The following is a 142,786-nucleotide window of genomic DNA, read 5'->3' as shown; positions in this document are numbered from 1 at the left end:
TGAACACAAGGGCTGAATCTTGAACGAGAAGGAAGAAAGCATCCCAGCCACATGAGACAGACACAGGCCCTGACCCCTAGTTCCCACGGTTCCCAGTCAATGGGCAAAAGCTTGCCTTCTGTTGTGTTCCCTCCAGTGAAGGCCTGTGCTCTTGCACACAGTAGGTTCTCCACCCAATTAGACCCTGAACCCCCACCCCACCCTCCTTCACAGAAGCAAAGCAGACAGGTACTTCTCTTCCCTTCCAGGTTGGCTGATTTTATCTGTTTGTGAAAAAAAAAGAAAAGAAAAGAAAAACATGTCTTTTCCCCAACCCCACGCCACCCCAAAAATAGACAGAGCAGACGTTTGTGACTGGGAAACGAAGATGCCTGTGCCTTGTAGTTCTGCTCTTTGGTCCGGTGCTTTGAGTGCACTGTATTAAAACACTTCGTTGGAATGGGGTATGCACACTTTCTAGTCTGGCACAGGCTGCCCGCCCTGGGAGGTGCCGTTCCCTGGGCCACATTGTGCATTGATTCCCTGCGTGGTCCCTGTGGGCATATAAGTGGCGGACCCTGCCTGAGTGAGTATTCACTGTGGCACTTGGGCTTGCTAATCATCCAGGTCCCCTCAGCCCGTTTCCAGGCTCGTGGCGTGCTAGCCCGGTAGCATGGACAGTGTCAGATCTGCCGGCAAGGTGGGCCCCGTCAGGCCCAGCCCTCTTGCTGGCCAGAGTTGGCTCTGGCGGGGCTGGGCCTACTGGGGGCACCTTCCAGAGCAGGGGATATCAAAGGCTGGGAGGTGTAGGAGGGAAAGCACAGGTGTCGAGGATGGCTCCCTCTGGGAGCTGAGGCCCCAGCTGGGCCTCGTAGGCTAGGCAAGAGCACCTTTGTTGAGAGCCCAGGCCTGTGAGGAGCTGAAGAGGTGCTGGCCTGTTCCACTGCTCTCTTTCAGAGAAGCCTCTTCAGTAACAGGCATGTGCGCAGCACTTGGGCTCTTACAAAGGCCTTTCCTATTGAGATCTTGAACCCTCACTATGTCCTGGAGAAGCAGATTGCCACTTTACAGATGGGAAAACTGGGGCTTCAAGTCACCCAGCACGTTGGAAGCAGAGCTGGAGTTCTGTGCCAAGGCCTTGCACCAGGTGCTTCTCCCACTCTTCTGCCTCCAAGCCCAGAGCGGGATCTGAGAGAGGGGGCTGTGCTTTCCATTACCCGCTCTAAGATCCCTTGAGACCTGAGCATTAACCTCATTTTACTGATGAGGAAACTGAAGAACAGAGAGCTTAAGTAACCAGCCCAAGGTCACACAGCCAGAAATGGGCAGAGCTGGGACTGAAATCCCAGGAGTGTGAGCCCAGAGTCCAAGCTTGTCATTCTTATCATAGGAACTCCATTAACATGTCATAGGAGTTCCACCAAATGGGATGTGCCAGAAGCACACAGCTTTCCAGGCCTTTGCTGGAAAGAACAAAACAGAAGGCAAGCTCTTGCAAATTGACGGGGACCCATGGGAACCAGGGATCAGAGCCTGTGTCTGTCTCATCTGGCTGGGATGCCAGTTTGTGGGGTTTGGCTGATCTGGGTTGGGGTCTCTCACATGTAGGTCAGCTTGTTGATCTATGATGGCTTAGCTGGGATGACAGAGGGGACCTGGCTTGAGGCCACATCTGGTCCTTCAGCAAGCTAGCCCAGCATGGTCTCATGACAATGGCAGAAGAGAACAAGCAAAAGGGGAAATGTGTGGGTGCTTTGTCAAGCCTCTGCTGTGCCAAGTCAGCTACCATCCTATCAGCCCAAGCAAAGCGCAGAGCTGAGCCCTGAGCCCAGGCTTGGCAGAACATTTTACCCAGGGCAGGAGGGTATTGCAGAGTTAGTTGGCAAAGGACATGGTTACAGGCAGTGGGGAAGAATTGCGGGGCCCTGCACGCAACTGATCTGCCACAATGTCCGTCTTCTCCGGTAGAGCAGGCAGTTGTTCCTGAAGGGCTGATTGATCTTCAGTGGACTAAAACTTCTGCTCAGGTGGGTTGGATTTGGCTGTGGGGACAAAAGACAGGGGACTTGCCATGTCAATCTCTGTGACCTTGAGCAAAACATCTGACTTCTGCTCCAAGTCCTGGTTTCCTCAATTGTGAAAAAAAAAAAAAAAGGAAGATGGAAGCCTGTCCTCCAATGTCACAGAATGACAGGGAATGATGGAGATCTGGGATCTGCCCTGGCCCTGGGAAGTGTGTTGCTGCATCAGGTTAGCCATTCATCATGGTTCCAGGCTCCCGCCCCAAATCAGCCTTCCATTCGCTCAGGATGTGGCAGATACCCCATAGTCCTCAAGGCCCCGAATGCCCCATTCCTCCATTCTCCTTCTGTCTCTTCACTCATTCCCCCTTGCTTACCTTTCTTTCCTGCCCATAGGACACAGGCCTAAGCTGTTCCTAGAAATCCTCCTTCCTATGCTTCCTCAGGCCAGCTCGGCTCACCTGTCCCATCTCAGCAGAAGGCCGGTCCTGGAGCAGCCGCTCTTGGTCTCCCACTTCCTGGGGTAGTGCAACTTCTGGGCCAGAGCCAGGCCACACCACAGCTCCACTCTCCTAGCCATGGATCTTGAACAAGACTTTCCACCTATTGAGACTCAGTTTTCTTACCTGGAAAATGGCGAGAGCAGTGGCACCCACCCCGCAGGAACATGGTGAGGATCCAGTTATCAAATATCGAGTGCTTCGGATGCTGCAGCCACATAGTAAGTCCTGGCCTTTAGGAAGAGTCAGTTCTCATTATCCACTCTTGTAACATCTTGTTCTTTTCCTTCCACGCACTTGCTAAATTTTGTAATTTTGGTCAGGCGTGGTGGCTCATGCCTGTAATCCCAACACTTTGGGAAGCTGAGCTGGGAGGACTGTTTGAAGCCAGGAGTTCAAGACCAGCCAGGGCAACATAGTGAGACCCCTGTCTCTACAAAAATAAAAATAAAAAATGTAGCTGGGTGTGGTGGTGCATGACTTAGTCCTCCTAGCTACCTGGGAGGCTGCCCAAGTAGGAGCCTCCCAAGTTGGGCCGGAGAATTGCTTGAGCCCAGGATTTCGAGATTATAGTGAACTATGACCGCACCACTGCCTTCCAGCCTGGGAGACAGAACAAGACCCTGTCTTTTAAAAAAATTGGAATTTTGTATTTATTTGTATTGATGTGTGTGGCTATTTGTTTAAGGCCTTTCTCCCCCATGTGGACTGTAAGCCCTAGAAGGGCAAGAGTCACCCTCATCTGCAGCTGTATCCCCAGTGCTGGGAACAGAGAAGGGGCTTGAAAAGTGTTTGTGGAACAAGTGATGGCATGAATGAATGGTAGATGAGAGAAAGGATGAACTGTGGCCAGGGAGGGCACAGAGGCCCAGTCAGGGGTCTGGCAGAAGTAGAAAAGGCTTCATTATCTTTGGCCAGCATGGCCTGACTATTACAAGGTTCATCACTAAGTGTAATCTCTTTCTATCCACAAATCTTAAATTTCACAAGAACCTGCTCCACCCACTCCCAGACCCTGTGCAGGGGATGCACCCTTCTCCTAGGAGTTGATCACCCTGGCTGCAACCCCAGTCCTTGGCGCCCTAAAGCCTGAGGTCTCTCCCCACCACATGGGGAGGATCACACAATCAGGCTCACTGTCCACTCTCCCTACCCCTCACAACAACCTGCCAGAGGACTAAAATGGCTACTGCTTCCATTTCATACAGGAGGAAACTGAGGTTGCTAAGTTACCGAATAAGTCTGTCCCACGCCCCACAGAGATATCCAAGAAACTAGCCCAGAGCACCCCAGGTGAATGGATGTTGAGCAGAACCAAGCTTGGGGATCCACGGCCTGCCTGAGCCTTCGCCCCTGAGAGTGTTCGGGAGAAAGAACCTCAGGCTGGAAGAGTCAGCAGAGATGGAGTCAACTCTGACTCCTGCCCTTAAGGGTCTCCGTGATGGGGACCCATTTTCTGCAGCGTTCAAAGTCCTCCACCCCAACCATCACTCAGGCCTATACGCTCACCAAGCAGGCTGACTGCCTCTGCCTGGACCACAGCCACCCCTGGGGATGTCTCAGTTATTTTTGCCAACCACAAGTGCTGATGGGAAGTTATGACCATCTTGGATCCCTAGGAATGGGAATGAGGATTTCGTCCCTGTTATTTGGGAGTGCACGGACTTGTCTATACTGAGGCTCCGCTAGGCTCCTTTCTGCATACCTTAGAGCACCGTCAGGTGAGGCTCAGTATTTCCATTAGGCAAATGGGAAATCTGAGGCTGGAGATATTAAATTATTGGCCCAAAGTTACCCAACTAGGCAGTGATGGAAGTTGGGGTGTCTTAACTGTCAGTGGCTTTGGAACCATTTTCCACTTTGTGCAAGTTTAGTTGCTTGGGTTGCCATAGTGGAGGGGAGGCGGTCATTCCTCTTTAATGGAATTTTTCTACTTCAAGGACTTGTCTGGCAAATGTAACGCTTTCAAAATATGAGATGGCATTGAGGGTGAAGTGAAATGGTTCCTTGGTGGGTGTCCAGCCTTTAGATCATGCTCAAGTCTCCCCTGTAAAGGGCCCTGGCCTTTGCTGCTATTCTCTGGTCATAGAGAGCCCACCACTTTGGGGGTCAGGTCCTCTGTTCTGGCCGAGCATGTGGGACTTGCCCTCCTTGAGGTTCCCAGACACTGTCCTACTCAGAGATGAAAACATGTTCTCCGTAGACCCAGTGGCCTCGAACTTGTCTCTCATTTTCTGAGGCCAGCCCGTTCCTTTCCTCCCAGGGAGATCATACGTGCTCGCGTAATGGAGCTGTGGTTTCCACTCCAGCGTCTGAAGCCAAACTCCGAGGAGTTTCACATATCCCCAAGGCCTCCGAGGAGGAAGGCCCCTGAGCACGTACGGGGAAAGGGATGCATCTGGTCTGCGTTATCCAGTAGCTGCTGCTGCCTTGAACCCTGTCAGGGAATGGAGGCCCAGATCAAGGGGGGACCTGGAGGGAGGACCGGGAAGGAGAGGTCTCAGCTCCCTGCTAGCCTTCCTCCAGCTGTCCTCCAGCCCTTTCCATGGGACCACAAAGCTGAGGAGGCCCTCTGTGGATATTTTGACCAGATGCTCCATTTCCCAGGGTGGAAGCTGAAGTCTGAGGTGGCACAGCCAGCTTTGTGGCAGGACCATGAGGCACTTGGGGCTTCTGATACTAATCAAGAGTTCTTTCCACTGCCCCATGCCAGATGCTTAAAACCTGGCAAGTACGGGGCAGGGCCTTCTCTCTGGAGGGGGACACTGCCCTGCAGCCTCTTCACCAGTCACGCTGCCTCAAGATGGCACAGGGAGGTAGCTGCTGGAGACCAGTCTGTGCGGAAGCAGAAATTGGCATTAGAGGTTTACATGACTTCAAGATGAAGTGGGGAAAAAGAACACCCCAATGCTGCAAGAAGAAGAAATGATTCACAGAAGACACGTGCTTCTCAAGCTAGGAACAGAAAGAGTTCCTTAAAAACTCATGCTTTTTGACCTGCAGAAGCTCCTCCCTACCCCAAGCCCATCTTCACAGACGGGGCTCAACCCACATGTCCTGAGCTCCTGCCCCAAGCCTAGTCCTCCCTCCCAGCAGTCCCATGGGTCATCCTGGTGGGTTTTCACAACAGCTCCATTTCACAGATGAGAGAACTGAGGCCTCCTCTGTCTGACCAGGGACGCTGTGCTGGGCTGGGGAGCCAGCATCACAGGCCTGGGTTGTGGGGATCTAGTCACTTATTTCAGTTGCTTCCCTGCACTTCTGGGCCTGAGCCAAGGCATGCGAAACTCCCCTCCTGGGGTTTGCTGGCCTTGCTTCCTGGTGCCCCCCAGACCTTTGTCCTGGGGCTCCACCCAGGGCCCAGCAGGGAGAGGAGCAGATAGCAGAATGGTTATGACCTGGTTTTGTTTTTGTGCTTGCTCTCCAGTCCTGCGAAGCCTTCAGGACAACATTTTATATAAACAAGAAAGAAAGAGGGTGTATTTTTGGAGATGAGTTTTCTACCTCCCTATCCACACCCAACAACCTAATGATTTAACCTTTTTAAGTACAAAAACTTTAAGTGGTGCTGGAAAAATTTAAGCAGTGCTCATTCATTATCCTCAATTTCTGGCAAAAAAAAAAAAAAAGAGAGAGAGAGAGAAAGGAAGAAAGAAAAAAGAGAGAGGAAGAAAAAGGAAGAAAGGAAATAAAAAAACAAATGAAAACTTCCCAAAACTCATGGGAGCACAGACTAGAGAATAAGAACATCAGGCAACGATGATACTGTCCTGTTCAGATTGTGCCTTGGGAGTGCAGAATTACTTGGGTCCCCTGCTCTGCTATAGGATCCTTTAAAAACGTGACATCCTGGTCGGGCACAGTGGCTCACGCCTGTAATCCCAGCACTTTCGGAGGCGGAGGTGGGCAGGTCACGAAGTCAGGAGATTGAGACCATCCTGGCTAACACGGTGAAACCCCGTCTTTACTAAAGATACAAAAAATTAGCCGGGCATGGTGGCAGGTGCCTGTAGTCCCAGCTACTTGGGAGGCTGAGGCAGGAGAATGGCGTGAACCCGGGAGGCGGAGCTTGCAGTGAGCCAAGATCGCGCCACTGCACTACAGCCTGGGGACAGGGCGAGACTCATCTCTTAAAAAAAAAAAAAAAAAGTGACATCTTCAGGGCACAGGGCCCAGCCCGACATTAATTCTCTAAACCTTTGGCTATATGTTTTTTTATTTTTCCCCATTATGCTTCTGAAACAAAATTGGAAATACTGAGAACATGGGAAATGTAAATTGTCAATATTCCTACCACCTATTGCAATCAAACACACATACACACACACATATACATTTAGTATATTTCTTTTTTCACTTAGCGACAGACCGACAGACTTCTGTTTAAACCCCGACTTCAGGCAAGTTGCTTTGTGCCTCTGTGCCTGTTTCCTCATCTATAAAATGGGGATAACAATCATGCCATAAAGAGTATATGAGATAATGTGTGGGAAGTGCCTGGCCTGTAGTGAGGAAGTGGTTCATTAATGATTGCAGTTATTAATGCTGTCATCCTAGACGCTGCCTTTCTAGTACCCCTTGTGAGCCCCAAGGGACTAAGATGACCTCTACACTCTTATGCATTCCATAGCCACTCAGAGGGTATGTGCTCTGGGCCAAGCCCTGCACTGGGTGCAAGGGCAGAGATGAACATGACCAGGTCTTGTCCTCAGTGCAGGAAATAAGGCAAATACATAAATAAATGACAATCTGACAATCTTGGGTGACAAGAGTGATGGTGGTCACATAGGTGGGTGTTGTGGGACTCCTGAGTTAGGAATCCACTCAGACTCTGCAAAGAAGGTGATGGGGCAGCCAGCTCAGAAAAGAGGAGTAGGAGGAGATGTGTAAAACAAATACGTGGAAGGACACTTTGAATAGACGGAAGAGCGAATGGCAATGCCCAGAGGCCCAGAGGCCCTTCCTGGGAAGAGCAAGTCCTTGACTCTGGCTACAGCAGATGATGTTGACAAGAAACAGGGCTGCAGCGCTTAGGCTTGAATGATATATGGTTTTGGGGTTCATCTTCACACCAACAAGAATGCTTTCAGCTGCAAGGAACAGAAAACCCTGATACAACTGGCATAGCAAGTAAGTGATACAAGATCTCATATGTCAAGGAGATGAGAGGAGGCATCCAGAATTGGTTAATTCAGCAGGTTAATTCAAAATTCAACCACATTTTCAAGAACTCAGTTAATTCCCTGCCTCCACCGCCACCATTTTCAGTGTGTCAGACTATTCTCAAACTTGTCCCCTCGTAGACCTAAGGTGGCTGTCATAGCTCTGACATCACATGCAGACACATGCAATGTCCAGAGGTGGAGGAAGGGCTAGCCTGTTCCTGGAGGATTTTCCTTCCTCCCCCAGCTCTCTTTTACAATTAAAAGAACTACTTCCAGCCAGGTGTAGTGGCACACACCTGTCATCTCAGCACTTTGGGAGGCCCCAGTAGGCGGATCACTTGAGCTTAGGAGTTCAAGTCCAGCCTGGGCAACATGACAAAACCCCATCTCTACTAAAAATACAAAAATTAACCAGGTGTGGTGGCGTGCACTTGTAGTCCCAGTTACTCAGGAGGCTCACTTGAGCCTAGGAGGTAGGGGTTGGAATGAGCCAAGATAGGCCACTGCACTCCAGCCTGGGCAACAGAGTGAGACCCTATCTCAAAAACAAACAAACAAACAAAAAACCTACTTCCAGAATTCTCCCAACTTCCCTCCACTTCTAAGAGGCCAGGAAGGCCTGTACTTGAACCAATCTCTGGCAAGAAGAGTGAACTGTCATGATTGACTGAAACCAACAAAGCATCTAACCTGAAGCTGGCCCCTCCTAAAGCTCCAATGGTGGGATAAGGAGGATAAAGGAACAATGCTACTGCTCTGCCAGTAAGGTAGAAATGAAGTAGTGCATGAGGAAGGGGCAGTGAGCAGTGTCTGCTAATATCCTGAAAGCAATGGGGAGTCATTACTTAACTTCTCTGTGCTTCCATTTCCCCAACTACAAAATGGGAATAAATAGTACCCACCTCACAGGGTTATGTTGTGGATAAAATAACCTTTGTAAAGCCCTGAGCATAGTGCTTAGCACATATTAATCCATTATTAAATATGTTATCATCATTATCACCATCATTACACTACCCTTCTGCCTTATCAAAACTCTCATTCTCTAAGTTCATTAAGTCCCAAGATGAAGGCCGGGCGCAGTGGCTCATGCCTGTAATCTCAGCACTTTGGGAGGCTGAGGTGGGTGGATCACAAGGTCAGGAGATTGAGACCATCCTGGCTAACACAGTGAAACCCCGTCTCTACTAAAAATACAAAAAATTTGCCGGGCGTGATGGCGGGTGCATGTAGTCCCAGCTACTCCAGAGGCTGAGGCAGGAGAGTGGCTGAATCCGGGAGGCAGAGCTTGTATTGAGCGGAGATTGAGCCACTGCACTCCAGCCTGGGCGACAGAGCGAGACTCCACCTCCAAAAAAAAAAGAAAAAAAAAAAAGATGAAAACAAATCTAGAAATGTGACAATTAGGAGGTCTCTTCCTCTCCCGCTGGCTGTCAGTTTCCTCATCTCTAAAGTGAGATGGTTGGGCCAGGTGACCTCTGCATCCTGCCCTTTCCAGTCCTGATTTTCTCTAGGGTCCATGATGTGCACCAAACTGCTTGCCAGTCGTGGAATATACCATGCTTTAGCGATCCTCCAAGCCTTGCTCAGGCCATCTGAGCAAGTTGCTCAGTTCTCACCTTGGAATAAACGTCATCTTTTGGGGCTTATCTCAAACGTCCCATCTCAGAGTCTCTTCCCAGCCTTACCCCTCAGTGAAGCCTGCTTCACATTGCACTCCTCCTGCAGCGAATCAGTGGTTTCTGCCCCAGGAGGTTGGTAAGTGTAAGTCTCACAGACAGTGAGCCCTGGAGGGAGACCAGTGTTTGAACTTCTGAGTCTCCAGTGACCAGCAGGAAGTGATATACAGCAAGAGCTCAGAATTGTGTTCATTTTTTCTTACTAATAATGTGAGCAGGTAATATTTATTGAGGTCTTACCTCTAGCCAGGGAGTATTTGAAGCACTTTCCATGGAATGTCTTATTTCATCTTTGTAACACCCTACCCACAAGATAGTTACTATTATTGCCCCTACTTTACAGACGAGAGACCTAGACCTGAGGCTCAGAGAGGTTTAGTGAGTGAACCAAGGTCACACAGCAGGTGAGTGACAGAGTCAGGATTATATCACATGTCTGTCAGGCTCCAGAGGCCCTGTTCCTTAAACAATGACTTGATCTCTGTCAGATACTAAAGCCCCCAGATGTTGCCTGGATGCCACATACAGCTAGCCGGTGGTCACTGTCCAAGGACATGGAACTCTGAAGAGCTGCCTTGCTTTTTTTTTTTTTTTTTTTTTTTAATTAATAGGCATTATTCTTTAGTAGCAATTTTAGAGAATAATTAAGCAAAGAATACAAAGTTCCAATATTAACATCTTGCATGAGTGTGGTACATTTTTTGCAACTAATGAACCAATATTGATGCATATTAACTGAAGTACACAGTTTACATTAGGGTTCCTTCTGTGTGTGGTTCAGTTCTGTGGGTTTTGACAGATGCATGTCATGTATCCAACATTACAGTATTATAACAAAATGGCTTCACTACTCCCAAAATCCTTTTGCCTCACCTATTCATCCCTACCCCTAAACCTTTGGACATCATTAAATTTTTTAGCCTTTAGTTTTATCTTTTCTGGAACAGGTGGAATCATACAGTACGTAGCCTTTTCAGACTGACTTCTTTCACTTAGTAATAGGCATGTGAATGGCTTCTTGGCCTTTGGCTAAGAAGAAGTGCAATAACATGCATTTGAGCTTCCTCCATGTCTGTTCATGGCTTAATACTTCATTTCTGTTTACCGCTGAATAATGTTCCATTGTTGAGGTGTACCACAGTTTATCCACTCCCTTATTGAAGGACATCTTGATTGCTTCCACTTTTGGGTAATCACGGACAAAGCTGCTCTATAAACACTCATGTGTGAAGGTTTTTATGTGGACATACGTTTTCAACTCAACCAGATAAGTCCCTAGGAGTGTGACTGCTGGATTGTGTAGTAAGAGCACGTTTAGCTTTGTGAGACACTGCCAAATTGTCTTCCAGAGTGGCTGTACCATTTTGCATTACCACCAGCAATGAAGAGAGTTCCTGTTGCTCCACATCCTGGCTAGCATGTGGTATTGTCAGTTTGGATTTTGGCCATTCTAATAAATCTGCAGTGGTATCTCATTGTTATTTCAATGAGCAATTCCTTACTGATAACTTAGGTTGATCATCTTTTTATATGTATGTTTGTCATCTGTATATCTTCTTTGGTGAGGTGTCTATTCAGATCTTCTGCCATTTAAAAATTGGACGGTCTGCTTATTGTTACATTTTAAGAGTTCTTCAGGCCGGGCGCGGTGGCTCAAGCCTGTAATCCCAGCACTTTGGGAGGCCGAGACGGGCGGATCATGAGGTCAGGAGATCGAGACCATCCTGGCTAACACGGTGAAACCCCGTCTCTACTAAAAAATACAAAAAACTAGCCGGGCGAAGTGGCGGGCGCCTGTAGTCCCAGCTACTTGGGAGGCTGAGGCAGGAGAATGGCGTGAACCTGGGAGGCGGAGCTTGCAGTGAGCTGAGATCTGGCCACTGCACTCCAGCCTGGGCGACAGAGCATGACTCCGTCTCAAAAAAAAAAAAAAAAAAAGAGTTCTTCATATATATTTTTTGAGACAGGGACTCACTCTGTCACCCAGGCTGGAGTGCAGTGGCAGTGATCACAGCTCTTTGCAGCCTCCACCTCCTGGGCTCAAGCAATCCTCCTGCCTTAGCCTCCTAGAGTAGCTGAGACTACAGGCATGCACCACCATGCCCAGCTAATTTTTGTATTTTTTGTAGAGATAGGGTTTCACCATACTGCCCAGGTTGGTTTCATGTATTTTGAATACAAGTCTTTTATCAGCTATGTGTCTTGCAAATATTTTCTCCCAGTCTGTGGCTTGTCTTTTCATTCTCTTAACAGTGTTTTTTGCATAACAAAAGTTTTTAATTTTAATGAAGTCCGACTTAGATATTTTTTCTTCCATGGTTCATAGTTTTGGTGTTTTTTTCTGAAAACTCATTGTCAACCCAGAGTTACCTAGATTTTCTCTTATTTTATGGAAACTTTATAGTTTTATGTTTTACATTTAGGTCTGTGATTTATTTTGAGTTAACTTTTATGAAAAGTATAAAGGTCTATGTCTAGACTTTTTTTTTTTTTTTTTTTTTGCACATGGATGCCCAGTTGTTCTAGCACCATTTGTTGAAAAGACTACCTTTTCTCCATTGAATTACCTTTGGTCCCTTGTCAAAGATCAGTTCACTATATTTACATGGGTCTATTTCTGGACCTTCTATTCTGTTCCATTGACCTGTTTGTCTATTCTTTCATGAATATCACACTGTCTTCATTACTGTAGATTTATAGTAAGCTTTGAAGTCAAGTAATGTCAGTCCTCTGACTTCCTTTTCAGTAATTATGTTGACTGTTCTGTTAATATCAAAAAAAAATTCACTGAGATTTTAATTGGGTTTGCATTGAATCTATAGAACAAGTTGGGAAGAGTCATCTTAATGATATTGAATTTTGCTATCCATGAATATGGAATATCTCTCCATTTTCTTTTTCTTTCTTTTTTTTTTTTTTTTTGAGGTGGAATCTGGCTCTGTCACCCAGGCTGGAGTGCAGTGGCGCGATCTTGGCTCACTGCAAGCTCCGCCTCCCGGGTTCATGCCAATCTCCTGCCTCAGCCTCCCGAGTAGCTGGGACTACAGGTGCCCGCCACCATGCCCGGCTAGTTGTTTTTGTATTTTTTTTAGTAGAGATGGTGTTTCACTGTGTTAGCCAGGATGGTCTCAATCTTCTGACCTCGTGATCCACCTGCCTCGGCCTCCCAAAGTGCTGGGATTACAGGCATGAACCACCGCACCCGGCCTTCTTTTTTTTTTTTAATGGAAGCTTCTGATTTATTTCAGACAAAGTATTAGACTTGCCATTAAGAATCACCTTGAGGGGCATTCCAAGATGGTCGAATAGTAACAGCTCTGGTCTGCAGCTCCCAGCATGATCGATGCAGAAGACGGGTGATTTCTGCATTTCCAACTGAGGTACCTGGTTCATCTTGTTGGGACTGGTCAGAAAGTGGGTGCAGCCCACAGAGGGCGAGCCGAAGCAGGGCGGGGCACCGCCTCACCCGGGGAAATGCAAGGAGTCAGAGATTTCCCTTTCCTACCCAAGGGAAGCCATGACAGACTGTACCGGGGAAATCGGGACACTGCCACCTAAACACTGCGCTTTTCCAATGCTCTTAGCAAACAGCACACCAGGAGATTATATCCCGTGTGTGGCTCAGCGGGTCCCACGCCCACAGAGCTTTGCTCACTGCTAGTACAAGATCAAACTGTGAAGCAGCAACCCTGGATGGGGGAGGGGTGTCCGCCATTGCTGAGGCTTGAGTAGGTAAACAAAGCGGCCTGGAAGCTCAAACTGGATGGAGCCCACCACAGCTCAACAAGGCCCACCTGTCTGTGTAGACTCCACCTCTGGGGGCAGGGCATAGCTTAACAAAAGGCAGCAGAAACTTCTGCAGACTTAAACGTCCCTGTCTGACAACTCTGAAGAGAGCAGTGGTTCTCCCAGTACAGTGTTTATATATATATACACACACACACACACACACACACACACACACACACACACACACACGTATACTTTATACTTTAAGTTCTGGAATACATGTGCAGAACGCGCAGGTTTGTTACATAGGTATACATGTGCCATAGTGGTTTGCTGCACCCATCAACTCGTCATCGACATTAGGTATTTCTCCTAATGCTATCCTTCCCCTAGCACCCCAGCCCCTGAGTGATGTTCCCCTTCCTGTGGCCATGCATTCTAATTGTTCAGCTCCCACTTATGAGTGAGAACATACGGTGTTTGGTTTTCTGTTCTTGAGATAGTTTGCTGAGAATGATGGTTTCCAGCATCATCCATGTCCCTGTAAAGGACATGAACTCATTCTTTTTTTATGGCTGCATAGTATTCCATGGTATGTATGTGCCACATTTTCTTTCTTTTTTTTTTTTAGAACACATTTAATTTGCAAATACATAGTTATGCTTCCATCTATGTAATACTTCCTCTTGTAACTGAAAACAGCTAGCTCTTACCCTAATATAGTACAAAGTCTCATATGTCACTTTATCTATCTTTGAGTGATGTTCATTCCTCTCCTAGCTGAGCCTCAATCTTTCATTATTATTATTATTATTATACTTTAAGTTCTGCATGTGCATAACATGCAGGTTTGTTACACATGTATACTTGTGCCATGTTGGTGTGCTACACCCATCAACTCGTCAGCACCCATCAACTCATCATTTACATCAGGTATAACTCCTAATGCAATCCCTCCTCCCTTCCCCCTCCCCATAATAGGCCCCAGTGTGTGATGTTCCCCTTCCCAAGTCCAAGTGATCTCATTGTTCACTTCCTACCTATGAGAGAGAACATGCAGTGTTTGGTTTTCTATTCTTGCAACAGTTTGCTGAGAATGATGGTTTCCAGCTGCATCCATGTCCCTACAAAGGACACAAACTCATCCTTTTTTATGGCTGCATAGTATTCCATGGTGTATATGTGCCAAATTTTCTTAATCCAGTCTGTCACTGATGGACATTTGGGTTGATTCCAAGTCTTTGCTATTGTGAATAGTGCCGCAATGAACATATGTGTGCATGTGTCTTTATAGCAGCATGATTTATAATCCTTTGAGTATATACCCAGTAATGGGATGCCAGCACAGTGTTTGAGCTCTGAGAATGGACAGACTGCCTCCTCAAGTGGGTCCCTGACCCCTGTGTAGCCTAACTTGGAGACATCTCCCAGTAGGGCCAACTGACACCTCATACAGCCAGGTGCCCCTCTAAGATGAAGCTTCCAGAGGAAGGATCAGGTGGCAATATTTGCTGTTCTGCAATATTTGCTGTTCTACAGCCTCCACTGGTGATACCCAGGCAAGCAGGGTCTGGAGTGGACCTCCAGCAAACTCCAACAGACCTGCAGCTGAGGGACCTGTTAGAAGAAAAACTAACAAACAGGAAGGAATAGCATCAACATCAACAAAAAGGACATCCACACCAAAACCCCATCTGTAGGTCACCATCATCAAGGACCAAAGGTAGATAAAACCACAAAGTTGAGGAGAAGCCAGAGCAGAAAAGCTGAAAATTATAAAAACCAGAGCATCGGCCAGGCACGGTGGCTCACGCCTGTAATCCCAGCACTTTGGGAGGCCAAGGCAGGCAGATCACAAGGTCAGGAGATTGAGACCATCCTGGCTAACACGGTGAAACCCCATCTCTATTAAAAAATACAAAAAGTTAGCTGGGCGTGGTGGTAGGTGCCTGTAGTCCCAGCTACTGAGGAGGCTGAGGCAGGAGAATGGCGTTAACCCAGGAGGCAGAGCTTTCAGTGAGCTGAGATTGCACCACTGCACTCCAGCCTGGGTGACAGAGTGAGACTCCATCTCAAAAAAAAAAAAAAAACCAGAGCACCCCTTCTCCTCCAAAGGATCGCAGTTCCTCACCAGCAATGGAACAAAGCAGGACAGAGAATGACTTTGGCGAGCTGACAGAAGTAGGCTTCAGAAAGTCAGTAATAACAAACTTCTCCGAGCTAAAGGAGGATGTTCGAACCCACCACAAGGAAGCTAAAAACCTTGAAAAAAGATTAGACGAATGGCTAACTAGAATAAGCAGTGTAAAGAAGACCTTAAATTACCTGATGGAGCTGAAAACCACAGCACGAGAACTACGTGATGCATGCACAAGCTTCACTAGACAATTCGATCAAGTGGAAGAAAGGGTATCAGTGATTGAAGATCAAATTAATGAAATGAAGCGAGAAGAGAAGTTCTGAGTAAAAAGAAATGAACAAAGCCTCCAAGAAATATGGGACTATGTGAAAAGACCAAATCTACATTTGATTGGTGTACCTGAAAGTGACAGGGAGAATGGAATCAAGCTGGAAAACACTTCTCGGGTTATTATCCAGGAGAACTTCCCCAACCTAGCAAGGCAGGCCAACATTCAAATTCAGGAAATACAGAGACCACCACAAAGATACTCCTCGAGAAGAGCAACCCCAAGACACATAATTGTCAGATTCACCAAGGTTGAAATGAAGGAAAAAAGGCTAAGGGCAGTCAGAGAGAAAGGTCAGGTTACCCACAAAGGGAAGCCCATCAGACTAACAGCAGATCTCTCGGCAAAAACTCTACAAGCCAGAAGAGAGTGGGGGCCAATATTCAACATTCTTAAAGAAAACAATTTTCAACCCAGAATTTCATATCCAGCCAAACTAAGCTTCATAAGTGAAGGAGAAATAAAATCCTTTACAGACAGGCAAATGCTGGATATTTTGTCACCACCAGGCCTGCTTACAAGAGCTCCTGAAGGAAGCACTAAACATGGAAAGGAACAACCAGTACCAGTCACTGCAAAACCATGCCAAATTGTAAAGTCCATCTATGCTAGGAAGAAACTGCATCAACTAACAGGCAAAATAACCAGCTAACATCATAATGACATAACAACATTAACCTTAAATGTAAAAGGGCTAAATGCCCCAATTAAAATACACAGACTGGCAAATTGGATAAAGAGTCAAGACCCATCAGTGTGCTATATTCAGGAGACCAATCTCATGTGCAGAGATACACATAGGCTCAAAATAAAGGGATGGAGGAAGATCTACCAAGCAAATGGAAATCAAAAAAAAAAAAAGTAGGGGTTGCAATCCTAGTCTCTGATAAAACAGACTTTAAACCAACAAAGATCAAAAGAGACAAAGAAGGCCATTACATAATGGTAAAGGGATCAATTTAACAAGAAGAGCTAACTATCCTAACTATATATGCACCCAATACAGGAGCACCCAGATTCATAAAGCCAGTCCCAAGAGACCTAAAAAGAGACTAAGACTCCCACACAATAATAATAGGAGACTTTAACACCCCACTGTCAATATTAGACAGATCAACGAGACAGAAGGTTAACAAGGATATTCAGGACTTGAACTCAGCACCAAGCAGACTTAATAGACATCTACAGAATTCTCCACTCCAAATCAACAGAATATACATTCTTCTCAGCACCACATCACATTTATTCCAAATTGACCATGTAGTTGGAAGTAAAGCATTAAAAACAGGTGCTGGAGAGGATGTGGAGAAATAAGAGTGCTTTTACACTGTTGGTGGAAGTGTAAACCAGTTCAACCATTGTGGAAGACAGTGTGGCAATTCCTCAAGGATCTAGAGCTAGAAATACCATTTGACCCAGCAATCCCATTACTGGATATATATTCAAAGGATTATAAATCATGCTACTATAAAGACATATGCCCATGTATGTTTATTGCGGCACTATTCACAATAGCAAAGACTTGGAACCAACCCAAATGTTCATCAATGATAGACTGGATTAAGAAAATGTGGCACATATACACCATGGAATACTATACAGCCATAAAAAAGGATGAGTTCATGTCCTTTGTAGCGACATAGATGAAGCTGGAAACCATCATTCTGAGCAAACTATCACAAGGACAGAAAACCAAACACTGCATGTTCTCACATGTAGGTGGGAATTGAACAATGAGAACACTTGGACACAGGGCAGAAAACATCACACACTGGGGCCTGTCATGGGGTGGAGGGATGGGAGAGGCATAGCATTAGGAGAAATACCTAATGTAAATGACAAGTTAATGGGTGCAGCAAACCAATATGGCACATGTATGCATATGTAAAAAACCTGCACATTGTGCACATGTACCCTAGAACTTAAAGTATAATATAAATAAATAAATAAATAAGTAAAATTTATTTCTTCTAGTACTAAAAAAAAAAAAAAAAAATCACCTCAAAGTGATCACTATTATGGTCATTACCACAACAGCTAGTGAAGCAGGATGGAGGCAGACACCTGCAGGGCCACCAACATGCCTGAGAGCCAAGACCAGCCCTAATTCTTCACTTCTGCAGCCTCCTCCTCAGTCTTTCCCTTAGCCTTCTTCTTCCTCTCCACCTCTCCTCCTTCTCCAGCATTGCCACTATCTCAGCTACCTGACTGATAGAGATGTGAACATCTTCTTTGTCCACCAGCTCAATCACCTTAATGAGGTTGTCAATATTGACCTTGCCATTTTAATTTTTATCCAGTGTTGAGGCCAAGCTGATCAGCTTGTTTTCTGGAATGTTCTTGATTTGCTTCATGGTGCTGATGAGCTCGGTGATACTGATGACTTTCTCTCCCGCTCCCCCTGAGCCCTCTGCCTGGCCCAGCTTGCCAGCCCTCTGATCCATCTCCAGCTGTGTGATCAAGCTGTCTATCCACCAGATCATCTGCTGAACTCTCTTTGTCAGTGTCTTGCTGGCTTTAGATTTTTCCACATATTTTTCTTTGCTGATCTTTGAAACTTCCTTCTTGATCTCTTGCAAGTCATCACTATAGTCCTGGACGTCCTCCTTCAGTAGCTCCAGCTCCTCCTTCTCCTTGGTTAGGGACTTATTTTGCTCCTTCAGTTTAGAACACGAGTCACTAAGTACACCCATTTCTTCTTTGGTTATTTTCTCTTCCTTCAAGATCTCCAGCACAGGGACAGTGTCCTTCAGGGCCTCTGAGGGCAGGATCACATCAGGCACTTCTGGCTGCTGGTCTGCCACTGGCCTCTCAGGGGTGGCTTCTTCCATTTCATTTCTTGGGATAGCTTCTGCAGCTCATTCTCCCTGTGCTCCTGCTGGATGGCCACCTCCTCCTGTAATGTAGCCTCCAATTTCACTTTGTTGTCCACCTGCTCGCCCTCAACCTTGGCCACTTTCACCTGGGCTCCCTCCGCCGCTATCTCTGGAAGAGTCTGCAAGGTGGATTTGAGCTGGTCAGTAGGAGAGAGGGTGTCTGGGAGGTATATAGCTCGGGACAATGAGAGCAGTGATATGGGGATCTCTTGATGCAAATGCATCTCCAGCCACTGCTTCAGCAGGCTCCTCAGATGGTTTTCTGAAACCCAGAGGGCCCACATCCCTCGAGTTCTACATGTCGACAGCAGTTCCTTGATATTCAGGCTGTCCACCCCTTCCTCAGCAATCAGCTCATTGTTGGCCTTTATGGACCTCAACCTCATGGTGAGCTGAAAGCATAGGAAGTTGTTGGTGCCTACGGCCTGGAGATCCAGCAGCTCACACAATGCCACCAGCTGCTGGCAAGTGAGGTTATCCAGGGTCAGCTCATCCTCAAATAATTTGGGAAAGCGCATGATTTCTTTGCTGTTAAGTCTTTCCTGTCTCTCAGATCTTCTGGAAAAACATGGAGAAGTCTTTGGCAGTCCTCCCCTTCACCTCTTTGTTCTTCACAGCCATCTCCTCGATGGTGTCCTGGAGAAATTGAGCCAGTTCCAGCTCCCCCATAGCTGCTCCTTCGGTCTCTCCTCCTTGATGGACTGGGTCTCAAATGTGGACAGCAACATGTTGGAAAAGATTTTCACTACCATGAGCAACAGCAACTCCATGAAAAGCACCACCGCAAAGATCAGGAGCTGGGCCAGGCAAAAGAGGTCAGCACAGACACGGACAAACTGCCTGTGCTCCCAGCTGGTCAGCATGTGGCCACTGAGAATCCTCCAGAGCGTGTGTGTGGCTATCTTGGTGGCGGTCCAGAGAAGGCAGAAGCCGTGGTAATAGTGCTTCAGCCTGTCCAGGACCCTCTGCCCCACAGACTTCATTGGCGCCTCTTCAGGGGGGCTGTATACGGGGCTGCCTTCCTGCAACTTCTTATTCTTGTCCTTGGAGGACTTGACTACGGAGTCGTTGCCAAGGTGGGGAGATGAGTGCCAGGAGCGCGCAGGAAGGTCCTGAGGTCCCGTGACCACCAAACATGGCGCCACCGTAGCCACTGTGTGCCAGCGCTCCCGCCTCACAGGCCAACGGCTGAGGTGATGGCCTCTGAAGGAAGGTACACCGGATAGGCGGGTGTGCGGCAGCTAAATGGAACATTCACGGGGCTCGTCAGCCCTGCGACGGAGACCAACACGATCCCCCAGGTTACCCCTCAGGGCAGCGACGTGGGATGGTGGGAGGCAGGAGGCCGCCCGGCCCTGACAGCTCCTCAGTAAGATGGATGGCATGGGCCTCCTGCAGCAGCTCCCTCCTCCTCCTCTTCCTCCTCTGAGGCTCCTGGGCCTATGTTGCGCCTCAAGCTGGCCCGCAAGGACGACTGACAAAGGCTGCGGACCAACGAAGAGCTCCAGGACCCAGCATCAAAGGCGGCCAAGTCACTCACAGACTTCCGGGGACCAGGTGGGCAGAGCAGGGACGGGAGGGGAGGCCGGGTTGCCTTCACCATTGGGCACTTCCGCTCCTGTGCACTCCATTTCTTTAGATGGTTGATCTCTTTCATTAGTTTTATCATTTCCTTGTGTAGGTCGTGTACACATTTTGTTATATTTATACATAAAAATTCTTTTCTTTTTTCCTTTTTTTTTGGTAAGTGTTACTGCATTTTTAATGTCAAATTGTTGTTGTTCATTGCTGGTATCTATGAAAGCAATGGACTTCTGTTATTAACTTTCTTTTTTTTTTTTGAGAGGGAGTCTTGCTCTGTCACCCAGGCTGGAGTGCAGTGGCTCAATCTCGGCTCACTGCAACCTCTGCTAAAAGGATTCAAGCAATTATCCTGTCGCAGCCTCCTGAGTAGCTGGTTCTACAGGCACCAGCCATCATACCTGGCTAATTTTTGTATTTTTAGTAGAGATGGGGATTCACCATATTGGTTAGACTGGTCTCGAACTCCTGGCCTCAGGTGATCCACCACCTCAGCCTCCCAAAGTGCTGGGATTACTGGCATGAGCCACCACGCCCAGTGCTGTATATTAACTTTGTATCTTGCAACTTTGCTATTTGTTCTAGTCGTTCTTTTGAAGTTCTTTGAGATTTTCTCCATAGACTATCACGCCATCTGTGAATAAAGAGAGCTTTATTTCTTCCTACCTAATCTATAGACCTTTTCTTTCTTTTTCTTATCTTATTACATTAGCTAGAAATTCCAGTATGATGTTGAATAGGAGTGGTGAGAGGGGACATCTTTGGCTCGTTTCTGACCTTCACTGGAAGGTATCTAATTTCTCACTATTAAGCATGATGTTAGCGCTAAAGTTGTACAAATATTCTTTACAAGTTGAGGAAATTCTCCTTTGTTCCTACTTTCTTGAGAGTTTTGTCATGAACAAGTGTTAGATTTTGTCTCTTTACTTTTAACCTTTATAGTTAAAGTGGCTTCTTGTAGACAACAGGTAGCTTTTGTTTATTCCTCTGACAGCCTATTTTTAATTGGTACATTTATAGCATTTGTATTTAAAGTGATTATTGATATAGTTGGATTAATATCTACCATGTTTGTAATTATTTTCTATTCACTGCACTTGTTTCTTATTTATTTATTTCTTTATTTTGAGGTGGAGTTTCACCCTTGTTGCCCAGGCTGGAGTGCCATGGTACAATCTTGGCTCACTGCAACCTCCATCTCCCAGGTTCAAGCAATTCTTCTGCCTCAGCCTCCCAAGTAGCTGGGATTACAGGCGTGTACCACCATGCCCAGCTAATTCTGATTATTGTTTTTTGGATTTTTTGTTGTTGTTGTTTGTTTGTTTGTTTGTTTTTTTAATGTGTGTGTGTGTGTGTGTGTGTGGTGGTTTTTTTTTTTTTTTTTTTTTTTTTTTTTGACAGAGTCTCACTTTTGTCACCCAGGCTGGAGTGCAGGGGTGTGATCTCATCTCACTGCAACCTCTGCCTCCCGGGTTCCAGTGATCCTCCTGCCTCAGCCTCCTGAATAGCTGGGATTACAGGCACCCACCACTATGGCTGGCTAATTTTTGTATTTTTAGTAGAGATGAGGTTTTGCTGTGTTGGCCAGGCTGGTCTGGAACCCCTGACCTCAAGTGATTCACCTACCTTGGCCTCCCAAAGTGCTGGGATTACAGGCATGAGCCACCATGTTTAGCCTGAGTTTTTATTTTAATCTTACTAGAGCTGAGCTGTGTTTAAGATTTGCTATAGCTAAAGGTGCCAAAGGCTTTGCTTTCCTTTAATTTCCTTGGTTTGTTTTTTTCTCCATGGTTAACTTTGGGTTTCCCTAAGAACTTCTTCTTAAAGAGTCTGTGTCTTATAGCTGTTTCAGTTGTAATTCATTGTTATTATACTGAAGACCTGTTGTGGTGGTAGAAATAAAATGTTGGGGAGAGGAGGCATTCTATACTCTTATTGTTAAATCTTAGTTTTTTAGTTGGCCTGAGCCCCTGGGCTGTGACCTTCAGAAGCATTTTTTGGCCCCATTATTTTTTCCCTTCTCCTTAAGTAAGACAGACAGGAAGGATGGAAGGGGTTGAGTTGTCTAATTGCCCCAGTCAGACAAGGCTCTGATAAAGTAGTTTCTCGGGAGGGTTGGCCTTTGTCACTGAGAAAGCTCTAGGGGTATTTCAAATGGTGATTTTTCCACTCTTTCTGTCTGGAACAGGGTTTGTTTTTTTTTTTTCTCTGATCTTCCCAGTGTCAGTCTGGTCGGGTTCCTGGAGGTAAAACCCACTTAAGTATTGAAGGGAGACCTACAACTAGGCCCCCAGAAGTTTTTAATTTTCAAACAAGTTCATTCTTAATTTCCAGAAATTCATCAAAATTACTATTCAAGTGTTCCCAACAGTTCCTGGCTCCAGTGGTTTCTGCTTCAAGTAAGCTAATCTTGGCTGTATTCACTCATCTCCCCAGATTTCAGAGTGGCAGTTTGCCCTGTGACTTTAATTCTCTGATGAGAATTAAGAAACATTGTTGACTTTCAGTTTGTTCAACTTATTTCATGGTGTGAGGATGGGTGTGACAACTTCCAAGCTCTTTATACATCAGAGCTGAAACCAGAAGTACCCCCTGCTGGTGTTTTAACATATCTGCCAAAGGCCTGCCTCCCAGTCATGCCTCCCAGTCATGGGACAGAGGGACAGAAAGTGCAGGGGAAGCAAAGCCAGGAGGAGCCAAACCCATGATAGGTCCATTCAGTAGACCTGTCCCGCTGCCCTGCGAAAAGGAGGCCCAACCAGGGGAAACCAAGGCCCTAGGGAAGGAGCCACAAGCTTCATGCCCAAGACCTCTCAGACTCCCTGTTCCTCTGCCAGCCCTGGCCTCCTGGATCCCCCTCTAGGGCTTGAGTTGGGTTGCAGGGGAGGAGGAAGCATGGGGCACATGAGGGTGGCTGAGGTTAAGCTGGCCAGGCAGACCCACCAAGCACTAGCTCCACCCCTCACTAACTGCAATACCTTGGCCTGGTCACTGCCCTTCTGGGGCCTCAGTCCCCATCTGTAAGATTATAAAATAACAGCACTATCCTGGTATAACTGTGGAAGGGAAGAAAGTGCCTGGCACTGAGCCTGGCATACCCCAGTGTCATACAAACACATTTCCTTCTTCCCGCTACAGGAGTCACCTCCAGTCCAGTATCCCTGCCTTTGCACTGCTTTCTCTGACTCCTCACAGGTCAGCACCACCCTCCTTTCATCCCACCCCAGCCCAAGGGTCACCCAGAGGAGGGAAAGACAGAAGACTGACAGCAAGTGATGAATGTTAATGGCGTTATGTGCCAACCACTCTTCTAAGCATGATGTATATATTTGCTTAGATATATGCACCAAGAAAAGGTATGATCTAGAAAATGTGTTACCTCGGAGCACGGGAACAAGGTCATGAAAACAAGGTCTTGGTGAGATGCCACCATTTCATCCGTCCTCGGTCTCTGCGCCTTTTGCAGAGCTTCCAGCAGCACTATGTTGGGTCAGAGCATCTGGAGGTTCACAACCTCTGTGGTCCGTAGGAGCCATTATGAGGAGGGCCCTGGGAAGAATTCGCCATTTTCAGTGGAAAACAAGTGGGCGTTACTAGTTAAGATGTGTTCGGACTTTGGATCTGCATTTGCTGCACCCTTCCTTATAGTAAGACACCAACTGCTTAAATCATAAGGATGTTTCAGTTCATCCATTTAACAGATATGAAGAGCATTTTAAGAGATACAGCCTCTGGAAATGGATCAAACTCTAACTCATATGGCATACTAGATATGTTTGTTAATAAACTTATGACATGAATGCTTAATGCCTCTTTTTTGAAATAGGGAATGTAACAATTGGCCATTTGCCTACTTTATTAATTTGGATAACATTCCAGTATTACTCTGTGATTTAGCTTATTTAATGGTGTTCAACTGAGGTTATATTAAATTTTTGATTCCCAGGTCAGGATTTTGTTGGTAATATATACAATAAAAGGGAAATACAAATCTGAAAAAAAAAAAAAAAAAGAAAGGAAAAGAAAAGAAAACGTGTTACCTCCATATTACAGAAAAGGAAAACCAAGGTGCAGAGAAGTTTAGCAACTTCCAGGATCACAGTCAGTAAGTGGCAGAGCCTGGGTTAGAACCCAGAGCCCACATTCTAGGAAAAGAAATAAAGGAAGTGAAGATCCTCTACCTTTGGAAGTGGCGACTCAGAAGGGTGAGAGCCTCCCACTCACTGTACTAGTTTGGCTGTGGGGTTTTAAGAACTGGAGGCTTCCTCCAGTGACCTCAAGTTCCAGGGTTAACCGAGGGGATGCTTGTGCCAATGAGGGAGCCAGAGCCCCCATGGAGCTGGGCTGAGCATGGCGCAGATCCCAGATCCCCGTGATCCTGTAGTGGGAAGGGGTCGGGGATCTGCCCGTGTGCCTCACCCAGGACTTCTTGAACTTGAATGTGCTCACAAATCCCTGGGGATCTTATTAACATGTAGATTCAGATTCAGCAAGTCTTGGGTAGGGTCCACGATTCTGCATTTCTAATAGGCTCCCAGGCATTGTTGATGCTGCTGCACCAGGGACCACATTTGGAGAAGCGGTTCTCCATGGGACCCTGAATCTCTCTCAGGCCTTACTTCCTTCAGGCCTCTTCTTGCTTCTTTCACTCCACTTGCCTGATTCTCCAGTTCTGGAGTGAGGGTTCTCCCCACTGCTCCACCTCTTAGGTGGCAGGACAGCTTCTGAAGGGCATTTTAAGACAAGTTACCCAGGGAATGGCCAGCCAGCTACCGTACTAGTTAGCCGGCATGGGCCAATCTGTGAGTTGGGCCTAGCATCATCCATCACTTCTGAGATCCCAGAACTGTGGCTTCTGGTGAAAAAGCAGCATTTATATCACCTGTAAAATGGAGAAGTTATCACAGAACCTGACCTTAATGGGTTGGCTTGAGGATTAAATGAGTTAGTATACACAAAGCAGTGAGCTCAGTACCTGGCACACAGTGAGCGCTACTTAAACCTTAGATCTCACTTTGTTGAATGACTTTTTAGCAGATGTGGGTTTGATATTGGCCCCCAGATTATTGCATGCAGTGGTCCTCAAACTTCAGCATGCATCAGAATTGCCTGGAGGGCTTGTTAATCACAGATCGCTGGGCTGCACCCCAAGGTTTCCGATGTAGTAGGTCTGTAGCGGGGAGCCGAGGATCTGCACTTCTCTCAAGTTCCCAGGTGCTGCTGATGCTGCTGGTCCAGGGACCAACTTTGAGAACCTCTGATCTAGGAGCAACCCCTGTCCCTGCCCTACAAGGAGCCTGAAGGCCAGAGCTGGCAGTGCTAGGCCAGGTCACACCCAGAGTTAGAAGCCTTACCAGCCAGGTATCCTGGGCTCCAAGGACACCAGAGAGGGGCTTGTCTGAGGCCCGAGGCCCCTCCGCAGGCCTCTCCTGCAGGCCTGCTGCCTCCTTCCTGGCCCAGTGCCCTGGCCCTCGGAAGGCCCCTCCACCCAGCTTTGTTTGCATTCCTGGAGCCTGCGTCAGCCTGGGCAGCGGGCGTGTCTATGCGGGCTGGCCTGGTGCAGCTCTGATGGCTGGCCCTGCACTCCAGGCCTCCTGGGCTGGGGCCGCAGTGGCCACGCAGGGCTCACTTAGCAGGCCGGTGACTCATACTTCCTCCCAGATTCCGGGAAATGCCTTCCTGCTGCTGCTGCTGCTTTTTTCTTGTTTAATGAGAAGTTCTCTGCAGATTCCCATGGCAACCTCAGGATGGGGAGGCAGGGGGAGGAGGAGGCCAAATCTATTCCCAAGAGGGGCCCCGAGAATTCCCATCTCTCTCACACACGCACACGTGCTCCCACCCTATTGCCAGCCCCGGCCTGAGTCCCCAACCCACCATGGTGCTTTGGTCCAGGAGGGCCAGCCCCAGAAATGCTTGCTTTTATTAAAAAGGAATGGCCTCACAAAGGCACAACTGTAGGAAAGGTTGTAATTTGCCCAAATAAAACTTAATTTGATCCATGAAATAGCTGTGGTTTATTGTGTAATAGATGTGCTATGTGTTTCAATTTAATAGAAGCCAATATAATAGGGGGCCAGTGGGGGCCTCCAGAGGCCCACCTCTTCCCCTACTCACAGTAGGGCCACACAGCCCGCTCCATTGTTGGGACCCTCCACCAGGAGAGGACGGAGAAGGGCTGGCCATAGACCTCTGGCCCAGACCACGGAGGCTCATGGGAGAGACAGCTCAGGGACAGAACAAGTAAGAGTGCTTGAAGAGGAAAAAAAAGGAAAGAAATGAAAACCGCCCTTTTTCCAAAGCAAAGGCTGTGGGTGCGTGAGTCTGAGGAGGGGGCCGTGGGGGCTGAGTCACTTTCCTGTCCACTGCTGGAACAGGAGGGCCTCTGCTAGGGGCTGTGGGAGAAAGAAGGCTGAATCTGTCACTTGGAGTATGTTGAGGGGATCCCTTTGAAGAAGGCTTCAGGGACAGTTCCTGGGACAATAGGCAGCTGCTTCAGCCCCCAGAGCCTGTGTGTGCTGCCTGTGCTCAGACTCAGAGCGAAGGTAATAGAAGCCGGGGGTAGGAAAAAGACAGGAATGGGGCTTAGCTGGGTCTAGTGAGGCTCCCAGAGATGGTCTCATCCAGCATCCCCCTGCCCCCCACCACCCTGGTGGTCCAGACTGAGGCCCAGAGAGGATAAGTGAGTTGTACAAGCTCAGCTGGTCCTCATTCCATAAATTCTTAGTACACACTGGTGCTAGATCAGGATGGGGGTAGGGTGGGATGCCAGGCTGGTTTTACAGGACCCACCCCCAAGAGTGCTGAGCAACTGACAGAGAGCAGCAGGGGAAGGGAAAGCAGGTATTGCTCTAAGCACGTCGTGTACATCATCTCATTTAATCCTCATGACAACCCAGTATGGTAGGTATTGGTGGCCCCATTTTTCAGCTGAGGAAATTGAGGCCAGGGCGGTGGCTTGTCCAAAAATCACAGTTCCCCCTCAACCCCCTGCTGCCTCTTGTGAGCGGAGACAGTATCTACCCCATCCTCCCGTCCTTCTGGGTTCTGGGACTCTGATCCCTACATCCAGGTTATTCCTCATTCATTCTTCCCATTGGGTGCTTTTCTTAAAAAAGGCCTTTATTTGGCTCAGTGTAACCTTGGACAAACTTCTGAGCCTCAGTTTTCTGGTTCATAAAATGAGAACTGTATGCATCTCACAAGGGCTATTCTAAAGGTTAAATGAGATGCCACTTGAAAGCACCATAGCCAGGGCCTGGCATTTAGTGGGTACTCACAGGTACTCATGAAATCCATCTATTTCTAACAACCCCCATTGAGAATACCATATGCTAGGTAAGTTCTGAACATTAATAAGGGAGGGAGAATAACTGGGATTTGAATTTCAACTCTGCCATTTACTAACATGGTATTGGAACAGGTTCTCATCTTACCTTTCTAAGTCTCAGTTTCATCATCTGTAAAATGGGTATAACATTGCCCATCACAGGGATGATGGGACAATTAAATGAGATAATGGATGGCACATAAAAGGTGTTCAATAAACAATAGTTGCTATTTCATCATTATTATTATTGCTTCCTAAATGCTTTTCAGTGGGCTGGCCTCCAGTGTATATGACCAACATGTCTAGTGTGATGCTTCCCCCTTAATCTTGGTCCTGTCGGCTCCTTTCGCGAGAATTTTCAGTGTGTCTGTGAGCTGGAGTTTCTGCCCTGAGGCTGAGAGAACGCTCTGTGTCCTGTCTGCCCCAGAAAGAAATCACACATGAATTCAATGACTGAAGGAACGGAAGGCAGTTACCCTGGAAGCATTTGCAGGACACAGTCTTCTCTTTTGTTCTTCCAAGGAAATGCCACCGCACTGCCAAACCCACTGTTGGGCTGAGAAGGGCGGGTTTGTGGGGCAACAAGAGGGGGAGAACTTAGTCAGGGACAGCAACAGGAAGCCTTCTCTGAAAGCCAAACGAGAGATGAGATGCCCCCATCCCCTCACAAGGACCCTGGGGTGCTCCTCTCCTCCCCTGCTGCCTTGCCAAATCCCACCAGTGCCCACTGGACCACAGGGAGGCCAAGAGGCCCAGTTAGAAAGCTGTGTAACGGCTTGTTCATCAAAAGTTGCACCATTGGGCTTGTGTGATATTGGAGCCCTTGAAGACCGTGATTCACCCAAGGTCACAGCACATTTGTGTGCGTGTGTGTGTGAGTGTGTCTGCTACTTCCCTATGTTGTGTGATCTCCCTTCATCTCAGTACCTCACAGGGGTGCTGCAGAGATCAAGGGAGGCAGTCACGTGTGGAAGTCCACTATTAAATGATACAAATGTGAGGATTTATTTATTTATTTATCTGTTAGACGGAGTCTCGCTCTGTCGCCCAGGCTGGAGTGCAGTGATGCGGTCTCGGCTCACTGTGACCTCTGCCTTCTAGGTTCAAGTGATTCTCCTGCCTCAGTCTCCCAAGTAGCTGGGACTACAGGCACGTGCCACCATGCCCGACTAATTTTTTGTATTTTTAGTAGAGATGGGGCTTCACCGTGTTAACCAGGATGGTCTAGATCTCCTGACCTCGTGATCTGCCTGCCTCGGCCTCCCAAAGTGCTGGGATTGCAGGCATGAGTCACCTCGCCTGGCCTGAGGATTTATTTATTGTCTTTTAATAGAGTCAAACTTCAACTAAGCAGAGCACTGGCAGCCAGAGATGTTTAATTGAGATTTAATGGCAAATCCTTTTTGTTCAACATTTATTGTGGAGAAACATTTTATAATTATAATTGATAATGAAGTTTAATAGAATGAAAATGATATATGATCTGTGTAGAAAATTTTTAAAATGTGGGAAACAATAAAAGAAAAAGATTGCAAAAATGATTCCTAACTTCATATATGCATGCATTTATATCATTAATATTATTATAAATTTGCATGCATATATACACCATTTTATTCTGCTAGGGGCTGAATTCAGCGCTTACTACATTATCTATGTATATATGTATAAATGAAGTATCACATTACACATATGTATGTTTATCACCTGCTTTTTTTTCTCATTCAGCATTATTTAATGATAATTTTTCTATACAATAAAAAGTACTCTAAAACATGATGCTTTTCTTTATAACAATAATACATGTGTATGGTAAGGTAACTAGTCCAGAAAAACAGAAAGTAGAAAGAAAAAATCCAGTTGTATCTCCATCTCCCCCCGCCATTCCCCAAATGCAAGTGCCATTAACAATTAAGCATAATTTTTAAAAGCTGTATAATATTTTGACACATAGATGTGCCATCATTTCTGTAATTTCCTATTATGGGACATTTAGACTGCTTCAGAATTTTTTCCGTTATAGAAAAATGAATATTTCTCAGGAAAGATCCCCAGAGGCAGCATTGCTGGAACAAAGGGTACAAACATTTTTAAGGCTTTTGATCCAGATTGAGAAACTGATTTCCTGAAAGCAGCTGCCATTATAGCCTCATCCGCATGGAAAGAGAACATGCTTTTCGCCCATCTCATTTTATCTCAGCCCCACTGAGCATGACTTAAAAAAAAAAATACTTTGACCAAAGTGATCAGTGAAAAACAACATCTCCCTCTTGTAATGGAATCTTTTGTTTTCTACTAAGATTAAGCATTTTTCCATATACTTAGCCACTGAAATTTTCCCTTTTGATTTCCTTTATACATCCATTGCCCATTTTTTCTCATTCTGGGTTTTAGACTCTTTTTCTTTTTGATTTGTAAGTGCTCTTTACATATTTCTTTTTATTTTAATTCTATTTATGGTGTGTTTTGATGTACAGAAGTTTCCAATTTTAAATATTCAAATATACGCATCTTTTCCTTTATAATTCCTTCCATTACTGCTGTGCTTAGAGAAGCCCTTCCCATCCAGAGATCAAAATCACGAACATTTTATGTTAGTTATTTTATGATTTCATTGTTTTCACATTTTGCAGTCTCATCCATCTGGAATTTATTCTGCTCTGTAGTATGAGGTGAACATGGAGCTATTTGCTCCCCGCCCCACCTCCCTCCACCATCTCCTCGGTTTCCCCTGCTCCACTTCTTAAGCAAATCTCCCTTTCCAGGGGAGTTCTGTGCAATGCAGCCGCTCCAGGCACTGTGCCATCACCATCTGAAGACCCCTCAGACCTCCAGCATCACCTACATTTGCCCACCATGTGCCACGGCCCTCGCCTCCTCCTGGGGACACAGACCCCAACACAACACAGTTGCCACTCTCAGGCAGCTCCCAGGCTAGCGAGACAGTAGTTCTGTAAACAGACAGTCACAATAGCATGTGCCAAAGGCTGGAACAAGGACGGGTGTCTGGGGGCTGTGCAAGCCCTCGGAGAGGACTCAGGGTCTACCTGTGCTGGGTGAGGGGAGAGCCGTTAGGGGATGCATCCCTGAGGAAGGGACAGGTAAGCAGGAGCATTGAGAAGCCAAAATAGCAAAAGACTCCAAAACACACAACCAACAGGTAGCTCCAGGGGATCACAGTGTCTGGGCCTGGGTGGGAGGAGACAATTGTCACTATATGCCATTTGGCCCACGTGCATGTATCTCCTAATAAAAACATTCAATGTTCACAAGAATCACCATTTTGAATGAACAGAAAAGAATTTCCTTGCTGCAGTTCAGCAGTGGAGTGGGTGAAGGGCCTTCTAGGAAGAACAGAAGCAAAGGCTTGGGGTCACAAACCGGGAAGGCACGACAGCTCAGCCTAGGGAGGGTGAGAAGCTGCAGACTAGGAAGGACCTTCCATTCGCTGGGAAGAGCTCAGGCTTCGATGGGCAGCCATGGAAGGCTTTGCAAGAGCACTGACTCGGCCAAGGCTGAATTTTAGGAAGATCCATCTTTCTAAAATTGGCTGCATCCTAGAAAGAGGAACAAAAGTCACTCCTGGGGTAAGCAGAGGGACCCAGGACGAAACAGCTATGGTGATGTCACAGAGAGATGATCATGTACTCAGAGCCATGGTGGTCTGGGGCTGCCTCTTCCAGCCTGGAAGAAGGTGAACATGTGGACACCTGGCATTTAGTCACTTTGGGATCCTACCATGGGGGAGGATTCTGGGTCTGCTCTCCCGAGGCCCCAGCCTCAGTGCGTTTGGCTTCTCTGGGCGTGAGAGTTAGGGGGCTAGAAAAGGTGAGGAGCCCCAAAACAACTAGTCTCTATAGCAAAAAAGATCTCAGTCCAAACCCTGACTCTGTCTCTTATTTCTCGTGAGAACTTAAATTACTGAGATCCCGCCATCCTCATTTTTCTATATCTGCACAACAGGACGAAGGGGTTAGTGTGAGTACCCAGTGGTAAGTATCCCATTAGAGAATGTATGTAAGATTCCATGTGCATGGGCTTCCATTATGTTATATGTAAAATACAATACCACTGCTCTAAAGAGGAGGAGTGCTTTAAAAGGAGAGTCTAGGCCAGGTGCGGTGGCTCACGCCTGTGATCCCAGTACTTTGGGAGGCCGAGGTGGGTGGATCACCCGAGGTCAGGAGTTTGAGACTAGCTTGGTCAACACGGCGAAACCCTGTCTCTACTAAAATTACAAAAAAAATTAGCTGGACGTGGTGACGCCACCTGTAATCCAGCTACTCGGGAGGCTGAAGCACGAGAATCGCTTGAACCCGGGAGGCAGAGGTTGCAGTGAGCCAAGGTCGCACCACTGCACTCCAGCGTGGGCAACAAGAGCGAAACTTCATCTAAAAAAAAAAAAAGAAAAAGGAGAGTCTAAAAGATGCACTGCTTAACTCAAAGCCATATCTGGGATTTCAGGCACAAGAAGGCAGCTCATGAGAAAACCCTGGCCCAGACTCTGATTAGCCCTTTCCACTCTGCTCTGTCCATCCCAGGCCCTCTGGCAAGCCTTTCATTCTCTCCTGGGCCATGTCTCAGACCACATCACTGTCCACATCAGTACTTCCCATTTTCCAAAGCACTTTCCTGCTTCTGAGCTCATTTTTTCCTCACCACAAGACCTAAGCATGTCTTAGACCCATTTCACAGATGAGGCAATGGAGATTCCCCTATGAGTAGGGGGCATTAGGGAGCTCATTGGCTGCTCCGTGCCCCGCCCCACCCCCAGCCTTCTAAGCCTCTCCAGTCTTAGATCTGGTGGTATCCGGAACCAAGAGACATGAAATGCTACAGGCCAGGGTCTGTAGGGCACGTGAAAGAATGCCAGCACTTTGGATAAGGGAAAAAACTACTGACGCCGAATTTAGGGAGCAGTGGAACTGAAGTCAGGCAGACCTGGTCACAACCCAGTGCCAACACTTGGCTGTGTGACCTTAAGCAATCGCTTGACTTCTCTGATCTTTTGCTTCTCCCCTGCAAAGCAGGCACTATCCCACAGAAACTGAAGCATTACTGTGAGCGTAAAACAAGAGGCCTGATGGTGCAAGAGTTCTCTCTTACCTGTGTAACAAATTATGTGTCTTTGAAGAGACTGCCTAAGGGCAGTCAGTCCAATCTGTCCTGTTTGTCTACACCACCAGTCAGGTACCATTCATCATTCCATGAAATGATGCATGCCCCGCCGCCTTCCAAGGTGTCCGTGGAACAATGCGTGTGGGGCAGGGCAGACATCCGTAAGTGCTGACAGGTGTTTTGCATGGGAGGTGCAGGAGCTGGGCTATCTCATGCTATTTCCTTTAACTTCTTAGTTTTTCAGTAAAGTTAAGGGAAATGGCAACCAGATAATGGTTAGAGCCGTCTGGTGCAGGATGATCAACCCAGCAGTTATTAAATTTAAGGCACTTGCAACAGTTTGGGAGAGCGGCACCAGGACATCTTCCATTGTGAGAAAGCCTCCTGAAATCTAAAGTGTCCACCCTTTCCCAGGTGCTGGGGTGTTGCTTTTCTTCCACTGACCCAAAAGCAGTGTGTTCCATTACAGTAGCTGTAACTTCACCTTTTTTCCGATTGTGCCTTACATGTATCCAGACTTTTCTTCCAGAAGGGTCAGGTACAAGAGCAACAGGATATTTTTATAAAATTTAAACAGAATTCAGTTTGAATCCCCAAGAGACCAGCATGGGCAACATGGCAAAACCCCATCTCTACAAAAATACAAAAATCAGCCGGGTGTAGTGGTATGTGTGTGTGGCCCCAGCTACTCGGGAGGGAGGAGGCAGGAGGATCGCTTGAGCCTGGGAAGTCAAGGCTGCAGTGAACCTCTTGGCCGAACTATCAACTGTAGGTTGTATCGACTAGGCTGGCCATTCAGGAGAAGTAAGAAGTACAAGGCCCAGGAATTGTTAGAGCAGAATCTCAAATTTTCAAAATTGATTTTTTTTTTTTTTTTTTGAGCCAAGGTTCTCACCTTGGTGCCAGGCTGGAATGCAGTGGTGCAATCTTAGCTCACAGCAGCCTCAACCTCCCAGGCTTTCCCGAGTAGCTGGTAACATAGACAAGTACCATCATGCCCGGCTAATTTTTGTATTTTTGTAGAGATGGAGTTTTGCTGTGTTGCCCAGGCTGATCTCGAACTTCTGTGCTCAAGTGATCCACCCGCCTTGGCCTCCCAAAATGCTGGTATTGCAGGCATGAGCCACCGTGCCCAGTCTCAGAATTGGTCTTTATAAACCCCCCACCTCTTTCATCCTGGTCATTACCCAGAAAGTAGCCAAGAGTAAATGATCTCTTTCTGGACAGCCAGAATCGATGACCAAACTACCAAACTGCCTTATTCAGGTGTGTAGACTAGGAGATGGTGAGACAGAGTTGGAAACCTCTACCCAAGTTTTGAGGAGGTTGTTCCAACACTCAGCAGTATTGGATGCCGGTGGATGGCAGGAAGCAATGGAAGGTCATCAAATACCTTGATGGTCAGCCCATTATTGGGTGCTTTCTGCAATCAAACGTACTCTCTTTTTTTTTTTTTTTTTTTTGAGATGGAGTTTCACTCTTGTGGCCCAAGGCTAGAGTGCAATGGCACAATCTCGGCTCACTGCAGCCTCTGCTTTCTGGGTTCAAGCGATTCTCCTGCCTCAGGCTCCCGAGTAGCTGGGATTACAGGCACCTGCCACCACACTCAGCTAATTTTTGTATTTTTAGTAGTGACGGGGTTTCACCATGTTGGTCAGGCTGGTCTTGAACTCCTGACCTTAGGCAATCCGCCTGCCTCAGCCTCCCAAAATGCTGGGATTACAGGCGTGAGCCACCATGCCCAGCCCAAATGCACTCTTATCAAGCTATAAATTGTCCAGAAAGCTGAAGACAAGACAGATAAGTTTCAAGGACCACAATGTTGTAGCTGGAATTGGCCGGTGAGACTGCAACAGCAATGCCAGAACCTGAAAACGTGTCAAGAGAAGTGAGGCAGCCAACAATAGCTACCAGATGAGGTCCAAGGTTCAAGGTAGTCAATCTGCTATAAGCAGACAGAGGCCATGCCCACTGAAAGACATCCAGGTCAGCTTTTGGCAGGAGTCACGAGTCTGGCAGGCAACGGTAGAAGCATGGAGTCCTTTACTTAGTATATCTCTATGAGGTAGAGGTATTGACAGGTCTGGTAGGATGACAGGTCTAGGCAGCAATGGGGGCAGTCTGAGCAGAGCCAGTTTGCCAGTCAGTCTCATCAGAGAACAGGCCCTTATGATGGGCATCTTACAAGAGTGACCCAGATCAGCAGCCTCAAATGTTTCCAGTTGGTGACCCCAAAGAGGGATGTCTTTAATCTGCCAGTCTGTAGTTTTCCAAGTGGCAGATCAAACAACCAAGCCATGGGCTACATCCAAGAGTCAGTAAAAATATCACAAGCTTCATCAAAGGGAGTTGGCCTGAGCTGTGAAAACAGCATGAATTTCTGCTCATTTCTGGTTCCACAGAGCTGACACTGAGGTTGGACAGCCATAGCAGCCTGGTGGACACCGTTGGGTTTTGGCTCAGTTGAACCATCAGTGAACCAGATCAAGTCATTTGGGGGAATCTCTGTGGATCAAGGTCCACGCTGAGCCAGCAGCTTTGCTTCAGGTGGTATAGGGTGGGATCAAGTTTCCCCACAGGGATGTAAAACTGAGATGCTGTTGGGGCCAGGTGAACTCTGTTGTTGAGTCTACCATTCCCATTGGATGAATAGAACTTGGCCTTTCCCACCTTGTTAGTCACTGAATCTGAGTTGACCCACCCCAAATGGGAATATCAGACCATGCAGTCACAAGGTCCCTGTTTGGTTAGGTGTTCAATTTCACTAAGCCCAGTAGCAAGCTAACAGACAATTTATAAAGGAGTATAAATCATATAAAGCTTCTCCTTTTAGCCAGAAGCTTTGATCAGCAAAATCACCTGTCACATTTTGCTCTTATAGCTCAAAGGGGTCGTCAGGATTGTGGGGCCCCAAAGGTATCAGCATTTCTCTGTGTATGAACTTTCCCCATTGAGAGAATCTCAATGACCCTTATGGGACAGGGAAGCACAGGCATCGAATCGCCAATTCCTGCCAGCCATTTAGATGTAGAAGCCACAATAGCAGTATATTAACGTGGCCCAAAGTATCATGTTAGTTTCCCTTCCCCTCAGTGAACCTACTCAAGTACATTAGCTGAATCCAGGCTCCCCTCCCACCATGGGTAGGATGTTGATTTGGCTGCCTGTCTCCTGCAAACCCATAAAGATTTGAGTTCTTCTCCTCTCTAAAGCTCCTCAGCGTGCTTGAATGAGAGCAACTTTAGCCCCCTTGGGAACAAGAAGACTTTAGCCCCATCCCAATCTTTTTTTTTTTTTTTTTTTTAGGTGGAGTCTCACTCTGTCGCCAGGCTGGAGTGCAGTGGCTCGATCTCAGCTTACTGCAACCTCTGCCTCCCAGGTTCAAGCAATTTTCCTGCCTCAGCCTCCTGAGTAGCTGGGACTACAGGCACGTGCCACCACACCCAGTTAATTTTTGTATTTTTAGCAGAGACAGGGTTTCACCATGTTGGCCAGGATGGTCTTGATCTCTTGACCTCGTGATCCACCCATCTCAGCTTCTCAAAGTGCTGGGATTACAGGTGTGAGCCACCACGCCCAGCCCCACCCCAATCATCTTACTCCTTAGATCACTTGAGGTTGTGGTAGCAGAGGAGAGAGCAATCAGAGCTGTGAAGGGAGAGAGTGCTTCGGTGCCAGTAAGCAAGGTGCATTCACTTTTGGCTTCAACCAGCATGGTGGTTGCTTATGGCCCAGCTAAGCAGTCCACTTAAAGCCCTATATTGGGACATTCTAATGTTAGTATATTAGGACATTCTTGCATTGCTTTAAAGAAATACCTGAACGTCTAAGACCAGGTAATTTATGAGAAAAGATGTTTAATTGGCTCATGGTTCTGCAGGCTGGACAGGAAAACATGGGGCCCGCACCTGCCTCTGGGGAGGCCTCAGGAAGCTTTCACTCATGGCAGAAGGCAAAGTGAGAGCAAACCCGTCGTATGGTGAAAGCAGGAGGAAAGAGTAAGGGAGAGGTGCCACACACTTTTAAACAACCAGGTCTCACCACTCTCACAAAGACAGCACCAAGCCATGAGGGATCCACCACCACGATTCAAATACCTCCCACCAGGCCGCATCTCCAGGACTAGAGATTACAATTCAACATGAGATTTGGGCAGGGACAAATATCCAAACTCTCTTACAGTCATCGTTGTTGACACCTCTAGCTTAGTTTTAGTGATACCTTGACTCAGCGGCTGTAGCCACATTACTTTCTGGCTGGGGCCACGGGATTTATGCCCATAGACTAAGTTGGGCCTGACCTGCAGACAGTGCAGCAACTTGTTACAGGAGATCACCTGAATCCAGGGCATGTGCTGCCCCAAATGTAAGATCTTTCAACTTCTTATGTGGTTTCAACATAAGGACTAGGAGAGTTTTCCAGGGTGGTGGGTTGATAGCAAAAATTTATCTAGATTTCTTTGGCTCAATTTCTCATTCTCTAATGGGTCACCATTGGTATTGCAAACCCAACATGAAGGATTAAGAGCCCTAATACCAGCCAGGCATGGTGGCTCATACCTGTAATCCTAGCACTTTGGGAGGCTGAGGCTAGCGGATCACCTGAGGTCAGGAGTTTGAGACCAGCCTGACCAACATGGTGAAACCCCATCTTTACTAAAAATACAGAAATTAGCTTGGCGTGGTGGCGTATGCCTGTAATTCCAGCCACTTGGGAGGCTGAGGAATAGCTAGAACCCTCAAGGCAGAGGTTGCAGTGAGCTGAGATTGCGCCACTGCACTCCAGCCTGGGTGACAGAGCGAGACTGTCTCAAAAAAAAAACAAAACAAAAAAACAAAACAAACAAACAAAAACCCTAATGCCCACCAATTCTTCATTTCTGGTTTCCTCTAGGAGTTTGTTTGTCTCAGAGAAATCTCCCCAAGCAGGCCAAAACTCCCATATATTCCCTTAGAGCAGCCAGGGCCCATGGTAAAAACAATAACAACAACAACAACAAATAAATAACAAGAAAACTGAGACCTATTGCTGTCATCTCCAAATGGATGGCATCTCCAGTTGGCATGTTAGAGGGCAGGAGGGGCTGAGTGTTGTCCTTCTTCCTTCATAAGCGTCATGTGCTCACCTCCGCATCTCCCGAGTGAACCCGCCTAAGTTGTAACAACCCTTCTAGTTTCTGCCCACAGCAGGAGTGAGTTTGCCTCCCTTCACTCTCTGTGCATGTGGCCATCTCTGTAATTGCTACCTGAAAGGCAGTGCCACCTTCTGCCCACCCAGGATAAAGCTTAGTGCTTCTTTGTTTCAGTGGCGGGGGGGCAGGGATTGAGGCTGGCAGTTAGATTGGTGAGGAAGCCCAGAGAAGAGTTAACAACCACCAAGGCACTGTTTTGGCAGCTGTCTTTGAACCTACTTCCCAGTACTCAGCCTGCAACCACCTCTCCAATTCCTTCTCATTAACAAGAATTAAAATAAAATAGTGGGCCATTTATTGCCCATGTGACCATACAATTTGATTAGTATGTTTGGTGCTGATTTCCATGGACTTCCCTCAAATTGCATGAATTGGTTTGTGAGATCCTCATCTTTCCTCTTCAAGAAAGCTATTTCTCTGTCAGCACCCCATCCTGATCATCAAAACTGTCAAGAACTGTGAAGAATCTGAGATTTTATCTATTTTTTAAATAAGATAAGAAGTTAGCTTGTCACTGCTTCATGAAAGACATGAGAAGACACAAGACTCCTGGGTCAGAGACAAAGGACTTATTTCTGTTCCTCATGACACAGAATGAGCATCATCATAGTTTCCCTTGTGATGCCAAGAGAGACAGGTGATACCTGCACACTCAGTGGAGGTGCCTTACAGGAGAGGAACCCTGGACCTAGGGAACCCAAATCTTTTATAATGGGCAGTAAAGATGCCTGCCCATTGCACCAAAGGGAGACACTATATCTTCTAATGCTTGTGGCTATCATATATCCTTTAAAAGATAGTCCAGAACAAAGGCTGTCAGTGCTTCTGCTTGCAATATTTGCAGAGAGACCCATGGAGAATTGTCTGTAAATGCGATATGCTTTCTCATTTGATTCCTACATGGTAGATGATATCATCCCCATTTTACATATGAGAAAACCAAGGCTCGGGGGAAACATGAAATGCCTAAATTCACACAAACTGGAAAATGATGGAGCCAGGATTCAAACCTGTGTCCACTTTCACTTCTTTCTGAAGCTGGCCCCTCCATCATCATCAGTAGCTCAGGCATAAGGCTTGATGGAGAAGGTAGAGAAATCTCTCTGTCCAAGGATGGTTTTCATTGGCTTTGTGGACTTCAGGTACCTAGTGTCTCCTCTTTCCCCAACGACGGAAAATTTAAGAACAAACTTACCTCAAAGGCCTTTGGTTTCTCCTGGTCACTTGGGAGCCCACCCCCAAGGCTTAGGAACTGTCACAGAAGATGTGTGATGACATCTCCTGCTTCCTCTGGGTCTGGGCCAGCCCTCACCTAGCAGAGCACCCAGGCTCAGACTCAGACAGAACAAAGTTTCCCAGACATATGGATTGACAATTCCTCAATTTAAAAATCTGCGTGGCTCAAGTCTTTTCTGCAAGCTATGACAAGGACACCTCTCATCATGGCCAGGGTGCAGCAGGGATCCTAGGTGTGGGCCCACATGGTGCCAAGGGGCCCTAGGAGCTAGACCTCAGAGCCCCTGGGCCCTAGAGTGAAGAGGGTTCAGGAGCCACCAGGACAGACCCAGTGCCATTCAGCTTTTTGGGGGACCTGATGTGCCTTTTGACATTCATTGATGTTATATTTGGAGCAGCACAAAGCAGAGAATTCTTAAAGGGTCAAAATAGTTGTCATCAGGGCCAGGAATGGCAAACATCCTTGCCCCATCGGTAGAGAAGGAAAGGAAATAAGGGACGGGAGCAGTCAATAATTCCAAAAGATCACCTTCTAATACATACACTGTACTTGGAAAACACCAAAATGCTGCCCATTTTAGGCAACTTGAGGAACTTGGCCAACATTGAAAGGCCTATTTTGGAAGAGATTTTTTTTTCTCCTCTGCAAAGACTCATGAATAGTTGTGTTTCTGTTAAAATGTTAACGAAAATGCATCTCAGACTGTGTGCATATATGCAGTGGTGTTTATGTGCGTGTTTTCCTAGGCATCCCAACAACTCCATTTTGTTCATTGCTCAATGATGAGAAATAGAAAGCAAAACTATTTTAAAAATAAACATTTCCAACTTGCTGGTTCAAGCAGAACTGACCCAAAAAACTGGCAACAGACATAATATTTTATGTATTTAATTTTTTTAAATTATAGAGACAGAGTCTCACTATGTGGCCCAGGCTGGACTCAAACTCCTAGGCTCAAGTGATCCTCCCACCTCAGCCTCCTAAGTAGCTGGGACTATAGGCGCACATCACCATGCCTGGCCCAAACATGATTATTTTAAAGATTCAACAAATACTATATGTCACTCACGATAGGCCAGGCCCTGCTTAACTACTTCACAAATATTAACTCATTTAATTTAATTTCCCTAACTACCATATTATTATGCCCATTTTACCAGATGAGAAAACTGAGGCTCAGAGACTATAAGTATCATGCCTAAAGTCACTTAGCTCGAGGAAGAGCTGGGCCTGGAGCCCCAGAAGTTGGCTGCAAAGCCTGTGTGCTCAACAGCTGTGGAAAGTCAAGTTCAGAAGTGCTGCCACCAGCAGGGGTGTGGGGGTAGGAACATCAGCTCTGGAAGGAGAGATCTGAGTGTGAGACCCAGCTCTGATACTTACCAGCTGTGTGACCTTGGCAAACTTGTTTAACTTCTCTGAGACTCATCTATAAAATGGGATAAGGATTACATGACATAATATAAACATAACAAGTACATAACAAGCCCCTCAGTAAATGATTACTGCTATTATTATCACTAAGCGAAGTAAGAGTTCTGTTACTAGCAATCGTCCCAGCTCCTCTCTGCAGGTTCAACATGAAAGTCCGCTGTATCTGCCTGTCTTGGGAGCATAAGACTTTTGAGTGAGGGGCAGGAGTTCTCTTGAGCCCCTGAATTCCCCCAGAAGCCATCTGGCTCAGATTTTTCATTTGAAGGGCAGTTGAGGCCTGGGAAGAGGGGGAACTCTCCCAGCATCACTTACCCAGGTCTCCCATGGTACCCCAGGGAGCCCAAGGAGGTCAAGTTGAAAACCATCTCTCCTCTGCTCAGACCATAGACTCCCAGTCTCAGGCTCAGAAATCCTGGGCACTTTATCCACATTCCACTAGCCCCATTGATAGTTGTTTTAAAAATGGTTAGAGAGGGCCAGGCACGATGGTTCATGCCCGTAAACCCAGCACTTTGGGAGGCCAAGACAGGCGGATCTCCTGAGGTCAGGAGTTCGAAACCAGCCTGACCAACATGGAGAAACCCCGTCTCTACTAAAAATACAAAATTAGCTGGGAGTAGTGGCACATGCCTGTAATCCCAGCTAGTCGGGAGGCTGAGGCAGGAGAATCTCTTGAACCTGGTAGGCAGAGGTTGCAGTGAGCCAAGATCGCGCTGTTGCGCTCCAGCCTGGGCAACAAGAGCGAAACTCTGTCTCAAAAGAAATAACTAAATAAAAAGGTTAGAGAGGCTACCAGGCTGTTTCAGTCTGTGTCGCTAGTGGTGATCAGCCTAGCCTGAACACCCCCTCCCCAACTCCTCAACAGCCTCCTCCAAACCCCCAAATGGACCAGGATGACACACACCCACCTCTAGGTTCTCAGGGCTGCTGGAAGTCAGCAAGGGCTCAAAATCCCACGGTGAAGGATTTAAAAACCTTGTCTTCATTTGCCTTTCATTAAAAAGCATAAGGAATGCAACAATGAGAATGTGCTTAACGCCACAGGACTGTGCACTTAAAAATGGTTAAAACGACAAATTCTATGGTATGTATATTTTACCACAGTAAAATGTAAAAAACACAGGGAAGATAGAAAAAGTTCTGAAGATGGATGGAGGTGATGACCACACAACAATATAAATGTATTTAATGCTGCCAAACTGTTCACTTAAAAATGGTTAAAATGGGAAATTTTATGATATATATGCATACATACATACATATATATATATATATTTCACCACAATTAAAGCAAAATGAAACATATGATCCACACCCCAACTCTTCTTGCCTCTCAACTGCTTTGCTCAGGCCAGTGCTGGCTTCCCAGAAGCCTTTGCTGCATTGCTGAGGCTGGCTCTGGAAGGAGCTTCAAGTCATGTATTGGCCTCCCTCTGCTACTGCCTTGCTGTGTGACCCTAGTTAGCTCTCTCTGGGCCTCAGTTCAGGGATAGCCATGCACTAGACGCACTCTGAGGCCTTTCCCAGTTCAGATGTTCCCTAAGTCTGTGGTTCTAATTCATCCAATGGATGCCCCCCCACCCCGTCCACCTCCCACCACAAACCAAGAATTCTTTTTTTTTCTCCTGTACTTTAACAGATGCAAACAGCAATTCTTGCCATCACACTCTCAAGAGGGTAGAATAAGGCTGCAGGCCATGAACCCCCAGAGCCTGGGCCTGAGGGTGGGGGAGGGGTGAGTGATCTTAGGGGCCTGTAGGGAGAAGCCAGCTGGAGGTTGTCATGGAGACACATGACGCTAATAAACATACCCCCCTCTACATGCCTGCTTGGCCCTTTAGAGTTTATATAACTCGCCCACATCCACTACCTCCATAGTCTTTTCATTCCACAAACATCCAGGGAGTCCATCCTTTGTATCCGCCACTAGGCTGGCCCGTGGCCATGGGAGCCAGTGGGATATGAGACATCTCTGGCTCTCAGGAGTCTCCAGGGGAAGAAAGAGTAGACACCGGTGTGGTCAGAGCCTGGATGGGGTAGGCTGGGAGATGATTGAGAGGAGGGGACAACTTGGGCAAAGGCCTGGAAGACACAAACAGACAGAGAGAGAAGTCTGGAGTGCAGTGTTTGAAGGGGGTTGTCTGGGGTTGAGATGGGGCAGAACCACATTCCATCAGTGCATCACAGGCCGCTCTCAGAGGCAGGTCTACATCCTCTGAGGGTACAGGGAGTCATCCTGGCACTTGGAGGAGGAGTGGGTCAGATTTGGGTGCAGACCATCCCTGCGGGTGGAGGATGGATTGGTGGTAGCAAGAGAGGGGCAGCAGCTGTCAGGGGAGGGATGTGACTGTGGATCATTGACTCAACTCCCCAACTGAGGAAACAGGGGTTCACACAGGTCAGGTGACTGCCCAAGGCCACCAGCAGGCTCAGGGATCTGGATCTGAGTGCTCACACTTGAGGAGTCCCCACACCAAAGCTTTACTCACCTCCCTGAGCTGCCTTCCAGGCCCCCAAGTCATACCTGTGAACACCTGATGAGTGCTTAATACAGGCCAGGTCTGAGTGCCTGACAGGCACGAGTTCATCTAATCCTCCCAACAACTCTAGGAGGTAGATACTCTCATATTAGTATTCCTCACTTCTACAGATGAGGAAACTGAGACAGAGAACTCAAGTAACTTGCCCAAGGTCACACAGCTGCTAAGTGGCAGGGTCAGGATTAAAACAAGGCAGCTGCAGCCTAGGTGGTTGGGGCTTTTATGCCCCTTGCAATGTGTGGGATGGGAGTTTGCAGGAGGGGACACATGGGCAGGAAGTGGCCTATGGAAGTGTGGAGCACCAGGAAGTCCCCAGAGATGAATAATGTGTGTGCATGCTGTGTGACCTCAGGCCACTCGCAACCCCTCTCTTGGCCTCAAGTTTTCTCATCTGAGACAAGAACCCAGAATCTCCAGGTTCTCTTCTCTCTCCCCATCTGTTCCTCTCATTCCTTAGGTCAACCCCTCCATTCCTACCCTCAACATACACACCCAGAGACTAAGGCAGGGGAGGTGCTGGAGATCGGAGTGGGGTATGGAATGGAGGGGAGAGGAGAATGTGGGGACTAACCCTTCCCCAAAAACCTAGTCAATTGCAGGAATACCTCTGGGGCATCACCTTGGATTTGGGGGGCAGTAAGTCCTACCAATCTTGTCTCCCAGGGCCTGCAGGGACCGGGCTCCCCCCAGCACTCTGCAGAGAACCCAGGGCTTGTTTAGAAAGTGTCTCCATTGGAGCCTGAGTCACCAGATCCCTGGGTGGTCTAGGGGAAACCACAAAGTTACTGCGAAGCAACAAGACTAGGAGAGGAGGGAGAACGGCAGGTCCTGCCACCGCTGAACTCAGCAGCTAAGCCAACTCCCAGAACTCGGTTTCCCCTTTTGTAAACTGAGGGGTTGGAACTGGACTCTCAGACCCCCGAGAAGGCGGCCACAGGGCCTCTCCCTGACACTTGAGGCCATCCGAGGACCTCAGGGAAGTCCTCAGCTTCGGAACAGGAGATAGCTTCAAGGTTGAGATCCCTGGGTCCCCAGAATTCAGTCTTTCAGGAGGGCATATTGTCCCCCAAGAGACAAGCCCACTCCGGCAAAGCCAATCACAACCAGGGCATGGGGAGAGCTCCAGACTGTCATCTGAGACAGGGGCTTGTTCCTTCCTCCAGAGAGCTTGGACAAATGATCATTAATGTAAGCATCGGCTTCTTTATCTGCAAGGACTCCCAGGGAGTGAGTGAGTGTCACTAGTCATCGCTCCAAGCACATCCTCACAGAGCAGCCTGCTATGAGCCTGCAGAGTTCAGACAGAAGGGCCAAGGCCTGAGCAGTGCAGGGAAACAGAATGGGTAGGGAGCCATGGGGACTTCCACGTTCAGTTCGGGCCTCAGGTTTGCAATGGGAAGGGGTGTAGGAGTTTGGGTTGGCAGCAGAACCAGGAGAGTTTTCCTTGAAGGCCAGGGTGGGGCCAGTGAGGCTTAGCTCTAAGAAGCAAATGTCAGCCAGGCACGGTGGCTCAGGCCCGTAATCCCAGCACTTTGGGAGGCAGAGGCGGGCGGATCACCTGAGGTCGGGAGTTTGAGACCAGCCTGGTTAACATGGTGAAACTCTGTCTCTACTAAAAATACAAAAATTAGCCAGGCGTGGTGGTGGGCACCTGTAATCCCAGCTACTCAGCAGGCTGAGGCAGGAGAATTGCTTGAACCCGGGAGGTGGAGGTTGCAGTGAGCCAAGATCACACCACTGCACTCCAGCCTGGGCGACAGCGTGACTCCGTCTCAAAAAAAAAAAAAAGTCATCTGCCTGGCTGGTCGCCCTCTGAGAATCTGGGAGATGGAGAGGATGACAACTTTCTATATGCATGCAATAGTCCCCAGGGTAGGGGGCAGGAAACCTGGGTCACACTCCAGCATTCCTTGACTACAGGCTTGAGATGAGCACCTCCCTGCTCCAGGTCTGTTTCTTCACCAATAAAATGGGGCTGTCAACCCGTGATGATGGCAGATTATAATGATCACTTCCACATCCAGGCACTGCAGGGTGACTGGCTGCTTCCTCTAATGGCAAGAAGCCCCTCTCAGGAGACTGGCATTGGTGGGCACCAGGCACAAGGGGAGCCAGGATGGGTTCAGGGCTCAGAGGACCTTGCAATGATCCTTAAGCTGCCCAGATCTGCTCATCTCCCTGGCCCACTGAGAAGCAGCCCACCTTCCCCCCTGCCCCCTGAAGATCACCCCAGCTCCTCATCTTGGTGTGTGAGGGTCGCCCAGCCCTTTCCAGCCCTGGCTCTGTGTGAATAATGGCAGCTGTGTCCTGGTGACAGACCAGGTACTCTGTGGCATGCTTCACTCTCCCAATTCGTACCTACTTCTGAGGTAGGGGCAGTCTTATTCCCATCTTACAGATGGGAACACCAAAGCATGTTAAGAAGCTATGAAGTCACTGAAGTCACTCTGAGTGGCAGAACTGGGATTTGAACTCGGGCAGCCCGGCTCCAGAGCACGAGTGTCTGGAAACTCCCCTCCTGCTTCCTGGTCTCTGCCATCCCCAAACTCTTTGCTCCTGCACCCTCTGCCACCCTTAGCCTGCCAGCTTCCCGCTCATTTGTCCTGTGAGGACCAGAGGTCAAGGCACTGAGCCTCTTAGGAGGCCTCCCGATTCCTCCTTCTCGGCACTCGCATGGAAGTGGTTGCTTATTCCTTTTGGACGTGCACCCACAAACTGCCTGTGAGCCTGTGGTGCCTCCCGTCCTGCCCCCACACCAAGAGCCCTCTGAATACTCCAGTGTGACAGCCATCTCTGCTGAGTGTCTTCAGGTCAGGGCCTCAGTGCAGAGCACCCTGGCGTGAACAGCTGTGGTCAGCCCAGAAGCACCGGCATGCCTCAGTATGGGGACATTATTACAGGGGTGGGGACAGTCTATTCGTAAATAACTTTGGGAAACAAAGTTAAACGGTTTTTCTTCTTGGAGGATGTGGTGGCCATGATTCCTGTCTCCTGGTATTCATGTCCTTGTGTAGTCCCTCCCACATTGTAACAGAGATGGTTTGTATGACAAATAAGTACGGCAGAAGCGATGGTATGTCACTTCTGAGATCTAGTTACAGAAGACAGCAGCTCAGGTTGGGCATGGTGGCTCACATCCATAACCGCAACACTTTGTGGGGCCGAAGTGGGAGGATCATTTGAGCTCAGGATTTCAAGACCAGCCTAGGCAACATGGTGAAATCCCATCTCTACCAAAAGTACAAAAATTAGCCAGACATGATGGTGTGCACCTGTAGTCCTAGCTACTCAGGAGGCTGATGTGGGAGGATCACCTGAGCCCAGGGAGTTTGAGGTTGCAGCGAGTCATGATGGGGCACCTGCATTCCAGCCTGGGTGACAGAGTAAGACCCTGTCTCAAAAAAAAAACAAAAAACAAAAAACAAAACAAAACAAAAAAAACCCAGCAGCTTCACCCTTGCTGTTCTGGATCACTTGCTCTGGGGAAGCCATCTTGCAAGTAGCCCAGTGGAGATGCCCACGTGGCAGGGAACTGAGGGCTCCTGCCAGCAGCTAAGTGAGCGAGCTTGGAGCAGGTCCCCCAGACCCAGTCAAGACTCAGATGACTACAGCCCTGGCTGACAGCTTGATGGCAACCTCACCAGAGACCCCGAGCCAGAACCACTTGGCTAAGCTGCTCCCAGATTCCTGACCTACAGAAACTGTGGGAGATAATAAATGTTAGTTATTTTAAGCTGCTAAGTTTGGGGATAATTTATTATGCAGCAAGACATAATACACAGGACTTCTCAGAGCACTTAATATGTTAATATAAATCTCCAAGAAAAAAGATATACAATGCAACATTCCTCTTAGTTATCTGGCCAAGGAAACTTTCTTTTTTTGAGAATATTCTTCAGAAAGCTGATCTAATGATATGGCTCTGGTCCTACAATTCCATGTAACTTCTAACCTTGATTTTGTCTCATGAGCAAATCATTTATCCTTCCAGAACCTCAACTTTTCCCTTTTACAAAGTAGAAATAAACCATCTGCCTTTACATAAATCATTAATACAGCCCTGGATGGGCAGATTCTGAGCTATTTTTGGCTGGGGGGTGGGAAATAGCCTGTCGAGGTCCTAAAAGGATCTACTCACCATGGGGCTTCAGATGGTTCTGCAAGGTAGCAGGTGGGCTTAAGGCCCATTTCAGTCTTTGTTCCCCAGGCCATTTCCACAAAATGGTGAGAAATAGTGTCTTCTTTTAGCTTGCTCATAGCTCAAAGATGGGAGGCATAGACCTGGGCCCTTCTAGGCTAGGGCATGAACCTCCTCCATGAGACTGGAAAAGCTTGTTCAGGATAAATGGCCAGTATATTTTCCCTTTCCTCACCACCATCCCTATCCAATGGACACACCATAGCCATGGGCAGGAAGGAACAACAGAACCTTCTCTGGTTTACTTAAGAGTAAATGTGACTTTCCTCCCTTTTCAATCCGTTCTATCTTTATCCAATAAAACATGAAAACTCAAGTCAAGTTTCAGCGTACACGATGGGTCAGAAATCCGCTGAAGCCTTACCTGCCCCTCTTCGTAAAAAGAAGACAGTTTAAAAAAAACTATAATGCGAATACTTTATTATCGAGTGACTGGTATTAGCTTTTTGACTGGGCTTTAATAGCTCAAAAACCATACACCAAACCCAGGCTTTTCCACCTAGCTCTGCTGTATCATTTTCTTTATATATATATATATATATATATATATATATATATATATATATATATATATATATATATAAAAAAGTAAAGAAGAGGAAGGAGGAAGAGAAAGAAAATATATCTGTATTGAAAGAATTATAAGCCAAAGTGCGTCTTTCTTGTTTTGTCCATATACACACATTGCACCATACATAAATAATTACATTGTAAAAATGACTCCATAATTACAAGTATAATATATATTTCCATATAATATATAAAACTTTATATTAAATCTAGGTAGATGATATCTGGGGGATTTTGTCCGTGGGGGCTGTGTCTCTGGGCATCGGCCCCTCTCGAGGCCGGCAGGTGGCGGCGGCCGCGGCCTCCCACCCACCCCTCCGCCGGGCCCGCCACTATCTGGGGTTGTTGAGGAGGATCTCCAGCCAGCAGGGGCAGGAGGTGATGAACTGCCGGGAGTAGCAGGGCCCCCAGCCCTTGGCGAAGCTGATGCGGACGCTGTTGGGATCGTAGGGGCCGTCGGCGGCGTCGGGCTCGGGCGCATGCTGCAGCCCCGAGCGCTCGAAGTCGAACACCTTGATGGAGTAGCCGGGCGGCACCTTGCGCACGACCAGGGCGCGGCCGCCGGGCGCGTCCAGCGTCGGGGAGTTGACGAAGATGGGGTGCTCGCCGCGGTTGTAGGCCCACACGCCGTCGGGCTCCTTGCTGAGCAGGATGCCGAAGCCGATCTTGCTGCGCGTTCGCCGCACCGACTCGCTGCGCTGCTCCAGGTTGAGCTGGCCCAGGCAGAAGCCGCTGCCCTGAGGTAGGTCGTAGAAGATGCTGACGGCCTGGTCGTACACCGCGTAGAGGCGGCCCACGCGCGTCCGGTGCTCCCAGTACGCCACGCTGCACCAGTGGCTCGGCTTGGTGGCGTCCGGAGACATGCTGGCGTCTGCGGGACAAGCACAGGGACCGCCGCGTTATTCGGGGTGGGGAGGTGGGAGGCACCGGGGAGCGGAGGTGGGCTCTGCTGTCTGCACAGTGGGAGCTGGGTAAGGTTTCCAGCATTCAGCAGTCATGTGGGCACCGACTGTGTGCCAGGTTGTCCTCAGGAAATATAGCACACAACAGGACATCTCTTTCACACTCACACACACTCACACACACACACACTCACACAAAGGAGAAAACAGAGGTTATGAGCCACAGAGTGCAAGCCAGAGAACACCTGTTGTGTGCTAGGTGCTGTGGAAGCACAGACATGAACCCTGCATACCCGGCCCCTGCCTCTTCATGCTAGCAGGAGAGACAGACAGCTGCCTGCACGCCCCCAAAGGAGGGACTGACTGTGGAGCACCCATCACGGACCAGGAGTGGAGCACTGTGCTTCTTACTCTTCACAGCACACAGGACTCACTTGGTCCTCATGATCACTCTGCGAGGGCGCCACCTTCTCCTCCTTCTACAGAGGAGGGCACCCTGCCAGGATTTGAACCCACTAGTCCAAGTCTCAACCTGACAAAGTAGGGTTAGGCTATTGGTGGATGGGGGCGGGGGCTGACATCACCACATTAGAGGACTCAAGCACAGGGAGGTGGGCTGGGGGTGGGGGGAGCTGCCCCCAGGATCCCATCCGGCCTGAAGCAGCAGGATTCCTGTGGTGACCTTGTTATAAATATGACTGCCCGACTGCTCTCTACCTCAGCCTTAGCCTCCCGGTACCGCCCACTTCAGTTGGCTTTCTTGGCAGGAAATGCAGGTTTTCACCAGAACTGCAGCCACTTCTGCATGGCAGAGGAGCTGAGGGTCCCTAAATGACAAAGAAAATGGCTCCTTAACGGCTCTGGAGCTGCCCAGCAATCGAAGGTGTGTGCTGCTCCTCTCTGGGCCTCAGTTTCCTCACTGTATAGCGAAGGGGTAGCTAAGGTGTTACTGAAATCCCTTGTCACACTCTGACTCGGGCCATCTGTGTGTCTAGAGGAGTTTAACAATTTTCTGAGACCAAAGTTCAGACCAACACAGACCAGGGTGCTCCCTGCTCTCATGTGGCCAGCTTCTCAGATTCTGACATCTGGCCTTTCCTTGGAGCTCACAGCTCTGAGAAGCAGGCAGGCACCTATAACTGCCCAGTGAGGTGACATGATTTGCCTGCCATGCCTGCTTCCACACAGGTCCCTGGCCTGGGCCTGTGCAGAGGGAGGTGTTCTGCTGGAGGCCTGACAGAGCAAAGCAAGGTGCTTCATGGCTGTTTTTCTGAGGAAAACTGATCAAAGTCCAACCAAATCCCAGAGGACAACACTTCTAACAGCTTCACCTGGGAGCCTGCGTGGGGCCGGCTCTGGCTGCCTTTGCCTTGGTCTTTCCCCTGCCTAGAAGCCCCAGAAGAACAGGGTAGCAGGGCCCCTGACGTCCCCTTACACACTGGGAGGCCCGCCCAGCCACCTGGCAGAAGGCCGTCTGCCTCAGGGGCCTCCTGGAGGCTGACTGCTCTGCTGTGGCTTTGGGCTGGGCACAGGCTTCATGAGTGTGCCCCTTGCCCTGTGCCTGGCACTGAGTCCCAGACCCAGGTCCCCAAGTCTGCTAATCCAAGGGGTAATCCAAGTCCTCACACCAGCCCACAGCTTGGATCATTCTGCCTCAGTCTCCAGGGAGGCCTCTGATGCTTCCAGCTGATGGTCAGGAGAGGAGGAGGAAGAGGTTCTACATCCTGCCCTCGACTGAACTGCCCTTAGCCAGTGGGCAATAGTGACAGAGACAGCTCAAGCCCTTGGGCGGTCACTAGGTTCAGGCATTAGGCCAGTCCCAGCAGATGGGCAGCTGGGAGAGCCGACTCTGAGCTCCAGTCACTCCACTCCAGTGCCCCTCTCCCCAGCCATCTATCTGGCATGGGTCTGGGAGCCCCCAAGGGCCAGAAAAGCAGCACCGTGCTAGCCTGGCCATGATACTCCAGCACCCACACTGCCCACCAACCAACAAGAATTCCATGACTGTGTCAGGCACAGCAAGGTGGGGATGCAAAAAAGCGATGCCTGGAGTATGCTGGGAGACAGGATGGGCAACGGCATTCGTGAGTGCCTTCTGTGAGATGGGCCCCTTCTTCACAACAGCCTCATTTCACCTCTGCTAGCAGCCCATTCCACAGGTGAGGAAACTGAGGCCCAGAGTACACACCAGTGAATGCTGGGGCCACCTTGGTGCCAGGCCACACTCTAGAGGGGAGCTCTTCTCCACACTCCAGAGACAGTTCTGCCCTGGCTCCTTCCTAAAACCTGCACACTGAGCAAGTGCCGCTCCCTCCCTAAGCCTCAGTTTCCCTATCTGTAAGCATGACTGCTCTCATGGTCCATGAGTCCTAGAGGTGATTGTTTACAAGCTGAGGCGTCACTATCCCCACTCTTGGAGGACTCCATTTACTGTCTCACTGAGGGAGGGGTCACTGCTGCACCTCTTCACAGACAAGGCTCTGAGACAGTTGCCCAGCCACTCTACCCGACCCATGGAAAAAAGCAGAGTCTAGCTGGGGAAGGGCAGGGGTGCAGGGGGCGGGGGGAGCGACTTTCTCTTTCCCAGCTTCCAAAAGGTTGCTGGCTGGGAACTCTGGGAGGCTGAGGCAGGAGGCTCACTTGAGCCCAGGAGTTTAAGCCCAGCATGGGTGACAAAGCAAAACCTCATCTCTACAAAAAACGTTTAAAAATTAGCTGGGCATGATGGTGTACACCTGCAGTCCCAGCTACTCGGGAAGCTGAGACAGGACTATTGCTTGAGCCCAAGAGTTTGAAGCTACTGGGAACTGTCATTGTGCTACAATGTGTCACCATTCCAGTCTGGGTGACAGAGTGAGACCTTGTCTCAAACAAAAAGAAAAACAAAAAAGAAAAGAAAAGGAAGTTTTTCAATTCAAGGACAGGTGGGACTTCCTATCCCCCTCCTCTCAGTTCCCCCCACCCCAGCCAGGCCAAACTCGCCCCATTTCCCCGCTCAAAACTCATGTCCCCAGCCTAGCCCCAGTGCGCGTTATGGTACCCTATGACTGGGGATGAATCCACAGAGCCGCCCTCAGGCCTTGCCTGCCCCAGCCATCCAGCTAAGGGACACCCAGGGCTTGAGCCAGGCGCCATCCCCTGCAGCTTCCTTGATGGAACAGACTGGGTTACACCTCATCAGGCCTGTGCTCCTGGCCATGTCTCCCAAATCCAGGGAGACAGACCGCCACCTCCGGGAAGCCCTCTCTGACCTCTCCTTCCTGGGGCACCTGAACTGCAGCCCCTCCTTTGTCCTTAACAGGCGTCTGCGCTCCTGGCCAGTGCCCCCAAGTTGGTCTACACTCTGACTGGGAAGGGGTGGGGTGGGTCTCCATCTATCCCAAGGCTGCATATCTTCCTTGGGCTCAAGCAATCCTCCTGTCTCAGCTTCCTGAGTAGCTGGGACCACAGATGTACACCTTTGTGCCCAGCTAATTTTCAAAAGCTCTTTTGTAGAGATGAGGTCTTGCTTTGTTGCCCAGGCTGGGATTAAACTCCTGGGCTCAAGTGACCCTCCTGCCTCAATTACTTTTGTACCAACCTAATAAAAGGGAAGGGGGCAGAAAATAAAATACGTCCCAGTGCCTGGACATTGCCCCACCCCCCACCCCACAGGGAATCCTGAACCCAGCTGGTGGGCTGGTGGGTTCAGGCCCTAGGGCACGGAAGGGTGGTGGGCAAAAACCAGGGTCTCTTGTCTGATCCAGAGTGTAAGCCAGCCACTCTCAGCCTCCCTGTCCCCACTCAGCTCTCAGTCCCCGGGCGTCAGAGCTTGAGTATCCACTGACATTATCTTATCCAGTGAGACCCAACACTTCAGCCTTCCACAAACCAACACATTTTTTTTTTTAACAGGGGAGCTGGGAATGACACAGGGCGACTACTGCTTCATTTTTGTTTCTGTTTGAGAAACAGTCTCACTCTGTCACTTAGGCTGGGGTACAGCAGTGGCGCAGTCTCAGCTCACTGCAGCCTTGACCTCCCAGGCTGAAGCGATTCTCCCACCTCAACTTCCCAAGTAGCTGGCATGATAGGCACACACCACCGGATTTTGCCATGTTACCCAGGCTGGTCTCAAATTCCTGGGCTCAAGCAATCTGCCTGTCTGTCTCCCAGAGTGTTGGAATTACAGGCATGAGCCATTGCACCCGGCCTACCACTGCTTTATTTTGCCATGTACAGACTTATTTTCTAACTTATTTTTATTTCTTTCACCATGGACCAATGAAAACTTAGTTTTGAGACTGGCCTGTTGGGACCACTAATGGAGTCCAATAATCTGGTGCCCCAAAGACAGCATCCTGGGAGGCGTCGAGGGACTTGCCCAAGGACACATAGCAGTGGGTGGCAGACCTAGGGCCAGAACTTGAGAGCCCAGAATTCCACTCTAACCCATGCCGCATGGTCCACAAGGTTTCACAGTGAGACTGTCCTAAGGCTGCCACCAGTGACTGGATATGTGGCCATCGATAAACTGCTAAATGTCTCCAAGACTCATTCACTGTATTTGCAAAAGGACTGATTCAATAATCAAGTGCCCCACTCACACACTGTCCATCTCTGAATTTTCTAGACACTCCGACAAAATCAAGTGGGTGCAGAAGGAAGGAGCTGCCTTGTTTACGGGCTCCAGTGTTGGCCTTACCCTTCAGAGGCCAGGGATCTTTAGTGGGGTTGCGGGTCATGGCCCAGGGTCGCCGCCATGGAAGGTCTCAATAGGACTGTGGACAAGGCCCTTTGCAAACTGCGAAGCACTTTACAAATGTTAGGGGTTAGCCCTTAGCCTGGTACCTGCAGTGAAAGAGGTGCCCAGTGAGTGAAGGAATGGAAGAATGAAGCAATGCATGTCTGAATGTCTAGAATGAGCCCTGCTGTGGCTCCATCCTCTCACACACATATGTGCATTCAGATTTCATGTGGTGTGTCCAACACAAGCTGACATGCTCTCTGTGACACCATGAGTGAGAAGGTAGGTGCCCCCTAACCCATGGTCCCTACTCTGTACTTCCCACAGCTGCACGGCCCCTTCACCCTGTGCCTCTCAGTCACAAGCCTGGGCTGCCACTCAGGTGAGGGGACAGTCTCTTACAGAAGGATCTTTTTCTCCTCGTGGCTCCTAGGCTGTGGTACTGCCATCTCCCACGGCCATCAGCCTAATTAGGAACCAACTCTTTAATTGCAAATAAATACCGGGGAGTCAGACCCGAGTGAACAACATCAAAGATGACCGAGTTCTGACCGAAACGCCCGATCACTACCCCCTGCTCAGGGCCTGGCCTAGTTCCCAGCCAGACTCTGGGTCCTGCTGGGAGGGTTCCGGGGGAGGAGGAGAGGCGCTGTGTCTGGGATGGATGGCACTAGCCTGGGAGGAGTCCTGCCTCCTGGCCCTGATCCAGCAGGTCATCTCCCTCCTCTGGCCTCAGTCTTCCCATCCGAACAATGAGATCATTACTCTCTCCCCAGCTCTAAATTTCCGTGATTTAATGTTCCTAGGACTAGCAGCTCTAGTCCTAACCACCCAAACCCAGAAACCAGCTCAGATATCTATCAACAGAAAACCAATAAACAAAAACTAGGAACATCCAGCCAATGAAACACTACTCACCAGGAAAAAGGAACAAGCTACTGACACCCGCAACAAGGTGCATGAATCTGAAGGGCATCCCATTGAGCGTGGGAGGCCAGACACAGAAGGTTCGTGGTATATTTCCACCGAGACAAAACTCTTGAGAAGGCAAACTAATCTACGGCAGTGTAAATCAGAACAGTGGCCAGGCACAGTGGCTCACGCCTGTAATCTCAGCACTTTGGGAAGCTGAGGCGGGTGGATCACCTGAGGTCAGGAGTTCGAGACCAGCCTGGCCAACATGGCAAAACCCCGTCTCTATTAAAAATAAAAAAAAATCAGCCGGGTGTGGTGGCGGGCACCTTAATCCCAACTATTTGGGAGGCTGAGGCAGAAGAATAGCTGGAACCTGGGAGGCGGACGCTGCAGTGAGACAAGATTGTGCCACTGCACTCCAGCCTGGGCAACAAGAGCGAAACTCCATCTCAAAAAATAAAATAAAATAAAATAGATCAGAACAGTGGTTACCCCTGGGGAAAGGGAGACAGCTGGGAAGAGGCACAAGAGAACTTTCCAGCATGATGGAAATGTCTGATTTCTTGATTGGAACCATGGGAACTTGGGCACCTGTGCTGTAAAAAGACACACCCTGTACGCTTAAAGAACCGTGGATTTCATTTTAGGTATGAGACCTTGAAAAAAATTAAAAAGAAGAAAGTGGCAATGTCCTGTAGCTGTCCTAGAGTGGCCCCAGCAGGGCTCCACAGTGGCCCAGGGGACAAGCCCTTTATCCTCCTGGTGGCAACCACATTCCTGCCACCAGAGGGTGGTGGCTGTCTGCACCGAGGAGGAGGAGGTGACTGGTCCCAACAATAGGCCTTCTCCCCTGCACAGAAATCCGCCCCTCCGATGGCTGGCATTCTTTCCTCTACGCCTCTCTGCCCAGGGAGGGTGCTGCGAGCCCAACATGTAATTTTGTGGGGGTGCAGGGGCACCAAGGGAGCTGACTGCAGTCTGAGGGAGGCGGGGAGTGCTGAAATCCCAAGAAAAGCCTTTAGCTTCTTCAAATCAGCAGTTTTCTGTCAAAACAAAGGGCAGGAACGTTCCTGTGTGCTCCCCCGTGGGCTGCAAGCTCCAAGAGCCTGAGCATAAACTGCAGCCTGCTTTCTTCCTGCTTCCCCCTTTCCTTTTGACCAGACTGCCTCAGACTCAGCCATCCCCTAAAGGAACCAGCGTTGTGCCCAGCTTAGACTCTAAGGTTCAGGGCATTCATGGGAGGCTCAGCCCGAGTCCTCTGGGTCTTCAAGGGTCTGGGTCAGCAGGGGAGCAGGTGGTCCCTACTCCTTCACCTTCCAAGTCTTTGCTGCTACTTCACACACACCTGGGCCATAGCAACCTCCCTGGCTCTCCCAGGGCTAGATGGAAAGGGCCTGCTCAGCACCTCATTGATAGGCCTGAAACAAGGGCAGACAGGCCCAGACCCTATCGAGAGCAAAGAAGAGATACTCAAAAGTCTCAGAGGCCCAGAGAGGTTACGTGACTTGCCCAGGGTCACCCAGCAAGTTGGTGGCAGAGCTGAAGAGGGGCCCAGGGCTGGCTTTTCCAATCTCCTTTGCACAGGGCTGCACTGAGGCCTCCTGCCCTCCTGGAAAACTCCTTTCTTCTGTCCCATGTCATGCCTGTGGCTTCAAGTTCCAGTCCAACCGGCAGCTTTTCATCTGTGGCTCCCAGGCCTGGGAGTAATTACGTGGCCCTGCATCTGGTTAACCTAACACCCCTTTTAAAGCCTTGTTTGCCCATTCGATAAGTAGTTTTTGTTATCAAACTTAGAGGGAAAAAGGAGTTTCCACTTAACTCTCCTTTGTCGTTTTAAGCTGCAGAAATGGCTTCAGGTTTTGCAGCAAGTCTCGAGATGCAGCATTAATTAGAGGCTCTTTTTCTTTTCTTTGTGAAGGGAGGGGAAGACCAGTTCTTTCTTTATCCACCGGGCTCCGGCAGTAAAAGCAGAGAAGGAATGTGCACAGGGCCATGTTAATGGTCAACAGCTTAGAACGAGCCTCTCTGCTGAACTCTTTCCAAAAGCTGGGCCCAGCTGACAGGAGTTTCCTCTTATTCGCTCCCACCCACCCCTCCCCACCCCCCACCTCAGCTCCAGCACCTTTGGCTCCTAGAGGAAGCCGGGCTTCCAAGGGGAAGTTCCTAATCGGTCATTACATCACGGGCGGTCTGGCCACCACTGCAGCCTGCCTGCACAGGGCCCACCTCAGGGGCTCTTTTGGCGGCTGGTCTCTACACTGGCCACCACCCTCCAGACAGCCGCTCAGCTAGTCGGCTGCGGGTGGAGGGATGCCCCTAAGACAGGGAGTGTGATGGGAACAGGAGGGCAGCATGACAGAACCAGGAGGAGGGAGACTGAGGAACATGCCATCCACATGGCCAAGGCGCAAAAACAGGCTCAGAGAGGTAAAGTGACTTGCCAAGGTCACAGTGGAAATGAGTGACACAGCTGGGACCAGGATGTCTCCTGCATAGGGTTAAAAGCATGGACTAGGGAGCAAAGGTGCCTGCATGTGAATCCCAGCTCTGCCACTCAGAGCTGTGAAATCTTGGGCGAGTGACTTCACCCTTCTAGGCCTCAGTTTCCTAACCTGTAACACAGGGATGCAATCAATGGTTACTTCATCAGGGTGTTGGGATTAATTTCAAGTGTGTCAAATAATGCCTGGCTCAAAATAGGCATTGCATAAGTTAACAGCTATTATGATTACTAATATTATTACTACCATGCAGCCTTATCTACATATATATATAAATTATATGACAGAGTAACTCAGCCTGTATAGTTCATAAGGGCATTCATATTCAGTAGTAACACCTGCAAACATAGTATGTGCCAGTGGAGTTGAGAATCAAGGGGAAATAATAATAGTCATGATAATAATATAATAAACTAGCTCACATTTAAGAAACCTTTACCAAATACCAGGCAGTGTCTGAAACCCTTTAAATGCACTACCTCAACATATGTTAATTCTCCCATCTTAAGATGAGAGAGCTGAGGCCTGAAAGTCCGGAAACATACCCCAACTTCTCAGCGACGAAGCTGCAGAATTGGGATTTGAGCTTCCATCTATCTAACCTTAGAGATGCGGACTCTGCATCACTCCTGTGGTTGCAACCTGTGGGCTGCAAAATCCTAGAGGACGTCAGGGCAATGGCACAGAGACCATGCTATAAGAAGCTAGCCATGTCCACTCCACGCCATCACGTGGGGGTTCTGCAAAGACTGGACAAGAAGAGGGGTCCTCGGAGGTGACAGTGCTAACGACACTGCCCCACGACATGCTGCCCACCTTCCTAGGAGGGCGGTGGGCTTTTCAAATATCACACCCTAACGGCTATTTCTGGCCCCCTATGCAGCCCTGGAAACACACTTTTTGGCTTGTAAGTGTAGTTTGTCCCCCACACTCAAACATTCTACCCCTCTAAAACACAAAAATGAGTATTTTGTAGATGGGCTACAATCATAATAATTGATCTTGGGCAAGGGCTGCTACCCCTGGCTCGTCCCTGGGGAGTGGGAGGCGCTCTACATGCTTCATTCATGATCCTTTTTGAACTGTGCAAGTCCAGGAGGCAGAATCATCCCAATCCTCAGGACAGACCCAAAGTGAGAGTGCAGCGCAGGAATCCCGATCGACTGGCCTGACCCTGAGCCCACTGTCTCTCCTCTGGGCCCTCCTTGGTGCTGCCTCATATGCTCCCTTAGCTCTGCTGGGTGGTCCTCAGAGTCCCCCAGTCGCAGGAGGGGTTTAGGAGTGATCTGGGGTATCCTGACGGTCAGCGGCCACCTGGCTGGGCTGTACCAGCCTTCTCGAGGCCAAGGGTTTTCTGCAGGCTTTTCTCTGCAGAAAGGCCTTTCTTTCAGCCTCGGCGCCCTGACTGCAGCCTGCTTGGCCCCACCTCTCTGGAAGAACAAAGTGGTGGCCCGGGCTGTGATGGGTAAGGTTTCCATTCTTTTATCTCTTGCAGTATTCAAACAAATCCTGAACAGATGAACTCATCTTGCAACCCTGACACAAAACAAGCTTTTTTTTTCACCCAGGTCCTAATATACAGGCCTGCTCAGTGTCTCCTCCACAGGCCGTTTCCCCAGGAGCTATTAGGCCTTACCACTCCAACGGGCAAGGGGACCCACCAGAGGATGAAACCTGGGGCCCCACTCCCATCAGCATGCCTCTACCTGCCCTCCACCTGCAGCTCACCCGTCTGGCCCTGCCGAAGAGATCGTCTCCCACCCGCTAAGACTGCTCCGGGTTCCCTGGGCCCAGACAGCACGGCTTTTCTCTGCAGGTCCCGGGGCTCTGTGGTACAAGCTCCCTTCACTACACTCTCTGCAGGCAGCTATAGCTTTGAAGAGCCACACGGAGGCTGGTGGTAGAGCTATCTCCTCCATCAGAGGACTCATCCCTCAGACTCTGTGCCAGAAACAGTGGTGCTGCCCTCTTAAAAGAAACCCCAACTACTCAAGCCTGAAAAGGAAAAGACCACCTGGCAAGCAAGGCAGGGAAACCCCTCAGGCCCTTGGGGAGGACAGGAGCCCAGGTGGGGGAACTCTGGTTCCCTGTGTCCTGGAGGGAACGAGGGTGGAAAGGGAGAGCCAGGGCAAGACAAGCAGATTATAAAATCAGCCCACGTTTTGAGAAGGAACCAGTTTCTGCAACAAAGCCTCTGAACTTTGCTCCCATTCCAAGTCCTCTTTTGTTTTATCATAAAGTCAGACTCTGGAGTGTGTTTGTTTGTTTTCTTACTCAGAGACCACCTGGGGTGGGAAAGCCTTGCTTTCATTATTGCCCCTGGAAAGGTTCTAAAATAACAGTGTGCAAGACAATGAAGCTGGTACCTCAGTCCCCAGGTGGCAGTTGTGAGATGGGAAGGGGCCCCCAAATCCTCCCAGCCTATGGGTCTGCACTGCTTATGGCCAAACTGCCGGGTTCACCTATAAACCAGGGCCTGCAGCGGCCTTCAGGGCTGTTGTTCTCACAGCAGGCTGGGCCTGAGTTCTCATCTCAGGCATTAAATGCCCAAGTTCACCAACTGAACCTAACCCTGAAGTCCCTGGTTAATCTGAGATCACAGAGACAAAACTGGCCCTTTGGGGTTCAGATAGGGACAGCCTGGGCGTGCATCAGAGGTGCAGGGATGCTGGTTTGTCGCAGATGATGGTAGGCTTCAAGAAAGCCCTTCTCAGCTGGGCGCGGTGGCTCAGGTCTGTAATCCCAGCACTTTGGGAGGCCAAGGTGGGTGGATTGCCTGAGGTCAGGAGTTCAAGACCAGCCTGGCCAACATGGTGAAACCCTGTCTCTACTAAAAATACAAAACTTAGCTGGGCGTGGTGGCGGGCACCTGTAATCCTACCTACTCGGGAGGCTGAGGCAGGAGAATAGCTTTAACCCAGGAGGTGGAGGTTGTAGTGAGCCGAGATTGCGCCATTGCATCCTGGGCAACAGGGCAAGACTCTGTCTCAAAAAAAAAAAAAAAAAAAAAAAGCCCTTCTTTTGGCACATTCTCCATCTTGCAGGTTCCCAGAGCTGACAGAACTTGAGGCACCTTTAATTGTCTTTTATTCCCCATATACAATGTGTTTTATTGGCAAACCTCCTGCCTTAGACTTCTTCTTGGACCTAACTAATATAAAGCCATAAAAGCAAAGTACCTAAAAATTGCCCTCAATTAGCCTGTCTCAGCTCTCAGGAACAGGCACCCACACTGGTGTAGAACTGTCCCAGGGGGTAACCAGGTAAGGTACCCACAGCCCAGCCCCCTCAAATCCTTGGCCTCACCATCTCCTGCCACCAGGCCGCTTAGCTCCCTGGACTTTGAACACCCCACCCAGTGTGCATTTCATCCATCCACTCTCTTGATCTGGAACGCTTCCTGAGACCACAGATGATGGAGAGGTGAACTCGTGCAAATCTTCACAGCTATGTTACCGTGGGCAGGTGACCACATCTCTGAGAACCAGGACCAGCTGTCTACTTGTGAGGGCCCCCTTGTTCCAAAATTATGAAGATTTTCAAGATGGTGAGAGCACAGCATTCAGTTAAGCAGAGACCTCTTCTGAGCAGAAGCCCTGAGTTACCCCACACATCGAACACCCATGGAGCCAGTGCTGCCAGGGCCTGGTTTCCTCTAGGTGATTACCTAACTCACAGGGGTTAAGGGGTTTTCAAGAAGAGCCTGACAACAGTACCCGGCACTCAGTGACCATGAGTTTCTTTCTCCATTCCCTAATACTTGTCAGAAACTTGCTTAACCATCCAGACACCACTGTCACTTCCTTTGGAAAGCCTTCCTCAGCCCCTGGGTCTTAATCACACACCCCTCTTCTGTGACACTCAAATTTATGCTGTCAACAGAAGGGTACGTGTCTCCATCCAATTCATCCACCAGCAGGCTGGCCTGGGATTCAGCTGGCTTGATCTCCCCTCTCCTCCCCGAGGACCTGGTACTATGTGGCCTAACAGAGGTGCTCTCAGCAATGGGGAGCTGAATATAAAAACTCAAAGGCTGGAAGGGCTTTTGGAAAGTCGTCTGCCTCCTTTCAAACCAGGTTTGAAAAAGGCACTGTGGCAACACTGTTCCCATTTAACAGATGGTACTACTGATGCTCAGAGGTCAGTATGTTAGGTAGGCGTGGAGAACCAGTGTCCCCATTTGCTGATCCTCCTGATGCAGCCTGGTTAACAAAATGGCAAATGAGTTCACTATGTGTGAGGATTGTTTCAGTGGCTCGAAATAAAATGAAATAAAATAAAATCACCTAAAGCCTACAAGTCATCTAATCTGGCCATGGGGGTGGATTTAATTTCTCTGGCTTGCTAAGTCTATGAAGGTAAATGGAACAGGGAACATGGCTTTGAATGGAAGAGCCAAAGAATGGGTGGAGAAGCTGGTTTCCTTATTTGCAAAGCTCTCAAATGTAAGCTTCATCTAACACTATTTTGTTGTTATTTACCAACTAGACAGAATCAGGTGACCTTTGCAAGTCAAATATACCTGCCTCTATTTACACTAAAGATGTAGGCTGGATACGGTGGCTCATGCCTGTAATCCCAGCACTGTGGGAAGCCAAGGTGAGAGGATCACTTGAGCCCAGGAGTTTGAGATGTGCCCTGGCAACATAGCAAGTCCCCATCTCTACAAAAAAATAAAAAAAATTATCCAGGCATGGTGGCATGTACCTGGAGTCCCAGTTACTCTGGAGGCTGTGGGAGGATGGCTTGAGCCCTGGAAGCCGAGGCTGCAGTGAGCCATGGTTGCACCACTGCACTCCAGCTTGGGAAACAGAGCAAGACCCTGTCTCCAGAAAAAAAGGAAAAAAAAAAAAAAAAGATGCAGCTTGGGATAATCACTCCAAAATTAAAAGTACAAAGGTGGAACATTAGATAATAATTCTTGCATTAAATCCTTTCCTTTAAAATAGCCTTTTGTTATACAAAAATACAGGATCCACACCTCTTTGGTGAATGCAGAGACCTATATATACTGAATTTTCTTAAAGTGAGGATTGCCTCGGTCATTCTTGCGTGTTTCTGGAACAAGCGGGAATGCTTTATAATTAACAAAAAGCTAATATTGACTGGAGAGATTATTAATCCACAATTAAATACTAACATTTGCTGTAGAGAATGCAGGAACATGAGACTTAAGCATTCTCAACAAAAATGTTGCAAAATGCCCTACTGGCTTGGCAGAAGTACACAGCTCTGCCATGGCCACCCGTCTATACTCTGTGGCTGTGCTACCATGCAGGCAAGTTGAAGCTGCTTGACGCATCCATGCCCAAGCTCCCAAGCTGCCAGGAAAGAGCTGGCTTGTTTGATCAGGGGTGAAAGGTGCAGAGGAGGGAGGGGGTCAACCAGTATATGCATCCCACCAGACTAACAGGCAGACATAGCCCCACAGAGACCCCAGGACCCACACCTCTACCCCAAGTCCAAGACTGGTTTCCAAGGTAGGAGGAGGCCAAGCTTGGCTCCCACAGCCCATGCCAAAAGGGCGGTTCTATCCTCATTGATGGTGATGGTGGGATGTTCTTTTGAACTGTGGAAGGTTTCCCGACTCTGCAAGCCCATTCATAAATGACCTTGTTTTCGCTTACGGAATATAAAGCTCAGAGGTTTGGTGACTACCCCGCGGCCCACAAGGTGCATGATGAAGCAGGATCAGATGCTCCTTCCAATGCCACTGCCTCCCGCCCAGCATCTTGAAGAAGTTGAGTCATTAGCTCAGTAAGAGTTTCATATTTCTCAGAGTAATTCTTTAGCCTGTGTCTGGATAAAAGCACACACTGCATGACTAACACCAACACAGCAATAACATGAGGGCTGTGATCACAACTGTCAACCGGCTTCTATTTGGTCTTCTATTGCCAAGGTTAACTTTTCAGTGAAGATCAGCATGCCATGTTTTCCATGATCCAGTTCATCATTCTGGATTTCTTCTAGAAAAGACCAGAGTCCCATGGAGACGTCTGGGCTGAACTCAATGATGGCAATGCCCAAGTGCCTTCTAGAACTGTTTCCCCCTCCAGCGGGCTGTTTGCAGCTACAGAGACCTGTGTGATAGGTGGGAGGAGGGGGTGCCTTTCCTGAATCACAGGGAAGCCTTGCTGGGGTCTACCCAGCAGGCAACTTACATACATGGGCCCAGCAAACATTGGCAGAGATTCACTAACAGGGACCCTATTTAGGTTGCTGCAGACACCCTCTATTCTCGCTGGGTCTCCTATGGGAATCCAGTGGCTACTGAGCATCTATGTCCACATATCCCATCTCATTTAATGCTGACAACAATCCTAGGAGGCAGGTATCACTTTACAGAGGAGGAAATGAAGGCTCAGGGAGGTTAAGCCCCCAGCCTAAGTCACACCGCTGACAAGCCCCAACCGAACCCAGGGCAGCCAGACCCCGTAGCCATTCTTCCTGCCATTTCTCTTCACAGAGTGCATCCTGGACGCTGCTCAACTTCTAGCCTGTACCTAGTTCCAACAGGCAGTCAGCACAGTCCCTCTCCTTGACATCTCCCACGGGTGTGACTTGCGCCTCCTCCACGAGGCTGGCGCCTGCCCCCTGCCCCCCATCCCTTCCACCTCCCTTCCCCATGGGCACAAATGGCCCTGCAGGCCGCCAGCGTCTGCATTCCTAGAGCACATGCCCACTAAGGAGGATCCTGAGTAATTCAGCCCATAAATCATGGCCATTGTGAATTTCCCTTTTAGCCACAGGCAAAGTCAAATTTTCCTTCCCCCACTGTAGTTAACCACTCTTTGTTCACTGTATCTCTCTCAGCTCTGTCTGGCTGGGGGCCAGCTCTCAATTATTAATTAATCTGGGAGGCGCAGGTTGCATTCCTGGCCACCTAACCACTTCCTCCTCAGTAGGGAACTTGCAGGCCGGGCCTTTTGAGTTACATCAAGTGTCGCACAACATCCCAGTCCTGTCTTGTGGCCACTGCTGCAAGAAAGAATGCCTAACATCAGAGTTAAAAATAACAGCAGAAAACCTGAATATCCAGAAGTCGCCTTTCCCAACTTCATCCCATAGCACCAATCCAACCTGCATGCCCCCATCATCATAAAGCCATGATGTGCCTCAGTTTCTCTTGTCTGTGAAATGGGTAGATGTTCCCCGACCAAGTAAGGCAGCGGTCTGTGTGTTTGTGTAGGAAGGGAGTAATCAGTGAAATCACGAGCCCTCCCCTCTGGCAATTCTTACTAGCTGGAAAGGGAGACACCAAGACTTAAAAGTTAAGAAGCAGTCCTGGCCAGGCACAGTGGCTCACGCCTGTAATCCCAACATTTTGGGAGGCTGAGGTAGGCAGATCACGAGGTCAGGAAATAGAGACCATCCTGGCTAACATGGTGAAACCCCATCTCTACTAAAAATACAAAAACTAGCCGGGTGTGGTGGCGGGCGCCTGTAGTCCCAGTTACTTGGGAGGCTGAAGCAGGAGAATCACTTGAACCCAGGAGGCGGACGTTGCAGTGAGCCAAGATCGCGCCACCGCACTCCAGCCTGGGGGACAGAGCCAGACTCTATCTCAAAAAAGAAAAAAAGTCCTGAGCCTGAGCCACAGCAGGTGCTGCTTCTCACCTCATCCACTCGCTTTCTCCTCGCTGGATGAAGGAAAGCTCCAGGCGACTGGGGTAGTGGGGATAGCAGGGGTGAGGGCTGCAACTCAGCCTTATTAAAGTCATTCAAGCATCTTCAGGGGTGTTGAGGGAGAGGATGGAAGTGTGACCCCTCTTCGCTGGGTCAAGTTTTCGGGAGGTCTCTGCATGAACAAACACCCCGAGAAACAAGGGGACCAGCCTTGGTGTGAAATGGAGCCTTATGGCGGTGAAACCCAGGGGTGGAATCTGAGCAGTGTCTTTAATTCCTAAAAGTAACAAAGGTCTTTCCCTCCTTTTAAGTTACAAGTTAGAATGGGTACTTGATGTCAGCAACAATGCTGAACCTTTGCTGCTAGCTGGATGGAAGACAAAATGAAGCCGTGAGATCAGAGAAGGACAAAAATGATAGAAGCAACCTATCATAGCAAGGACAAACACTTACGTGGTAAATGCCATCAAGTATCCTAGTATCCTTTTGGTCATCTCCCTCCTCTGGGTCTATACACAGCTTCCAGTATGTCAACCTTACCCACAGAATCCACCGAGCTGTCAACTGTGAACTCCAAGGACTCAGCACCTTAGGATATATAGTCTAGGAAAGATCTTTAAATCTCATGCTTTCTGCATTCCATGTTATATCTGCTTTTGATGTGACAAGACAGATGACTTGGCCCCATATCTTCATATACTCTAGGGAGGAAGGGACGCTTTTGTCTCTTGGCTTCCCTTCCCTAAATACTGAGGCTTTCGGATAAAGCACGCATCCCACCAAGATAAATTACTGTGCACATACAATAAAGTACCATTAATTAGGACTCATAAATCCAGAGTTTGTAATAATTCCGAAAGCAGCTGGGTCGAAGTAAAAAAAAAAAAAAAAAAGTTTTGATAAACAAATGCAAAATATAAATAAGGTTCAGGAGAACTGTTTATCCTATTAGCACTGTATAAACAACTGGCATACCAATTACAAATCGCTCTTATCTGCTCTCGAAAGCACATCTCTGCATGACCTCTGACGGGAAACATTATCCAGTTAGTATCACAGTCTACAGTATTTGGAAATCACAAAACCTGATTTCTTAGACAGTATCCTTTCCAATTACCCACCACCCAGTCAGCCTGAACTGGTGAGGAGCCCCTGAGCTGTCAGTGTTCTTTCTCTGTGTATCTGGAAAGGAAGTCCAGTGGATGGCCGAGGTGCCTCAGCCCTGCTCTGGTAGTCAGTGGCCACCCAGGAAGGAGTGGCAGCCCTTGGCTCTGGCATGCCAACACGCCACCCAGTTATCTCCATGCCCATCTTCGAGAAGCAGCGTTGCCTAGGGCATTTGGCCAGGGGGCTCTGCCAACTCGGGCTTTTCCAAACGGGCAGGGTGGGCCCCACCCCTGTGTGGAAACCCCTCAGGCGTCAACTGCAGTAGGTGAACCAAGGACAGCCCGTTTGTGGCTTCCTTGGTGATTTACACATTAGCTGGGCCCCAGGTTCTCTCCGTGGGAGGAAGCAGCATTTTCAACCTTGGGGAAGACAGACATGAGGGGCCCCAGATAAGCTGGGGAGTGTGGAGTGGCAGGAAGAGGCCCCGGGCAAGGCTGTGAAGCCAAAGCGTGGAGAGAGTGCGTCGGTCCTGGCCTGAGAGGGACAGACTGCGAGGCCCCAGAGAAGTGGGCAGGGGGCCAAGCTGGAAATACCGAGGCTGCTCCAGCTCAAGGAGATGGCCCTGCCAAGTCGGGGAGGCGGCACTGACGAGAGAATGGCAGGTTCCGGCTGGGCCAGTCCCCAAGGGCACCAAGTCAGGAGCAACTGCCTGTGTCTCTGGGCACGTGGGGGCTGGAGCCATGCCAGGGAGACCCAGAGCCGCCAGTCTCCCCAGGGTGCCCCTGTCCTGGTGCTACCCTGCAGCCCACCAGCCTGAGGACCCCTGAGGAATGCAGAGCCCCTCCAAGTGGCACGCTGACCTTGGGCAGGGATTCAGGCCTGGCCACCAGACTGAGGATTGCTCTTTTCCCCTCCACCTTCCGACTCCTAGTTCTGGAGGTGCTCAGCACATCTCACTGAGCCCACTGTGCAACGGGTCCCTGCTGCTGCTTGCCTTGAGGGCACTTTGGACATCTTCTGGCTCAACAAGACCCTGACTGCACCCACTGGGTGAAGGAAGCAGCCTCAGAAGGGGATCCCAAGACTGGTAGGGACCTCTCCTCTGTGTCCTTTGGAGACGACTCCTCCTGTGGGACAGGGAAGCCAGGTGTATTAGTGAACTCCTTTTTCTCTCTCCCCCTACCAACTCCTCTGCATCTTCCCCTTGGGCTTCAAAAATTGCTATTGTAAGACCAATAAAAACACTACAGTTGGGGCTTGGCACTGTGCAAGCATCCTGCCACCAGACGGACATTCTGCCACAGACACCATGGGTTCTGAAGCTGACCCTTAACGGTACAGTTTGATGGGCGGGATTCTTTATCTCTATGTCTGGAATCTGAGCATCCACTGAGTTCAGCCCTCTTTCCCCCCATGGTGTTTACTCTAACCAACTCACTTATTTGTGAAGACCCAGCAAGAACCACTTCCCAGCAGGTCCTTCTTGCTGGAGTCTGACCACCTCTACCTCCCCCAAAGTGCCCCCTCCAGGCAGTGCTCCCACCCCACCACAGAGGGCTGCCCTGGCCTTGAACACAGGGAGCTCCACCCAGAAACCCTGGAAGCAAATTCCCTGAGGGGAAAGAGTGGGTAGAATGTTTTCAAGAACCACTCATTGTGGGTTTGGGTTTCAGCCAGCAGAAGTGCCACTGAGATGCCAGAGAGGCATTTCCTTGGGAGACAGAGTCCCTCTCACACGCTTGCTAGGCGCCTACTGTGTGCAAGGATGCACCCATGCAGGCATACCGGAAGGAGGACTGATGGTGCGGCGAGGGAGGCATTGGAGGTGGAAGTGAGGAGAAAATAACGGGGGAGTTCAAGGAAATCAGGGAGACTCTTGTTTTTGTAAACATCATTCCTTCCTTCTGGTCAGTTCCAAGTTCTTTAGTGGGCTATACACGCATTATTTTTTTCTCTCACATCAAAATAGCCCTCCCTCAGACTGGAAGAAGAACACAAACATTCTTTGCTGCTGGCCTGCAGGAGGTGAGCAGTCGCCTAGGGCTGAGCTGACTATAAGCTTGAAGACGCCCCAGCCTGGGAGTTCTGAGCGCCACTTCCTTGCTCTCGATTCAAAATGGACTCTGCTGTCTGGGGAATCCGCACACCACCCCAGTGGGCCATGTAAATGTCATGGGGTGAGGTGGGCATGCCACCCTTGGGCTGGCGAAAGCTCTGAGAAGTACAGGGTGCTGTGGAATGTACCGTCCAGCAGCAAGGGTGTGCGTATTTCAAAGAAATGTGGAGGAAGCCAGGGAAATCTAAAGGATTCCTTGGGAATGTCTGGGCCAGAGATCATTCAGCCTGACCTCCTCCCTTTACAGAAGAGGGAACTGAGGCCCAGAGCGCAGAGATCACTCATCCAAGGTCATCCAGGAAGGTAGGGCCTTACAGCTAGGGCTGCTGCCTTGGAGGAAGGCCCCCCATCCCAGATACCACCAGACCCAAGGAACGGAGACAAATAATCCTGGTGAGTCCAGCCAACATGAATTATTTTTGCAAAATGGTCTGTTTATTTGTTCTTGTGGGTAGAAGGGAGAGAGTCCTTCCTCGCATGGCTGTCGGAACAACTCCCCGCCTGTGCCTGCGAAGTGACCCGCCCTGGCTGGCCAGCACCACCACCAACTCTCAGGCAAAGGATGTGCGTTGCAAAAATGGGGCAAAGTTTCCTATTCTGAAGATAACATTGTAAGACACAGGAAGTCTGAGAGCACAGCTTGGTTTCCAGAAAGCCTCTGCACGCCCGTTCGCAACCCCTTCCATTGTACGGGGCTGCTAGAGATTCTGAGGCTGGGGGTGGGGCAGGAGGGACAGGGACAGTGCTAGGAAGTGACAGAAGCCACAGAACAGGTAAGAGCCCAGAGAGGGGTTTTCCCGGCTCTCAGGCTCACTGGATTTCGTGGCAATGCAGACGCCCCTCTGAGTTCCAGCTTCCTCAACTGAAAACTAAAAGGGTTAAAAGAGGCAGTGTTTCTCCTGCCCTGGTGTCCAGACTCCCAGGCCCCGCCCCTGGAGATTCTGATTCATGGGTCCTGGGTGGAGCTCGGGAACCTATGCTGTTAACGAGATTTAGGAGGCCCCTTTTCTGACTCTGATATATCATGATCCCTCGAGAGGAAGGTTCAACAGCCTGGCATGGTGGGGAGGGAGTTAGCTTCCTCCAGGGAGGGATGACAAGGGCAGGAAGGAGACCAAACCAAGTCAACTTCCTAGCATAAGACAGACGTGGTTGGTCCCAGCGCCAGGCCTGGGAGACTGGCCGGGAAGGCGACACTCTGGAGCCGTCACGGATGGCCCTGACTAGTGTGTCTGGGTGTGTTTGAGGACAGGCCCTTGGGACAGTGTGCACCTCCCTGTGGGATTTGGAATCAACGACCTCAGTTCATATCCTAGCTCTGCCGCTTCCTAGCTGTGTATCTGGGGTGAATGCCTCAGTTTCTCTGGGCCTCAGGTTTCCCAACTGTGACATAAGATCAGGAGCAGCCATGAGGATGAATCACTGGAAGGGGACTAAAGTACTAATCACTGACAAGTCCTTCGAGCCCGCCATGTGCCAGGCACACCTAGTTCTCACAATAACCCTACAATGTGGATGTTCTCAATTTTCAAAGTCACACCGGTGGTACGGTATCCTGACGGTTCCGCTCTGGCATGCAGGGAGTCTTCCCCTCATGCTGCCTTCCTTCCCTTCTCTGGATTTCAGGCACCGCCTAGCAGCCATGACGGGCACTGCTCTGCATGGGGCACCAGGAGACTGAGACACATCTCTGCCTGCAAAGCTCCAAGTCCAACAGGAAGAAAGGGTGTGACCGCAAAAGAGCATTATAATGAGGGGCAGCGAGGCAAGGAATAGAGAGACATCACATCCGTCTAGAAAAGGAAGGTTAACAATTAGAGATTTGAAGGCTGAGTGCAGTGGCGGGGAGGGTGCGAGGGATGGGGAGGAAAGGCGGCATTCCAGGTGTGGGGAACGGCATAGGCAGAGGTACACAGGCAGAAGACAAGGCCAGAAAGGTCTCGTTTGACCAGATTGCAGAACAGCATAAGGGCTAGTGAAGAGTCTGCAGAGGCCGCCTGGGGACCAGACCACGCAGGGCCCTGACTATCTGGTCAGGAGTAAGCACCTGTATTGGGCAAGGAGAACCGGTTCCCAGTTCCCAGTCTCAGGTATGCACACCCCAACAGAGGGCAGGGACCCTGCTTATACTACCTCTGGATCTCAGGATCCCACCTGGTGCCAACAAGTGGATGTAAATAATACTAGAAGACAGGTGGATTCTACAAGTGCAAACTCTAGGATTGTACAAAGCAGTGAAGATTCAGAGCTTTTGTTCCTGGTCTTTATTTCTGAAGCCTATTTAGAGGTAAGACAGACCACTCTAGTTTAAAAAATAAAAGGAGTAAACGAAAATCCAGCAAAGTACAGTGGGACGAGCGCCTATAAACATATACATATGTAGATCATCAAGTTTACTGTGCCGCAATCCATAGTCACAAAGATATGGAACCAACCCAAGTACCCATACATATCAGGTACAGTGTACATTGCTCAGGTGACAGGTGTACTAAAATATCAGAATTCACCACTACAGAATTCATCCATGTGACCAAAAACTACTTGTACCCCCAAAGCCATTGAAACAAAAAAAGTTTGCTGTGTTGTTCATGAATATTTCTCTCTCTCTCTGTCCAATACATCTGTAAAGCACTTCTGAAAGCATGATTATAAAGCCCCACTTTTTCTGGGGCTTTACCAAATTCTCTTATTTCTGTCCATTTTTGATTTAGGTATTTCAAAGACATGTTATCAGGTATACAAAGATTCTTGACTATTATACCTTACAGATCGTTTTGGCTTCGATATAAATAAGGGAATCAGCAAAAGAGAAATTTGGCCTGCCAGCTGTTTTTACCGAGTTTTGTTGGAACGTAGGCATACTCATTGTTTTATGTATTATCTATAAATGTTCTCAGGCTACAGTGGCAGAGCTGGATTGTTGCAACAGAGACTGTGTGCCCTGCAAAGCCTAAAGTGTCTACTATCCTTTTTACAGAAAAAGTTTGCTCTGAACCTCTTGGTTCCTGCTTTTTTGCCTGGAATTTTATTACTTCATATTAATATTGCTCCTCTAGCTTTCTTTTTCTTTAGCATTGACTACTATATCTTTTCCCCATTCCCTTTAGTTTGAACCTTTCTCCATAATTTTGTTAAGTTATATCTCTTCTAGATTAGCATGTAGCTGGATGTATAAAGACAAAATCTGAGAGCGTTTATCTTTTTTTTTTTTTTCCTGGAGACAAAGTCTCACTCTGTTGACCAGGCTGGAGTGTAATGGCACGATCTCGGCTCACTGCAACCTCTGTCTCCCGGGTTCAAGTGATTTTCCTGCCTCAGCCTCCCGAGTACCTGGGACTATATGCGCCTGCAACCATGCCCAGCTAATTTTTGTATTTTTAGTAGAGATGGGGTTTCACCATGTTGGTCAGGCTGGTCTCGAACTCCTGACCTCAGGTGATCCATCCACCTCAGCCTCCCAAAGTGCTGGGATTACAGGCGTAAGCCACCATACCCGGCCCTGAGAGCATTTATCTTTTAATAGATTATTTTAACACATTCATATTTATTGTTATGAGTATTTGGACCTGCCATGCTGTTCTGTTTTTTGAAATTTATCATGTTTTGTTGTTGTTTCCATCCTGCCAAGCTTTGAAACTCCCTCTCAGGAGAAGAGTGGGATGGGGAAGAAAGAGAAGCTTCTGTTTAGCAGTATGTTTAAATTCTATAGAGAGAGAATGTCACTATATTTCTTGCATAATCATGTATTACTTCATATTAATAATAAAAAAGAGTTTTCAAGAACCAAGAGTTGTGAATGTACAGGGATCTCTGTGATTAATTCTCAAGTCAGCAACAGTTCCAGTCACACTTTCCTGCCACTGCGTCCACCCGCAGACACACAATGACAACAACTTTCTATCCATGGAGTAAATGTGGAATTCGCTTCAAGGAGTATCCCACACCCACTCCATCAGACTAACAAGAAGCTGGCCCCACTGGGCTCTGCTGGTGGCCATGGGAAAGTGCTGTCAGGGGTAGGCACGCATGCCTGACAGCTGTCCCTGCTGCCCCTAGTCAGGCCACCACCACCACGTCTGCAGAGCCTACCCCAGTGCCCAGGATGCCCAACGCATTCCACACAACTCTTGTCCTGCCAGCACTTCCTTTGCGGCTCAGTGGACATTCTGGCATCCAGGCTGTGTGACCAGAATGCGGCACTCAGGGCAGCCCTGGCCAGACCCCCTCCAGGCACTGAACTGCTGCCCTCGTGCCTCTGCCAGGGGGCCCCACCTTCAGAATTCTCTTCAGCCCTCCCCAGAGTGTCAGAGCCAAGCAGGACCTCCAAGAGACTGTGGGACAAGAGCCAGAAGGGGCTGGCATCAAGGCAGGACAGACCCCAGCCTGGGAGACCCAGCCTGAGAGTCCTGCTGGACACCCCTCAGGAGTGAGCCTGGGTTCAGCTCTGCCTCCAGCCAGCCCCACACCATCTCTGGGCCTCTGCTCACTCCCCTGGGCTAAATACTGTGTCTACTGTCTCCTGAGTCCACATGAACCTCTGTCATTCTGGGGGACTCCTCCTTAAGGAAAGGGTGGCTACAGGGGGTCCCTGAGCCAAAAGGAAAGCAGCATTTCTTGCTATGTCTGACACCCCTAGACACCAGGTTCACTCCTTCAGAGGCAGGCCGGGACCGCACACCACGCCTCCTTCCATACCCTGCGTATCAGAGTTGGCAGTTGGTGAGGATGTTTAAGAAGTGTTCCCTGGACGTCTGCTGTGTGTTGTGTGTCTCGCACCACCCCTGTCTATTAGATCCTTATGGCGTGGCCAGGAGACGAGGACTATCATGTATGCTACAGATGGGGAAACTGAGGCTCAGGGAGATTAAGCCATGTCCTCAGGACACCAGAGCTAGTCAGCAGCAGAAGTTCCCCATCGCTAACCCCAAGTCTAACGACTCCCAGTCGGGGTTTTTTCCACTACACCACAACCGTCTCAGGTAGACATGAGGCAGAACTTCCCTCCCAATGTATGAGCATCGGGCCCAAAACTCCCTGTAGGGGAGGAGGAAGGAATCTTCCCAGGGAGGAGAAACAGCCAAAACAGACATAAGGGTAGCATCTTCCTCCCACCCCCAACCCTAACCTCTGTCCAGGGGACACAGCTCATGCTGCAACCACTCTGCCTGAATCCACTTTGTGATTTTAGGCAAGTTAAGTCCTGGACTTTGGTTTCCTCAAACCCAAGAGGATGGACTATCGGAAACTCTGGTGTCCCTTCTGGCCCCACCAGTCCAATCTCCACTGGCAGATTCTGCCATGTGTATGGGACCCTCCCCTTTGTGGGTATGTGGGATGGAGGGGAGGGCAGACAGAACGATGGAAAACAAATATTTTCAAGGGATGGGAGTAAACACCACTGTTGGCATGGCAGCACCAGTGGAGCTGCTGAACTAGAATCCTGAAACCGTTAAAAATAGGAAAAGAAACGGTACAGTTCACATATTTTGCAAAGCTAAGTTAAATCAACATCTGCAAAAAATATCCCTGTTAAACGGAATAGCAGGATTTCATTAAGTAAATTGCAAGTTGGCAAAAATTCTGAAAGAAAGGGGAAAAGCCACGGGCTGGCCTGTAATTTAAACCTTATTTTAACTGTGACAGCATGACTGCAAAGGGCTCCGTTTCCAAATGAAAGGAAAAAAATAAAATAAAACCTAAAAAAAAAAATTTTTTTTTAAAGGGCCTCCTGCACTCCCAGGCACCCCCTACTCCTAGCTTCCACGTACCCACAATATTTTCAGTAATTATAATGTTACCTAGTTTTCCCATGGATACAACAAACGAGGGACAGGGAGAAGGGGGAGGTGTAGGGAAGAAGGAGGAAAAAGTGAACACACAGACAAAGTCACCATTGTCACCTCTAATTAGGCTTTTTTTTTTTTAACCAAAATGGCTTGAAGCATAGAACTCCGGGAATCTTTTCCTTCCTCCAGGAGGCCTTTCTGTTTAACCCCACTGTGGGTTCCCCTGGCATGAAGCCCCATACAGTGGTGGGGGCCAAACCCAGCTTAGCCCAGAGAGGAGGAGATTGCCCCTTCACTTGCTGGGATGACCCTGCTGCTCACCTCGGGCAGGCTCCTCCCTCCCTGAGCCTCAGGTCCTCAGCCCTGGAATGGGGTGACAACAGCAGCCACTGCCCAGACCCTGGAGTACCAGCAGAGCAGTGGAGAGGAGGATAGGAAAGCCCTTTGCAAAACCCAGAGCACCTGAAAGTCCGGAGACAAGCTGGGGCTCTTCCACCTGAAGCCCAGGTAAGCAGATGGCTGCAGTGGTGATTTCACGAACCTGTAAGCAATTGCAGACACAGCCTTCAACACTCAAGATCCTGCCCTACATCCTCTACTGAGCACCGCAACCTCTCCCTTCATAGCTAAAACCCAGGGTTCCCTGCATCAGTCCCTGTGGTGTCATTCAAGGATGGTTCAATACCTGGAATGTGCTTCTCATAAAAGAAACTTGAGCAGAAGGGATCATCTACTTGGCTGTTAAAAAATCTGTTTTCTTATTTGGCAATGGAACACACACTCACTTCTCTCTTCCCATAAAGAATCTTACTGTTAACCCTCATATCTAAAAAAGATCAATGTAAAGCCAACCTGTCACGCTGGCTGGGGCTGTGAGTCCATGAGAACCTGCCTGGCACCATCCCGTGAACAAACAGAAATTTCTGCTGGATCCTCAAACTGGTGTTGATTCTTCAACATGGCAGTGGCCCTTTGTAGTGGGCCATGACTCCTCCCCATCCCCTCCAAACCCTTATGAAGGCTTTGAAGGGTAAAGACAGCACTGGAACCAATAAACAGCTTCTTTTCTGCACACAACTGATCTGCTGCCAGTTTCCAGAAAAAAAACAAAAATGGACCTTGAGAGTGTGCAGTAATTTACAGGCCCAGAGAAGGTAAGGTGTTTGCCTAAGGTCACACAGCAAATAAGCAGTAGAAGAGGGGATTACAGATAAGAATAAAGCAGCCTATCCCTCAGCCCCTACTGGAATCTTATCTGCTTGGTGAGGTGAGACACATAGCACCCCCAGCCCACACAGCCTCCCCTCACCTAGCACCCCTCTGCTACCTCTGCTAGGAGCCACAAAGCCTCATTCTGTCCTTTTCATTGTTGTCTTAAATGGACTTTTAGCTCCCACCCTGTTGGGGTACCTTTCCTCTGAGCCTTAGTGAATCCATCTGTAAAATGGGAATTACAATTAATCATATCCCATCCTCAGGATGGTTATAAGGATTCAGAGAGACACTCTACATAAAAGGCCCAACTCTGTGCTGAACAGCTATTAGGCACTCATTCTGCATAACCCTACAAAGCCCAGCACAGAAGGCACTCAGAGAAATCACTAAATGGTATGAAAAAGAGAATAAATGAATCCTATCCACCTCGTAGTATCAATGCTGAGGGACAGAAAATAAAATGGGCACATGCATTCACTGAGCTCCTGCCCGGTACCACTGGCTGTACTTCACACAAGAGACCTGGGTGAACAGTGTATGTCCACGTGCAAGTGGAAGGTGGTCAGGGGAGGCTGTCTAAAAGATGCAAGTATGAACCCCTGAATACTGCAAAGCTCAGTCCAGTCTTTCTGCAGCACAGGAAGAGCCTGCCCATTATCCAGGCAGTGACACCCAGAGCCAGGCAAAAGTCTGACCTTTGTGCAAGGGTAAGTTTCAGCTTGACCCCTGCCTTTAATTTGAGAGCACAAGCAAGAGGTTGGCCCATTTATTGAGAGAGGCAGAGGTTGAAGGAGTCCAGAGAATACTCTGCTGTCAGGCGGAGAGACTGGAGGAATGAGAAATATGCCCTTGTTTTTGAAGACCAGGTAGCCATAGCACCCATTTATGGAGCATTACTATGTATATTCTTAACTCAATCCTGAGATGAGATTTTTACTTTTACAAAGCAGGGCAGATGAGCCCATGACCACCCACCTACATGTCACTTATATAGAGGTGACATCTGAACTTGAGCTTCCAGGCACCCTGCACACTGCCCTTTGGGGCCTCCGAGGGCAGGCAGTGCCAGGAAGTTGGCAAGGAAATGAAACCCGAGTCATCCAGCCTGGGCACCCCTGAGCCAGGATCGAGGAGTCCTGGCTACCTGTCTGGGGCTGTTTCCCTCAGACCTAAATCTCCGAAAGAGTGATGAAGTCCTGCAAGAAGAGGAAGAAAAAAAATGTAAATTTCCTCTTCAAGTTCAATGAGGATCTTTGAGGAAGGAAGGCCTGAGTTGTGCAAGGTGGGGAGCAAGTATTAGATCCTGTTGGCCCTCCTACCATGGCAGAGGGCTAGAGGAGCCACAAGGCTCACTCCTAGTTCTGCCCAGTTCCTAGTATGGTATGACTTTGAGTAAGTCACTTCCCTTCTCAGAGCCTTGGTTTCTCCATCTGTGGAATGGACTCAGGCCCACAAATAAGATCCTTACAAAAGGCCACCCAAGGGAGCCGAGGCAGGAGGAGGGAATAGAAGAGATGGTGCCTAGAGCAGCAGTGCTGAGTGCTACAGGAACAAGGAGGTGCCACTGGGGCTCCTTGGAGATGGCCCAATGCACAAGGACTCACATCTGCCCAGATCCCTGCGACTGGAGTGACAGAAGGGCAGGCTGGCGTATGACAGGCTGCTGGCACTGAGATGGGCACTGGATGTCCCTGCCCCTCCCTGGGCACACCCTCTTACAGGACCCATCACCTTTCCCACATCCCGGATCCTAAAAGTGCTGGGAGGGTCTGATCAGGCCTCAGGGACCTTTGTGGGAAATGCATGGGAGGCTGTGGAGGAAGAGGAGGGAGGACAAGGGGCTTTAAAACCTGGGCTGCAAGACCCCAAACAAGCATTCTTCCCTCTCTGGGGCCCTTCAACTTCACCTGCAAAATGGCAATAACGAAACAACCTTCCAAGGGTTGTATGTCATGAGAATTCAGTAAGACAGCACACTGAAAGCATGCAGCACATGTACGCCTTTGGCAAACATTACCCCTCTCCCCCTGCACCTTCTCCCTGGATGCCCCTTGCTGTCCCGTGCCAAACATCACCTCCTCTGTGAAGCCTTCCCACACTTACCTAGGCAATTCTTCTGGGTTCCCACAGCAAAATATTCAGATTTCTATAAAAGTTTTCTGGGTTTTTTTTATTTTTTATTTTTTTAAAGAGATGGGGACTCACTCTGCTGCCCAGGCTGGAGCGAAGTGATGCAGTCATAGCTCACTGCAGCCTCGAACTCAAGCAATCCTGGGCTCAAGCAATCCTCCCACCTCAGCCTCCTAAGTAGCTGAGACTATAAGCATGTGCCACCACGCCCAGCTAATTTTTATTTATTTATTTATTTTAGAGACGGGGTCTCACTATGTTGTCCAGTCTGGTCTCGAACTCCCAGCCTCAGTAATCCTCCTGCCTCAGCCTCCCAAAGTGCTGGGATTAAAGGTGTAAGCCACTGCACCCAGCCCTATGTATGTATTATTAAATTATGAGTCTGCTTCCATTCAACTGTGAGCATTCTGAAAGCAGGGGCAAGAGCTGGTGGAGTGACACAAGACCATCTACCCTAGTGGAAGAACTCAAAACACCCTCCAAAGTCACACAGACAGTCAATGCCAGACCTGGCCTTGAACCTGAATCTTCTGAACATGAGCCTGGGGCTCTCCCCTGAGGCTCTCCTCCAGCAAGATCTGTGGTCTGTCAGAAAGTAGGGAGGGCCCCCCATGGAGGCAAAGCTGCCAGCACTGGCCCCAGCCATCCTGACCTACGAGAGTCCCAGAGTCCTGGGAGTCCTGAGACCCAGAAAAGCTTCCTAGGCCTCAATGACTCCAGCTTGAAAGTGGGCAATTCTCATTCCACCTCCCTCAATGGTTTCCCTGAGGAGCAAGTGAAAAGCTGGATTATTAACTGCCTGGGAAAAAAAAAAAAAAAGAGCTGCCATTAAATGACAGGGTTTTTATTATGTTTATAAGCAACTATAATAAAACATACCTTACATAGCAGCTTCCTACGGAAGAAGTAGGAGGAAAGGCACGCTGGCCCTCCAGGGCCCAACTCCAATTCTGGCTGTCACTAAGTCACCGTGTGACTCGGAGAAGTCACTGGTGTCTCTGAGACTGTTTCCTCTTCTCAACAAAACAAAGGTTTGGTCTGGCCCATCGCCAAAGTCCCTCCAGCTCTGACATCCTGCTCTGTGCCTGGCACCATGCAGATGTCGGGGGTAGAATGGACAACTCAGGCGTCCAAGCTCTGGTGAGTCAAACATCTGGCACAATGACCCACTGAAGACGGGGTGAGGGCCACAGCCAGAGCATGGCCAGTCATCTCCTTCCCACCACTGGCTTCACACACTTTGCTTTGACCTTGACATAGGCCTGCCACATCAGGAAAGCAGTGTAGACTAGGGGCTCAGGAGGCCAGGGCTTTGGGTCTTAGTTCCTATGGGCCTCAGTTTCCCATTGTGGAAGAGGCAGCGATAGACCCACCCAGCTTGCCACCTCACAGCCTGATGGGAGGGCCATGGGAGGGCCTGCACGATCAGCCTGGAAGGGATGGGAGTGGGAATGAATAGTCCTAAACATCCACTATGCGGGGAAGTACCAGGCACTGTTCGTGGACTACCATTCAAGGCTCACAGTTGGTGGGCAAGTAGGTTCAGCAGCTTCACCAGGGCCACGGGCTACCAAAAGGCCGAGCTGGGACTGGCCCCACCTTTGGATTCTAGAGTAGGAGGTAAAGCCTGCAGGTCTGAGCCCTCTGTGCAGAGCAAAGATGATCACCAACACCACCCTCTGACTTCCTGCAGAACAAGGCTCAACATTTTGCAAAGTGCTTTTACTCAGAGAACCTCAGGCACAGGGCCTTCTCGGTATTTGTTCTCCAAAAGGCAGGGATTTGCTGGGTTCTCCTTTCCTTAGAACAAACTACTGCTCTAGGAGACCAGTGCGGGGGGTGGAGGTGTCTCTGGGTTACTCATGGCCTGACACGTGGAGGCCCAGCAAACACCTCTGCCGGTGCTCTGCTCACATACCCTCAGCCCCTACCAATTCCATGCAAATGCCAACACCTGCTTTTGTCCTAGGACTCGCCCTGCCTGCTAGGGGCTTGTTCTGCCTGAGTACTGGGAAGTACCAGGAACACATGCACTAGGAGTGGGGGATTAATACCCCAGCTCCCTCACCCGTTGAGGAGGATAGCTGGGGTGAGTTCTGTATTGCTTCTCTAACTTCCCAGCAGGATTCAGCTCCGATTGCCCACAGAAGTAGCTGGCTTGATAATGCCACCTGCACTGGCCCCTTCTCTTCCCTTCCCAGCACTCTCCTAACTGCTGTTTCCTGGGTCAACCCCCCTGCCACGATACACTGTGCACTTGAATTTCTGGTGCGAGATCTGCTCCTGGGAAAACTGCCCCTTGGCATCAAATAAATCAGACCATAGCCAAATCCAAGTCCTTCAAAAGATGGGAAGCACTGTGAGAACAAGGTTTGGGTCCTATCTGATTTGTACTCCACACTAGGTACAGGGATGTTCCCTTAAATGGAGCAAAATGAAATTCGGATGAGTCATTCAATGAGCATTCACTGGCCACATGGAATGTCCCAATCTTCTGAGCATACAGAAGGACACTTGTCCTTGTCCTCAAGGCACCCCCAGTCTAACTCGGAGCTAAGATATGCAACAGTTTATGAAGATACCCACAAAGAAAGAGGGGTTTGGTACCAAGGGGGTTTTCTTAGTTGTCTCGATTTGATGCCTCTGTCTTCCTCAGCGGTGACTGGCCCAAGGTCACGTTGCTCTGCTGTTTATCTGTAAAAACAGATTTCAAGCCATTCCAGGGTAGGGTTGCAAAGAAGCCCCGCTGTGTCCCTCACAGCAGCCCAGAGGATAAGCTGGCAATCAGTACAGGGCCACTGGTTAATCTCTGAGGAAAGAACACGTGCGTGAGGGCTACGTGTGCTTCCCATGTGTACACATTAACCTCGAAGGACAACACCTCGCCAGGGCTGGAAAATGTGCCGAGGACACATGATTTTCCCTTTCTCTCTTCAGAGCCAAATCCAATCTGCAGCAGGCTCCGCTGTCCCAGCAACTTTGAACAACTGTCCACGTACAAAGACTCGATTCTGGCACACAGAAGGGGGTGCCACCTGGGATCAGTCCTCCTTGGGTAGGTATCAGCTGCGATTAGAATCACAGAGTCCCTGGACCCAGGAGGATTCAACCAGGCACCTTCCATCATGCATTGAGCTCACTGGACACAGGAAGTGCCCAATGATCGCTGTGTCTCTGCCCCCTCGTTTCCTAGACCTGCAAGGGCCCTCTGGAGCTTCCACTCCATTAATTTTTTTTGTTTTTTTGAGATAGGATCTCTGCCACCCAGGCTGGAGTACAGTGGAGTTATCATGTCTCACTGCAGCCTCCAACCTTCTGGGCTCAACTTTGCTCCCATCTCAGCCTCCTGGGTAGGTGCATGCCACCATGCCTGGCTAATTTTTGTTTGTTTGTTTGTTTTCAGATGGAGTTTTGCTCTTGTTGTCCAGGCTGGGGTGCAATGGCGTGATCTCGGCTCACTGCAACCTCTGCCACCAAGGTTCAATCGATTATCCTGCCTCACCCTCCCAAGTAGCTAGGATTACAGGCACCCACCACCATGCCCGGCTAATTTTTGTATTTTCAGTAGAGACGGGGTTTCACCATGTTGGCCAGGCTGGTCTCAAACTCCTGACCTCATGATCTGCCTGCCTTGGCCTCCAAAAGTGCCAGGATTACAGGCCTGAGCCACTGTACCTGGCCAAGTTTTGTATTTTTTGTAGAGACAGGGTTTTGCCATGTTGCCCAGGCTGGTTTTGAACTCCTATGCTCAAGCAATCTGCCCATCTCAGCCTCCCCAAAGTGCTGAGATTACCGGCATGAGCCACCACACCGAGCCCACTCTGGTAATTTTGAACCAAGAAGGCACAACAGAAGCACCTGGGGAACCAACTGAATTAGAGTGGGCATCGGGCATGTGTATTATGACAAAGTTCTTAATCTGAATTCCTGATTTAACAGAGAAACTGAGTCCCCAGGGGTGGTGACTGACCCAGGAATCCATAGCTCGTATCAAGTCCTGGCAAATAAAATATTTTGAAAAGCACATCTCATCCAAGTCTCTCCCTATAGCTTTAAAAGGAAACTCCCGTCGAGTCTCCTTTTCCTGACAGTCTTGGGCAAAAGCAAGTTAGGGAACAGCAGGGAAGGGGAAAAGCCTGGGGAAGGGCAGGAGAGTAGGAACTCCCTCCCCTGAAAGGGCCTTGCAATCTAATGAAGTGAAGAGAGGGAGATTCAGGTGGCAGTTCAAACGCTAACGTTTTAAAGATGAAAGTATGCAATTCAATTAAATGTTTAAATAGTGTTTTCTCATACTAAATCACTGAAACGTTTGTGCATTCCTTGAATTTCTCAGGGCACTGTTCATTTTTATTTATTGTTGTAACCCAATGCCCTTAGCTGCGTGAATGGTGCTATTCGAAGGAAACTTGTTTTGCAAAGGGGAAAGTTGTCCCAGGTCTCTTAAAAGGTTCGTTATGTGCGTGGCAACTAGGCTCTATTAATAATCCCGGACTATATAGGCAAGGCTTACTTTCCATTTAGCATTATATTTTCCACAATTCTGTAAACAGCTCCTCCACACAAACTCTTTTGATATTTAATTCCTCCCTATTTTTTTTGCCTAACCACTCTTCTCTCTGGGCCTACTCCTTATTAAAAAAAAAAAAAAAAAAAAAGGGAGGGGGGAGAAAGAAATCACCAAGCACACATATTTTTTCAATTAAGCCATGCTTGGTGCCAAAATATATGGATCCCACTAATAGCCATAAGTAATCTTAAGGTCTTTTCCCCAAATATTTTGATTATTTTACAAATCCCCCAAGGAATGTGCTCTTAGGATGATTTATGGAGCCCAGGGAGGCTCATGATCGGAAGGAGGGGTCTGGCTACAATGGGCAAGTTAGGGTGTGGGGTGGCTGTGTGCACCCCCAGCCACTGCCTCATGACGGAGAAGGAGAAGTGGGGTGCAAAGGGCTCTCAGGGAAGACTTTAGGCCACCCCTGTGAGAATGGTAAGGATTAAGGGTTCCTACACGGGACAGATGGCTGCAGTCAGTCCTGAGGAAATGGTGGCCAGAGCAGAAGTGACCACCCCCAGACAACCCCTGATGTCCAGTAATCCCCAAGTGATTTGCATTGGCCCTGCATTCTAAGGCAGGTGTTTCGTCCAACCTCTATGAAGTTTAAGCTCCTCATTTTCCAATTATCCTAGGTAGGTGTGACTAAGGGGAAACCATGGAGTCAGTGTCCGAGGAAGGCTAACCTAGTCCTAAAAACTACCTATGAATCAGCTTCAGGTGAGAAGCAGCAATGCCAGTAGGCAGATGCCAGTAGGCAGTGCCAATGCCAGGCAGGCTCTGCACTCAGAATCTCCCAGCCTCCTGACCACGAAGCCCCTGAACCCCCAGAGGGAACACCCAGAAAAGAAGGGGGCCAGGGCCCACAAAGACCAGCTGGGAGGAGCAGGCTTAGTGCCCCCACGGGGAAGCAGGGAGTCTGGCCAGAGCCTCCTGCTGACGGAGGGAGTCCAAATCAAGGCCAGGCTCCTTAGCACCAGCAGGTAAGGCACTCTTGGGGAAGGGCAGGTGTGGTGGGAAGGCCAGGCCTTGGCAGTCAGAGGCCCATGACCCATCCATGTCCCACTGGCCTGGTCACGCAAACACGGCAAACCACGCAACCGCTGGCCAAGCCTTATTTTCCCCACTTGACATGTGGAGATAAGAATTTCTGTCCTCCTGGCTGGATCCTCTCAGGGAAGATCAATTGGATCAATTAGATTAGTTGGATTATTTTTGTAAAACGAAAATCAAGCCAGGAGGAACTTTATGTATTAGTGCTATTATAGCAAGAACTGACATACTAAATGTCCAAAAGCACAATATCCCAGAAAGTCACTCAAACATACTCTTCCCTTATTAATACTTCAAAACAAGATTAACCGTTTGGAGCGCTGGATCATGCCCCCAGCTCTGGGGGATTCAATTCTTCCCCCACCGTCAACTCTGATTTGAAGGGTCTGGGAATCACATGGAGCCGGGGAACTTGCTGGATTCACTTATGGGTACTGTAAGTTCAAGTTCAGAAGCAAGCCCTCTGCACTACCTCCGCCAGCTGCTGTCAAATCAAACCTCGCCCTGCCTGGTCACCTGAGCAGTTTGATTATCGTGTCCACCAAGGACACAAAATCAGCCACAGCCAGAAGTGTCCAGGCCTCAGCTTGACAAAACTCAGGGTACAAAAACTTCGGCAGTCACTGTCTCAGCCTCCCACATGCAAGATGGTGTCTCAAAATAGCATTTTTCTCTGAATGAGTGATTGACTTTTAATAAGCAGGTATGCACAGATCCCCAGCCCCCACGGCCAACACCAGGACCCCCCACCCCACCCTAGTGTAAATCCAGAGAGGAACTTGGAGCCTCTGTGTCAGCAGGAGGAACAATAGGCTGAAGTCAGGGTCCTTGAGGATGTGGAACAAAGAGCTGGCTTGCCAGGGACGGAGACCTTTAACTTCCAGACCTTTAAACCACACGTCCCAGCCCACGCGAACCAGCCCACACGTCCCAGCCCACGCGAACCAGCCCACGCGCCCCAGCCCACGCGCCCCAGCCCACGTGAACCAGCCCATATGCCCCAGCCCACACAAACCACCCCAGGCGCCCCAGCCCACACGAACCAGCCCACGTGCCCCACAGGAGGGAGGAGGATAGCCTGTGGGTCATGCGGCCTTGTGAGGGTTCCAGCTTTGCTGGGGCAGAAAACCCCCACTTCACAAAGGATTAACAGGACAGGAGTCACCAAAGTTGCACAGCTGCCGTGTCCCTTTCAGCAAGTCTAGCATTTATCATGAAACTTTCCCTCACCTGTATGGGAGGGCTTGGGGAGGTTCCAGAAGGGGTGGGCAGAGGATGGTGAACCCACTGCCAGCCTGCTCCATCTCCCCCACCCCCAGCACCCTGTGATGCTTGGGGAGCCTGGGCCTCTTATCCGGGCCCACCAGCCAGGCACTAGGACACATCCCCACTGGTCACACCTGCCTGCAACAGGCCTTTGTCTCTGGCTCTGAACTGGCTGTGGGACATGGGGACGAGGGAGGGGTGGGGGTACCACAGGACTTTGGGGAAAAACAGAGGAACTGCAAGGGGCCTCCACACTTGACACCATGTGGTTCTTATCTAGACAAAGAAATAGAGATGAAAGAACTCAAAGAGCATGTACCACCCACCCATTCACTCTGTGGGTGAGCAAGCTGAGGCCCGGAGAGGGAAAGGGACTTGTCCAAGGTCACACAGCAAGCCGGAGGCAGAGCTTGGGCTGCAGCCTGACTCTGAGTCTTCTGCCAGGCCACTGGTGGGCCACGTACCCGGCACAAGCAGCATCACTTTTCTAACACTTGGTGTCCTCATCAACAAAATAGATTGAGTAGTCAGATCACCAAAATACCAGGAAAGTCTAAGATGGGTGTTTCTGCCAAAGTACAAGTGTCCTCCTGGAGTAGGAAGCCCTTTTCCCCTTGGCCTGTGCGGAAGGGGCGTTTAGGGAAAGGAGTAGAAGAGAACAGGCGGGAGGAGACCACTGAGAGCTGTTTAAAAGTGGGGCCCAGGAAGCCGGGTGGGGTGAGGAGAGTCCTCTCTCGGGGGAGGGGCCTCTGGAGCTGCCAGGCAGAAGGCATGCCAGCTGGGGTGGGGGTGCTGTGAAAGAGGGACCTAGGGTAGGGGTGCGGGTAGGGGGCTCAAGGCCTAGAGGGCTCGGCTGGAGCTCCGGATTTTAAAAGCAGGATGTGTGGCTGGAGCCTCTCTTCTCTCAAATAAACAATCCACAACCTTATTCAAAACAGAGGGGCAGCCAGGGAAGAGTTGGATCACCTTATTTCCATACCCCCTGGGAGTGCCACCAGCCACCTTGGAGGGTCCTGCTAAGAGGTTTTGGGGAGGGCAGGGTCCTGGGCTGGAAAGCAGCCACCCTTTGGCCAGAGGTCACCTGGTGGGGGGCAGGCTTGCTGGACCTGTAGGGCCAAATTCTTGGCAACTGACCCTCCCCCCAGCCCCCATCTTGACCACAGGCACCCAGATTCTTGGCAAGAACCAGAAAGGAGCCCCCAAGAACAAAGTCTGGTCCCTTAAGAACACTGAGGCTCAGTCAGGCAATTGCCCGGGTCTCATAGGAGCTAGGAAATCAGCCCAGACTCCCCACCTAGTGCTTCCTAGCACCCACTAGAGTGACTGGTGATGAGGGCTGTGGGCAGCACACTGGCTTATCCCACTTTCCTGCGGGGATCTAGACCATTCCACCAACCTTCTTGGATTCACTGGTCCCACAGAGCCTTTGTTCACTTGACCAGTATTTACGACAACAAGGTTCTAGGCTTAGGGGGTGTAGCCAGCCATGAACAAGACTCAAAGCTTACTTTAAGGAGTTCACCATCAGCTTCTGTGGGTAACACACTGCTTTCTGTTGTTCAACATTCACTGCACGTCTAGTCCACATGGCCCTGAGCAGGTGCCAGGGATGGAGGTGGATGGAGTGGATGTGGTGGCCATGGCCCCACCCTCAGCCTGGACTTGGGATCCGGTGGCCTTTCAGGTGTCTGCCAGGTGTCCCGACACATGATGTCTTCCCCCTTGAGGCACATGGAAGCCGCCTGAGGACACAGACCTGGTCTTTACTCTTTAGTACGTTCCCAAATGGCCTGGCCCGAGGCAGGCCACACAGCATTCACTCAAAAACTGGGAGTGGACTATTTACCAAATGCCTCCCTTCCTCTGGCAGGAAGTCGCTCCCAGAGTCGTGGTTTTTGTTTTTTTCGACTCTTTCTGGGCTCGTGGTTTGGAAATAGCAAAGGGTTGTGAGTTACAGGATCCGGGCCCTCTCCTCCAGGGTTGCTGAGAGAGAAAACAGATACAGCCTTTCCGGAGGGCACTCTGACCTTAAATGTGTGTGGCCTTTGACCTGGCAATCCCACTTCTAGGAATATATCCTAAGGAAATCACCAATGATGTGCACAATGACATAAGATGCTCGCCAAGCGGCAATGTTTTATGATAGTTTCTTTTTTAAAAAAGTCACTGCAACAACCTAAATATCCAGCCTTGGGGGATTGGTGACGTAAATATGGCATGGAATACTAAGCAGCCATCAAAAATCACAGACCAGGTGTTGAATTGAGGACAATGTTTTCAGAATTGCTAAGAGAAAAGAGCTATAAAACAGCTATATGAACTTTTTCATTTGGCTACATAGAGACCATTTCTACTTCCCATATTTTGCTAAGAAAGAGGATGATACAAAAAATAACATCCAAATAATTTTAAGAATAATAATATAATTATTTTCTTTTAGGGCAGTAGCATTAAGGGTAATCTGTTTTTCCTTTGTGCTTTTCTTGTTTTCTAGATGATCTGCATGAATCATGTATTGCTTAAAAAAAAAAAAGAAAAGAAAGAAAGAAAAAGAAAGAGGAAATGCTGTTGAGGTAGGGCTTGGGCTCAGCTCCTTCACTAACTGGCTGAACAAGCCATTTAATATCCTTGAGAGCCTCTTTTCTATATAATGAGGGCATCAGTGACGTTGATAGCTAGGAGGATTATACCTGCACATGTATGGGCATATGTGATCTCATTTTACACTCACAAAAGCTTTTTCAGGTATGTACCCATTTTACAGATGCAGAAACCAACTCCATGCCAGCCCAGAGGCCCCTGCTCACCATTCAAGCCCAGCTACTCCAAAAGAATGCAGTCCAAGTCAGCCTTGTGAGATTGGCTTATTGGGGGTGCCCTGGGAGATAACTACCCAGCCCAGAGCCACTCTCTTTCTTAGAAAGAAAACTCAGCTGCCACTCTCACTGCAAACTGCAGGGAGCTCTCAGGATCCCATGAGGAAAAAGGAACTGGAGGGGTCTCTGGCTGGTGGGAGCATCCATCCATTCACTACGCCTTCCCCTGGGCAGCTTTCACATCAAGGACAGGGTGACACATGGTGGGGCAGGGCTATAAAGGACCTGTTATTTGACAGAGGGGGAAACTGAGGCTCACAGAGGGAACAGTCACAGGGTCAGGGCATGGACCACCACCACATGCTAACCGTGGAAGGGCAGCTGTTCTGGAATGTGGACTCCAGGCGGGGGACTCCAGGGAAAAGATGTCAGGGTTGAAGATTCAGAGAAGAACCCAGTAAGAGCACCCAAGCCCAGAAACAAAGCCAGGCCTCAGGCCAGGGAACGCAGAGGGCAGTCCAAGCAAAGGCAATGTCCACCAACCCCCCTGGCTTCCTTAAGGACAGCTGGGGGCCTGGGAATGAGTGCTAACTGTGGACAGGGTCAGAAATGCTGGCGGTGACCCTGAGAGCACGAGCTTCATTATGAGGGAGTGCGTAGCCAATCAGCTACTCCTTCCCCACAAAAGGGGTCACCTGTGGCTGAATCCCATTTTCAGAGCGACCAATTATTGTCCAGAGGGGCTGGCTAGACCCCATGGGGCCTCAAGACCACAAACACGGAGGCTGCAGAGGATCTTGCACAGGGTCTCACTGCCAGGAAGACACAAGGGTGAGTGTCCTGGCCAAGACCACCAGACATACCCTCAGCCAGGGCAGGCGCACTGGGAAAAAGTCCATCCCTTTCATTGACAAGGTGGAACAAAAGTAATTTGTCCCCCCACCCTAAGACTGTGACCCTCACAAAGGCCTGTTAGGGGTGAAGCTTCCAGGTACCCCAAGTCGCTCTGAGGGAAACCAGACATTTGTGGGATTATGAGGACCAGGGCCTCAGCCCCTAGTGGCCAGAGGAAGGGCACACGCTCAGGGCAGTGAGGGGATGCTGACTCCTGTGAGGGGGGCTGAGAAAGGGGAGAGGGGCTTCTCCAGGGTACGGGGCCACCACTGTACCTGTGTCGTGGCTGTGAGATGCTAAAAGTGCCACAAGAATTCCATATGCTGAAGCTGAAAGGGTCACTAGCTCTGAGTAAGTGACTGCCCCCCTGCTCACAGTGTGTGGGGCACTGGGGACAGGGAAAGGCAGCAAGACCTCCGCTGTCCTGGAAAGTTGTAGAAAAACAGGGCAATCTCTCCCCCAGTCTGGCTTCCTCCTCTCAGAAACTTCTCATCTTAAATCATAAAGGGCCTGAAAACCAGATTCTGTCAGCAGGAAACCCCAACCAGGAGAGTAGCCTTGCAGCCTCGGTATGTAAGGGTCCAATTCAATGCCTCAGGACATGCACTTGTAGAGCTGCCCAGAGGGACTGGCGGCAATTGGAATCTCTCGGGGCATTTGAATGAGGGAGTGGTGACAGCTGCAGAATGTTGCAAATATACTAAAAACCACTGAACTGTGTACTTCAAAATGGAGTTCTGCAAATTTACTCTCCATTTTCTAAATTGCCCCAAAAATGTACACTCAGAGGCCCTACCCTAGAGATTCTCTGATTAGTGAGCCTGAGCCTGGGAACCTGCATTTAACACATGCTGCAAAGGATGATGGTTCCCAGTCAGGGTTTAAAACTCTCAACCCCAGGACCCCTAGTTTCGATATAACATTGGGTCTACAAGTTATATGTCCTCCCACCCAACCTCCTCCTCATTTTACAGATGGGGAAACTGAGGTCAGGAGCAAGAAAAGGACCCAAAGTTCCTGCAGGAGCCTAACGAGACACAAACCTTCCCCACCTAAGAGCAGGGTCTGCTCCAGAGGTAAAGACCCTCGGCAATCCACCTCAAACGTGATGGATTTGAGGGTGGGGTTTGAGGCAATCCACCTCAAATGGGGTACAGTGGTTCAATCTTCTGCAGATGAGGGAGGGTTGGGGAGGGCCACGGATGGCCTTTCTTGTCCGGCTACCCTGAACAGAGAGCTGCTTACAGGGCAAAGGCATCCACCATCTCCCCACCTGGGGCCGAAGAAACCAGAAGGCCAGAGGAGATGGAGATTTTTTTTTTATTATTGTTATTTTTTAAACACGAATTATTTCCAGCCGGAAGGCAGAGGGATGAGGGCCATTGGAGGCCTCCGGCCGCCGGCACCTAGCCAGCCTCGTAAATATCTGGCAGCTGGAGGGAGACTCAGCTCATTGCTATCGAAATGAGCTCGTTCCTGCTAATTTCCCTGGCTCACCAACTGATGTATCCAGTGTGTTCCCAAATCTCCAAAGACATTTCCTAAGCCACCCCCCAGGGATCTGAGAAAGTCATGAGGTGTAGGTGGGAACTTCAGGGTGGCCTCAGTTTCCCCAACCAAAGTGTGGGAGGAAAAAAATGGAGCAAAGATCATTCACTCAACTGTAGTTGAGTCAACTATAGTTCTGGTCAACCTTTACCCACTGGGCTGCTCATTCTGGTGGGTGGAAGGGGAGATGGCAGGATAAAACAGTCCCACTACTGACACTCAGAATAACCCCCATCCCTTATCAAGCACCCAACATGTCCCTGGCACAGTACTCAGCACCTGGCATATAATCTCTTTTGCTTTTCACAAGAACCAGGCAAATGGTCCATTACTATAACCCTTATTTTACAGAAGAAGCACCAAGACTCAGAGAGATTGAGGAATTTGCCCAAGGTCACACAGCTAGTGAATGGCAAAGTACTACTCTAAAGTCAGGCTCTGCAAAGAACTCAAGAAAAAGAGGCCAAACATGGCAGGACCGATCCCACCATGCCATCTGGGCAGCATGTACTGAGGATCAGCAGTGTCTCCTTCTCAGGAGTTCAGAGAGGATGGCAAATACCCACTGGCCACCCCAGGCTGGGTGATCAGAGAAGGCTTCCTGAAAGAGCCTTCAATTCATGCCCAGGACTGCAAAGCTCAAAAAGGGGAATGGATAATGCTGGATGTCCACAGGACTGGGCAGGATGTAGCACAGCCAGGAATGCACAGGGGAGGACTGCCAGGGTGAGAGTGCCATGGCCTGCCATGTGGGCACATCCCACCTCCCAGCCGGCGCTCTTTCTCCCACCTGGGAGACCAGGTGTCCAACTCACAAGCTAAGAACTCAGCCCTAGTAGATCCATAGGCCAGAATAGAACGCAGCCATCAAAAACAATGTTTATGAAGAATGTTAATGACACAGGAAAATATTTATGTAATGTTGAGGAGAAAAGGCAGGACGCAAAACTGTATTTTTTAACAGAACAGCCAGGTGCAGTGGTGTGTTCCTGTGGTCCCAGCTACTCGGAAGGCTGAGGTGGGAGGAGCGCTGGAGCCTCATAGTTTGAGGCTACCCTGGGCAACAAAGGGAGGCCCATCTCTTTAAAAACTAATTAAATATTGGCCGGGTACAATGGCTCACACCTGTAATCCCAGCACTTTGGGAGGCTGAGGCGGGCGGATCACGAGGTCAGGAGATCGAGACCATCCTGGCTAACATGGTGAAACCCCGTCTCTACTAAAAATAAGAAAAATTAGCCGGGCGAGGTGGCGGGCGCCTGTAGTCCCAGCTACTCGGGAGGCTGAGGCAGGAGAATGGCGTGAACCTGGGAGGCGGAGCTTGTAGTGAGCCAAGATGGCGCCACTGCACTCCAGCCTGGGCAACACAGCAAGACTCCATCTCAAAAAAACAAAACAACAACAAAAAAAACTAGTTAAATTTTTTCTTTTAATTTAAACAGAATACAGCAAAATGTTACCAGTGGTTATCTCTGGACAGTCAGATTATGGGAGTTCCCTCCCTGCATCTCTTTGCACTTTTCTCGGCTTCCCAAGTTTTCCCTGAGAAGCCACATGCTTCTTTGCAAAACAAAAGCAAATAGGTATATTTAAAGCAAACTACAAAGATGCCACTGCCAGCCCCCCGCCCACACCTTCTGCACCCCTCACCAAGGGCTCTTAACAATGCACACCTGCAGTCCCTGAGTGGCTCTTGCTGGCCTGCCTGCCCACCCGTGCTCCACGTGGGACAGGAGGGGCTCTGTGCTGGCAGTTAGAAGGCTTGGGCAAGGCCGGGCACAGCGGCTCACGTCTGTAATCCCAGCACTTTGGGAGGCTGAGGCAGGCAGATCACGAGGTCAGGAGTTCTAGACCAGCCTGGCCAACATGGTAAAACCCCATCTCTACTAAAAATACAAAAAGTAGCTGGGCGTGGTGGCAGGTGCCTGTAATCCCAGCTACTTGGGAGGCTGAGGCAGGAGAATCGCTTGAACTCAGGAGGCGGAGGTTGCAGCGAGCCAAGATTACACTGTTGCACTCCAGCCTGGGTGACAGGGCAAGACTCTGTCTCAATTTAAAAAAAAAAAAAAAAAAAAAAAGAAGGCCTGGGTAAGGTTCCTCTCTTAGAGCCCTGGGAAGACGGACACATAATGCTAAACATTCACAGGTCACCTCTAGTGTCCAGAAGGCTGCAGGATAGCACAATCCACACCAAGGTCCTATTTGCAACCAGATGAGGGCCTTAGCTACTCTCAGGTGATACAGGACCCAGAGAAGGACGCCTGTGAATGCACTGCAGTGACTCAAAGATGCCACCTAAACAGTCTCAGCCTCCACCATCCATGACCTTGCTCCAGATAGATGCCCTCAAACTGCCAAAGTGTCCCTCCTCACTCCTCCTCCATTTCAGTCCACCCATCGGAACCCGTTCTCTGGCCCCAGATGCAGCCACTCCCACACCCACCCTACTGCTTGGAGGGGAATTCATGGAGGACACACTCCCTGGACAAAGCAGGGTTTTTCGGAGACATTTGGAAGCCTGGGTGCAACATGGAAAAGTGTTTAATGTGACGTAAGGTGAGGAGGGCTGAGAGGAAAATGTTATCTTCTCTGCCACTGGGCTGTGATCAAGTGGAAATATGTGCATGAGACAAGAAACTGAAGGACAGAAAGGAAACTGGGCATGGTGGTTGTGGAACAGGCAATATTTTTCTATTTTCCAAACTTCCTGGAGGATCGTGACACTCCTCTCATAACCCCCTGCAACGTCCATGGTGACACGAACAGATCCATGTATGAGAGCGGCACGTGTGCACAGCCCCAGTGTCCTGTTCGGAGCTGAGCCTGGAGCGTGCGCCTGCTGCACACCTCCAGCTGTGCCTCACCATCCTCCCTCGAGCAGCCTTCCCTGGCTCCATGGGCCTGTCTGTCCTGGGATTGCCTGCCCCACAAGCGTGGGAGCTTCCCACAGGCAGGGGGCTGTTTTCTTCATCTGTGTCCCCAGCTATTGATATAAGAATAGCCTCTTGGTGTACATTTTCCACAGGATAAAATAGGAGGCTTTTCTCCTTTTGCAAGATTAAGAGTTCTGTGGATAGATGGTGGTGATGGTAGCAGAGCAATGTAAATGTACTTGACACCACTGAACTGAACACGCAAAAATAGTCCAGACGGTCAATTGTATCACAATTTTTTAAAAGCCTTTTTATTATTACCATAGAGCAGGTACCCCACAGTTCCCTCTCCTAACCAGGGTCCTCACCCCTCTCCTCCTCCCAGCCCTATATCAGAAGGGAGGAGGCGGCACTCCTTACTTCCATGTTTATCCAGAGTTAAGTTCTGGGAACTGGAGGCTCAGCTCCGCGTGGCTGGGGCTTGGGTCCCAGGCTCTGGGTTTGCCACATAGGCCTTTTTCCACCTCCTTAGGCCTGAAGCTGGAACTGCATGACTTCCTGGCTCACTTGCCTTTTTTTTATTTTTTTCCCCCTTTTTCTCTAAAGTTGTTATAAACCTGTTTACCTTTGGGCTGCAAAGGGCCCAGGCTCCAGGCAAACAGAACTTAGGTGCCAAGCAGGAAGAGGAGTGGTGGGAAAGGGGGATCCCTCCAGGGCCAGTGGGGTGAGGAGGAAAGTCGGGACCCCACTCACCCAACAAAACCATTCCTCCTTCCTCCAATTCAACACTCACGTGCCAAGTGCCTACACCATGCCAGGCACTGCTGTCGGACGTGGAGAAGTACTGAGCTGGCAGCGAAGTGGGTGAGCCGACCTGCGCTCACTTCTGCTAGTAGAGTGCTACTCCTGAAGCCACGAGTCAATGAAGGATGGGGTGGCCAGCTCTGCTGTGGGGTCAGGGCAGGCTCCAGAGAGAGGTGATGTGTGTGGGACCTTCAGAAGCAACAGGAGGAGCCAGCCAGATGGGCAAAACCAGCCTGGCAGGGCATTACAAGTAGAGGGACTGGCAAAGGCTGGGAAAGAGCCTAGCATGCAGGCAGTTTGGGGCAGAGTTCATGTGCCAGGCTGAACCTGGTCCTGCTGGAGGCAGGGACCCAGGGAGGATGCTGAAAGGAGAAGTGATGCCAGCTCCTCCAGAGGCCTGTGCTCCCTGCCTTCCCCCTTGGTTTATTCCTTCTCAAATTCATGAACAATGAGAGCTGGCGGCCCAGGCCAATGATTCTTGGCCCTGAGGGCATGTTAGATTCACCTGCAGACCTTAAAAAAGGCACTGAGGGCACCACGTGCAGTGGCTCATGCCTGTGATCCCAGCACTTTGGGAGGCTGAGGCGGGCGGATCATGAGGTCAAGAGATTGAGACCAGCCTGGCCAACGTGGTGAAACCCCATCTCTACTAAAAATACAAAAATTAGCTGGGCGTGGTGGCGCGCACCTGTAGTCCCAGCTACTCGAAGGCTGAGGCAGAAGAATCACTTGAATCCAGGGTGGGACGGAGGTTGCAGTGAGCCGAGATCACGCCACTACACTCCAGCCTGGCGCCAGAGCGAGATTCCATCTCAAAAAGAAAAAAAAAAAAAAAGGAACTGAGGGGGAAGGGGAGAGTGTCTAAGAGGGACTCTGATGTAATTGGTTTGGGGTGGAGCCCAGGCCTCAATATTTTTTCAAAGCCGTCTGGATGATCCTAATGGGCTCTGCTGTCAGGCAGCACCCTCATGAGGCCCTGGTGAGAGAATGCCTCCAAAAACCTTTTGTTAGTGCTGTACCCTTCAGGGGTGAAAAACATAAGCTTCAGGGTCAGCTCCACCTCACTATGAATCTCAGCTCCACCACTTACAAGATGTGTAACCTAGGTAGTGTTATCAGATAAAAATATAGGACGCCCAGTTAAAATCTGAGTTTTTGATAAACAGCAAGTAACTTTTTAGTATGCGTATGTCCCCAGTATTGGATGGGACACATGACACTACAACTCATGCAAAACTTTTTTCATTGTATTCTGAAATTCAAATATAAGTGGGCATAGGTTTTTGGGTTTTTTTTTGTTTTTGTTTTTGTTTTTGCTAAATCTGGCAACCCTACACCTAGAGCTGGCCCTTTAACTTTCCTGAGTCTCAATTTCCCCACTGGTATCGGTGAAATCCCCGAGACGGAAGAAGGCAAGCAAGATGCCTGGCATACAGCCAGGGCTCGGTGGGTGGCTTTGCTTCCTTCCTCCTCAGAACTTTGTTCTAGTAGAGGTTTTTTATTTTTTAGGAAAAATGTCAAGCATACACCAAAAGTGAAAGAACAGTAACAATAAACCCCCATACACCTATGCCACGGATGCTGTGACACGCCCTGTCCAGGTCCTCTTTACTTCTAGCTACTGGGAGTTTTGGGGTAATGGCTCACAGATGTCCCTTTATCGGGAGAATTGTCCTGGGTCAGGCAATAATGCCCTGCTCCAATGAGGGGTGTGCGTATGTGTGTGTGCACGCGCACATGCCTGTCTGCCTACAGCCAATGACCAACGGACATGGGAACAAAGGGCTGGGCCCCATACCTCAAGGTGTGACCATTCGGAGGAGCAGTTCCCTCTCCACGTCCCCAGGGATCAGGCTGAGCTAGACTCCAGCAGAGACCACATTCCTGCTGCCCCAACACGCTCCCCTCACTCCTTTCTTCTGAGAACACGCCCCCCAATAAATTATGTGCATCTGAATCCCATCTCAGGCTGTGCTCCTAAGAACCCAACCTAAACTACCTCTCGCCCAGATTCAAAAGTTATCAAGATTTTTGCCACACTTGCTTCATCTAGCCCATTTTATTTGGTGTTTGGCTTGTTTGTTTTGGCTGAAGTACTTCATATCATTTCCCCCTACATCCTTCATGATGCATCTCTAAAAAAATATAGGCAGTTAAGTTCTGACTTCCTTCCCTGATTGCCCTCCCAAAGGAGAAGGCTCTTGTTGGGGAAAGAGTCATAACTCCCAACAGTGCCAAGGGACAGAGACCAGAGGCCAAATAGGCAGGCACCCGGCCATCCACTCTGGCTCCCACCCAGCCCTGGACTATGGTGTGGCTTTGGTGGCCAGCAGGCCATGGTCACCTCAGGTCCCACCTCTTTTGTGTGGACCAAGAGCTCTGGGATGGTGTCCTGGCATCCTCATAATGACGCTGCCAGGGCCTGAGTTTCTCTCTATCCTAAAAGCAGGGGATGCCATGAAAAGGCTGAGCTGGCTGTGGCTATTCTGCTGGCCACAGCCCCTGCACACCCTTCTGCTAGAACCTGGGCAGTCCTACCCACTGGGAGACACAGCCACGAGGGTCCACACTCTACCATGCCACGGAGCCTACCATGGCAGGAGGCAGCATGGAAGGCACAACAGCTTTTATTTAAAAATATGGTAAAATACACATAACATAAAACTTACCAACTTAACTGTTTTAACGTGCATAGTTCAGTGGCATTAAGTACATTCACAATGTTGTACAACCATCATCCTATCTAGTTCCAGAGCTTTTTCATCATCCTAAATGGAAGCCATCTACCTAATAAACAGTCACTTCCCGTCACACCAGCTTTTGAGTTCAGGGAAAATTTGGGTTTGCATCGCAGCTCTTTCACTTGCTATCTGTGTGACTCTGGTAAGTGAAACCTCTCTAAGCCTCAGTTTCTTTATCTGTAAATGAAATAACTTACAGGGTATCATAAAAGTCAAAGCTAAAGGGTAGTGCCATGTACGTAGAGCTGCTCCTGGCACTATTAAATAAAGGCCAGGCTAGGGCCTGTCTGACTAAAAAGGCTCTTCTCCTCCCTTAACCTCCACTCCCTCCTCTGTTCCCCCTTCAGTTTCCCGAGCTGTCTGCAGTGACCAAGGAAGACGAGGTTGCTTCCCTCTCCGAGAGGCAGGGTGAATGGAATGAGCACTAATGCATTCCAGTGTTTTCCCCTTGCCATGCCCAGAACCCAGTTCCAAACCAAAGAGTTACAAAGGCCTTTAAACTCCACACTCAGTACCTCGGGGTGAGGTCAGCCAAAACCCGCATTTCCAAGCACAGTGCTTTTCTACTCTGAAAACAGCCAAATGTGAACTGGCCACTCCTGGGGGTCAGAGCTCCCGGAAGAGCCTTGGGCCTCTTGGCTGCAAGCACTGATGGCCACCTCTCCAGCCTCTCCCTGCCTCCCGGCTGTGGAGTCGCCTCCCAGTCACCATGCTGGGTTGCCTTTCCCAGTCCAAATCAGGAGTGCAGGACCCCAGGTCGAGCACAGGAAACCTGTCCCCTCATCAGCCACTGTGCAACCGCAGGCAAGTGCCCTGCCCTCTCAGTTCCGTACAATGAGGAAAGCATTCCCCATGACAAGGACTCAGCTCTCCTCCAAATCTCCCATCCTGCAGTTTATGTGAACATCAGTGCCCAAGCGGAATGGGACCTCACTAGGTCTTTGAATCCACTTTTCTCCATTGCCTTCCATTTTACAGACAAGAAAAACTCACACCCAAAGGCTGAGGCAACTTGCCCAAAGTGTCACATTTGTTTCTGGGAATCCAGAAGAAATAAATTCTTCACTTTGCAACTCTTCCCCTGAAACAACGCACTCAACACCAAGCATCCAAGCCATGCAAGTCCTATGCATACATGGTCAGGATATAAAAATCAATTATACACTAGCAATAAATAACTGGAGAATGTTTAAAAGTAACATTTACAGTAACACCAAGAAACATGAACTACCTAAGTACAAGTTTAACAATAATGTGCAAGATCTGTATATTGAAAACTACAAATCATTGACGAGAAAAATCAAAAGACCTAAATATTTGGAGAGATATATTATGTTCATTGACTATAAGAACCAATACTATCAAAATGACAACGATGCCCACATTCATCAACAGATTCAATGCAATGCCAATCAAAACCCTAGCAGGCCTTTTTTGTAGAAATCAACAGCTAATTCTAAAATTTATATAAATATGCAAATGCCTAGAATAGCCAAAACAACTTTGAAAAAGACAAAAGACTCACATGACCTGATTTCAAAACTTACTATAATAAGCTACAGCAATCAAGACAGTGCAGTATTGGTAAAAGGACAGACACACAGACAATGGGACAAAGTTAAGAATCCAGAAAGAGAACCACACATACATGATCAACTATTTTAGACAAAGTTAATTCAAAAAGAAAAAAGTAGTCTTTTCAACAAATGATACAATAATAGAACACCCTCTATATGCAAAAAAAAGAAACTAGACTCATATTTACACCTCATACAAAAATTAACTCAACATGGATTATAAACCTAAATGTAAAACCTAAAACTATAAAACTTCCAGAAGAAAACATTAAAAAAAAAAATATTTCTGACCCTGGGTTTGGCAGAGTTCTTCATATAACTGACATAAAAAGCATGAAAAGAAAAAACTGATAAATTGAATTTCAGCAAAATTAAAACCTTCAAAAGACTTCATTGAAAAAAAGACAAGCCACAGACTGAGAGGAAATACTTGCAAAACACATATATTTAAATGGCTGCTAACTAGAATATGTAAAGAACCCTCAAAATTCAATAAGAAGAAAACAAACAACCTAATATTTAAAAATTGGCCAGGTGAGATGGCTCACACCTGCAATCCCAACACCATGGGAGGCCGAGACAGGAGGATCACCTGAGGCCAGGACTTTGAGACCAGCCTCGGCAACATAGCAAGACTCTGTCTCTAGAAAAATATATAAAATAAAATAAAACTTAGCCAGATACAGTGGGACACAGCTGTAGTCACAGCTACTTGGGAGGCTGAGACACGAGGATCACTTGAGCCCAGGAGTTCAGGGTTACAGTAAGCTATGGCTGCACCACTATACTCCAGCCTGGGTGACAGAGTGAGACCCTGTCTCTTTGTGGGGAGGAGGGGAAGTGCAAAGATTTGAACAGACACTTCACCAAAGAAGATATACAGATGGCAAGCCAGCACATGAAAAGATGTTCAATATCATTCATCATTAGGAATGTGATTTAAAACCACAAGGCCAGGCGTGGTGGCTCATGTCTATAACTCCAGCACTTGGGCTGAGGTGGGCATATCACTTGAAGCCAGGAGTTCTAGACCAGCCTGGCCAACATGGTAAAACCCCACCTCTACAAAAAATACAAAAAATTAGCTGGGTGTGGTGGCGCATGCCTGTAGTCCTAGCTACTCAAGGGGCTGATACACAAGAATCACTTGAACCCAGGAGGCAGAGGTTACAGTGAGCCAAGGTCACACCACTGCACTCTAGCCTGGGTGATGGCACAAGACTGTCTCAAAAAAAAAAACAAACCACAATGAGATACCACCGCTTAATAACTCAAATAAAAACAAACTGATCATGTCAAGCACTGGTGAGGATATGGAGTAACTAGAATTCTCATATATGGCTGTTGGGATTGCAAAATGGTACAACCACTTTGGAAAACAGTGCCTGTTGTAAAGTTAAATGTACTTTCAACCATATGCCCAGCAATCCTACTCCTAGGCATTTACTCAAGTGAACTGAAAACCACGTTCACACAAAAACCTGAACACAAATGTTTGTAGCCAAAAAACCTGGAAATAACCCAAATGTCCATCCAAGCAACAACACGGATAAATCTCAAAGCAGTATACTGAGTTTTAAAAAAGGTACAAAAGGCTACTTGCTGTATAATTACATTTGGAAGATGGTCTGGAAAATGCAAAACTATAGAGACAGAAATCAGATGGGTGAATGCCAGCAGCTCAGGGTTGGGGTTGGGCTGACTACAAAGACTCACCAAGGAACTTTTAAGGGTAATGGAAATGTTCTCTATCTTGACTGTGCAATAATGGTTACATAATTATAAAAAATCATACACTAATACACTTTCACAAAATTTTACTGTATGTTGATTATATCTTAATAAACCAAAACAAAAACAACAAACTCTATGCAGCCTCATGAGGGCTTCCTGTTTCTCCACCCAGTCTATGAGTTCACTGATAGAATGTGATGACCGTTCTGGCCCAGAAAATAAAGTGACTCATCCAAGGAAACAAGCTCTGGAGGAAGGCAGGCCTGGGTTCAAACCCCAGCTCTGCCATTTACCAGCTTGGTGCCACTGGGCAAATTACCTCTCCCCTCTGAGCCTCAGGTTTTTCACCTGTCAAGTGGAGGTAAGTGAAAATAGAATTCATCTTGTTGGTAGGACGAAATAAGCTTAAGGAACAAGAAACAGCACAGTGTCTGCCACCTGTTTTGTACTCATCTTTTAGCCACTGTTATTACTACTTCTACTGCTGCTGTCATTATTACTATGAAAGAGCCAGGACTGACTCTTGGGGAATGACTCCACACCATGTCCTCCTGCATGAGGTGGGCCATGCCAGGCACCAGGGCCACCAGTTTCCTGGTTAAAACCCCAAGAAGCAAATGCAGACCAAGGTCCTGCCCAAAAGTCACTCACAATCTGACTGGGACAGCAGATAAACTCAATGCAAATTCAATGCACTACAAGGGAGCAGTACAGAGATGAAAGCTACTGAAGGTTCAGAAGAGAGAGGCCACTGTGGGCTGTGCAATCCCTGAAGGCTTCCTGGAAAAGGAAGCTTTTCATGAGCCTTACAGACAAATCAGATGTCACAAAATCAAAGGAAAGAAACTCTCAGAAAAAGAGGAGCCAGAAAATCCCTCTACCCCAACTTCTCCCCCATGGCCCAGCCCAGCCCTCCATCCATCCCTGGCAAAAGGCAGTGGGCAGTCCGCATCCTTGGCATTTCCTTCCAAGGAACAGCCCTGCACCAAGGGGAGGTGCGGGCATGAAAACAGAGAATCCGGACACCATGCGTCAGCGGGGCACCCACATGTGTCCCTGCATCTGGGCAGGAGGGTCTGATGGAGGGCTGGTCTGGGATCTCGGGCTTTAACTCCCTCCCCACCTTTTTTTTTCCATGGACCTGAATTTGAGTTTGTCTGGGGAGTGTTTTCTTAAGCCCAAGTGTTTTTCCTGCAGTCCAGGCCCACCCCCTCCCCGCCCCTTCTGCCGGCCTAGGCCTTCGTCTGGAGCAGAGAGCCCAGCGAAATGCTGACTGGCCGGGCCGCGGTGCTGCCTTTGATGCACACCACTCTCCAGACTTCAATGTCGCTGTGTGCACGGCCCCTTTAATAAGTTATTTCCGTGGAAAACCCTGGTAACTCGGTCGTGAATCAAGCCTATAAACACCTCAAACCCATCAAAGCACCCAAGAAAGGGAGGGGGCGGGCCAGGGAAGAAAATCCCTTACGGTAACTCACACAGTGCTCCCTCAGAAGGGCCTGGGAGTCCATGCTGTCAGAGGGGCCTGGCGCCCCCTCGCCTGGGGCCCAGTCAGCCAGCTGAAAACACCACACTGTCACCCTGAAATCCAAGGATCCAAAGCCCCAAAGGACACTGCCCGTCTGTGTGTCCCGGGGACAATCTTGACCCAACTCCCAGCAAGATTTACAGCCCAGAGAGGCAGACCCGGCCGGCTGCTCCCGGGGTACAGGAATGTAATGTTTTGGCTACCGGTGAAAGGCCCAGTTTATTGGAAACACACTTCTTTTCCAATGTTTAGTTTCCTTTCACTCTTTTCTCCTTTTTGTTTTTCCCAGAGTGCACTGCCCAGGGCCTTAGGAAAGGACATTATGGAGCTTAAAATCTGGCCTCAGGGGTGCCTGGGGATGCAGGGAGACGCATGGGGACAGGACTCAGTTTTGTCTGAGTAGCAGGATGGCCACCACCTCCGCGTAGGCAGAGGTCCTAGACACAGAGAGGGGAGACCCTGCTCTAGGCCGAGGTCTGCTACTTGGGAACTGGGGACCAAGCACAGGCGCTGCCCCTCTCAAAGCACCATCTGTAAGGGGGCGAATGAACCAAATCCCCTCTAGAGGGGCTTCTGACTAAAACGCTGTGGTCTTGGAAAACAATCTGGCACCATATCTAATAAGGCTGACCACACATATAATGTAGAGCTCAGCAATTCCACTCCCAGGTATGTACCCAAGAGAAGTATGACCCCGTGTCCTCAAAAAGGCTGGTATAAGGTATTGATTGTAACATCATGGGTAGAAACCAAAAGCCAGGCACTATCAATAACTGGTAACCATCAGTAATAGAATGGATATGTTAGACTAGAATCACGGTCCATTCCCACAGAATATTATCCTGCCATGAGAATGAGCAATTGGCAATACACAGCAACAGTATGGATGAGGCTGGGCACAGTGGCTCACACCTGTAATCCCAGCACTTTGGGAGGCCGAGGCGGGTGGCTCACGAGGTCAGGAGTTCAAGACCAGCCTGACCAACATGGGGAAACCCCATCTCTACTAAAACTACAAAAATTAGCTGGGTGTGGTGGCACACCCCTGTAATCTCAGCTACTCAGGAGGCTGAGGCAGGAGAATCACTTGAACCTGAGAGGTGGAGGTTGCAGTGAGCCGAGATCACGTCACTACATTCCAGCCTGGGTGACAGAACAAGACTCTGCCAAAAAAAAAAAAAAAAAAAAAGGATGAATCCCAGGAATATTCTGTTGAGTTAAAGAAGCTATATTCCAAAAAGGCAACAGGGTATGCCTCTGTGTGCATCGGGTTCAAAAACCAGAAAACTAGACAATGGGGTTAGAAGTCAGGATAGAGCTGAGGTACCCTTGGGGAGTGGGGAGTGGGGAGTGGGGAATGGCTGAAAGGGGACATGAGAGGGGGCTTTTGAGGTCATGGTCTGTTGCTTCATCTGGGCTACAGTGACACAAGAATGCTCACTTTGGCCAGGCATGGTGTGACTCACGCCTGTAATCCCAGCACTTTGGGAGGCTGAAGCAGGAGGATCACCTGAGTTTGGGAGTTTGAGACCAGCCTGACCAACATGGAGAAACCCCATCTCTCCTAAAAATACAAAATTAGCTGGGCATGGTGGTGCATGCCTGTAATCCCATCTACTTGGGGAGGCTGAGGCAGGAGAATTGCTTGAACCCGGGAGGCAGAGGTTACAGTGTGCGGAGATTGCGCCATTGCACTCCAGCCTGGGCAACAAGAGCAACACTCCCTCTCAAAAAAAAAGAATGCTCACTTTGTGAAAATTGTTCATATGTGACATCTGCACTTTTCTGCATGTATTATGCATTGGTAAAAAGTTTACATTAAACAAACAAAAAAAATCTACATTTTGAGGCCATACAAACCTATTCGCTAAGCCCACAGTCATCCATGTATCAATTAACAGGATTTCTGGGACACCCATCCCTGACCTATCACAGACAGAAGTCCAGCCCGCCCTGAAGTGGCATTCAAGGCCTTCTCCCTGTGGGCCTCATTCCTTACTGCCCTGCCAGAATCACTCCCCATTCCCAGAACAAGTGTCCTCACATCTTCCTGCCTTTGCCCAACAGTTTCCTAGGCTGGGATGCCCTTTCCCTGCTTAAGCCTGGTGAAACCCTCCACCTTCAAACCCAGCTGTGACCCCAGCCTCCCTGGCAGCCACCTGGCACACTACTCATTGGAGAAACAGCATTTATGGCCGGGCACAGTGACTCACACCTGTAATCTCAGCATTTTGGGAGGCCAAGTCAGGCAGATCACTTGAGGCCAGGAGTTCGAGACCAGACTGGCCAACATGGTGAAACCCTGTCTCTACTAAAAATACAAAAATTAGCTGGGCGTGGTGGCGCACACCTGTAGTCCCAGCTACTCGGGAGGCTGCGAGAGGAGAATCGCTTGAACCTGGCAGGCAGAGGTTGCAGTGAGCCGAGATCACACCACTGCACTCCAGCCTGGGTGACAGGGTGAATGAAACTCTGCCTCAAAAAAAAAAAAAAAAAAAGAAAGAAAGAAAGAAAAAGAAAAAAGAAACAGCATTCGCCTTGCCTCCCTAGGAAGCGCTTTTCCCCCAGTCTTTTCTATTAGATTCTAAGTTTGCTGAGAATGCCCAGTCTCTTGGGTATTTTCTCCTTCTCACAATCCCATCCCTCAAGCTAACACTTGATTACCAATTCATTAAATTACCATTCGCTGAAAAGTACATGTGTGCCGGGCACACCATGCTACATAGGGTCATGGTGATCTCCATGACCTCCTACAAGCTGTTGCTGAGCCCACCTCTCAGGAGAGGAAATGCAGGCCGCAAAGGGAAGCAAAGTGTTGTTGACAGCAGGGTCTGCCTGGCCCCAAAGCCTGGGCTTTCAGCCTGTGCCGGCCATCCCTACCCCTCACTCCACACCCCACTGCAAGGTCTGCAAGCGGGCCTTGGGAGCGCTGTATGGCTCTTTAGTTTTTAGTAAAATTGTTCAGACCCAAGGGAGGCATCAGGGCAAGGGCGTATCAGGGCTCAGGTGGGGCTAGCTCCGGCTTTCCTGAACAATCACAGAGAATCTACCTGCATAAGATGACAACATCCGTTTGGAGGAGTTGGTCAGCAAATGTTACTTTAACCACTGCCAGACTCAGTTTGCTTATCTAAAAACTGGAAGTTACAACACCTGCCTCACCGGGTTGTGGCGAGAATCGAATATGTAAGCCCCCAGTGACCCCTCTCAGAGGGATGGTCAGATGTAACCCCCTTGCACAGCTAACCCCCAGAACATAAATCACAGCCAGCACAGCTCACAAAAGAACAGGCTGTTTATCCCATGTATGTTCATGCCCAGAAGTAATCAGGTACCAGCCAGGGGCTCTGATACAGAAAGGACTCCTGCCTTGAGGGGGAGACGGTCTGGGGGCTCTGCGATCCTTCCAGGTCCATTTAGATTTGGGTTCTTAACCCAGGCTGCGCATTAGAGTCACCTGGGGAATTAAAAAAAAAAAAAAAATTCCAATGCCCAGTCCAGCCCCAACCATTTCTGGAACAGGGTCTGAGCTTTTCAAAAACTCTTCAGAGGATTAATGGGCAAAAGGGGTGGAGAACCAATGATTTGGACCAAATGATCCATTTACACATGAACAAGCCCAAGTGGAAGCAGTTTGAGGCCACCAAGAAACAGGGAACAGAGTCAGGACTAGGAGCTGGGCCTCCTGGCCCCCAGGTAGGGGTGGTGCTACCTTTAGACTCAGAGGAAACCCCTGGGCTCTCTCTGGCCTCCGCCCTGTGAGGGAGAATGCAGCTAGGACAGCGGGGCAGCCACGTAGCAGGAGACAGGGTCTGCCCACTGAAGAGCCTGGGCCCTCTCTCCACGGTCCTCGGCTCCCCTCTCAGTCAAACAGCACAGGAGGCCCCAGAGATTTCATCACCTAGCCCCCCAACCCCAGGCAGAGTCTCCTTGGGCCTGAGACAGACAATCCCAGCTGAAAGAGTCTGGTGGTGTGGAGACGCCTCGGCCTCTCTGTGCAATCTGTCCTGCTTTATTTTGAATCCTTGGAGGGGGGAAGGAGCAGTGGACCCCTCCGTGAATCACAAACATAACCCCAACGTCTACAACACACCAGGCTCTGCTCTCAGAGCCAAGCCCCCCAAGCCTCATTCCCAACATCTGCCCTTGGGGAGCAGCCTGGAGTCCTCACTTTGGAAACAGTGTCTCCTCCTCCCCAGTGATCCTGGGGTGGGGGGCGGCGGTACAGGGAAGAAGCCTAGGAGTGACCTTGCACATCCCTCGGGCCCAGCAGCCTCCTCAGGGGCCGAACCTGAGGTCCAGAGTGGACGTGTGGTTTACAGACCACACAGCCACTGGGTGGCAGGGCCAGGGACATTTCCCTTGAATGTCATACATAAGGCAGTGGGCAGGACTGGGGAAGGTAAGTGAAGGAGTGGCAGGTGGGGGAGAACCAGTCCTGGGACACCCGGAGGACACAGGCCCTGAGGGGCTGGCATGGCCACCTGTCTGCAGCAGTGCCTGCTGGGTGCCCCATTTCACCTCATTTCTCCAAGGAGGCTGGAGTCAGACAGCTGTACCCAGCCCAGCCCCTCTCCCAATGCTCCCCACTGACCACATCTGCCCAGCAAAGCCCTCACCTTAGCTGCCTCCCATGGCTGCTGAGGAGCCAAATGGTGCCCTGCCCCTCCCAATTTCAGCCCATGTGACGGAGCTGGCCTCCCCTCCTTCTTCCCCACCTGGCATGGAAGGCCTCCCAGCCCAGCTTCTCCCTGCTCTGTCCAGCACTGGCACTATCCTGGACAACTCAAAGAGATCAAAATGACTTCCAGACCCCTATCTGTGAGCTCCCACCTCTCCTTTTAAAGATCAATTAAAGTCTTGGCAATGATTCACCTTGCAGTCTGGGATGGTAGCTTTGATGTCCGCTCCAGACATGAGACCTCTGTTTTTCCAAATCTAGAAACTGCTACCAAATGGTGAGGGTAGGGTCCCTCCCTGGGGCCAGAGCAGCCCCGGCTTTGCAAAGATGCCAGCCCCAAGGTCTTACCCTCGCTGGCAGGGGGTGCCAAGCCCTGACTGGGGGGCATGGGGAAACAGGCCATGAATATCAGGAATTCCTTCCACAAAGGACAACTGGGAAAGCAATGCATCTCTGCTTCCCTTGGCAGCCAAGGGCCATGGAGGAAAAATGTTTAATATAAAAACATCTGACAAAGTGCCTTCAGGATATATTTTCTGCATCAAAGAAGTAGCTCTTGGCAACAGCCACTCTACCCTGACAAGGAAACTTTCGAGCGCAGTTCCCGATTGTTACAGACGCCCGATTGTTACAGACACCCGGGGAAAGCATGCCAGTGGGGATAGGAGGAGGGGGACCCTGGAGCCCGGCAGGCAGATGGTTGTGATTAGGCTGGACGCAACCAAGTACATTTTCTGGAATTTCAGGTCTCCTCAGACAACCTGCTGGTTCCCCTGATGATGCAGGCTGCCAATGTATAGTGAGGGGTAGGGGCCATCTGCAGCCAGCCCTGGACAGGCACCCGATACCCTGCCTCGCCAGCAGCTGCCCCTCACAAGCCCACCCACCTGCCATCTCACTGGTCATTCATTTATCTACTCAGCAACCACCCAATGAGCAGAGCTGCTGGGGGGCTTGGTGATCATTGTTCATGCTGAGTCTCAGGTACCCAGGGACAAAGAAGCTCAAGAACCATGTTTGTGTCCTGAATCTTCCAGGGCCAGCAAGGGCACCTCATCAGACACAGAGGAACCCAACAAGTGCCAGACTGCCTGGGTTCCAATCCCAGCTCTATTGCTTTCTTGCTGGGTGACCTTGGGCAAGTCACTTAACCTCTCTGAGCCTGTTACATCTTCCTTTAATTTGGCTAATAAAAGTGGCTACTTCAGAGAGTTGTTGAGAGTAGTCCATGAACAAATATATTTATGGCACTTAGAGAATACCTGGCACAGAGCTCTGTGTTAGCTGTGATTATTAAATATGTGTGATGATCTTTCTGTCTTTAAGAGCTCTCTCTGGATCTCTTTATCCCAGGCAAAAATTCATTCATTCATTCATTCATTCATTCATTCATTCATTCATTCATTCCACAATGACTCCCTGGCTCTGAGCTAGGCCCAGTATTAGAAGTCAGATGAGGTCCTTCAGGACCAAGTATATCCCAGGGTTCCCTGGTATCCATGACCATGATCCCTCTGTTTCAGCTCATTCCTCTAGTGTTCAGGACAACCTCTCTGGATTCATCTTTCCCCATTCCTCCATCTCTCGCTTATTTACTTTCTAGCCACAAACTCTTAGAGTGTATGGTATTAACTGCATGCCTCCTTGCTTTTTGCACAAGCTGATCCTCCTACTTGAAAGGTTATCTACAGCCTGTTGTCCTCTTGGTGAACTCTTAGTCATCCTACAAAACCCAACTCAGAATCACCTTCTCTGTAAAGGTGAATGCCCCCTGAACACTCCCATCCCCACCCCAACAGAGTCCCCTGCTTTGAGCACATCTCTAGGGCAGCACTCAGCATGATCGGTCACCACTGTCTGTTTGCTGTCTGCCTCTCCTCTAGATCAACAGCTCCTAGAGGGGAAGGTCCAGCCTTTCTCCATTTTGTGTCATCTGCCACTGGCATGTAGTAGATTCTTTTTTCCCCTTTTTTATAATAAATTCTTGTTTTTAATTTTTATTTTTCTTATTTTTTTAGAGACAAGGTCTTGTTCTGTTGCTCAGGTTGGATCAGAGTGCAGTGGTGCAATCACGGCTCACTACAGCCTCCAACTCCCGAGCTCAAGTGATCCTCTTACCTCAGTGGCTGGGACTACAGGTGTGTGCCACCATGGCCAGCTAATTTTTAAATTTTTTTAAGAGGTAGGGGTCTTGCTATGTTGTCCCCAGCTGGTCTCAAACTCCCAGGCTCAAGCAATCCTCCTGCCTCAGCCTGGGATTACAGGCACAAGCCACCACACCTGGTTGCAGTAAGTTCTGAATAATAAATGTTCAATACATTGACTTGTCATTCAAAAGCCCACACTCAGGAAACACAATAGCCCTGAAGTCCTTTGTCTGAGGCCATGGGGAATCTAAAAGCTCTGTTATCTCTGCTGAGTCAGTTGCCCTCTCTGGACTTTGCAAGTACACCCCCACCGCAGCCCCCAAGCTTTAGTGCCTTGGGATGGAGGGGTGGAGGTCCAAGACACTGATCCCCTCCCTCCTCATGACTTTGTTCCATGCCACAGTTTTGCCTTTGGACAATGACAAGAGAAGCTAAGATGCCCCAGGACAGAAGCCCTAGCCCTTTGACTACTCCCCACCCCAAGGCCTGGGAGCTGGTATTTACAGCCTGGAACACATCAGCACCAGGAAACCCTTGAGATCAGTGACCCAGTGGACCCAATATACAGCTGAGCAAACTGAGACTAGAGAGGCAAGGAATTTGCCTGAGGTCACATGGCAGGAAAAGGGCACAGCTGAGCCTAGAAACCACTCTGGCACACTGCCCACCGTCCCGCATTGCTTCTTGGCAGTCACGGGTTTTCTGGGCCCTCCTTCAGCTGCCTGTTCCCCCAGGACTGCTCTAGTCAACCCCATCACTCCTGCCGACCGCCCCTCACACCTCTCCCCCAGCCCAGGAAGAATGGGTCCTTCTGTGAGATACTCAGGAGGCGTTAGGGAGGGAAGGCATTTTTTTTCCCTTTGGTTGGTCAAAGCTAAAAAGACACATGGCAAGGGCTTGATGTGAGTAGTAAATACCATCCATGTGGAACTGGAGCTGAATGCAACTTCTCCCCTACCCATTACTGAGTTGGACATGGCAGGGTGGTGCTGGCCAGAATTGGTGTCAGTCTGGCAACCTGTCCACTGCCTCCAGGCTGGAGCCTGACCCCTGAGGATAGGCAGAGTGAGCATGGGTCACGCCTGAGGGCCACCTCTTAAACCCAAGGGGACCAGGCTAGGTTCAAGTCTGATTGATTCAGGGCACCACTCACCCAGATGAAATGCCCTTCCTGCTCTCCAAAACTTAATGAAATGTTCTTTTCAGCTAAAACGTATCCCCTGCCCTCCTGCTTTCCCTTTGAAACCACTCTGCATACAGCACCCCAGACCCACAGGCAATGAGCACCCTCACGTGACAGGCCGGAGCATCGTCATGTGATAGCCACAGTCTGCACGCCCTGCCTATCGGTCAGGTGTGATCAGTCTGTGAAAATTCACGGAGCTGGCACTTATATGTCCACTCTGCAGGTTTGGAAAAAAGTTTTTTTAAAAAATCTTTCCCAGGTCCTGGCCTCTGCCCATCTCGTCTCCCACCAACATCTGGAGCTTTGCTTCCCAGTCGCTTGCAACTCCTTTGGTTTCTCAACATCAAGCTCTTTTCACACCTCCAGGTCTTTGCATCTGCTATACCTGGAATGCTCCAAATCCTATCTTTCTGACTTCCATTCATTCTTTAAATATCGCCTTTAGATATTGCCTCTTCCAGGAAGCCTTCCCAGCTACCTCCCTACCACACCAACAGTTGATCACTAATCTCTTCTTCCCCTGGACTGCCTCCTGTTATTGTTTGTGTCTTCACCTATCTGTGAATACCTTGAGGGAAGAAATAATGTAACTTTTATCTCTGTGCCCCTAGCCCTATGCACAGTGCCTGGAACACTGCGATGGCCACACCCACCACATGCAGTGTGCCAGGCCTTGGCAGACTCACAGGCATCATCTCATTTAACCCTCACCACTAGGGATATGTTGTTATTATCATCCCCATTTTACAAGTGAGAAAACTGAGAGACAAAGCAGCTGAGTGGCTCTCCCAAGGTCACACACCTTATAGATGGCCGACTCGGGGCTTGATCACAGGGACCACTGGTGCAGAGCCCATGCTCTTCAGCCCACCACAGCTATAGGGACTCAGGACCCACGGAATGGACCGAACCGCACACCCTGGAACACGGAACTCTTAGAGTCTGTTAGATGAGGGTGTTGGACAAGAACACACTTGCTCCCTGTAATCGAGAAAGCAGCAGGAAATGACGCTGCACACACACACTCCTCTCCCAGCTTCATTAGGCATTGATGGTAACATCAGACAGCACCAACCCCAAGGGACCCCTGAAATGGGCAAATGGCAGGCACAGTTGCTACCAAGTGGCAGGTGGGTAAGCAGTGTGGACCCACCTTGGGTTGCAACCCTAGGTGGATCCACACTGCTTTGTTTGCTGTGTGGCTCTGAGCCAGTCTCCCAACCTCCCTGAGTCTCTGTTCCCAAACTCTGCCAACTTACACAACGCAACAATCTATACAATGATCTGCGCCCTCAAGGAGCTTACAGTCTGGTTGGTGGAGGAAAGACACCCACATCCAGCCCAGCCCCCAACTCTCCAGGTAGCCTACTGTGGCTCCCTTCCTTCCCCTGGCATCCTCCTTTCTAAACGGAAGGGCCTGCTGTCACTGACAGAGCTCTAAAGAAACCCACATGCTGTGAGGACTGAGATACCAGGCACAGAGGGCCAAGGTTCCAGCAAGGACTGCCCGATCCCAGTGATGGGCAGCTTAGACCGTGCCTTGTATACAGCTGGACAGTGACTGCCCAGCTCCCACCCTGAGGGCCCTTGCTCAGTGTTCCATAACAAGCATCCCCATCCCCTTCCCTGCGCCAGACCCTGGCAGGGGTAAAGTATCTCATTTAACCCTCACCATTAAGGATATGTCGTTATTATCATCCTCGATTTACAAGTGAGAAAACGGAGGGACAGGGTGCTTAATAAAGCATTTGAACGGTTATCTTACAGGCACTAGAATAAGATAGCAGAGGGGAGCCACTGGTCCTAAAGAAGCTTGCCTTGTGCGCCGCCTCCAGCCCCACAGCATGGAGTCAGGCAGGCCCGGGTGCTTAAGCAGCCCTGCCACTTCAGGCTCCCGCTAAGTGACTCAGAGCTCACCCAGCCCGGCCTGGCCAGGGCTCCTTCCCTCACTCAGGGCTTAAAGCTCCTTCTGACATGTTCATTGTTTTTCTAGGCTGGAGTCAGAGATGCTGAGAGAACCCTGCCCTCTGCCACCAGCCTTTCTCGGAACTGCCATTTCTTCATCCTGCAATTCTGAGAATTATGGCATGTTCTACTTTAAAGTTGGAGAAAAAAAAAAAGTTTGCCTACCAGCCACTCACACCTTAGTATGAATTTACTTAACTAGCTTTCTCTTCCTTTCCTCCCCAAACTAAACTGAAATCAAGCAAATGGAAGAGGAATGGAAATACTGCAGAGAAGAGGACAGCCTGACAGGGGCCTTGGACAGTCAGTTGACAGTACCCCAGGCCCTGAATTAGGTGAGGAAACCAGAGTGCCAGAGTCCTGACAGTACCCCAAAAGTTCTAGGCTTTCCATTCTTCCCAAATCCCATCAAAGACTCCAGGTGTAAGGTCTCTAGATTGTCTTAAAGCTCTGCATTCTAGCCTCCCTCCACCACCCCCAGCCCCAGTCACCTTGGTGAAGCCACTTGCCCCCTCTACACTGTTTAGTGGGGATCACGTATCCAAATTGGGAGCTGATGTAGAGATCAAATGAAGGTTTTCCATCAACTACTCAGCAGAGCTGAAGCAAGTGCATCTCCTCTCCTGCAGCCCCTCCTGCATGCCTCCTTGCCTGCCTGGGCCTGGGACTAAGCCTCAAGAGGCCCATCCTTCCCCCAAGTGACCTCAACAACAGGACAGGGAAGTAAAGCAGAGACCATGGAGCTGGATAAAACAGAGTCCCAGGGCCGACGCTGGGATTGTCATTGTGCGAGACAAACTAGGGCAGTCTCCATCCTGGAGCTGCAGACACCCTGTTTGGGGATGACATGCATCCCAGGACCCTGAGGGTGACAAGGCTCTTGCGATCGGCAGACCCCCAGAACTCCAGGAGATGGAAGGCCAGGCCAGCAAGTGGTGTGATCTCTGGGTGGTCCCCAACGTTTGTCTAGTAGTGGCCTGGGAGGGCATGGAGCTGCCCTGCACCCTTGCTAGCCCCTCATCCCCTTCCCCGGTACTTAAATCAGGACAGGTGCCCACCAGGCTCCTTTTGATCATTTTACTTTGCTCCTGCCAGGGTCTGGCTTGGGGAAAGGAACAGGGATGCTTGTTGTAGAACACTGGGCAGGGCCCTCAGGGTGGGAGCTGGGCAGTCACACTGTGCAGGCTCACGTTCCAAGCCTGCCACTTACATTATGGGTAGTTGGCCCGGCAATGAGCCTCAGTTTCCTCCTCTATGAAATGGGAAGAATCACACTTGTCTCACTGAGTTGTGGTAAGGAGTCAATGAAATGGAGGATGCTGGCGCTTAGTAAAGTGCCTGACACGTAGTGAGTGTCAATAAATGTCAACTGTTGTCATCATCAGCACCATCATATTATTTGTCCTTAGACACATCAAATGCCCTGGCCTGGCCCAACACATTGTGCCCGCCTCTGCCCCTCACCTTTCTGACTTCACCTCCGGCCCTGCCCTCCCACACAACCTTGCATTCCATCTTGCAGAATGACTCGTGCCTTCACTACCCACCAAGACCTGTCACCCCTAGGCCATTTCCCTCCCTGAATATGTCCTCCAGTGTGACAGCCAGTACAGCCCCCTGTCTCCGGGCTCCAAGTAGGCAGGTGGGCAGCTTAACCCACAGGACCTCAGATCCCCACAGCACAGAGCGAGCTGGAAAAGCTAACAGTGGGCCCTCGGGGGGAAACATTCCTCGCATGGCATCCCTGGAAGGGACCAGGATGACACAAAGGTAAACACTCCATTCACCTACTGAGGCCACCCAGAACTCAGACCAAAGTCCTTCAAGACCTCACTCAATGTCCTTGGCATAGGAAATCCCCAATTTCCTCTCCAAATCCTTCCACCCCTTAGAATTCTAAGGCATTGGACACATTTTCCAACACAGTCCTTTTGCACAGTCACGAGTAGCAGAGACCTTCTCACCACCCAATACCAAAGACTACTTTGGGGTATCTGGGCGGAAATCTCAGACACAGGCCCAGTGAGGCCCAAAGGCAACCAAACTAATGGCCTTGGGGTCTCCTGAGACCTCCCAGCCTCTGGATTTAGGGAGGGGCTTCCTGCAAGTGCTTAGGGGTCTGGTCCTTCCAGCCTGAGCCACACCAGGCCTCCTCTGGAATGGCTGGGATCAAATGAGACTACATCTGCAAACACCTTGAAACTGTAAGGTATGCACATGCACACACGCGCGCACGCGCGCACACACACACACACACACACACACACACACACACCACAGACTTTCCACCATTAACAATAGGGAGAAAGAGGATGCCAAAAAATTACCCATCTGTCCAGACAACCAACGCCAATGGAATCCATCTGAGGGCTGGCAGTGACACAAAATCGTAAATTCAGAAATACTTTTAAGCCCCCTGCTTCAAAATTATATGTGGCTTTCACTCATGTAGGTGCAGAGGAAAAAGAAAGGATTGAAATTTTAACTTGTGTTCATCTGGTTGGGACTTTGAGGGAAAGAAATTATTAGAGAAGGAAGTACCCTAATGAGAGGAGCCACCAGAGACCAGAAGGCACTCAGGAATAGGACCCAGAAGACCTGGATTCCAGGACCACTGGAGCCCAGGACCAGGCTGCCCAATGTGGGACCCTGTGTGGCAAGTCACATTCCTGCTTCCACTTTCAGCCTCCCCATCTCTGCAACAGCCATACTCTTGTGAGCTCCCATGCCTTGGTGAGAAGGGAATGGATGGGCGAAGGCTGTGGGCCAGGGAAATGGCCAGGCAGCTGTGAGCAACCAGTGCTGCATTATCCTTAGAGTTTCAGAGAGACCGCATCAAGAATGACAGGACTTTAGGGGAAATACACATATCGAAGGTACATTTGGCCCTTGCAGAAAAGTGGGGGACAAAACAGTGACGAAGAGCACAGACCCTGGAGACAAACAGCCCGTGGCTGTTCCAAGAGAATGCACATAAAGGCAGCCGAGTGGAGTGCTAGCCATAGCATACACTCAATAAATGGCTATTATTTTGGCGACTGCTACCATGGCATGGATGTGGGGTGAGGGAAGAATGGCTCAGATGGAGACACACAGCCATCCAGCCATGCCCACTAGGTATGCAGCCCCAGCCTGAGGGGCTGTCAGTCCCAGCCAGCCCGCCACCAGGCCACTATGCCACCAGCCATGCTCCCAAAGGGCCCCACAGACCTTGCCTCTGGCCCTCAATGTCCCCAGTCCAACACCAACCTCTCATTTCTCAAGGAAAGTTTGATTCAGGTATTCCTCCGGATGTGGGGGTCCCTATGACCAGCTTCTAACTGCAGGGGACAGAGGACTCCAAAGCAGGGTTCCCTCGGCTTCCTATCCCAGCATCCGCTGCTCAGGGAGAGAGACAGAAACCACTGGCCTTTGCCAAACTCCTCACTTGCCAGATCCTCCCTGCAAGCTCATTCAACCGACTCCAATTTCCCCAATCTTCTGACCCTTCACATTGGTCCCTCCCCCAGTGTGGGGACAGGAGGAAGACAAATGTGTACCACTTCCACTTTGCTGCCTCTCGCAGCTGGGGGAAGAGGATCTCTTTCTAAACGAGAGATGGAGAGCTGTGCTGAGTTTTTATCATTTCCAAGTGAGACAAGGGAGAGACAACTGGTTAAAACATGGTAGACAGGTGCTTTAAAAGTTATCTTCAGGTTTCATTCACACAGACTGTTCTTAACCCCAAGAACACCAGCGACTGAAACACTGGCAATCTTCCCATCCAAGGATTGGAGGAAAAGGGAAACAAAAAGAAGAGGGGAAGTCAAAAAGTCTTCCACCAAGCCCCCTCCGCAGCTGTCCCCTTCGATAAATTTCAACACAACAGCAATGCACGAGAAAAAATGCCGACCTGAGAATTCACCCGGAGCAGTGATGAGGGAGTTGGTAGCCTCCGTTTCAGTGTAAGACAATGTGGAATCGGACAGATCTGTGGGAGAAAAGAAAAAGAGCACTTAGTTGGCCGTGGGGCAGCGCTCTCTTTTTTCTTCTTTCTCATGCATCTGTGTATGTGTGCACGTGTGTGGATGTGTGTGCTTGCAAAGGGCAGCATGTCCCTCCCAACGTTCTGATGTCACCCTGTAACCCCTTCTCAGGATCACCCCAGACCAGCCCAGACCAGCCCAAGAACTCTTGTGGAAAGTGCTGTGAAGCTGGTACCTGAAAACGTACTGCCCTGACCACAGAAATAACCCAAGTTCAGGGGACCGAGCAAGTAGCAACTTGGAGCCTCCCTGGGTAAGGTTAAATTAAGCCCCTAAACAATCCATAGTTGCCGTACTTAATTACAACCATTAAAATTCTTGAAGTTGTTCCTTCTTGCTTCCTTCCTTCCTTTCTTCCTTCCTTCCTTCCTCCCTCCCGCTGGAGCTGGGGAAACTGTTTTAACAAGTCACCAGCCGTCCTCACTCTGTCCCGCTTACACCCCTCTAATTAAGGGCTCAAGCATTTGCTCCCAGATTAACTTTGTTTTTTCTCTCCCCTCCCCCACTCCCTAACATCCAAACCTGCTCACACAGCAACTTTTAATGCCTGGACTGTTTTTCTTAAGGCGTTCTTTTTTTATTTTTAAGTAGCTTTAAGTACATTATTGGTTTTCCTCTGTCTGCAGAACAGTTAGATGAGAAAGAGAAATTCTTTTGCACATTTTCTATAGAACACTGAGCTGCTATACTGAGCTGCTTGAACATTGACAAGCCGATGCCTTTTGGGACAGGCAGACTTGGAAAACTTTTCCTGGGCCTGTGCCTCTGCTACCAGCAATGGGTGTTGCCCCCGTTAAGGGACAGGCCTGTCCAGAGTTGGAACGCCTGCAGCACACTCACCTTCTCACCCAGCACAATCCAGGACTGGCTTGCGTGGCCCCACCTGGCCCCACCCGGTCCAGCACAGCTACTCCAGGCAAAGGATTCCTGGGATAAAACCGTTTGCCCAGGCCCTCACTAGCTAGAATTCCATTTGATCCTGCAGGAAGTTTTTTCCTTTTACCACATGGCTTGGGGAGCAGGAAGATAAAACATTAACCAATTTGGCCTGGTTTTTTTTTTTTTTTTTTTTTTTTTCCTCTCCAGTTTCCCACTTGCCAGATGCTGACTGGGTGTTCTGGATTTTATTTTGTTTTTTGGTCTCATGTGATCACAGAGGCTTAGAAGTGAACTGGCTTTTTGTTTATGAAAAAGCAACAATGCAAGGAAGAGAAAATAATACCAAAAAATAACCCGGGACTATTTATCAGGGAATGAAAAAGTTATCTGCTGGAAAAATATGTTAGGAGAAAAATAACGACACACGGAAAAATCTTAAAGAAAAAACAAAAAAAAACAAAAAACGAAAACAAAAAAAAAAACCCTCAATGCTCAACTGGGAACTTCTTAGAAGAGTTTTGCTTTTAATACCGAATGTTCCCAAAGTGCTTAGTGCTCAGAGCCCTGCTGCCACTTCTCATCTGAAGTAGCAACATCACAAGCCGAGTCCTATTTCTTAGTGAACTGCCTTACAGCCAACACAGACAGCATTGTGAGGTTTCCAGAAGAGTGGGAACGACAGGCGGTTTCCACCTTTCACAGCTAGTAAGTCCCTATCACGCCCTTGCCAAACCCTCACATCTAGTGTTTCTAGTGAGGCCCTGGACAGTGTCTCAATGGCTGCTGTGCAAAAGAACGCTCCCAACCTCCATCACTGCTCAAGCCTCAAGGAGGAAGAACTCCATCTGCAAGTTGGAGCTCCAGGTTCAGGTCCCGCCTCCACTATGAGTCAAGCAACATCAGGGCTCACCAGCTTTTTCTATAAAGGACCAGAGGTTAATATTTTCAGCTTTGTGAACTATACAGTCTCCGCTGCAACTACTCAACTCTGCCTCAGCCATGGACAAAATGGAAATGGACAAGCCTGGCTGTGTTCCAGTAAAACTCCACTTCTGGACACCAAAATCTGAATTTCACGTAATTTTCAGGTGTCACGAAATATTAGGCTTCTTTGGATTTCTTTTTTAACCACTTCAAAAATAAAAGCCATTCTTAGCTTGCAAGCCATATAAAAACAGGTGGTGGGCTGAGCTATTTGACCACCGGTAAGAGTCACTTCCTCTTTCTGGGCCTCAGTCATCTCATTTGTAAAATCATGGGGACAACTGTTTGATTTCCACATGGTCACTCTGCAGGGCTGGGCAGTGCCCTGATTTTTGCTGCTTTATCACATGCTAACTGACAAACCCTCAGGGCGATGATCCTTGACATTCAAGCTGAGGTGCTAAGAACTTTCACTAAGAACTTTTGAAGGTTTTTTTCTCTAATGGAACTAAGGATCTTGCAAGCAACTAGTGCAATTATGCTGACTTAGGAAATGCTGAGACAGGCCTCCAAGGGAAGGACAGCCAGCCACCCACCTGAGTGGGGGCTGCTCTGAGTTTGTGCCTCAACCCTGCAGCTCATTAGCTGGGCAGCTCCTCCCCCTCACTCAGTTTGATTCTTCATCTCTTAAGTGACAAGCTCCCACCAGAAGATCTCTCCAGTTCCCCAGAAACTAAGGCTCCCCCATTCATGGGACAATTCTACTTCTGGAACAACAATAGGGTGGCCACCATAGTTTGGTCGCTGACTCCCACACCCTCGTGGGACAGCCTCTGCCCACCTAGCCTGAGAAGGTCACACTTCTGAAGGGACCTGGTGGGCACTTCTGACTTCACGGCAGGTGAGGGGTCTGGAAGGAAAACTGGGGTGGATATGCCTGAGTGTCTACGACACTAAGAAGGGACCTCCCCAGCCAGGTGCAGTGGCTCACGCCTGTATTCCCAGCACTTTGGGAGGCCAAGGTGGGCAGATCACGAGGTCAGGAGATTGAGACCAGCCTGGCCAATATGGTAAAACTCCATCTCTACAAAAATTAGCCAGGCGTGGTGGCGGGCACCTGTAGTCCCAGCTACTCGGGAGGCTGAGGCAGAAGAATCGTTTGAACCCAGGAGGCGGAGGTTGCAGTGGGCCGAGTTCACGCCATTTCACTCCAGCCTAGGTGACAGAGCGAGACTCCATCTCGAACAAAGAAAAAAAGAAGTGACCTCCCAGATGATGCTAACACACACTACTGGGAGGAGGCCTTTACAAAAAAGCCAAACAAAACCCACTTTTTGCGGTCACTTGGTGGAATGTTTCAGCATCGTTGCCACGCCATCTGACTTTTAAAGCTTGAGTCCCACGGGAACTGCTTGGGTCACAAAGTTGCTTTCCTGGCACTGTCAGGGCCAAACTAACTTGCCCCAGTCAGGATCCTACAGATTCCATCACTCCTCTGCCTCAGAACCCATGCCCTGAAACCCCACTAGAGGAAACAGAGAGCCAAGCACTCTCCACTTTTATTTTATTTTACAGAGGGGGTCTTGTTCTGTCGCCCAGACTGGAGTGCAGTGGCACAGTCATACCTCACTGCAGCCTCTAACTCCTGGGCTTAAGTGATCCTCCCACCTCAGCCTCCTAAAATGCTGGGATTATAGGCATGAGCCATCGTTCCCAGCCACAATCTCTATTCTTTTTTTTTTTTTTTTTTTTTTTGAGACAGAGTTTCACTCACTCTGTCACCCAGGCTGGAGTGCAGTGGCGTGACCTCAGCTCACTGCAACCTCCCAGGTTCAAGCAATTTTCCTGCCTCAGCCTCCCGAGTAGCTGGGATTACAGCTACTCGGGAGCATGTGCACCACCACACCCAGCTAATTTTTGTACTTTTAGTAGAGACAGGGTTTCACCATGTTGGCTAGGCTGATCTCAACCTCCTAACTTCAAGTGATCTGCCCCCCTTGGCCTCCCAAAGTGCTGGGATTACAGGCGTGAGCCAACAGTCTCTGCTTTTGAAACCACTTACATCTACCCCAGAATATGGGCTGATCATCTAGGCTCAAGGTTTTACAGAAAACATGTTCTGCCTCTGAATGGGAGTTGTCTAAAATTACCAACTCCACTAAGCTCACCTAGGGGACAGTCCATGCCAGGGGCTTTGTATACCAATATACATTCCTTTTTAATACTCCAATTGTTGTTTCTGCTCAAGTGAACATCTTGGCTTAAAAAGGGGGAAAATACACAGCTCCTCTCAACAAAGACTTCATGCCCAACCTATTTGTCATACTACTAATTAATACACTCTAAAGGAGAATAACCCAAGGCTGGGGGGCCCAAGAGAGAGGAAAGAGACACAGAAATACCAACGCACCTCCAGTGAGATGCGTAAGTCAAAACCCATTCATCTTCGAAAGGCCCATGTTTAAAAGGTCACGGAGAGGTTAATGATGAGCCGTGGAATTTCGAGATGTAAATAGCCTGCTGCAGAAGCTGGGTCTGCTTTGGCCCAACTGTGGGAGTGTTTGCACAACTTCACCCCATTTCACAGCAACCGGTCTGGCTTTCACCCCTCCCCTCCAGCCCTCCAGCCCTGAGGCTGGACAGACACTGGGCTGAAGGGAACCCAGTGAGGGACACTCCTCTGCAAGGGTAGGAAGGAGGGTGCACTTACCCAGTGGCTTGTACTCGTCGCGAGGAGACAGCCGAGAGTAGGGAGGTGGCGGAGATTCTGGAAGACAGGAGACAGCATGTCACTGCCAGGGTCGGGGAGCTCACACCTCAGGTTCTACATGCTTTTAATTTCTGGTTTCCGCAAATAATAAACTCAGCCTCCAGAAAGCCCTCCCTTTGTCCCACCTCCTCTGCTGCCCAAATCCCCTCAACAGTTAAAGCCACAGACTTGGGGCACAGACAGATACGGGCTCAATCCCAGCTCTGCCATATTTGGCTTTGTGACCTCAAGCAACTTACTTCACCTCTCTGAGCCTGTTTCTTCAGCTCTAAAATGAGGATAATCATCATCTAGACCTCCCAGGTTTGCTGGGATAATGTATGTAAAATGCTTAGTGCAGCTCTTGGCACTATCGAAAAACACCTCCATAAACAGTAACTGTTACTACTTTAACAAGAGAAACGTGAGTGCAGGGAAAGTCAGAACCAGGGCTGCTGGATAAAATACCAGATGCTCAGTTACATTTGAGTTTTGGATAAACATAGCATCATTTTGTAGTATAAGTGTGCCCCTTTCAATATTGGCGGTGTACTTATACTAAAACATGGTGTGTTGTTTATCTGATACTCTAATTTAACTGGGCATCCTGCATTTTACTTGCTAAATTTGGCAAGCCTAGTCAGAGCTGAGTGTAAGTGCAAAGGCCCAGACGCAGAAACTCGTGTCCAAACAAGCTGCATTAGAGCTAGCATTCCTAGGTGCAGGGGAGGACAGTAGAAAGGGTTAGGACCCAAAGGGCCAAACCCAGCTATCTCAATAGGAGGTCTTAAAGCCAGTCACTTCCACTCTTGGCCTCAGTCTCCCCTTTTGTAAAGGACGGGGTGGAACGCAAGTTCTCTACAGCTCAGATGCTATTATTCCTTATTGTCTATGATATTTTTCTTTGGGTTTCCTTTCATTTGCCTAAAATACTCCTCCTTAAAAACATATACTTTGCCTTCAGAAGAATTCCTTAGCTTCTTGCTTTATGGGAAGTAACAATTTGCTAAACTAAGTAACAATTTGCATGAATGAAATGACCCTTCATTTTCGGTAAATGAAACTAAACACAATCAAATCGCAAACTAAAACAAACTCTCAGTGGTAATAAAGTGGTAATAACTATTATTAGGCGGGTATCAGTAATGACACAAGGGGTAATAAGTGTTTTTCGCAATTGTAATAAGGCACAATTAGTTATAGGAGCACTTGTTTTGCTCCATACACCCAATGAGGCCTCACCTCTTCCCCACCCTGGCTTTTCCAGCTCAAAGTTACTTCCAACAAAGTCAAAGCTCTGAGGTTTAGAAACAGAGACTTTCTGTGGACAGAAATTAGGGAGAAGGAAAAGTGAATCACAGAGTAGCCACTGAGAGAGACGTGAACATTTGCTCGGTGCCTACCTTGTGTCTCACTCCATGCCAATCACTTTCAATTTTATTATTTTAGACCTCAGGTACAGAGTAGTTAATTATGCTCATCAGGCACCTATTTTTATTTAATCCTTTCTCAAAATACAAAAAACAAATGAGATATTATTATCTCCATTTTACAGATGAGAAAACTGACTTGCGCATGTCTCCTGAGCCAGTCATGGTGGAGCTGGGATTCCAGTCCAGGCCTAACTCTGCTCTGCCACCCAATGAGGTGGAATCAAGAGATGCCCTTTCTTATACCGCTTCATCCCCGCTGGGTCTGGGACATCACCTGCACAGAACATGCTCACTAAATATGGACATAGACAACTGGGATGAGGATAATGGTAAAGTTGAATGCACCTGTGGACAAAGATGTACAGAAAGAGGATCTAGGGGGCTCTCAGGCCTAGAGGCCAGCCTTGAGGAGGACCAGCCTCTCAGGACAAGGGGCAGCGCAGAGGAAGGGCTGGAGTTCCACAGGAAAAGAGAATTGAGGCCAGTGCTTCCACTGTACAGAGGAGGAGACTGTGGCCTGGTGAGTGGAAGTGACTTCCTCAGGAGCTAGGTAATGAGCCAGAACCAAGGCCAGGTCCCTGACCTCCATGCCCTTTCCACTACCCGCAAGAGCTTATCAGAAAGCCTGCAATTTCTTAGGGTTACTTTTGCAAAAATCTGACTGGCTGAGGCCTAGGCCACACATGGCATGGAGCTCTGGACATCCGCCCCCAAGATTTGTCCCCAAAGGTGAATCTTGACAACTATGGGCAGTAGTGTCTGGAGTCAAGCCTCTGTAACCAATGCCAGCATCTCTTCCAGGGGCTGCTTACCTGGGAATCAAAAGGTGGAAGGCAGGAAAGGCTAATGAAGTCCCACCTGGAAGAGCTACCTGAGCCTTGAGTTGTGACACCCACTACCCACGGCCATAGCTGAGTTGGGAGTTCCAATGTTGTGAGATAGAAAGAAAATCTATGAACCTGAACCAGGAGACATGCCAGGTAGTGGAGCACTGCAAAGTGTTCAGGAGGGACCTCACCAGGCTCCCATTAGCTCTGGCAAAATGGTATGCACACAACTGTTTATTTACTTGAGACAGAGTTTCGCTCTTGTTGCCCAGGTTGGAGTGCAATGGCGTGATCTCGGCTCACCGCAACCTCCACCTCGCAGGTTCAAGCGATTCTCCTGCCTCAGCCTCCCTAGTAGCTGGGATTACAGGCATGCACCACCACGCCCAGCTAATTTTGTATTTTTAGTAGAGATGGGGTTTCTCCACGTTGGTCAGGCTGGTCTTGAACTCCCGACCTCAGGTGATCCGCCCGCCTCGGCCTCCCAAAGTGCTGGGATTATAGGCATGAGCCACCGCACCCAGCCAACTGTTTAACAACCGCATGGACTGAAAGCTAATCACTAGATTCCATTGTAGGCAACTAAAAAAGTATGAAGGCTTTAGACTCTACCCCACAACACAAGGATTTAGAGTGTCAGAGACAGAAGAGGCCTTGGGGTTCACCCAACTCAATTCCTTCTTTTCACTGATATGAAAACTAAGGTCCCACTTGCTGAAGGACCTGCCCAAGGCCACATATGAAAGTAGCTGCAGGTATTATGGGGAAGGCCAGCTGGAGACCAGTATCAGGTAACCCTTTCCAAAAATTGAGATATAATTCACATACCCTAAGATTCATCCTTTTTTAAAATATACCATTCAGTGGGTTTTTTTAGTATATTTACAATGTTGTGCAACCATCAACCACAATCTAAACACAGGACATTTTTTTTCATCGCAAAAAGAAACACCATCCCCACTGGCAGTCACTTCCTAGACCCCAACCCCAAAACCCTGGGCAACCACTAACCTACTTTTTGTCTCTATTCCCACGCCCATTCTGGACATTTCATTTCATACAACATATGGCCTTTTGTGGCTGGCTTCTTCTTTCATGTGGCACAAAGTCATCGAGGTTCATCCATGTTGTAACACGTTTCGGTACTCCGTTCTTTTTCATGAGTGAATGATATTCCATTTTTTGGATGTACCATATTTCATTTATCCATTCATCAGCTAATGGACATTTGGGTTGCTTCCTCTCTTTAGATATTATGAATAATGTGCTATGAACACTACTGGGTAACAATCAGCCACCATTCCCACGTGGCTGCACCCTATGGATCTGGACTGATGGAGCCCCAGGGCATTACCTCAGGTGGGCAAGGTGGGCACTCAGGTGGGACACTTGGTGGGTGAGACCAAAGATCAGAAAAGAAACTGTGAGCTGCCACCAGGCCCTCTGTCCACTCCCCTCTTAGAAGTTGTCTTAGTACTTTAAAAAGTTGTGTTGATTTTAAAATAATAACCCATATGCTCTAAACTTTAACAGGAGAACTTTTAGAGCACTGCAGGCTCCTCTGAAAGAAGTGGACCTGGTAGGGAGGAAAAGAAAAGAGAGGGAGACAGAAAGACATCAGCAACTCCAACCCCCTTGGACATCCAGCCTGAGGCATCAACTTCAGGAATCTCCTCCAACTTCCTGCAGAAGCAAGAGCAGTCAGCCAGGGGCCAGTGCACCAGAAGGTTCAGCTCAGCCCAGGCATGCCTCTGGTTAGCCCCCAGGGGGTACTTAGCCTTTTGGGATCTAGACCTAAATTCTAAAGCCAGAAGAGTTCACAGCCTCTCCCAGTGCCTGGAAAAGTTTCAGTTTGGGACATTACCTTCCACCCCCAATCTTTGCAGCTCAGCATCTTGCTTAGGAAAAGATTCACATGCCTCCCCGGTTGCCAAGTTTCCCCCCCTCCCAAAGAGGGGCTGTGGGTGGGGAGGGGGCCTCCTGAGTGCCCATCCTTCCTGCCCCCAGAAGCCGAAGACTCAACCCTAAGCCCCATGATGGGACACACAGAAAAGGAGCTCCTGGCACTTTAAGGCTGGCTGAGCCTAATTGCCCAGATTCCCCTGGCAGCCAGATAAACAGCGCAGCCGGCTGGCGCCAGCAAGAGGCAAACTGCACATTATCACCCCTTCCTCACCTCCAGGAGGAGCTAGGAGGAGCAGACAAGCAGGGCTAGGGGCCGCTGAGCCGGGCAGGGCGGGGGCTTGGAAGCCCAACTTGAAATTGATCTCATTTCAAAGGGATAATGCCAGGCCAAATAAAAGGAAAACTTTCTAGCCCATTCTAATTCCTATAGTCCTGGCCTGGGAACCCTGTGTTTTCCTAGGCGGCCTCCTCCAGTCGTTTAGAAGTTCTCTCTCTCGCTCTGTCTCTCTTCCCCGGGCGCAATTTGGATAATAGTAATTTACTGAATATAATTACAGAAAAAAAAAAAGTGGGGAAGCAAAGAGCAGGAGATTTATTCCGAAGTTAATGGATACTTTCAGGAGAAAGGAGCTCTATAAACACAGGTTAGAGCTGTGATTAAAGTATTTCTCCACATTTCCGTCCACATAGGCACCCACCGAGCTCAGCGAACTGGCTTTTCCTGGGACAGAAAGACACCCAAGGGGGAGGCAGAGCTGGGCCTGACTCCCACGGGCTGGGAGGCCAGGAGGCCCCCAGCTTATGCCCAGCAGAGGTGGGTCCCCTCCTCAGGACCCCTGTTGCCGAGACAAGCCTGGGGCAGAGTGGGGGAGGGGACGGAGGCCTGTGTGGCCTGGAATCTGCATGTCAGCCCGCAGGGATTCCCTCCAATCCCTTACTTTAGATACGGGAAAAGAAGCCCAAAGGCGAAACTAGCCCCAAGCCACAACTCAAGTTGATGGAGAATGGGCTCCGAACAGCAGGGGTCCACACTGCCCAGGAAGGGGTCTCCTGTCACGGGGGCTCCCTGCGGTGGTCCATGAAGGTGCAGAGGTGACGGCTGCCAGGTGGGAGTCCCTCAGTGCTGGTGTTCCAGTGTACTTTGCTCGCTAGCTGTGTGCCTGCGCTGTGTGTGCGAGCGCGTCTGTCTGCTCGGTGCCCGGGCTCTCTCCCCAGAGCCCTGGAAGGCGCAGGCTCCTTATCAGGACGCGCACGGCTGAGCCCCAGCTATGCGCCCGCCCAGTTATGGGAGCCAGGCTGGCGGCCAGGCGGTAGAGGTGGGGTGAGCAGCCCAGGGCTCCCCCAGCTCTCAGGCCAGGGGCAAGAGGGTCAACCTGGCACATACTGGAAACTCTTCCCTGACCATCGGTCCTCCCAGCGGTCCCCAGGGTGGCTGAATGGGGGCCCCACCTGCTAGCAGCTAGCAAAGGAACAGGGGAGGAGACTTGGGGCGCTGCAGCCCTGGCAACAGCGCCTCCTTCTGGGAGAAGGAGGGGAATCAAGTCCCAAGGCTTAGTCCAGATTTAGATGGGGAGAATGTTCCTAGAGCCACCCCCACTGACCAGCACCGTGGCTGAGGAGAGGTAACGCATCCAAAGTCAAGCGGCAGGTTACGAGCTGGGCAGAGCCTAGGACTAGGTCCATGGTCAAGAACCGTTCCACTGCAGCTTGCCAGGTATCTCTTGACCTGTACCTCTCCAAAACCACTAAATGTAAACCAACACCCAAGCCAGCTCCTAGTCCCAGGAGTAGTAGCAGGAGCGGTCCTGTCCATTGTCTCCAGCTTTTTCACTCCTCCCCGCCCTGCCCACCCACCTGAGCATGGCTGGCACCTTAACTCTGAGCTGGCTGGCTCCCTCTCCTCTGACCCATCCTCCAAGGTCCTGCTCCAGGCTGGAGCTGTGGAGCTCCTTCAGGCCATCCTATTACATACACCCCACAGCCTTCTGGTAGTTCAGACCCAGTGACCTGGCCCTGCACACTTCCCTTCTTCCCCCATTTCTCCTCCATAAATCCCTCGTGGGATTATATTTCTTGAGGGCACAGATCCTACTCATATTTCCACTCTGCTAGCCACAGCACCCTGCACAGTGCCTGGCCCAGAATAGTTGCTCAACAAACATTTGCTGGCACACTGAAGTGGCGAGAGAGAATATACCTGCCAGGGGCTTCTACAAGAGTGGAATGGGCCCACTTAAAAAAAAAAATGACCAGGAACAAGACAACCATAAATAGGGGTCTCCTTCCCCAGAGGCAGGGAGGAGACAGAGTTCGCAGAGGGGAGAAAGTCACTTCCAGGGAAAGCTGTCAGCAAGAGGAAAAGAGTGCATAGAAAGCCTGGCATGGGCCACAGATCAGGGACTGCTCATAGATCCTAAATTAGGACTGGAGTTACCATGAGGGGAGTAAGGTGCCTGATCAACCATGCCCCTCCCCACTCACCCCCATCAATGCCCTCTATGCAGGAATCATCACTGAGGGAAAACTTCCTTTCCTCTCCAGACACTACTCCACACACAGACAAGACACCTAGGACAAATGCACCATCCTAGGCCCATCTTCCTCTTCCACACAGAGTCAGGAGACCTAAGATCTGACCCTCTCTGTGCTCCCAGCCTGGGTGCTGACTCTCCCCAGGGAAGCCAGAATGGAGGGATTCATAGCCCTCCCAGGCTCAAGAGCCTGTGACTCCCTGCCAGTCCCACCCCTGCAAAACCCCAGTGTCACCTGATGGATTCCCATACATCCCTCAGAGGCTAGCTACAGGCTAAAATGTGTGTTCCCCACAAGGCAGAGGTCAGAGCAAGGCAAGTAAGTGCAAGCTCCTGGCCTGCTGGAGGCTCCTGACCTGCTGGAGCCTCCGCCTGTCTGCACCTGAGCACCAGGGCCTAGCCGGGTAAGCAAGGCTAAGGGTGGGGTGTGTGCAGGAAATCCCAAGAGGAGAACAAAGAAGGGGGGCAGTTCTCAGAGGTAAACGAGTATCTGGCTTCTTCAACTACTCACAGATGCCACCAAGACCCTAAACTCTATACAAAAGCTGAAAACAAAAGTTGAGAAGGACTATGGAAGACCCTGGCACTTGACACCCAAGGGGATGTGGGGAATGATTATACGTGGGGAATAAAGACGGTGCTCTTTACTCCAGAGAGGGATTACCCTGCAAAGCTTTGTCGAAAGTATACAAAGGCACAAATTGGGCATTTGACGAAGACTTTTGATTCTAGCTATGATTTGTGTACACCCAATTTCACAACTTAAAGCTGCTTGGACATAGAAAAGCACAGTATGGGTAAGGGCACTTGCATACAAATGCTAGAAGCCTGGGTACAGACTGGGGTAGATTCCGGAATTGAGGTAGGAGGAAATAGTACCTACTTCTTTGGTCTCTCCTTGGCCTGCCCTCCCCTTTCACTGCCTATGAAGTTGGAGCCTACATCATGTCCCTGAAACTGCACAGAGAAAACTACGACGTGTACCCTTTTAAGTTTACCGGAGACTTGAGATAAAGTTGCCACTTGAGGTGTGTGCTGGGATACCCACTCCCCTCGGCTGGGCTAAGGCGCCTCTCCTGGTGGCTACCACGCTCCAAGGGCACCCGGGGGAGCACCCGCAGCTGCGCCGACCCGCAGTGTCACAGAGAGAAGGGCAAGGAAGGGGACGGGGACCAGGAGCCAGGGCCCCGCCGGCCGGCGCAGCGCGCTCACCTGGCCCGCAGAGCCGGCTGAAGTGGTAGGGGTTGCAGCACACGGTGGGGCCGTCGGCGGCGGCGGCGAAGCTGTGGCAGCCGCACAGTGGCTTCAGCTCCACTGCGTGCTGCAGGTCGGGCCAGCGGAAGAGGCGGCCGAGCAGCAGCTGCGGCGGCGCGGGCTGGCCGCCCAGGCGGAGGTCGGCTCGCGGCACCAGCACGCAGCCGCCCGGCACGCCGCCGCGGGACTCCACCGCCTCCAGCAGCGTGTCCAGCGAGCGCTCCTTGAGCCGCTTCAGCAGCGAGTACGTGACCGTTTTGAGTTCCTGCTCCAACAGCAGCAGCCGCGAGCGCGCTTCGCGACTCCGCCCGCCGCCCGCCGGCTCCAGGGCCGCCCCGGCCAGGGGGTCGCTGGCGTCCCGGGGCGCGCCGGCGGCGTCCCGCTCCGAAAAGAGACAGCAGGTCACCGTCTCGCAGTCACTCTCGGGCAGCCAGCCCGGGCCTCCCGACTCCGCCACGTCCAGCAGGGAGCCCCCAGCGCCGGCCCCCGGCTCCGACATGGGCCTCGGGGGGCCCCCTGCGCGCCGGCGCCTCCCCGCGCCCTGGGCGCCTCGCTGTCCCACTGCGTCCCGGGGCCGCCGCGGGGCTACCGGGCGGACTTCGGAGCGGCCGCAGCCTCCGCCCTCTCTTGCCCGCGGGGCCGGCTCAGCTCGGCTGCCCAAGCTCCCATCCTCGTCGCCGCCACCACCGCCGCCGCTGCCGACTTCCTCCCGGTCGGGGACCACACGACTTCGCCAAAGTCGCCGCACCAGCCCCGAGCGTTTGGACCTGAACATACGATATCCTTTGGCGCCAGGGGTGGGGGGGAGGCGGTCTCCGGTTACCGGGGGTCCGTTCCCTCAGCGAGGCGCCGGCTGCGCGGGTCGCAGCCCCACATGAAGCTCCGCCGCGGAGCGCCGTGCAGACCGTGCACAGCCTGTCGTCGAAGGGGCGCCGCAGGGCGACAACATGAGGGAGCTCGCCAAGGCGGGACGGCCGGGAACACGCGCACGCCGAGCCGCAGTCCGCGCGCGGCCAGCGGCTACATGGACCGCAGCGTCGGGGCTGCTCAACAACTCCAGTCCCCGCGCTTTAAGGGGCTGCAGGCGGCGCACCGCCAGAAAGACCCCACATGGGCCGGCGAGCCTTCAAAAGTTGCGCGGCTGGTCCATGAGCACAAAGCGCTCGCGCGAACCCCCAAATGTGTTTGGAAAGCCCTCCCTTTCCCCTGCCTTATTTTAAACCAAAGCGCTTAACTACATGGGCTTTTCCTGCAGGATCCGAAAGGCAGGCTTGTTGATAACCCCAGCTCCCTTCTTACTCCCTGCAAAAAGAAAAAAAAAAAAAAGGAAAGAAAGAAAAGGAAATCCCAAACAAAACCTAAATCCCTGGATTTGCATGCACGAAAGGCCAACGCCGTCTCAGGTCCCAGGCGCTAGATGCACTTGGAGCGAGTTTCTCCTGGACGCGGGTGTCAACACATGAGTGGAAGCTGTAAAAATCCCAAAGAGCTGCTGGGAATCCTTAATTAAAAATGCAGTCCACCGAGGCAGAGGTCGCAGCCCGCCCCACGCTGCCCTCGGACGCTTCGTGCGCCGACGCTGCCGAGGTCGCCCCCCCTCCCCCCTCCACAAAAGTGCCTCCCGGCGGCCCCGGGGTCCCAGCGAGGTCTGGCGAGGCAGCGCCCAGCGGCTCTTTCTCTCGGATCGGCTCCCTCGATCGCTCCCCTGCTCCGCTCGCTCTCTCTTTTTTGTTCTCCTCAAACGCACACTGAGGGCCCCCGGAGGAGCGCCGCGGAGTCATTGGCTGACTCCCATCATATGCCAGTCTAGACACTTTGGCGGCTCCGCGGCGCTGATTGTTGCGCAAACAAGGTTTCAAGTTTCTTAACTCTTAAAGGAGAACACGTCCCATTGCAGGGCCGGAGGCTCCAAGGGGCCGGCTCCCGGGGCGGGCCGAGCTCTGGCCCCCGCCCCACACCGCCCCGGCACCCCCGCCCAGGGCCTGACAGCTCCCGCGGCCCGCTTTCTGCCTCGCGTTGTGCCCAGGGCACGGATGCGAGCGAGCACACACGCGCCCGCGGACACACACACACACATACACACAGGGTTACATGAGCCACGGGCAGGCGCGCGAGGCTCGGCGGACCCACTGAGACTCGGACGCAAGCGGGGCGCTTTGCCTCTCCCTGGCTTGTGCACAAACTTATAAACACACTTTGCACTTTACAGTTGTTCCAAACCCCCATCCCAGGGCAGGCTAATAAAAATGGGTGTGCGTGTGTGCCTTCCTGGGTTGAGCCTGAGGAGCAGGGGGCGGCGGATATGTTGGGGTAGCGGATCTTCCGTGACTGCACGAGGGGCTCTACGCTCCTTGCACAAAGTTGGGGGTCGCTCTGCCGGGCCAAACAGGGAACTTAGGGCGCTTTGCGCACGGTGGCTCCAGGCTCGCCCCGAGTGGAGAGATGGAGAGGGTGGTGTAGAGGCGGGGAGTGTCTACTCGCTGGCTCCTCTCGGTCGCCACGGCCCTCCCTCGGAGCGAGGCGGGCCGCCGGCCGGCCGGGCCGCCTCCAGGCTGGGTGCTTCCTCTCCCCTCTCCAGTTTACTCTCCGCACCTCGGAGAGGGCTGTAGGTGAGGGATCACGCTTTCCCTAGCGAGGTTTCCATGCGAAAATTAGGGTGAGTTGGGGGCGGGATCCGGGGCGCGGCGGCAGCAGCCTGACGCCTGGCGCGGGAAGGGTTAAGGCCGCTCCTGCCCCTGGAGCCGGCGCGGCGGGGTACCTCCTCGGGCGCGCTAGCTCGTCCGAGGGTGGCAAAAGTTCAAGCTTGTAAAGTCGGGATTGGTCCCGCGCGGAGGGGAAAAAAGGCCTGGGCCCCCCTCCCCCCCCGGGCGCGGCGCCGATTGGCCAGGCCGCGGGGCCGGCACCGCCCTCTCCCCCCGCTCTCGGCGGCCCCACCCCCGGCGCGGCGCCCCGCCCCTTTCCGGGCAGGAGCCTGGCCCCGCGCTGAATGAAAGAAATTCCGCTACTCTCATTGGCCCGGGGCTGGGCGCCATTCTCCCGCGGTGGCCGCGGGGCGCCGGCGAGCGGGTCTCCCTGGAGGGTGGCCACGCGTGGGGCTGGTCTGTGGCGTGCGCGGCGGTGCGAATCCCCGGCCGTGCCCAGAGGCTGTGTGCGCTGGGGGAAGGGTGGCATTTGCAAGGAGGATTCAGAACCATTTGCTGAGCTTTACCTGGAGCCAGGTACTGTTCGCGCTGCGCTCTCTGGGAGTGGCGGTTGCTCCCCGAACGAAAGATGGGACTGAGACACTTCCTCACACCCATCTCCTACTTTGGCCAAATTAAAGTAGCGGTCCTAGCCTCATTTTCTTGTTTGAAACCGCGGATAAGGATGCTTGCCCTTCGTGCTTCACAGAACCACGAAGCTCCCTGGAGATTGTGCACGTTAAATGCACAAATCTCAAGCGAACAGCAGGATGAATTTTCACAAGTGAACAAACACACAAGATGTCACCAGCACCCAAAAAGCAATGCACCCCAGAAGCCCGTCTTGTGGCCCCTTTCAGTCACTTTTCGCCCCTGGGGAAATTAATACATCTTCAAATACAAAGAGAAACTCAATGTATTTTCTTTTATCCCCGTGTCTGCTCTTTGTGGATTATCTTTGACTGTGGATTACAATAATAATAGTTCATGCGTATTGAGTCGTTACTATGGGCAAGGCAATGTTCCAGGACTTAGTTAATTCTCACACCACTTAACATAGGTACTATTATATTATTAATATATAAGAACTTAGCATAGTTACTATTATCTCCACTTACAGATGAGGAAAACTGAGGCACAGGAACTTACTTGTGTAACATGCCACTAAAACGAGGATGGCATTGACAATGCTAACATGCTGAAACCAGAGAGGCGTGAACCAGCACGCCTGCTCATCCTCTGGCTGGAAGTGGTGTGTAGGTCTGTGTTGCCAGACTGTACTCTTCAGGCAGGGATTTCCAAAATGTGGTTCAAAGGCCCACCCGCTGAATCAAAAGTGTCAGGGGTTGAGGCCCCAGAACAACACTTTGGGGATAGGTATGGTTGTTACCACTATTTTGTTTTTATTTTTTATTTAATGTATTTGTTTTTTTGAGACAGAGCCTTGCTCTGTCCCCAGACTGGAGTGCAGTGGTGTGATCTCAGCTCACTGCAGCCTCTGCTTCCCGGGCTCAAGTGATTCTCGTGCCTCAGCCTCCCAAGTAGTTGGAACTACAAGCATGCACCACCATGCCCCGCTAATTTTTGTATTTTTAGTAGAGATGTGGTTTCACCATGTTGGCCAGGCTGGTCTCGAACTCCTGACCTGCCTGAAGTGATCCGCCTGCCTCAGCCTCCCAAAATGTTGTGATTATAAGCGTGAGCCACCACGCCTGGCCTGTTACCACCATTTCTTATTTGGTTTTTGAGACGGAGTCTCACTCTGTCCCCAGCCTAGAGTGCAGTGGTGCAATCTTGGCTCACTGCAACCTCCACCTCCCGGGTTCAAGTGATTCTCCTGCCTCAGCACCCCCAGGTAACTGGAACTACAGGCATGCACCACCATGCCTGGCTAATTTTTGCATTTTTAGTAGAGACGGGGTTTTACCATGTTGGCCAGGCTGGTCTCAAACTCCTGACCTGCCTGAAGTGATCCGCCTGCCTTGGCCTCCCAAAGTGTTGGCATTATAGGCACAAGCCACCACGCCCGGCCTGTTACGGCCATTTTATAGATAAAGACACTGAGGCACAAAGGCTTGCCAAAAGTAACTTGCACAAGCTTGTAGTTAGTGGCTGATGCCGGATTAAAACCCAGCCAGTTTGGCTGAAGAAGGGGTATGCTTGTGTAATGGGAAGCAAAGGAAATGAGCCGGCAGGAAGGATTACCTGCAGGTAACCTGCAGGACCTCCTGAGGGCAGGGACGTGTGTGCTTCCACAGATGCTCAGCACGTACAGACCCCTAGGGGCTCCCTTCTCCCCACTTCCACCCCCATGCCTCTCGGAGGTACCATGGCATCCCAATCTGCAGAGTTCCTGGGGGAATGCCCTGAGAGATGCCCCAACAGCCTCAGACCAAGGAGAGATTGAAGCAGTGACCTTTCTGGGGAGACCTGCCTTCTTTGCTGGGCAGTAATGGGCAAAATCTGGCATCATCTCTTGCTCACTGGGAGATGTGGCATCGTTCCTGATGTGCTCAGGAGCGATGCCACCTGAAGCTCACGGAAACCAGAGTCTGGTGGGCCTAAATTCAGTACTGACCCTACTTACCTCCCTCAACTCTACGAGCCTTGGGATTCTCATCTGTGCAGTGGAAATAAGAATCATGCTGGAGGTGATTGACAAAATTAAGTGACAAGAGGACCTAGAAGCAGCCCTCCTTACAGGACCACTGCATCTGAGTGGAGATAATGTCAGGATGGGAAGAGCAGTGACAGTCCTCCTGTCCTTGGATTCCTAGGGCCCATTCAGCCTAGTGCCTGGCATGCGTTGTGGCCACTAGAGGGTGTGTATGGCGGGGCCCAGCAGGGCAGGGACATGCTACAGCCCAAGAACACCCTCCCTCGAGACTGCCAGACTGGAGAGCAAGCTCCAAATACCTGGGGATGCAGGGAAAAGAGAGGAAAGGAAGAAGGTGGGGTCCCTGATGCTTATCCACAGGTCTCTGCACCCGAGTTACTCACAAATTAACTCACAAGTAACTCTGACCCCCTCAGATTCAAATGTGCCCCCACTCTCTTATTCCAGTATTTTCCCCAAAGAACTCTATGCTTCCCCTTTACTGGGCTTGTCCCAGTTCAAAACCGTACAATCTTTTATCTGTTCTCCTCTACCTTTGGGATGTAAGCTCCACAAGGGATGAGATGGTGAAAGTAGCAGGCCCAGGCCACCCACAGCAGCGTGGAGGCAGTGGAGTCACAGAGAGGCCATTTGATGCCATTCTGCCTGTGCCATTGAAAAGCTATATCACATAAGACAGCACTTGCCCCATTTCTTCTTCCTGGTCCCTAGTTCAATGCCTGTCACATAGTGGGCACTCAATAAATATTTGTAGGGTGGTTGAAATAAAATCCCCCACTTAACTCCATGCTTATCCCTGTGCCAAGCACATCAGTATCTCATCATATCCCCCCAGCAACATAGTGAAGAAGGTTTTATTCTTCCTAGACCCATATTTTTAGAGGAGGAAACACAGAGGTTAAATAATTTGTTACAGATCACACACCAAGTAGGTAGCAGAGTTGAAACTTGAACCCAGAGCTGCCTGAGATGTGTGTGCATCTTCTTAACACCTAGTCCTAGAAAAGAAAACCAGTCCCTTGCCCTTGGGAAATGTCCCACACTACTGGGAAGGCACAAGGCATGAAACAGCAGAAATCATGCAAGGGAAAGGTTACTTCTGGGTGGTGGGAAAGGGGCAGTATTTAGGGGCTACCACTTATGAACAGAGACATCGCAGAGGGGATCAGGGCCACCTCTTGCTATAGGCAGGTGGACTGGCAGGGAGACTGAGTCATCATGACCCACTTCATACGAAACTGATGGATAAACCAGGGTCCCACTTATTAACTCCTATGGCCCAAATTTTGTAGACTAACTATAGGCCCAAGTGGCTAAGTGGTATTGTCTCCCCCTTTGGAGGGTAAATCTGCTTGGTCCACATAGCCCCAAATGGGAGAGTTGGGCACCTGTGGGCAGTAGTAAACAACCCTTCTGAAGCTCTGATGAATGCTCTAGACCCTCTCTCCCTTGGAAAATGCATATGTGAATGAATGGAACTTTGTGTTCATTCATTTAACACAAATTACTGAGCTCCTACTGGGGGCCAGGCCCTCCTCTAGGTGCTAGCCATCCTGCAGTAAGCAAAACACAAACATTCCTAGCTCAAGGAGTCTAAGGGGAAGATCATAATAAAATAACCAGGTAGCCAGTGTATTGAAGGTAAAGGTGCTGAGGTCAAAAATAAAGCAGAGAAGAAGAGAAAGGAATGTTGGGAGATGGCAGTTTGTGGTTTAAAGAAAGTGGTCAGAGAAGGCCTCCCTGAGAAGGTGACATTTGAGCTAGGTATTGCTGGTGGGGGTAGAGTGGGGAGGAAATTAGCTATGATGCTATCTGGGGGAAGAATGTCACAGCCGCAGAGAACAGCAAGTACAAGGGCCCTGAAATAGGAGCAGACCTGGCCCATTCCAGGACCATCAAAAAAGTGATGAGATCGGAGTAATATTGGGGGCAGATTGTAAGTTCATATAGGCTAGTGTTGGATCTTTGGCTTGTCATCTGAGTGACTTGGGAGCCCCTGGAGGTTCTGGGCAGAGAAGGAATAGGATCTCTCTTCTGTTTCAAGAGCCTCCCTTGAACTGCCTTATGAACTGACTGCAAGGGCGGGGTGGGAGAAGGGCCTGGTAGGAGACTGTGGCAGCGGTCCAGGCCAGAGGCCATGGTGGCTTGGACCAGGGTGAGAGCAGTGGATGTGGGGGAGCAGCAGTTGGATCCCAGACATTTTATATATCCTAAAGATAGAGCCAGCATGATTTGCTGTCACATCTTTGAAAGTATAAAAGAACATCTGAACAGTATACTCATGTCATTGATGCTTAATCTTTTGCTGGTAATAGTAATAATAATATAAGGAGGTTGTTTGGAAGATCAAAATGCTTAGCGCAGTGTCTGGCATCTAGTAAGGGCTCAATCAAAAGTAGTTTTTATTAGTGAAATGAGCATGGAGTCAGTCATTACCAAGTTAAGCCTCTGAACTAATAGCAACCCTGCAAACTATTTAGCCTCTGTGATTCTCAGTTCCCTCACCTGTAAAGTATACCAACTTGACCAAGGTGGGAGTTAAATGAATAAAGTTCTGGCACACTGTAGGACTCAGCAGCTCAATAAGCTGATTAATAAGGTTATTACCTCATATGGTCATTGTGAGAGTTGACAGAGATAATATGTACAAAGCATTTAGAGCTGCCACTGTTATTCTGCTCCTTGTGTACCCACAGGGGAGGGCAATGTCCTGGGCATTGTCAGCCTTCAAAAATATTGCATGGATGAATGAATGAATGAATGGATGGATGAAGGCATGAATGAGCAAAGTGCAGTGAGTTTCATGGTTGTTAAAAGGGATGGAGGCAGTTGTACAGAGGCCAGGGTGAGCACTGTCAGCCTGCATTACCTAAATCCGTCCTCCTCAAACTGGGCTAATGTGGGGCCTTTTGGAATCAAGGGATTTTTCTGGAGAGCTTACTTCATTCACAGATGTTGGGGACATTTATTTATTTTATTTTATTTTATTTTATTTTATTTTATTTTATTTTTGATACGGAGTTTCACTCTTGTCGCCCAGGTTGGAGTGGAGTGGCATGATCTCAGCTCACTGCAGCATCCGCCTTCTGGGTTCAAGTGATTCTCCTGCCTCAGCCTCTCGAGTAGCTGGGATTATAGGTGCCCCCACCATGCCCAGCTAATTTTTTGTATTTTTAGTAGAGACGGGTTTTGCCATGTTGGCCAGGCTGGTCTCGAACTCGTGACCTCAGGTGAACCACTGGCCTTGGCCTTCCAAAGTGCTGGGATTACAGGCATGAGCCACCGAGGCCGGCCCGGAAATTTATTTTTTATATTACATTTGTAGTATATTTGATCTTTAATATTCAAGCTAACCCAGATAGAGGGAATAGAATGCACAGTTCTCATGAGTTCTGAACGGGGATGGGAGACTTCTGAAGCATGTCATGGTCACTGTGAGCAGCATCAGACCCTGACCCCAGACTGATCACAGACCTGACCTCGCCCTCCTGGAGGAGGTTCGCTTTTCTAACCTTCGGGGGATTGTAGAAGCCCTCAGTTGAGAAACGATAACCAGAGATGTGTCACATTTTGGTGCTCGGCTATAATTCAACAGAGCATTTCTACTGGGCACTTACTATGGACCAAAGGCAGTTAGTGCAGGGAGCCCTGCCCTTCAGGTACTAGGAGTTTATTTGAAAAAATGTCTGCATTCAATCACTCTTTTATAACATGGCCAGAGACAGCCTTCCAGCAGTCCTCTCTGACTATCAGACTTCCTGATTGAGAATGCTTTAGTGGATCCCCCTGGCTAACAAGCTAAAGAGTAACCTCCCAGCCCTGTTAGGAGCAGGTCCCACTCCATCTCCCTGCCACTCCACTACATGAATCCTGAACAAGTGAGGGCTGCTCTCTGGAACACCCCAAAGTGCCCCACCTGCTCTCTAATATCCCAGACTTTGCACTTGCTGGTCCATCTGCCTGGAATGTCCTTCCTCCCTTTCCTCTGGGCAAATTTTTTCCCCCTTTCTCCCCAGTGACTAGCCCAAGGCTATCTTCCTTGCACTGCCCTGGCATTTTACATTCCTACTTCCTAGGGCTGGAGATGATTTGTCCACCTTGGAGAGACCCTCAAGAGCAAAGCCTGAGTCCTCATCTCTGCACCCCTAACCCAGCACCCAGGAGGTGCTCTGTTTTAGGGAGAGGAGACAGATCTTAACTTTTGATAGATATCAAAAGTTAAACTGGGTACTCCAGAGAAGTTGTACCAGTTCCCGCCCCCCCCCCCCCTTGCAGCAATGCCCATATGTTGACCCTGCAATTCCAATTTATACATATACGATAGCGATGTGCTTGCATATGACTGAAATGATACCTGTACATGGTCATGTATTGTATAACTGAAAGCGGGGAGTTAGGCTCCATAAGGTTACTTTATAGCAAAAAGAGATTGGAAACAACCTTAACTTTATCAATACAAGATAAAGAAATTAGCAGTAGTTAAAGAAATTAAGGTATATCACCCAACTGTTGAAGAAGAAGGAGGGGGGCCCCCTGTATAAAAAGATCAACACAGGCCAGGTGCGGTGTCTCATGCCTGTAATCCCAGCACTGTGGGAGGTTGAGGCGGGCAGATCACCTGAGGTCAGGAGTTCGAGACTAGCCAGGCCAACATGGTGAAACCCCATCTCTACCAAAAATACAAAAATTAGCCGGGCGTGGTGGCGCATGCCTATAATCCCAGCTACTTGGGAGGCTGAGGCAGGAGAATCTCTTGAATCCAGGAGGCAGAGGTTACAGTGAGCCGAGATCACTCCATTGCACTCCAGCCTGGGTGACAAGAGTGAAACTCCCTCTCAAAAAAAAAAAAGATCAAGACATTAACTAACAACGATGTATACAGTGTGCTACAATTTGCTTGAAATGTTTAAAAGCATAAAGGCTTGTATACACAGAAATGTTGGAAAGATACATGATAAGCTGGTATAAATGGTTGCTTCTGGGGAAGGAAACCAGAAGACTGGAAAGCTGGGTGAATAAACTCTTCAGCCCGTACCCATCTGGTTTTTTGTTTGCTTGCTTATTTTTATTCTAATAAATAGGTAATACTTGAACTTGGTACAGAATATAAGAGAGACCAAAGATTCAGTACAAAAGAGACCTCTCTCCTGCCCGCAGCCTTCTTGGTATATATCCTTCCGTACCTCCTGAATGTTTGCACCATGAGCTGAATTACCCATTCAAAAACAATTAAATCAGGGCCAGGTACAGTGGTAATCCCAGCTACTCGGGAGGCTGAGGCATGAGGATTGCTTAAAGCCAGGAGTTTGAGGCCAAAATGTGCCCTGACCATGCCTATGAAGAACCACTGCACTCCAGCCTGGCAACATAGTGAGACCCTGTCTCCAACCTCACACACACACACACACACACACACACACACACACACACAAGTATTTTAAAAGAATAAATATATTATTAAAATAGTAAATATTTGTTGAAGAAAGGAAGAAATCAACAAAATAATTGTTGATTAAATCATTAAGTACATAAAACAATTCAGTAACCTGCAAAGCAGAACACTGACTAACTGACAAATGAAACGACAAAACCAAGAAGAGATCTAAGTAAGAACTGCCGACAGTCAGAACGTGCATCCTGTCTTGTCTTGCTTTTAGTTTCCTGTGTGTACATCTCCTCTTCCTAGGCAGACCAGGACAGGCTTTATGCTCTTATTTACTTCCCAGAATGAGGCACACAGAAAGTGTGTAATAAACATTCCTTGCTTAATTCCCACTAGCCTGAGCCGTGCTCTGGAAGGGGCTGAAGGACATAGTCACCAGTGCCCTCCAGGGTATTATGACTTCCACAGGCCTTAGACACTGTCTTCACAGGCCCCTTCTCCCATGCCACTTTTAAAAAATATATTTCACTAGTGTATTGGCATCAAGACAAATGAAATCCAGGCTGGATTAGTTGTTATATATTTATTACTACCATTATTATTGCTTTAAATACAATTAAAATTAAAACATTTTGTAGTCCCCCTAAGATATCATGGGCCCTAGGCCCTGGACCTGCTGTACCTAATGGATAAGCCAGCCCTGGGCCTGTACCTTGGGCAATTGTATTCAGTAAACAGGCACTGCTTCTAGGAGCAGCCTGGCTCAGGGAAATACACATTGGCTTCGGAGCCATGAAGACCTGGATTTGGTCCCAGCTCCAGCACTTATCCTCTGGACCACTGTAAAGCAATCACTAAGGCTTCTTGAGCTCAGCATCCTTCCTGCTAAAACGCAGGGTTGCCCTGAGGATTAGAAATAATGTATGATGCTTAATAATGCCCATTACTACTGGTTGATTTGTCCCCAAAATGGAAGGGGTGCACTGGAGGTGGACCAGGTACATGGTTGGCGTTGAGAACACTGGCCACAGCCAAGAGGGAGAGGTGGAAGGTAGTGGTGGGAGGTGCATTCACTTGGCATTCTCTTAGTATAAGTCTGGAGCAGATAAGGAAAGATTAGAATTCAGAATCAAGTCTCTGCTCAGCGGGTCTCAGTTTTGGCTGTGTATTAGAGTCACCTGAGAGTTTTAAAAAACTACTGAAGCCCAGTCCCCATTCCAAACCAATTTAATCAGAATATTTGGTGTGGGGCCCAAGTGTGTTGGTTATTTTTGCTTTTTTAGCTCCCTGAGGTCATTCTAGTATGGGGCAGGGCCCAAGATCTCCATGGCTATACCTGTGGATGGAAGGGGTGAGCTGGAGAGTGGATCTGTCTTGTCTGGCAAACAACTTCTCACCTCAACCACTTCTTTTTTTTTTTTTTTTTTTCGTTGAGACGGAGTCTCACTCTGTCGCCCAGGCTGGAGTGCAGTGGCCGGATCTCAGCTCACTGCAAGCTCTGCCTCCCGGGTCTACGCCATTCTCCTGCCTCAGCCTCCCAAGTAGCTGGGACTACAGGCGCCCGCCACCTCCCCTGGCTAGGTTTTTGTTTTGTTTTGTTTTGTTTTTTTAGTAGAGACGGGGTTTCACTGTGTTAGCCAGGATGGTCTCAATCTCCTGACCTTGTGATCCGCCCATCTCGGTCTCCCAAAGTGCTGGGATTACAGGCTTGAGCCACCGCGCCCGGCCATCCCTCAACCACTTCTAAGACCATGAATTATTGGTGGCTGCCTGAGTGGATTGAAAGTGGGCAAACATCAGTTGTAGGAAGCCCTTACAAGACCCTGTGCACAACAAAGTATTATTTTCTTAAAGACAGCTTCCCATACTGCAGTTTCAGGCTGCATCCAGCCTGGATCGACCCCTGCGGGTGCTGCTTTCAACCCAAAACCTTTCTGGGCCCCCAGATAAAAGGGACCAGAGCATGCCCCACCCCCCAACAGAGGAGTAACTAAGAAGACACAGGACTTATCCCAGGAAGCATTGGGTGGGTTTCTGCAAGGGTGGACCACAGGCGCCTCTACCTGAAGGCCTGGGTATAGCTAACCTGTTGACTCCTAGGCCATCCCAGGCCCACTCAACCAGCATCTCTGGGTTAGGCCAGAGGTTGCAGTTTTTACCTGCTCCTGTGGGGATTCTTACACACAGTAACATTTTTGAGTTAAGAAAGGATGCACATTTGGATCTGGAAAAAGGTTAAATTGTATATACATTTCTATCTGGAAAAAGGTTAAATAGTATATACATTTTGATCTGGAAAAAGGTTAAATTGTATATACATATGTAAAAAAATCATCAAGGTTTACATTTAAGATGTATACTTTACACACCAGACACAAAAGACAAAAGAGAATCTACCTACCAGGAGTCTTCAGCTTTGGGAAGGAGAATAAGGAGAGGCTGCCTGGAAGAGGGGCTCTTTGAGCTGGGCCTAGATCCGCAGAAAAACAGAAAGACAGAGGGAGTTGGGAGGTTCAAGAAGAAGATACTTCTGTAGCAATAGCAGTGGAGAAGGGGGGTGGAAATGGAGGCAGGGTTGGTTCTGGGGCCTTGTCAGGCAACTGCCTCATCCCCACCCAGGAGCAGGGTGTCCTCAGAGGACCAGGGCCTGTGTGGTCAGCAAAGGTAGCCCATGTAAACTCCCAACTTGCCTGCAAGTGCATCCAGGTCATTCTCCCCAACAAGACAGCATTGTTTGGGGTTCCAATGCAGGGCAAGAAAAACAGAGAGCCCAATTGTCCCTGTCATCATGGGTATATAATTTATAATAATGTCAGCTATTAAAGGATTTTTAGTAATTAACTGACAGTGGTGTGCTATTTCACTGCATTTTTGCCTGCCATAATGATCTTGAACTTTGCAAGGCAGTTTTGAACTTGCTCAAAATAAGCCCTGAATACAAAGAAGGGTGAGATAATTCCAAATGAGGGGTAAGAGGGGTTGGACAAAACAGGGCTGTCCTCCTCCCAGGAAGAGGGATGCACTGTGCAGAGCCAGGGAGGCTGAGGCCCCCCGTCTTTCCAGGGAGCTACCCACCCAGTAAAGTGCCTGCCAGGCCAGAGTGGTCAGTAAAGCAAGTCAGCCGTTTCATGATAATGTGGTAAGTTGCATGTTTTCAACATAACTTATTTGCATGATACACAGCTAGGAATATTTTTCCCTTCCCCAAAGAAATATGCTTCCTTTTTTGCTTTTCCTGAAATATATAACTCTCTTGGTATATCCTTTGCTCTTTTGATTTTTAACAGAGACATAAGAATAGGAAATATTTCTTTCTCCTCTTAGTTTCACTTAAAAAAAAAAAAAAAGCCAACATAAGCCCAAAGATGAATCGTAACTGACACTGAGTACTAGAAAGGTATTAAGCTGACCAGGTGCGGTGGCTCACGCCTGTAATCCCAGCACTTTGGGAGGCCAAGGTGGGTGGATCACGAAGTCAGGGGATCAAGACCATCCTGGCTAAAACGGTGAAACCCCCATCTCTACTAAAAATACAAAAACTTAGCTGGATGTTGTGGTGGGTGCCTGTAGTCCCAGCTACTCAGGAGGCTGAGGCAGGAGAATGGCGTGAACCTGGGAGGCAGAGCTTGCAGTGAAAGAAGATTGCACCACTGCACTCCAGCCAGGCGACAGAGCGAGACTCATCTCAAAAAAAAAAAGAAAGAAAGAAAGAAAGAAAGGTATAAAGCCATGGTGAGCTCAGGCCCAGCGTTAGTGAAGCATATGCTTCTCCACAATCAGGACTGCAGGCCCAAGGCAGAGACAACCTCACTTGACAACCTCAATTCTCCCTTTTCTCCTTAATAGCAGAATGATTATTCTTATTTAAATTATTTTTAACTGGGCAAATTTTGTCCTGGAAAAAAAGACTACCTTGGCCTGAGCACAGTCACATAACTACCCCTTCTCTCTCCCTTGCACTCAGTGTAGCCATGTGACTCTTTCTGGCCAATAAGATGTAAAGAGAAGCATTGTGTGAGACTTCTGGAAAGACTGCATAAAGGCTGCTGATTCAGCCGAGAAGCACCTTTTTTTGCCTTCAACCTTTCCTTCTTTGGCCTAGGTTATAGATGTGACAGCTGGAGCCCTGGAAGTCATCAGGGACCATGAAGCGACCTTTGCAGAGAAAAGCCATACACTGGGCTGGGCACCGTGGCTCATATCTGTAATCCCAGCACCTTGGGAGGCCAAGGTGGGTGGATCACCTGAGGTCAGGAGTTCGAGACCAGCCTGGGCAACATGGTGAAACCCTGTCTCTACTAAAAATGCAAAAATTAGCTGCACGTGGTGGCGCACACCTGTAATCCCAGCTACTCAGGAGGCTGAGACAGGAGAATTGCTTGAACCCAGGAGGGAGAGGTTGCAGTGAGCCGAGATTATGCCTGGGTGACAGAGCGGGACTCCATCTCAACAACGACAAAAAAAGAAGCCATACACTGAAGATGGAAGAACAGAAAGAGAGAGGAGCATAAATCCCTGATGGCTTTTTGAGTCTCCCATGCCAGGCCTGGGCTGTCTATTAATCTTCTGACTTCTTTTATATGAGAAAGAAGCATCCATCTCATTTAAGCTACTGCTATTTTGAGTTTTTCTGTTATAACTGGCCCAACTTAATCCATGTCAGAGTAATGGGGCTCACTGCAATGGACTGAATGTTTGTGCCCCTGCAAAACTCACATGTTGAAACCTAATCACCAATGTGATGATATTAGGAGGTGGAGCAGTGGGAGGTGATTAGGTCACGAGGGTAGAGCCCTCTTGAATGGGATTAGTGACCTTATAAAGAAGGCTCCAGAGACCTCCCTCCACCTTCTGTCAAGTAAGGACACAGCAAAAAGACAACCATCTGTGAACCAGGAAGGACCTCACCAGACCCCAAATCTGCTGGTGCTTTGATCTTGGACTTCCCAGATCTGTGAGAAATTAATTTCTGCTGTTTATAAACCACCTCTATGGTATTTTATTATAGCAGCCTGAATGGACTAAGATACTCTCTGTCACCTAATAGTCCAAATTTCAAATGTAGCCAGGTATACAGATTTGTATATGACATATTATGATGTCAAAAATGTTAGAAACCACATAAAAATATTTAAAACACTGAGCAGGCCAAACAAACCATGTCTGTGAGCTGCATTCAGCCCAAGTGGCCCTCTGGCCTATACCATGAATGGTGGTGATTAGGCCTGTTAAAAACAGCCAGTCCTGGCTGGGCACGGTGGCTCACGCCTGTAATCCCAGCACTTTGGGAGGCTGACGCGGGCCGATCACGAGATCAAGAGATCGAGACCATCCTGGCCAACATGGTGAAACCCCGTCTCTACTAAAAATACAAAAATTAGCTGGGCATCGTGGTACATGACTGTACTCCCAGCTACTCAGGAGGCTGAGGCAGGAGAATTGCTTGAACCTGGGAGGCGGAGGTTGCAGTGAGCCAAGATCGCGCCACTATACTCCAGCCTGGCAACAGAGTGAGACTCTGTCTCAAAAATAATAATAATAATAATAAAGAAAACAGCCAGTCCTGTCATTTC

The 142,786-nt window shown here is 49.5% G+C and overlaps 3 protein-coding genes and 1 pseudogene across 4 annotated transcripts; 2 read left to right on the top strand and 2 right to left on the bottom strand.

Moving 5' to 3' along the window:
• Positions 1 to 17,568: 17,568 nt before the first annotated feature.
• LOC102144330 (mitochondrial proton/calcium exchanger protein pseudogene) lies at positions 17,569 to 20,571 on the bottom strand (annotated as a pseudogene).
• Positions 20,572 to 23,090: 2,519 nt separating this feature from the next.
• Positions 23,091 to 24,008, top strand: LOC123574442 (cytochrome c oxidase subunit 7C, mitochondrial-like). The gene has a single exon (XM_065547558.1). The coding sequence runs from the start codon at positions 23,481 to 23,483 to the stop codon at positions 23,670 to 23,672; it is 192 nt and encodes a 63-aa protein (XP_065403630.1). The 5' UTR covers positions 23,091 to 23,480; the 3' UTR covers positions 23,673 to 24,008.
• A 22,561-nt stretch (positions 24,009 to 46,569) lies between these two features.
• SMAD6 (SMAD family member 6) lies at positions 46,570 to 128,282 on the bottom strand. Of its 2 annotated transcripts, XR_012415090.1 has the most exons (5): positions 126,491 to 128,282; positions 118,544 to 118,600; positions 113,898 to 113,975; positions 73,755 to 73,833; positions 48,446 to 48,481 (listed from the first exon to the last, which is right to left on the bottom strand). XR_012415090.1 is itself a non-coding variant. In XM_005559871.5 (4 exons), the coding sequence occupies exons 1-4, from the start codon at positions 127,305 to 127,307 to the stop codon at positions 47,943 to 47,945; spliced, it is 1,491 nt and encodes a 496-aa protein (XP_005559928.2). In that variant the 5' UTR covers positions 127,308 to 128,282; the 3' UTR covers positions 46,570 to 47,942. The 2 variants fall into 2 exon arrangements, 1 of the variants encoding a protein (XP_005559928.2); XM_005559871.5 differs by lacking the exon at positions 73,755 to 73,833 and having other exon boundaries at positions 46,570 to 48,481.
• LOC102143302 (hypothetical protein) lies at positions 120,138 to 120,897 on the top strand. Its single transcript, XM_015452471.3, has 2 exons — positions 120,138 to 120,535; positions 120,817 to 120,897. The coding sequence occupies exons 1-2, from the start codon at positions 120,158 to 120,160 to the stop codon at positions 120,895 to 120,897; spliced, it is 459 nt and encodes a 152-aa protein (XP_015307957.3). The 5' UTR covers positions 120,138 to 120,157.
• Positions 128,283 to 142,786: the final 14,504 nt, after the last annotated feature.

This window comes from Macaca fascicularis, chromosome 7 (genome assembly GCF_037993035.2).
Source record: "Macaca fascicularis isolate 582-1 chromosome 7, T2T-MFA8v1.1".
NCBI lineage: Eukaryota > Metazoa > Chordata > Mammalia > Primates > Cercopithecidae > Macaca > Macaca fascicularis.
This window is presented reverse-complemented; position numbering and strand designations above follow the sequence as displayed.

Bases quoted from the DNA above. Each gene is read 5' to 3' on its own strand.
- LOC123574442 (XM_065547558.1), top strand. From the start codon at position 23,481: ATGTTGGGTCAGAGCATCTGGAGGTTCACAACCTCTGTGGTCCGTAGG.
- LOC102143302 (XM_015452471.3), top strand. From the start codon at position 120,158: ATGTCTCCTGAGCCAGTCATGGTGGAGCTGGGATTCCAGTCCAGGCCT. The intron at 120,536-120,816 runs GTGAGTGGAAGT...CATCTCTTCCAG, and splicing joins GAGGAGGAGACTGTGGCCTG to GGGCTGCTTACCTGGGAATC.
- SMAD6 (XM_005559871.5), bottom strand. From the start codon at position 127,307: ATGTTCAGGTCCAAACGCTCGGGGCTGGTGCGGCGACTTTGGCGAAGT. The intron at 118,601-126,490 runs GTGAGCGCGCTG...CCTGTCTTCCAG, and splicing joins CAGCCGGCTCTGCGGGCCAG to AATCTCCGCCACCTCCCTAC. The intron at 48,482-113,897 runs GTCGGCATTTTT...CTTGTCCCGCAG, and splicing joins TGCTCCGGGTGAATTCTCAG to ACGCCAGCATGTCTCCGGAC.